This window comes from Hypanus sabinus, chromosome X2, assembly GCF_030144855.1.
Source record: "Hypanus sabinus isolate sHypSab1 chromosome X2, sHypSab1.hap1, whole genome shotgun sequence".
NCBI classification, from domain to species: Eukaryota; Metazoa; Chordata; class Chondrichthyes; order Myliobatiformes; family Dasyatidae; genus Hypanus; species Hypanus sabinus.
This window is the reverse complement of record NC_082739.1, coordinates 24,759,839-24,901,738: the sequence shown is the minus strand read 5'-3', so window position 1 is coordinate 24,901,738 and position 141,900 is coordinate 24,759,839. Positions and strand designations below refer to the sequence as shown.

The 141,900-nt window shown below is 52.0% G+C and overlaps 1 protein-coding gene across 1 annotated transcript; it reads right to left on the bottom strand.

Annotated features, from left to right (window-relative positions):
• Positions 1–71,125: 71,125 nt before the first annotated feature.
• LOC132385209 (A disintegrin and metalloproteinase with thrombospondin motifs 15-like) lies at positions 71,126–124,715 on the bottom strand. The gene is made up of 9 exons (XM_059957123.1): positions 123,843–124,715; positions 115,826–116,214; positions 96,491–96,623; positions 90,665–90,832; positions 84,463–84,746; positions 81,325–81,502; positions 77,033–77,208; positions 75,221–75,396; positions 71,126–73,338 (listed from the first exon to the last, which is right to left on the bottom strand). The coding sequence occupies exons 1-9, from the start codon at positions 124,372–124,374 to the stop codon at positions 72,552–72,554; spliced, it is 2,823 nt and encodes a 940-aa protein (XP_059813106.1). The 5' UTR covers positions 124,375–124,715; the 3' UTR covers positions 71,126–72,551.
• Between the last annotated feature and the right edge of the window lie 17,185 nt (positions 124,716–141,900).

The window sequence follows — 141,900 nt, the reverse complement described above, 5'->3', positions numbered from 1 at the left end:
TCAGGCAGGGAGGCCCCCGGGGTTCAGGCAGGGAGGCCCCCGGGGTTCAGGCAGGGAGGCCCCCGGGATCAGGCAGGGAGGCCCCCGGGTTTCAGGCAGGGAGGCCCCCGGGGTTCAGGCAGGCAGGCCCCCAGGGTTCAGGCAGGCAGGCAGATAGGTCCCACAGGGTTCAGGCAAGCAGGCCCCCGGGGTTCATTCAGGCAAACAGGCAGATAGGTCCCCCGGGGTTCAGGCAGGCAGGCAGGGAGGCCCCCGGGGTTCAGGCAGGCAGGCAGATAGGTCCCCCAGGGTTCGATTAGGCAGGCAGGACACCAGGGTTCAGGCAGGGAGGCCCCCGGGGTTCAGGCAGGCAGGCTGATAAGTCCCCCAGGGTTCGATTAGGCAGGCAGGCCCCCAGGGTTCGTTCAGGCAGGCAGGCCCCCGGGCTTCAGGCAAGGAGGCCCCCGGGGTTCAGGCAGGGAGGCCCCCGGGGTTCAGGCAGGGAGGCTCCCGGGGTTCAGATAGGGAGGCCCCCGGGGTTCAGGCAGGGAGGCCCCCAGGGTTCATTCAGGCAGGCAGGCAGGCCCCCAGGGTTCAGGCAGGCAGGCAGATAGGTCCCACAGGGTTTGTTTAGGCAGGTAGGCCTCCGGGGTTCAGGCAGGCAGGCAGGGAGGCCCCTGAGGTTCAGGCAGGCAGGCAGATAGGTCCCCCAGGGTTCATTTAGGCAGGCAGGCCCCCGGGGTTCAGGCAGGGAGGCCCCCGGGGTTCAGGCAGGGAGGCCCCCGGGGTTCAGGCAGGGAGGCCCCCGGGGTGCAGGCAGGCAGGCAGATAAGTCCCCCAGGGTTCAGGCAGGCAGGCCCCCAGGGTTCAGGCAGGCAGGCAGATAGGTCCCACAGGGTTCGTTCAGGCAGGGAGGCCCCCGGGGTTCAGGCAGACAGTCAGGCAGGCCCCCAGGGTTCAGGCAGGCAGGCAGATAGGTCCCCCAGGGTTCGTTTAGGCAGGCAGGCCCCCAGGGTTCAGGCAGGCAGGCAGATAGGTCCCCCAGGGTTCAGGCAGGCAGGCCCCCGGGTTTCATTCAGGCAAACAGGCAGATAGGTCCCCCGGGGTTCAGGCAGGCAGGCAGGGAGGCCCCCGGGGTTCAGGCAGGCAGGCAGATAAGTCCCCCAGGGTTTGATTAGGCAGGCAGGCCCCCAGGGTTCAGGCAGAGAGGCCCCCGGGGTTCAGGCAGGCAGGCTGATAAGTCCCCCAGGGTTCGATTAGGCAGGCAGGCCCCCAGGGTTCAGGCAGGGAGGCCCCCGGGGATCAGGCAGGGAGGCCCCCGGGGTTCAGGCAGGGAGGCCCCCGGGGTACAGGCAGGGAGGCCCCCGGGATCAGGCAGGGAGGCCCCCGGGTTTCAGGCAGGGAGGCCCCCGGGGTTCAGGCAGGCAGGCCCCCAGGGTTCAGGCAGGCAGGCAGATAGGTCCCACAGGGTTTGTTTAGGCAGGCAGGCCTCCGGGGTTCAGGCAGGCAGGCAGGGAGGCCCCTGAGGTTCAGGCAGGCAGGCAGATAGGTCCCCCAGGGTTCATTTAGGCAGGCAGGCCCCCGGGGTTCAGGCAGGGAGGCCCCCGGGGTGCAGGCAGGCAGGCTGATAAGTCCCCCAGGGTTCGATTAGGCAGGCAGGCCCCCAGGGTTCGTTCAGGCAGGCAGGCCCCCGGGCTTCAGGCAAGGAGGCCCCCGGGGTTCAGGCAGGGAGGCCCCCGGGGTTCAGGCAGGGAGGCTCCCGGGGTTCAGATAGGGAGGCCCCCGGGGTTCAGGCAGCGAGGCCCCCAGGGTTCATTCAGGCAGGCAGGCAGGCCCCCAGGGTTCAGGCAGGCAGGCAGATAGGTCCCCCAGGGTTCATTTAGGCAGGCAGGCCCCCGGGGTTCAGGCAGGGAGGCCCCCGGGGTTCAGGCAGGGAGGCCCCCGGGGTTCAGGCAGGGAGGCCCCCGGGGTGCAGGCAGGCAGGCAGATAAGTCCCCCAGGGTTCAGGCAGGCAGGCCCCCAGGGTTCAGGCAGGCAGGCAGATAGGTCCCACAGGGTTCGTTTAGGCAGGGAGGCCCCCGGGGTTCAGGCAGACAGTCAGGCAGGCCCCCAGGGTTCAGGCAGGCAGGCAGATAGGTCCCCCAGGGTTCGTTTAGGCAGGCAGGCCCCCAGGGTTCAGGCAGGCAGGCAGATAGGTCCCCCAGGGTTCAGGCAGGCAGGCCCCCGGGTTTCATTAAGGCAAACAGGCAGATAGGTCCCCCGGGGTTCAGGCAGGCAGGCAGGGAGTCCCCCGGGGTTCAGGCAGGCAGGCAGATAAGTCCCCCAGGGTTCGATTAGGCAGGCAGGCCCCCAGGGTTCAGGCAGAGAGGCCCCCGGGGTTCAGGCAGGCAGGCTGATAAGTCACCCAGGGTTCGATTAGGCAGGCAGGCCCCCAGGGTTCAGGCAGGGAGGCCCCCGGGGATCAGGCAGGGAGGCCCCCGGGGTTCAGGCAGGGAGGCCCCCGGGGTACAGGCAGGGAGGCCCCCGGGATCAGGCAGGGAGGCCCCCGGGTTTCAGGCAGGGAGGCCCCCGGGGTTCAGGCAGGCAGGCCCCCAGGGTTCAGGCAGGCAGGCAGATAGGTCCCACAGGGTTTGTTTAGGCAGGCAGGCCTCCGGGGTTCAGGCAGGCAGGCAGGGAGGCCCCTGAGGTTCAGGCAGGCAGGCAGATAGGTCCCCCAGGGTTCATTTAGGCAGGGAGGCCCCCGGGGTGCAGGCAGGCAGATAAGTCCCCCAGGGTTCAGGCAGGCAGGTCCCCGGGGTTCAGGCAGGGAGGCCCCTGGGGTTCAGGCAGGCAGGCCCCCAGGGTTCAGGCAGGCAGGCAGATAGGTCCCACAGGGTTCGTTTAGGCAGGGAGGCCCCCGGGGTTCAGGCAGGCAGTCAGGCAGGCCCCCATGGTTCAGGCAGGCAGGCAGATAGGTCCCCCAGGGTTCGTTTAGGCAGGCTGGCCCCCGGGGTTCAGGCAGGGAGGCCCCCGGGGTTCAGGCAGGCAGGCAGATAGGTCCCACAGGGTTCGTTTAGGCAGGCAGGCCCTCAGGGTTCAGGCAGGCAGGCAGATAGGTCCCCCAGGGTTCGTTTAGGCAGGCAGGCCCCCAGGGTTCAGGCAGGCAGGCAGATAGGTCCCCCGGGGTTCATTCAGGCAGGCAGGGAGGCCCCCGGGGTTCAGGCAGGGAGGCAGATAGGTCCCCCAGGGTTCGTTCAGGCAGGGAGACCCCCAGGGTTCAGGCTGGGTGGCAGATAGGTCCCCCAGGGTTCAGGTATGGAGGCCCCCGGCGTTCAGGCAGGCAGGCAGATAGGTCCCCCAGGGTTCAGGCAAGCAGGCCCCCGGGGTTCATTCAGGCAAACAGGCAGATAGGTCCCCCGGGGTTCAGGCAGGCAGGCAGGGAGGCCCCCGGGGTTCAGGCAGGCAGGCAGATAGGTCCCCCAGGGTTCGATTAGGCAGGCAGGACCCCAGGGTTCAGGCAGGGAGGCCCCCGGGGTTCAGGCAGGCAGGCAGATAGGTCCCCCAGGGTTCGTTTAGGCAGGCTGGCCCCCGGGGTTCAGGCAGGGAGGCCCCCAGGGTTCGTTCAGGCAGGCAGGCCCCCTGGCTTCAGGCAAGGAGGCCCCCGGGGTTCAGGCAGGGAGGCCCCCGGGGTTCAGGCAGGGAGGCTCCCGGGGTTCAGATAGGGAGGCCCCCGGGGTTCAGGCAGGGAGGCCCCCAGGGTTCATTCAGGCAGGCAGGCAGGCCCCCAGGGTTCAGGCAGGCAGGTCCCGCAGGGTTCGTTTAGGCAGGCACGCCCGCGGGGTTCAGGCAGGCAGGCAGGGAGGCCCCCGGGGTTCAGGCCGGCAGGCAGATAGGTCCCCTAGGGTTCGTTTAGGCAGGCAGGCCCCCAGGGTTCAGGCAGGTAGGCCCCCGGGGTTCATTCAGGTAATCAGGCAGATAGGTCCCCCAAGGTTCAGGCAGGCAGGCAGGGAGGCCCCCGGGGTTCAGGCAGGGAGGCAGATAAGTCCCACAGGGTTCAGGCAGATAGGTCCCTGGGGTTCAGGCAGGCAGGCAGGCAGGCCCCCAGTGTTCGTTCAGGCAGGCAGGCCCCCGGGGTTCAGGCAGGCAGGCAGGGAGGCCCCCGGGGTTCAGGCAGGGAGGCCGCCGGGGTTCAGGCAGGTAGGCTCCCGGGGTTCAGATAGTGAGGCCCCCGGGGTTCAGGCAGGGAGGCCCCCAGGGTTCATTCAGGCAGGCAGGCAGGCCCCCAGGGTTCAGGCATGGAGGCCCCCGGGGTTCAGGCAGGCAGGTCCCCGGGGTTCAGGCAGGGAGGCCCCTGGGGTTCAGGCAGGCAGGCCCCCAGGGTTCAGGCAGGCAGGCAGATAGGTCCCACAGGGTTCGTTTAGGCAGGGAGGCCCCCGGGGTTCAGGCAGGCAGTCAGGCAGGCCCCCAGGGTTCAGGCAGGCAGGCAGATAGGTCCCCCAGGGTTCGTTTTGGCAGGCAGGCCCCCGGGGTTCAGGCAGGGAGGCCCCCGGGGTTCAGGCAGGCAGGCAGATAGGTCCCACAGGGTTCGTTTAGGCAGGCAGGCCCCCAGGGTTCAGGCAGGCAGGCAGATAGGTCCCCCAGGGTTCGTTTAGGCAGGCAGGCCCCCAGGGTTCAGGCAGGCAGGCAGATAGGTCCCCCGGGGTTCATTCAGGCAGGCAGGGAGGCCCCCGGGGTTCAGGCAGGGAGGCAGATAGGTCCCCCAGGGTTCGTTCAGGCAGGGAGACCCCCGGGGTTCAGGCAGGCAGGCTGATAAGTCCCCCAGGGTTCGTTTAGGCAGGCAGGCCCCCAGGGTTCGTTCAGGCAGGCAGGACCCCGGGCTTCAGGCAAGGAGGCCCCCGGGGTTCAGGCAGGGAGGCCCCCGGGGTTCAGGCAGGGAGGCTCCCGGGGTTCAGATAGGGAGGCCCCCGGGGTTCAGGCAGGGAGGCCCCCAGGGTTCATTCAGGCAGGCAGGCAGGCCCCCAGGGTTCAGGCAGGCAGGTCCCGCAGGGTTCGTTTAGGCAGGCAGGCCCCCGGGGTTCAGGCAGGCAGGCAGGGAGGCCCCCGGGGTTCAGGCCGGCAGGCAGATAGGTCCCCTAGGGTTCGTTTAGGCAGGCAGGCCCCCAGGGTTCAGGCAGGTAGGCCCCCGGGGTTCATTCAGGTAATCAGGCAGATAGGTCCCCCAAGGTTCAGGCAGGCAGGCAGGGAGGCCCCCGGGGTTCAGGCAGGGAGGCAGATAAGTCCCACAGGGTTCAGGCAGATAGGTCCCTGGGGTTCAGGCAGGCAGGCAGGCAGGCCCCCAGTGTTCGTTCAGGCAGGCAGGCCCCCGGGGTTCAGGCAGGCAGGCAGGGAGGCCCCCGGGGTTCAGGCAGGGAGGCCGCCGGGGTTCAGGCAGGGAGGCTCCCGGGGTTCAGATAGTGAGGCCCCCGGGGTTCAGGCAGGGAGGCCCCCAGGGTTCATTCAGGCAGGCAGGCAGGCCCCCAGGGTTCAGGCATGGAGGCCCCCGGGGTTCAGGCAGGCAGGTCCCCGGGGTTCAGGCAGGGAGGCCCCTGGGGTTCAGGCAGGCAGGCCCCCAGGGTTCAGGCAGGCAGGCAGATAGGTCCCACAGGGTTCGTTTAGGCAGGGAGGCCCCCGGGGTTCAGGCAGGCAGTCAGGCAGGCCCCCAGGGTTCAGGCAGGCAGGCAGATAGGTCCCCCAGGGTTCGTTTTGGCAGGCAGGCCCCCGGGGTTCAGGCAGGGAGGCCCCCGGGGTTCAGGCAGGCAGGCAGATAGGTCCCACAGGGTTCGTTTAGGCAGGCAGGCCCCCAGGGTTCAGGCAGGCAGGCAGATAGGTCCCCCAGGGTTCGTTTAGGCAGGCAGGCCCCCAGGGTTCTGGCAGGCAGGCAGATAGGTCCCCCGGGGTTCATTCAGGCAGGCAGGGAGGCCCCCGGGGTTCAGGCAGGGAGGCAGATAGGTCCCCCAGGGTTCGTTCAGGCAGGGAGACCCCCGGGGTTCAGGCTGGGAGGCAGATAGGTCCCCCAGGGTTCAGGCATGGAGGCCCCCGGGGTTCAGGCAGGCAGGCAGATAGGTCCCCCAGGGTTCAGGCAGGGAGGCCCCCGGGATCAGGCAGGGAGGCCCCCGGGTTTCAGGCAGGGAGGCCCCCGGGGTTCATTCAGGCAAACAGGCAGATAGGTCCCCCGGGGTTCAGGCAGGCAGGCAGGGAGGCCCCCGGGGTTCAGGCAGGCAGGCAGATAGGTCCCCCAGGGTTCGATTAGGCAGGCAGGACCCCAGGGTTCAGGCAGGGAGGCCCCCGGGGTTCAGGCAGGCAGGCTGATAAGTCCCCCAGGGTTCGATTAGGCAGGCAGGCCCCCAGGGTTCGTTCAGGCAGGCAGGCCCCCGGGGTTCAGGCAGGGAGGCCCCCGGGGTTCAGGCAGGGAGGCTCCCGGGGTTCAGATAGGGAGGCCCCCGGGGTTCAGGCAGCGAGGCCCCCAGGGTTCATTCAGGCAGGCAGGCAGGCCCCCAGGGTTCAGGCAGGCAGGCAGATAGGTCCCACAGGGTTTGTTTAGGCAGGTAGGCCTCCGGGGTTCAGGCAGGCAGGCAGGGAGGCCCCTGAGGTTCAGGCAGGCAGGCAGATAGGTCCCCCAGGGTTCATTTAGGCAGGCAGGCCCCCGGGGTTCAGGCAGGGAGGCCCCCGGGGTTCAGGCAGGGAGGCCCCCGGGGTTCAGGCAGGGAGGCCCCCGGGGTGCAGGCAGGCAGGCAGATAAGTCCCCCAGGGTTCAGGCAGGCAGGCCCCCAGGGTTCAGGCAGGCAGGCAGATAGGTCCCACAGGGTTCGTTTAGGCAGGGAGGCCCCCGGGGTTCAGGCAGACAGTCAGGCAGGCCCCCAGGGTTCAGGCAGGCAGGCAGATAGGTCCCCCAGGGTTCGTTTAGGCAGGCAGGCCCCCAGGGTTCAGGCAGGCAGGCAGATAGGTCCCCCAGGGTTCAGGCAGGCAGGCCCCCGGGTTTCATTCAGGCAAACAGGCAGATAGGTCCCCCGGGGTTCAGGCAGGCAGGCAGGGAGGCCCCCGGGGTTCAGGCAGGCAGGCAGATAAGTCCCCCAGGGTTTGATTAGGCAGGCAGGCCCCCAGGGTTCAGGCAGAGAGGCCCCCGGGGTTCAGGCAGGCAGGCTGATAAGTCCCCCAGGGTTCGATTAGGCAGGCAGGCCCCCAGGGTTCAGGCAGGGAGGCCCCCGGGGATCAGGCAGGGAGGCCCCCGGGGTTCAGGCAGGGAGGCCCCCGGGGTACAGGCAGGGAGGCCCCCGGGATCAGGCAGGGAGGCCCCCGGGTTTCAGGCAGGGAGGCCCCCGGGGTTCAGGCAGGCAGGCCCCCAGGGTTCAGGCAGGCAGGCAGATAGGTCCCACAGGGTTTGTTTAGGCAGGCAGGCCTCCGGGGTTCAGGCAGGCAGGCAGGGAGGCCCCTGAGGTTCAGGCAGGCAGGCAGATAGGTCCCCCAGGGTTCATTTAGGCAGGGAGGCCCCCGGGGTGCAGGCAGGCAGATAAGTCCCCCAGGGTTCAGGCAGGCAGGTCCCCGGGGTTCAGGCAGGGAGGCCCCTGGGGTTCAGGCAGGCAGGCCCCCAGGGTTCAGGCAGGCAGACAGATAGGTCCCACAGGGTTCGTTTAGGCAGGGAGGCCCCCGGGGTTCAGGCAGGCAGTCAGGCAGGCCCCCATGGTTCAGGCAGGCAGGCAGATAGGTCCCCCAGGGTTCGTTTAGGCAGGCTGGCCCCCGGGGTTCAGGCAGGGAGGCCCCCGGGGTTCAGGCAGGCAGGCAGATAGGTCCCACAGGGTTCGTTTAGGCAGGCAGGCCCTCAGGGTTCAGGCAGGCAGGCAGATAGGTCCCCCAGGGTTCGTTTAGGCAGGCAGGCCCCCAGGGTTCAGGCAGGCAGGCAGATAGGTCCCCCGGGGTTCATTCAGGAAGGCAGGGAGGCCCCCGGGGTTCAGGCAGGGAGGCAGATAGGTCCCCCAGGGTTCGTTCAGGCAGGGAGACCCCCAGGGTTCAGGCTGGGTGGCAGATAGGTCCCCCAGGGTTCAGGCATGGAGGCCCCCGGGGTTCAGGCAGGCAGGCAGATAGGTCCCCCAGGGTTCAGGCAGGGAGGCCCCCGGGATCAGGCAGGGAGGCCCCCGGGTTTCAGGCAGGGAGGCCCCCGGGGTTCATTCAGACAAACAGGCAGATAGGTCCCCCGGGGTTCAGGCAGGCAGGCAGGGAGGCCCCCGGGGTTCAGGCAGGCAGGCAGATAGGTCCCCCAGGGTTCGATTAGGCAGGCAGGACCCCAGGGTTCAGGCAGGGAGGCCCCTGGGGTTCAGGCAGGCAGGCTGATAAGTCCCCCAGGGTTCGATTAGGCAGGCAGGCCCCCAGGGTTCGTTCAGGCAGGCAGGCCCCCGGGGTTCAGGCAGGGAGGCCCCCGGGGTTCAGGCAGGGAGGCTCCCGGGGTTCAGATAGGGAGGCCCCCGGGGTTCAGGCAGCGAGGCCCCCAGGGTTCATTCAGGCAGGCAGGCAGGCCCCCAGGGTTCAGGCAGGCAGGCAGATAGGTCCCACAGGGTTTGTTTAGGCAGGTAGGCCTCCGGGGTTCAGGCAGGCAGGCAGGGAGGCCCCTGAGGTTCAGGCAGGCAGGCAGATAGGTCCCCCAGGGTTCATTTAGGCAGGCAGGCCCCCGGGGTTCAGGCAGGGAGGCCCCCGGGGTTCAGGCAGGGAGGCCCCCGGGGTTCAGGCAGGGAGGCCCCCGGGGTGCAGGCAGGCAGGCAGATAAGTCCCCCAGGGTTCAGGCAGGCAGGCCCCCAGGGTTCAGGCAGGCAGGCAGATAGGTCCCACAGGGTTCGTTTAGGCAGGGAGGCCCCCGGGGTTCAGGCAGACAGTCAGGCAGGCCCCCAGGGTTCAGGCAGGCAGGCAGATAGGTCCCCCAGGGTTCGTTTAGGCAGGCAGGCCCCCAGGGTTCAGGCAGGCAGGCAGATAGGTCCCCCAGGGTTCAGGCAGGCAGGCCCCCGGGTTTCATTAAGGCAAACAGGCAGATAGGTCCCCCGGGGTTCAGGCAGGCAGGCAGGGAGGCCCCCGGGGTTCAGGCAGGCAGGCAGATAAGTACCCCAGGGTTCGATTAGGCAGGCAGGCCCCCAGGGTTCAGGCAGAGAGGCCCCCGGGGTTCAGGCAGGCAGGCTGATAAGTCCCCCAGGGTTCGATTAGGCAGGCAGGCCCCCAGGGTTCAGGCAGGGAGGCCCCCGGGGATCAGGCAGGGAGGCCCCCGGGGTTCAGGCAGGGAGGCCCCCGGGGTACAGGCAGGGAGGCCCCCGGGATCAGGCAGGGAGGCCCCCGGGTTTCAGGCAGGGAGGCCCCCGGGGTTCAGGCAGGCAGGCCCCCAGGGTTCAGGCAGGCAGGCAGATAGGTCCCACAGGGTTTGTTTAGGCAGGCAGGCCTCCGGGGTTCAGGCAGGCAGGCAGGGAGGCCCCTGAGGTTCAGGCAGGCAGGCAGATAGGTCCCCCAGGGTTCATTTAGGCAGGGAGGCCCCCGGGGTGCAGGCAGGCAGATAAGTCCCCCAGGGTTCAGGCAGGCAGGTCCCCGGGGTTCAGGCAGGGAGGCCCCTGGGGTTCAGGCAGGCAGGCCCCCAGGGTTCAGGCAGGCAGGCAGATAGGTCCCACAGGGTTCGTTTAGGCAGGGAGGCCCCCGGGGTTCAGGCAGGCAGTCAGGCAGGCCCCCATGGTTCAGGCAGGCAGGCAGATAGGTCCCCCAGGGTTCGTTTAGGCAGGCTGGCCCCCGGGGTTCAGGCAGGGAGGCCCCCGGGGTTCAGGCAGGCAGGCAGATAGGTCCCACAGGGTTCGTTTAGGCAGGCAGGCCCTCAGGGTTCAGGCAGGCAGGCAGATAGGTCCCCCAGGGTTCGTTTAGGCAGGCAGGCCCCCAGGGTTCAGGCAGGCAGGCAGATAGGTCCCCCGGGGTTCATTCAGGCAGGCAGGGAGGCCCCCGGGGTTCAGGCAGGGAGGCAGATAGGTCCCCCAGGGTTCGTTCAGGCAGGGAGACCCCCAGGGTTCAGGCTGGGTGGCAGATAGGTCCCCCAGGGTTCAGGCATGGAGGCCCCCGGGGTTCAGGCAGGCAGGCAGATAGGTCCCCCAGGGTTCAGGCAAGCAGGCCCCCGGGGTTCATTCAGGCAAACAGGCAGATAAGTCCCCCGGGGTTCAGGCAGGCAGGCAGGGAGGCCCCCGGGGTTCAGGCAGGCAGGCAGATAGGTCCCCCAGGGTTCGATTAGGCAGGCAGGACCCCAGGGTTCAGGCAGGGAGGCCCCCGGGGTTCAGGCAGGCAGGCTGATAAGTCCCCCAGGGTTCTATTAGGCAGGCAGGCCCCCAGGGTTCGTTCAGGCAGGCAGGACCCCGGGCTTCAGGCAAGGAGGCCCCCGGGGTTCAGGCAGGGAGGCCCCCGGGGTTCAGGCAGGGAGGCTCCCGGGGTTCAGATAGGGAGGCCCCCGGGGTTCAGGCAGGGAGGCCCCCAGGGTTCATTCAGGCAGGCAGGCAGGCCCCCAGGGTTCAGGCAGGCAGGTCCTGCAGGGTTCGTTTAGGCAGGCAGGCCCCCGGGGTTCAGGCAGGCAGGCAGGGAGGCCCCCGGGGTTCAGGCCGGCAGGCAGATAGGTCCCCTAGGGTTCGTTTAGGCAGGCAGGCCCCCAGGGTTCAGGCAGGTAGGCCCCCGGGGTTCATTCAGGTAATCAGGCAGATAGGTCCCCCAAGGTTCAGGCAGGCAGGCAGGGAGGCCCCCGGGGTTCAGGCAGGGAGGCAGATAAGTCCCACAGGGTTCAGGCAGATAGGTCCCTGGGGTTCAGGCAGGCAGGCAGGCAGGCCCCCAGTGTTCGTTCAGGCAGGCAGGCCCCCGGGGTTCAGGCAGGCAGGCAGGGAGGCCCCCGGGGTTCAGGCAGGGAGGCCGCCGGGGTTCAGGCAGGGAGGCTCCCGGGGTTCAGATAGTGAGGCCCCCGGGGTTCAGGCAGGGAGGCCCCCAGGGTTCATTCAGGCAGGCAGGCAGGCCCCCAGGGTTCAGGCATGGAGGCCCCCGGGGTTCAGGCAGGCAGGTCCCCGGGGTTCAGGCAGGGAGGCCCCTGGGGTTCAGGCAGGCAGGCCCCCAGGGTTCAGGCAGGCAGGCAGATAGGTCCCACAGGGTTCGTTTAGGCAGGGAGGCCCCCGGGGTTCAGGCAGGCAGTCAGGCAGGCCCCCAGGGTTCAGGCAGGCAGGCAGATAGGTCCCCCAGGGTTCGTTTTGGCAGGCAGGCCCCCGGGGTTCAGGCAGGGAGGCCCCCGGGGTTCAGGCAGGCAGGCAGATAGGTCCCACAGGGTTCGTTTAGGCAGGCAGGCCCCCAGGGTTCAGGCAGGCAGGCAGATAGGTCCCCCAGGGTTCGTTTAGGCAGGCAGGCCCCCAGGGTTCAGGCAGGCAGGCAGATAGGTCCCCCGGGGTTCATTCAGGCAGGCAGGGAGGCCCCCGGGGTTCAGGCAGGGAGGCAGATAGGTCCCCCAGGGTTCGTTCAGGCAGGGAGACCCCCGGGGTTCAGGCTGGGAGGCAGATAGGTCCCCCAGGGTTCAGGCATGGAGGCCCCCGGGGTTCAGGCAGGCAGGCAGATAGGTCCCCCAGGGTTCAGGCAAGCAGGCCCCCGGGGTTCATTCAGGCAAACAGGCAGATAGGTCCCCCGGGGTTCAGGCAGGCAGGCAGATAGGTCCCACAGGGTTCGTTTAGGCAGGGAGTCCCCCGGGGTTCAGGCAGGCAGTCAGGCAGGCCCCCAGGGTTCAGGCAGGCAGGCAGATAGGTCCCCCAGGGTTCGTTTTGGCAGGCTGGCCCCCGGGGTTCAGGCAGGGAGGCCCCCGGGGTTCAGGCAGGCAGGCAGATAGGTCCCACAGGGTTCGTTTAGGCAGGCAGGCCCCCAGGGTTCAGGCAGGCAGGCAGATAGGTCCCCCAGGGTTCGTTTAGGCAGGCAGGCCCCCAGGGTTCAGGCAGGCAGGCAGATAGGTCCCCCGGGGTTCATTCAGGCAGGCAGGGAGGCCCCCGGGGTTCAGGCAGGGAGGCAGATAGGTCCCCCAGGGTTCAGGCAAGCAGGCCCCCGGGGTTCATTCAGGCAAACAGGCAGATAGGTCCCCCAGGGTTCAGGCAGGCAGGCAGGGAGGCCCCCGGGGTTCAGGCAGGCAGGCAGATAGGTCCCCCAGGGTTCGATTAGGCAGGCAGGACCCCAGGGTTCAGGCAGGGAGGCCCCCGGGGTTCAGGCAGGCAGGCTGATAAGTCCCCCAGGGTTCGATTAGGCAGGCAGGCCCCCAGGGTTCGTTCAGGCAGGCAGGCCCCCGGGCTTCAGGCAAGGAGGCCCCCGGGGTTCAGGCAGGGAGGCCCCCGGGGTTCAGGCAGGGAGGCTCCCGGGGTTCAGATAGGGAGGCCCCCGGGGTTCAGGCAGGGAGGCCCCCAGGGTTCATTCAGGCAGGCAGGCAGGCCCCCAGGGTTCAGGCAGGCAGGCAGATAGGTCCCACAGTGTTTGTTTAGGCAGGTAGGCCTCCGGGGTTCAGGCAGGCAAGCAGGGAGGCCCCTGAGGTTCAGGCAGGCAGGCAGATAGGTCCCCCAGGGTTCATTTAGGCAGGCAGGCCCCCGGGGTTCAGGCAGGGAGGCCCCCGGGGTTCAGGCAGGGAGGCCCCCGGGGTTCAGGCAGGGAGGCCCCCGGGGTGCAGGCAGGCAGGTAGATAAGTCCCCCAGGGTTCAGGCTGGCATGCCCCCAGGGTTCAGGCAGGCAGGCAGATAGGTCCCACAGGGTTCGTTTAGGCAGGGAGGCCCCCGGGGTTCAGGCAGACAGTCAGGCAGGCCCCCAGGGTTCAGGCAGGCAGGCAGATAGGTCCCCCAGGGTTCGTTTAGGCAGGCAGGCCCACAGTGTTCAGGCAGGCAGGCAGATAGGTCCCCCAGGGTTCATTCAGGCAGGCAGGGAGGCCCCCGGGGTTCAGGCAGGGAGGCAGATAGGTCCCCCAGGGTTCATTCAGGCAGGCAGGGAGGCCCCCGGGGTTCAGGCAGACAGTCAGGCAGGCCCCCAGGGTTCAGGCAGGCAGGCAGATAGGTCCCCCAGGGTTCAGGCAGGCAGGCCCCCGGGTTTCATTCAGGCAAACAGGCAGATAGGTCCCCCGGGGTTCAGGCAGGCAGGCAGGGAGGCCCCCGGGGTTCAGGCAGGCAGGCAGATAAGTCCCCCAGGGTTCGATTAGGCAGGCAGGCCCCCAGGGTTCAGGCAGGGAGGCCCCCGGGGTTCAGGCAGGCAGGCTGATAAGTTCCCCAGGGTTCGATTAGGCAGGCAGGCCCCCAGGGTTCAGGCAGGGAGGCCCCCGGGGATCAGGCAGGGAGGCCCCCGGGGTTCAGGCAGGGAGGCCCCCGGGGTTCAGGCAGGGAGGCCCCCGGGATCAGGCAGGGAGGCCCCCGGGTTTCAGGCAGGGAGGCCCCCGGGGTTCAGGCAGGCAGGCCCCCAGGGTTCAGGCAGGCAGGCAGATAGGTCCCACAGGGTTCAGGCAAGCAGGCCCCCGGGGTTCATTCAGGCAAACAGGCAGATAGGTCCCCCGGGGTTCAGGCAGGCAGGCAGGGAGGCCCCCGGGGTTCAGGCAGGCAGGCAGATAGGTCCCCCAGGGTTCGATTAGGCAGGCAGGACACCAGGGTTCAGGCAGGGAGGCCCCCGGGGTTCAGGCAGGCAGGCTGATAAGTCCCCCAGGGTTCGATTAGGCAGGCAGGCCCCCAGGGTTCGTTCAGGCAGGCAGGCCCCCGGGCTTCAGGCAAGGAGGCCCCCGGGGTTCAGGCAGGGAGGCCCCCGGGGTTCAGGCAGGGAGGCTCCCGGGGTTCAGATAGGGAGGCCCCCGGGGTTCAGGCAGGGAGGCCCCCAGGGTTCATTCAGGCAGGCAGGCAGGCCCCCAGGGTTCAGGCAGGCAGGCAGATAGGTCCCACAGGGTTTGTTTAGGCAGGTAGGCCTCCGGGGTTCAGGCAGGCAGGCAGGGAGGCCCCTGAGGTTCAGGCAGGCAGGCAGATAGGTCCCCCAGGGTTCATTTAGGCAGGCAGGCCCCCGGGGTTCAGGCAGGGAGGCCCCCTGGGTTCAGGCAGGGAGGCCCCCGGGGTTCAGGCAGGGAGGCCCCCGGGGTGCAGGCAGGCAGGCAGATAAGTCCCCCAGGGTTCAGGCAGGCAGGCCCCCAGGGTTCAGGCAGGCAGGCAGATAGGTCCCACAGGGTTCGTTTAGGCAGGGAGGCCCCCGGGGTTCAGGCAGACAGTCAGGCAGGCCCCCAGGGTTCAGGCAGGCAGGCAGATAGGTCCCCCAGGGTTCGTTTAGGCAGGCAGGCCCCCAGGGTTCAGGCAGGCAGGCAGATAGGTCCCCCAGGGTTCAGGCAGGCAGGCCCCCGGGTTTCATTCAGGCAAACAGGCAGATAGGTCCCCCGGGGTTCAGGCAGGCAGGCAGGGAGGCCCCCGGGGTTCAGGCAGGCAGGCAGATAAGTCCCCCAGGGTTTGATTAGGCAGGCAGGCCCCCAGGGTTCAGGCAGAGAGGCCCCCGGGGTTCAGGCAGGCAGGCTGATAAGTCCCCCAGGGTTCGATTAGGCAGGCAGGCCCCCAGGGTTCAGGCAGGGAGGCCCCCGGGGATCAGGCAGGGAGGCCCCCGGGGTTCAGGCAGGGAGGCCCCCGGGGTACAGGCAGGGAGGCCCCCGGGATCAGGCAGGGAGGCCCCCGGGTTTCAGGCAGGGAGGCCCCCGGGGTTCAGGCAGGCAGGCCCCCAGGGTTCAGGCAGGCAGGCAGATAGGTCCCACAGGGTTTGTTTAGGCAGGCAGGCCTCCGGGGTTCAGGCAGGCAGGCAGGGAGGCCCCTGAGGTTCAGGCAGGCAGGCAGATAGGTCCCCCAGGGTTCATTTAGGCAGGCAGGCCCCCGGGGTTCAGGCAGGGAGGCCCCCGGGGTGCAGGCAGGCAGATAAGTCCCCCAGGGTTCAGGCAGGCAGGTCCCCGGGGTTCAGGCAGGGAGGCCCCTGGGGTTCAGGCAGGCAGGCCCCCAGGGTTCAGGCAGGCAGGCAGATAGGTCCCACAGGGTTCGTTTAGGCAGGGAGGCCCCCGGGGTTCAGGCAGGCAGTCAGGCAGGCCCCCATGGTTCAGGCAGGCAGGCAGATAGGTCCCCCAGGGTTCGTTTAGGCAGGCTGGCCCCCGGGGTTCAGGCAGGGAGGCCCCCGGGGTTCAGGCAGGCAGGCAGATAGGTCCCACAGGGTTCGTTTAGGCAGGCAGGCCCTCAGGGTTCAGGCAGGCAGGCAGATAGGTCCCCCAGGGTTCGTTTAGGCAGGCAGGCCCCCAGGGTTCAGGCAGGCAGGCAGATAGGTCCCCCGGGGTTCATTCAGGCAGGCAGGCAGATAGGTCCCCCAGGGTTCGTTTAGGCAGGCAGGCCCACAGTGTTCAGGCAGGCAGGCAGATAGGTCCCCCAGGGTTCATTCAGGCAGGCAGGGAGGCCCCCGGGGTTCAGGCAGGGAGGCAGATAGGTCCCCCAGGGTTCATTCAGGCAGGCAGGGAGGCCCCCGGGGTTCAGGCAGGGAGGCAGATAGGTCCCCCAGGGTTCATTCAGGCAGGCAGGGAGGCCCCCGGGGTTCAGGCAGACAGTCAGGCAGGCCCCCAGGGTTCAGGCAGGCAGGCAGATAGGTCCCCCAGGGTTCAGGCAGGCAGGCCCCCGGGTTTCATTCAGGCAAACAGGCAGATAGGTCCCCCGGGGTTCAGGCAGGCAGGCAGGGAGGCCCCCGGGGTTCAGGCAGGCAGGCAGATAAGTCCCCCAGGGTTCGATTAGGCAGGCAGGCCCCCAGGGTTCAGGCAGGGAGGCCCCCGGGGTTCAGGCAGGCAGGCTGATAAGTTCCCCAGGGTTCGATTAGGCAGGCAGGCCCCCAGGGTTCAGGCAGGGAGGCCCCCGGGGATCAGGCAGGGAGGCCCCCGGGGTTCAGGCAGGGAGGCCCCCGGGGTTCAGGCAGGGAGGCCCCCGGGATCAGGCAGGGAGGCCCCCGGGTTTCAGGCAGGGAGGCCCCCGGGGTTCAGGCAGGCAGGCCCCCAGGGTTCAGGCAGGCAGGCAGATAGGTCCCACAGGGTTCAGGCAAGCAGGCCCCCGGGGTTCATTCAGGCAAACAGGCAGATAGGTCCCCCGGGGTTCAGGCAGGCAGGCAGGGAGGCCCCCGGGGTTCAGGCAGGCAGGCAGATAGGTCCCCCAGGGTTCGATTAGGCAGGCAGGACACCAGGGTTCAGGCAGGGAGGCCCCCGGGGTTCAGGCAGGCAGGCTGATAAGTCCCCCAGGGTTCGATTAGGCAGGCAGGCCCCCAGGGTTCGTTCAGGCAGGCAGGCCCCCGGGCTTCAGGCAAGGAGGCCCCCGGGGTTCAGGCAGGGAGGCCCCCGGGGTTCAGGCAGGGAGGCTCCCGGGGTTCAGATAGGGAGGCCCCCGGGGTTCAGGCAGGGAGGCCCCCAGGGTTCATTCAGGCAGGCAGGCAGGCCCCCAGGGTTCAGGCAGGCAGGCAGATAGGTCCCACAGGGTTTGTTTAGGCAGGTAGGCCTCCGGGGTTCAGGCAGGCAGGCAGGGAGGCCCCTGAGGTTCAGGCAGGCAGGCAGATAGGTCCCCCAGGGTTCATTTAGGCAGGCAGGCCCCCGGGGTTCAGGCAGGGAGGCCCCCGGGGTTCAGGCAGGGAGGCCCCCGGGGTTCAGGCAGGGAGGCCCCCGGGGTGCAGGCAGGCAGGCAGATAAGTCCCCCAGGGTTCAGGCAGGCAGGCCCCCAGGGTTCAGGCAGGCAGGCAGATAGGTCCCACAGGGTTCGTTTAGGCAGGGAGGCCCCCGGGGTTCAGGCAGACAGTCAGGCAGGCCCCCAGGGTTCAGGCAGGCAGGCAGATAGGTCCCCCAGGGTTCGTTTAGGCAGGCAGGCCCCCAGGGTTCAGGCAGGCAGGCAGATAGGTCCCCCAGGGTTCAGGCAGGCAGGCCCCCGGGTTTCATTCAGGCAAACAGGCAGATAGGTCCCCCGGGGTTCAGGCAGGCAGGCAGGGAGGCCCCCGGGGTTCAGGCAGGCAGGCAGATAAGTCCCCCAGGGTTCGATTAGGCAGGCAGGCCCCCAGGGTTCAGGCAGAGAGGCCCCCGGGGTTCAGGCAGGCAGGCTGATAAGTCCCCCAGGGTTCGATTAGGCAGGCAGGCCCCCAGGGTTCAGGCAGGGAGGCCCCCGGGGATCAGGCAGGGAGGCCCCCGGGGTTCAGGCAGGGAGGCCCCCGGGGTACAGGCAGGGAGGCCCCCGGGATCAGGCAGGGAGGCCCCCGGGTTTCAGGCAGGGAGGCCCCCGGGGTTCAGGCAGGCAGGCCCCCAGGGTTCAGGCAGGCAGGCAGATAGGTCCCACAGGGTTTGTTTAGGCAGGCAGGCCTCCGGGGTTCAGGCAGGCAGGCAGGGAGGCCCCTGAGGTTCAGGCAGGCAGGCAGATAGGTCCCCCAGGGTTCATTTAGGCAGGCAGGCCCCCGGGGTTCAGGCAGGGAGGCCCCCGGGGTGCAGGCAGGCAGATAAGTCCCCCAGGGTTCAGGCAGGCAGGTCCCCGGGGTTCAGGCAGGGAGGCCCCTGGGGTTCAGGCAGGCAGGCCCCCAGGGTTCAGGCAGGCAGGCAGATAGGTCCCACAGGGTTCGTTTAGGCAGGGAGGCCCCCGGGGTTCAGGCAGGCAGTCAGGCAGGCCCCCATGGTTCAGGCAGGCAGGCAGATAGGTCCCCCAGGGTTCGTTTAGGCAGGCTGGCCCCCGGGGTTCAGGCAGGGAGGCCCCCGGGGTTCAGGCAGGCAGGCAGATAGGTCCCACAGGGTTCGTTTAGGCAGGCAGGCCCTCAGGGTTCAGGCAGGCAGGCAGATAGGTCCCCCAGGGTTCGTTTAGGCAGGCAGGCCCCCAGGGTTCAGGCAGGCAGGCAGATAGGTCCCCCGGGGTTCATTCAGGCAGGCAGGGAGGCCCCCGGGGTTCAGGCAGGGAGGCAGATAGGTCCCCCAGGGTTCGTTCAGGCAGGGAGACCCCCAGGGTTCAGGCTGGGAGGCAGATAGGTCCCCCGGGGTTCAGGCAGGCAGGCAGATAGGTCCCCCAGGGTTCAGGCAAGCAGGCCCCCGGGGTTCATTCAGGCAAACAGGCAGATAAGTCCCCCGGGGTTCAGGCAGGCAGGCAGGGAGGCCCCCGGGGTTCAGGCAGACAGTCAGGCAGGCCCCCAGGGTTCAGGCAGGCAGGCAGATAGGTCCCCCAGGGTTCAGGCAGGCAGGCCCCCGGGTTTCATTCAGGCAAACAGGCAGATAGGTCCCCCTGGGTTCAGGCAGGCAGGCAGGGAGGCCCCCGGGGTTCAGGCAGGCAGGCAGATAAGTCCCCCAGGGTTCGATTAGGCAGGCAGGCCCCCAGGGTTCAGGCAGGGAGGCCCCCGGGGTTCAGGCAGGCAGGCTGATAAGTTCCCCAGGGTTCGATTAGGCAGGCAGGCCCCCAGGGTTCAGGCAGGGAGGCCCCCGGGGATCAGGCAGGGAGGCCCCCGGGGTTCAGGCAGGGAGGCCCCCGGGGTTCAGGCAGGGAGGCCCCCGGGATCAGGCAGGGAGGCCCCCGGGTTTCAGGCAGGGAGGCCCCCGGGGTTCAGGCAGGCAGGCCCCCAGGGTTCAGGCAGGCAGGCAGATAGGTCCCACAGGGTTCAGGCAAGCAGGCCCCCGGGGTTCATTCAGGCAAACAGGCAGATAGGTCCCCCGGGGTTCAGGCAGGCAGGCAGGGAGGCCCCCGGGGTTCAGGCAGGCAGGCAGATAGGTCCCCCAGGGTTCGATTAGGCAGGCAGGACACCAGGGTTCAGGCAGGGAGGCCCCCGGGGTTCAGGCAGGCAGGCTGATAAGTCCCCCAGGGTTCGATTAGGCAGGCAGGCCCCCAGGGTTCGTTCAGGCAGGCAGGCCCCCGGGCTTCAGGCAAGGAGGCCCCCGGGGTTCAGGCAGGGAGGCCCCCGGGGTTCAGGCAGGGAGGCTCCCGGGGTTCAGATAGGGAGGCCCCCGGGGTTCAGGCAGGGAGGCCCCCAGGGTTCATTCAGGCAGGCAGGCAGGCCCCCAGGGTTCAGGCAGGCAGGCAGATAGGTCCCACAGGGTTTGTTTAGGCAGGTAGGCCTCCGGGGTTCAGGCAGGCAGGCAGGGAGGCCCCTGAGGTTCAGGCAGGCAGGCAGATAGGTCCCCCAGGGTTCATTTAGGCAGGCAGGCCCCCGGGGTTCAGGCAGGGAGGCCCCCTGGGTTCAGGCAGGGAGGCCCCCGGGGTTCAGGCAGGGAGGCCCCCGGGGTGCAGGCAGGCAGGCAGATAAGTCCCCCAGGGTTCAGGCAGGCAGGCCCCCAGGGTTCAGGCAGGCAGGCAGATAGGTCCCACAGGGTTCGTTTAGGCAGGGAGGCCCCCGGGGTTCAGGCAGACAGTCAGGCAGGCCCCCAGGGTTCAGGCAGGCAGGCAGATAGGTCCCCCAGGGTTCGTTTAGGCAGGCAGGCCCCCAGGGTTCAGGCAGGCAGGCAGATAGGTCCCCCAGGGTTCAGGCAGGCAGGCCCCCGGGTTTCATTCAGGCAAACAGGCAGATAGGTCCCCCGGGGTTCAGGCAGGCAGGCAGGGAGGCCCCCGGGGTTCAGGCAGGCAGGCAGATAAGTCCCCCAGGGTTTGATTAGGCAGGCAGGCCCCCAGGGTTCAGGCAGAGAGGCCCCCGGGGTTCAGGCAGGCAGGCTGATAAGTCCCCCAGGGTTCGATTAGGCAGGCAGGCCCCCAGGGTTCAGGCAGGGAGGCCCCCGGGGATCAGGCAGGGAGGCCCCCGGGGTTCAGGCAGGGAGGCCCCCGGGGTACAGGCAGGGAGGCCCCCGGGATCAGGCAGGGAGGCCCCCGGGTTTCAGGCAGGGAGGCCCCCGGGGTTCAGGCAGGCAGGCCCCCAGGGTTCAGGCAGGCAGGCAGATAGGTCCCACAGGGTTTGTTTAGGCAGGCAGGCCTCCGGGGTTCAGGCAGGCAGGCAGGGAGGCCCCTGAGGTTCAGGCAGGCAGGCAGATAGGTCCCCCAGGGTTCATTTAGGCAGGCAGGCCCCCGGGGTTCAGGCAGGGAGGCCCCCGGGGTGCAGGCAGGCAGATAAGTCCCCCAGGGTTCAGGCAGGCAGGTCCCCGGGGTTCAGGCAGGGAGGCCCCTGGGGTTCAGGCAGGCAGGCCCCCAGGGTTCAGGCAGGCAGGCAGATAGGTCCCACAGGGTTCGTTTAGGCAGGGAGGCCCCCGGGGTTCAGGCAGGCAGTCAGGCAGGCCCCCATGGTTCAGGCAGGCAGGCAGATAGGTCCCCCAGGGTTCGTTTAGGCAGGCTGGCCCCCGGGGTTCAGGCAGGGAGGCCCCCGGGGTTCAGGCAGGCAGGCAGATAGGTCCCACAGGGTTCGTTTAGGCAGGCAGGCCCTCAGGGTTCAGGCAGGCAGGCAGATAGGTCCCCCAGGGTTCGTTTAGGCAGGCAGGCCCCCAGGGTTCAGGCAGGCAGGCAGATAGGTCCCCCGGGGTTCATTCAGGCAGGCAGGCAGATAGGTCCCCCAGGGTTCGTTTAGGCAGGCAGGCCCACAGTGTTCAGGCAGGCAGGCAGATAGGTCCCCCAGGGTTCATTCAGGCAGGCAGGGAGGCCCCCGGGGTTCAGGCAGGGAGGCAGATAGGTCCCCCAGGGTTCATTCAGGCAGGCAGGGAGGCCCCCGGGGTTCAGGCAGGGAGGCAGATAGGTCCCCCAGGGTTCATTCAGGCAGGCAGGGAGGCCCCCGGGGTTCAGGCAGACAGTCAGGCAGGCCCCCAGGGTTCAGGCAGGCAGGCAGATAGGTCCCCCAGGGTTCAGGCAGGCAGGCCCCCGGGTTTCATTCAGGCAAACAGGCAGATAGGTCCCCCGGGGTTCAGGCAGGCAGGCAGGGAGGCCCCCGGGGTTCAGGCAGGCAGGCAGATAAGTCCCCCAGGGTTCGATTAGGCAGGCAGGCCCCCAGGGTTCAGGCAGGGAGGCCCCCGGGGTTCAGGCAGGCAGGCTGATAAGTTCCCCAGGGTTCGATTAGGCAGGCAGGCCCCCAGGGTTCAGGCAGGGAGGCCCCCGGGGATCAGGCAGGGAGGCCCCCGGGGTTCAGGCAGGGAGGCCCCCGGGGTTCAGGCAGGGAGGCCCCCGGGATCAGGCAGGGAGGCCCCCGGGTTTCAGGCAGGGAGGCCCCCGGGGTTCAGGCAGGCAGGCCCCCAGGGTTCAGGCAGGCAGGCAGATAGGTCCCACAGGGTTCAGGCAAGCAGGCCCCCGGGGTTCATTCAGGCAAACAGGCAGATAGGTCCCCCGGGGTTCAGGCAGGCAGGCAGGGAGGCCCCCGGGGTTCAGGCAGGCAGGCAGATAGGTCCCCCAGGGTTCGATTAGGCAGGCAGGACACCAGGGTTCAGGCAGGGAGGCCCCCGGGGTTCAGGCAGGCAGGCTGATAAGTCCCCCAGGGTTCGATTAGGCAGGCAGGCCCCCAGGGTTCGTTCAGGCAGGCAGGCCCCCGGGCTTCAGGCAAGGAGGCCCCCGGGGTTCAGGCAGGGAGGCCCCCGGGGTTCAGGCAGGGAGGCTCCCGGGGTTCAGATAGGGAGGCCCCCGGGGTTCAGGCAGGGAGGCCCCCAGGGTTCATTCAGGCAGGCAGGCAGGCCCCCAGGGTTCAGGCAGGCAGGCAGATAGGTCCCACAGGGTTTGTTTAGGCAGGTAGGCCTCCGGGGTTCAGGCAGGCAGGCAGGGAGGCCCCTGAGGTTCAGGCAGGCAGGCAGATAGGTCCCCCAGGGTTCATTTAGGCAGGCAGGCCCCCGGGGTTCAGGCAGGGAGGCCCCCGGGGTTCAGGCAGGGAGGCCCCCGGGGTTCAGGCAGGGAGGCCCCCGGGGTGCAGGCAGGCAGGCAGATAAGTCCCCCAGGGTTCAGGCAGGCAGGCCCCCAGGGTTCAGGCAGGCAGGCAGATAGGTCCCACAGGGTTCGTTTAGGCAGGGAGGCCCCCGGGGTTCAGGCAGACAGTCAGGCAGGCCCCCAGGGTTCAGGCAGGCAGGCAGATAGGTCCCCCAGGGTTCGTTTAGGCAGGCAGGCCCCCAGGGTTCAGGCAGGCAGGCAGATAGGTCCCCCAGGGTTCAGGCAGGCAGGCCCCCGGGTTTCATTCAGGCAAACAGGCAGATAGGTCCCCCGGGGTTCAGGCAGGCAGGCAGGGAGGCCCCCGGGGTTCAGGCAGGCAGGCAGATAAGTCCCCCAGGGTTCGATTAGGCAGGCAGGCCCCCAGGGTTCAGGCAGAGAGGCCCCCGGGGTTCAGGCAGGCAGGCTGATAAGTCCCCCAGGGTTCGATTAGGCAGGCAGGCCCCCAGGGTTCAGGCAGGGAGGCCCCCGGGGATCAGGCAGGGAGGCCCCCGGGGTTCAGGCAGGGAGGCCCCCGGGGTACAGGCAGGGAGGCCCCCGGGATCAGGCAGGGAGGCCCCCGGGTTTCAGGCAGGGAGGCCCCCGGGGTTCAGGCAGGCAGGCCCCCAGGGTTCAGGCAGGCAGGCAGATAGGTCCCACAGGGTTTGTTTAGGCAGGCAGGCCTCCGGGGTTCAGGCAGGCAGGCAGGGAGGCCCCTGAGGTTCAGGCAGGCAGGCAGATAGGTCCCCCAGGGTTCATTTAGGCAGGCAGGCCCCCGGGGTTCAGGCAGGGAGCCCCCCGGGGTGCAGGCAGGCAGATAAGTCCCCCAGGGTTCAGGCAGGCAGGTCCCCGGGGTTCAGGCAGGGAGGCCCCTGGGGTTCAGGCAGGCAGGCCCCCAGGGTTCAGGCAGGCAGGCAGATAGGTCCCACAGGGTTCGTTTAGGCAGGGAGGCCCCCGGGGTTCAGGCAGGCAGTCAGGCAGGCCCCCATGGTTCAGGCAGGCAGGCAGATAGGTCCCCCAGGGTTCGTTTAGGCAGGCTGGCCCCCGGGGTTCAGGCAGGGAGGCCCCCGGGGTTCAGGCAGGCAGGCAGATAGGTCCCACAGGGTTCGTTTAGGCAGGCAGGCCCTCAGGGTTCAGGCAGGCAGGCAGATAGGTCCCCCAGGGTTCGTTTAGGCAGGCAGGCCCCCAGGGTTCAGGCAGGCAGGCAGATAGGTCCCCCGGGGTTCATTCAGGCAGGCAGGGAGGCCCCCGGGGTTCAGGCAGGGAGGCAGATAGGTCCCCCAGGGTTCGTTCAGGCAGGGAGACCCCCAGGGTTCAGGCTGGGAGGCAGATAGGTCCCCCGGGGTTCAGGCAGGCAGGCAGATAGGTCCCCCAGGGTTCAGGCAAGCAGGCCCCCGGGGTTCATTCAGGCAAACAGGCAGATAAGTCCCCCGGGGTTCAGGCAGGCAGGCAGGGAGGCCCCCGGGGTTCAGGCAGGCAGGCAGATAGGTCCCCCAGGGTTCGATTAGGCAGGCAGGACCCCAGGGTTCAGGCAGGGAGGCCCCCGGGGTTCAGGCAGGCAGGCTGATAAGTCCCCCAGGGTTCTATTAGGCAGGCAGGCCCCCAGGGTTCGTTCAGGCAGGCAGGCCCCCGGGCTTCAGGCAAGGAGGCCCCCGGGGTTCAGGCAGGGAGGCCCCCGGGGTTCAGGCAGGGAGGCTCCCGGGGTTCAGATAGGGAGGCCCCCGGGGTTCAGGCAGGGAGGCCCCCAGGGTTCATTCAGGCAGGCAGGCAGGCCCCCAGGGTTCAGGCAGGCAGGTCCCGCAGGGTTCGTTTAGGCAGGCAGGCCCCCGGGGTTCAGGCAGGCAGGCAGGGAGGCCCCCGGGGTTCAGGCCGGCAGGCAGATAGGTCCCCTAGGGTTCGCTTAGGCAGGCAGGCCCCCAGGGTTCAGGCAGGCAGGCCCCCAGGGTTCAGGCAGGGAGGCCCCCGGGGTTCAGGCAGGCAGGCCCCCAGGGTTTAGGCAGGTAGGCCCCCGGGGTTCATTCAGGTAATCAGGCAGATAGGTCCCCCAAGGTTCAGGCAGGCAGGCAGGGAGGCCCCCGGGGTTCAGGCAGGGAGGCAGATAAGTCCCACAGGGTTCAGGCAGATAGGTCCCTGGGGTTCAGGCAGGCAGGCAGGCAGGCCCCCAGTGTTCGTTCAGGCAGGCAGGCCCCCGGGGTTCAGGCAGGCAGGCAGGGAGGCCCCCGGGGTTCAGGCAGGGAGGCCGCCGGGGTTCAGGCAGGGAGGCTCCCGGGGTTCAGATAGTGAGGCCCCCGGGGTTCAGGCAGGGAGGCCCCCAGGGTTCATTCAGGCAGGCAGGCAGGCCCCCAGGGTTCAGGCATGGAGGCCCCCGGGGTTCAGGCAGGCAGGCAGATAGGTCCCCCAGGGTTCAGGCAAGCAGGCCCCCGGGGTTCATTCAGGCAAACAGGCAGATAGGTCCCCCGGGGTTCAGGCAGGCAGGCAGGGAGGCCCCCGGGGTTCAGGCAGGCAGGCAGATAGGTCCCCCAGGGTTCGATTAGGCAGGCAGGACCCCAGGGTTCAGGCAGGGAGGCCCCCGGGGTTCAGGCGGGCAGGCTGATAAGTCCCCCAGGGTTCGATTAGTCAGGCAGGCCCCCAGGGTTCGTTCAGGCAGGCAGGCCCCCTGGCTTCAGGCAAGGAGGCCCCCGGGGTTCAGGCAGGGAGGCTCCCGGGGTTCAGATAGGGAGGCCCCCGGGGTTCAGGCAGGGAGGCCCCCAGGGTTCATTCAGGCAGGCAGGCAGGCCCCCAGGGTTCAGGCAGGCAGGTCCCGCAGGGTTCGTTTAGGCATGCAGGCCCCCGGGGTTCAGGCAGGCAGGCAGGGAGGCCCCCGGGGTTCAGGCCGGCAGGCAGATAGGTCCCCTAGGGTTCGTTTAGGCAGGCAGGCCCCCAGGGTTCAGGCAGGCAGGCCCCCAGGGTTCAGGCAGGGAGGCCCCCGGGGTTCAGGCAGGCAAGCCCCCAGGGTTCAGGCAGGCAGGCCCCCGGGGTTCATTCAGGTAGGCAGGCAGATAGGTCCCCCAGGGTTCAGGCAGATAGGTCCCTGGGGTTCAGGCAGGCAGGCAGGCAGGCCCCCAGTGTTCGTTCAGGCAGGCAGGCCCCCGGGGTTCAGGCAGGCAGGCAGGCAGGCCCCCAGGGTTCAGGCAGGGAGACCCCCGGAGTTCAGGCAGGCAGGCCCCCAGGGTTCAGGCAGGCGGGCAGATAAGTCCCCCAGGGTTCAGGCAGGCAGGTCCCCGGGGTTCAGGCAGTGAGGCCCCCGGGGTTCATTCAGGCAAACAGGCAGATAGGTCCCCCGGGGTTCAGGCAGGCAGGCAGGGAGGCCCCCGGGGTTCAGGCAGGCAGGCAGATAGGTCCCCCAGGGTTCATTTAGGCAGGCAGGCCCCCGGGGTTCAGGCAGGCAGGCAGATAGGTCCCCCAGGGTTCGTTCAGGCATGGAGGCCACTGGAGTTCAGGCAGGCAGGCCCCCGCAGTTCAGGCATACAGGCAGGCAGGCCCCCAGGGTTCAGGCAGGGAGGCAGATAGGTCCCCCAGGGTTCAGGCAGGCAGGTCCCGCATGGTTCGTTTAGGCAGGCAGGTCCCCGGGGTTCAGGCAGGGAGGCCCCCGGGGTTCAGGCTGGCAGGCAGATAGGTCCCCCAGTGTTCAGGCAGGGAGGCCCCCGGGTTTCAGGCAGGGAGGCCCCCGGCGTTCAGGCAGGCAGGCAGATAAGTCCACCAGGGTTCAGGCAGGCAGCTCCCCGGGGTTCAGGCAGGGAGGCCCCCGGGGTTCAGGCAGGGAGGCCCCCAGGGTTCAGGCAGGCCCCCAGGGTTTGTTTAGGCTGGCAGGCCCCCGGGGTTCAGGCATGCAGGCAGATAGGTCCCCCAGTGTTCGATTAGGCAGGCAGGACCCCAGGGTTCAGGCAGGGAGGCCCCCAGGGTTCAGGCAGGGTGGCCCCCGGGGTTCATACAGGCAAACAGGCATATAGGTCCCCCGGGGTTCAGGCAGGCAGGCCCCCGGGGTTCAGGCAGGCAGGCAGATAGGTCCGCCAGGGTTCATTTAGGCAGGGAGGCCCCCGGGGTTCAGGCAGGCAGGCAGTTAGGTCCCCCAGGGTTCGATTAGGCAGGCAGGACCCCAGGGTTCAGGCAGGGAGGCCCCCGGGTTTTAGGCAGGGAGGCCCCCGGGGTTCAGGCAGGCAGGCAGATAAGTCCCCCAGGTTTCAGGCAGGCAGCTCCCCGGGGTTCAGGCAGGGAGGCCCCCGGGGTTCAGGCAGGGAGGCAGATAGGTCCCCCAGGGTTCGTTCAGGCAGATAGGTCCCCCAGGGTTCGTTCAGGCAGATAGGTCCCCCAGGGTTCAGGCAGGCAGTCAGATAGGTCCCCCGGGGTTCATTCAGGCAGGCAGGGAGGCCCCAGGGGTTCAGGCAGGGAGGCAGATAGGTCCCCCAGGGTTCGTTCAGGCAGGGAGGCCCCCGGAGTTCAGCCAGGCAGGCCCCCGCGGTTCAGGCAGGCAGGCAGGCAGGCCCCCAGGGTTCAGGCATGGAGGCCCCCGGAGTTCAGGCAGGCAGGCCCCCGGGGTTCATTCAGGTAGGCAGGCAGATAGGTCCCCCGGGGTTCAGGCAGGCAGGCAGCGAGGCCCCCGGGGTTCAGGCAGGGAGGCAGATAAGTCCCCCAGGGTTCAGGCAGATAGGTCCCTGGGGTTCAGGCAGGCAGGCAGGCAGGCCCCCAGTGTTCGTTCAGGCAGGCAGGCCCCCGGGGTTCAGGCAGGCAGGCCCCCAGGGTTCAGGCAGGGAGGCCCCCGGAGTTCAGGCAGGCAGGCCCCCAGGGTTCAGGCAGGCGGGCAGATAAGTCCCCCAGGGTTCAGGCAGGCAGGTCCCCGGGGTTCAGGCAGAGAGGCCCCCGGGGTTCAGGCAGGCATGCCCCCAGGGTTCAGGCAGGCGGGCAGGTCCCCCAGGGTTTGTTTAGGCAGGCAGGCCCCCGGGGTTCATTCAGGCAGGCAGGGAGGCCCCCGGGGTTCAGGCAGGGTGGCAGATAGGTCCCCCAGGGTTCGTTCAGGCAGGGAGGCCCCCGGAGTTCAGGCAGGCAGGCCCCCGCGGTTCAGGCAGGCAGGCAGGCAGGCCCCCAGGGTTCAGGCAGGCAGGCAGATAGGTCCCCCAGGGTTCAGGCAGGCAGGCCCCCGGGGTTCATTCAGGCAAACAGGCATATAGGTCCCCTGGGGTTCAGGCAGGCAGGCAGATAGGTCCCCCAGGGTTCATTTAGGCAGGCAGGCCCCCGGGGTTCAGGCAGGGAGGCCCCCGGGGTTCAGGCAGGGAGGCCCCCGGGGTGCAGGCAGGCAGGCAGATAAGTCCCCCAGGGTTCAGGCAGGCAGGTCCCCGGGGTTCAGGCAGGGAGGCCCCCGGGGTTCAGGCAGGCAGGCCCCCAGGTTTCAGGCAGGCAGGCAGATAGGTCCCACAGGGTTCGTTTAGGCAGGCAGGCCCCCTGGGTTCAGGCAGGCAGGCAGATAGGTCCCCCAGGGTTCGTTTAGGCAGGGAGGCCCCCAGGGTTCAGGCAGGCAGGCAGATAGGTCCCACAGGGTTCGTTTAGGCAGGCAGGCCCCCAGGGTTCAGGCAGGCAGGCAGATAGGTCCCCCAGGGTTCGTTTAGGCAGGCAGGCCCCCAGGGTTCAGGCAGGCAGGCAGATAGGTCCCCCGGGGTTCATTCAGGCAGGCAGGGAGGCCCCCGGGGTTCAGGCAGGGAGGCAGATAGGTCCCCCAGGGTTCGTTTAGGCAGGCAGGCCCCCGGGGTTCAGGCAGGGAGGCCCCCGGGGTTCAGGCAGGCAGGCAGATAGGTCCCCCAGGGTTCAGGCAAGCAGGCCCCCGGGGTTCATTCAGGCAAACAGGCAGATAGGTCCCCTGGGGTTCAGGCAGGCAGGCAGGAAGGCCCCCGGGGTTCAGGCAGGCAGGCAGATAGGTCCCCCAGGGTTCGATTAGGCAGGCAGGACCCCAGGGTTCAGGCAGGGAGTCCCCCGGGGTTCAGGCAGGCAGGCTGATAAGTCCCCCAGGGTTCGATTAGGCAGGCAGGCCCCCAGGGTTCGTTCAGGCAGGCAGGCCCCCGGGCTTCAGGCAAGGAGGCCCCCGGGGTTCAGGCAGGGAGGCCCCCGGGGTTCAGGCAGGGAGGCTCCCGGGGTTCAGATAGGGAGGCCCCCGGGGTTCAGGCAGGGTGGCCCACAGGGTTCATTCAGGCAGGCAGGCAGGCCCCCAGGGTTCAGGCAGGCAGGTCCCGCAGGGTTCGTTTAGGCAGGCAGGCCCCCGGGGTTCAGGCAGGCAGGCAGGGAGGCCCCCGGGGTTCAGGCAGGAAGGCCCCCGGGGTTCATTCAGGCAAACAGGCAGATAGGTCCCCCAGGGTTCGATTAGGCAGGCAGGACCACAGGGTTCAGGCTGGGAGGCCCCTGGGGTTCAGGCAGGGAGTCCCCCGGCGTTCAGGCAGGCAGGCAGATAGGTCCCCCAGGGTTCAGGCAGGCAGGTCCCGGAGGGTTCGTTTAGGCAGGCAGTCCCCCAGGGTTCAGGCAGGGAGGCCCCCGGGGTTCAGGCAGGGAGGCCCCCTGGGTTCAGGCAGGGAGGCCCCCGGGGTTCAGGCAGGGAGGCCCCCAGGGTTCAGGCAGGCAGGCCCCCAGGGTTCAGGCAGGCAGGCAGATAGGTCCTACAGGGTTTGTTTAGGCAGGCAGGCCTCCGGGGTTCAGGCAGGCAGGCAGGGAGGCCCCTGAGGTTCAGGCAGGCAGGCAGATAGGTCCCCCAGGGTTCATTTAGGCAGGCAGGCCCCCGGGGTTCAGGCAGGGAGGCCCCCGGGGTTCAGGCAGGGAGGCCCCCGGGGTTCAGGCAGGGAGGCCCCCGGGGTGCAGGAAGGCAGGCAGATAAGTCCCCCAGGGTTCAGGCAGGCAGGCCCCCAGGGTTCAGGCAGGCAGGCAGATAGGTCCCACAGGGTTCGTTTAGGCAGGGAGGCCCCCGGGGTTCAGGCAGACAGTCAGGCAGGCTCCCAGGGTTCAGGCAGGCAGGCAGATAGGTCCCCCAGGGTTCGTTTAGGCAGGCAGGCCCCCAGGGTTCAGGCAGGCAGGCAGATAGGTACCCCAGGGTTCATTCAGGCAGGCAGGGAGGCCCCCGGGGTTCAGGCAGGGAGGCAGATAGGTCCCCCAGGGTTCGTTCAGGCAGCGAGTCCCCGGAGTTCAGGCAGGCAGGCCCCCGCGGTTCAGGCAGGCAAGTAGGCAGGCCGCCAGGGTTCAGGCATGGAGGCCCCCAGGGTTCAGGCAGGCAGGCAGATAGGTCCCCCAGGGTTCAGGCAGGCAGGCCCCCGGGGTTCATTCAGGCAAACAGGCAGATAGGTCCCCCGGGGTTCAGGCAGGCAGGGAGGCCCCCGGGGTTCAGGCAGGCAGGCAGATAAGTCCCCCAGGGTTCGATTAGGCAGGCAGGCCCCCAGGGTTCAGGCAGGGAGGCCCCCGGGATTCAGGCAGGCAGGCTGATAAGTCCCCCAGGGTTCGATTAGGCAGGCAGGCCCCCAGGGTTCAGGCAGGCAGGCAGGGAGGCCCCTGAGGTTCAGGCAGGCAGGCAGATAGGTCCCCCAGGGTTCATTTAGGCAGGCAGGCCCCCGGGGTTCAGGCAGGGAGGCCCCCGGGGTTCAGGCAGGGAGGCCCCCGGGGTGCAGGCAGGCAGGCTGATAAGTCCCCCAGGGTTCGATTAGGCAGGCAGGCCCCCAGGGTTCGTTCAGGCAGGCAGGCCCCCGGGCTTCAGGCAAGGAGGCCCCCGGGGTTCAGGCAGGGAGGCCCCCGGGGTTCAGGCAGGGAGGCTCCCGGGGTTCAGATAGGGAGGCCCCCGGGGTTCAGGCAGGGAGGCCCCCAGGGTTCAGGCAGGGTGGCCCCCGGGGTTCATACAGGCAAACAGGCATATAGGTCCCCCGGGGTTCAGGCAGGCAGGCCCCCGGGGTTCAGGCAGGCAGGCAGATAGGTCCCCCAGGGTTCGTATAGGCAGGCAGGCCCCCAGGGTTCAGGCAGGCAGGCAGGGAGGCCCCCGGGGTTCAGGCAGGCAGGCAGATAGGTCCCCCATGGTTCATTTAGGCAGGGAGGCCCCCGGGGTTCAGGCAGGCAGGCAGTTAGCTCCCCCAGGGTTCGATTAGGCAGGCAGGACCCCAGGGTTCAGGCAGGGAGGCCCCCGGGTTTTAGGCAGGGAGGCCCCCGGGGTTCAGGCAGGCAGGCAGATAAGTCCCCCAGGTTTCAGGCAGGCAGCTCCCCGGGGTTCAGGCAGGGAGGCCCCCGGGGTTCAGGCAGGGAGGCAGATAGGTCCCCCAGGGTTCGTTCAGGCAGATAGGTCCCCCAGGGTTCAGGCAGGCAGTCAGATAGGTCCCCCGGGGTTCATTCAGGCAGGCAGGGAGGCCCCAGGGGTTCAGGCAGGGAGGCAGATAGGTCCCCCAGGGTTCGTTCAGGCAGGGAGGCCCCCGGAGTTCAGCCAGGCAGGCCCCCGCGGTTCAGGCAGGCAGGCAGGCAGGCCCCCAGGGTTCAGGCATGGAGGCCCCCGGAGTTCAGGCAGGCAGGCCCCCGGGGTTCATTCAGGTAGGCAGGCAGATAGGTCCCCCGGGGTTCAGGCAGGCAGGCAGGGAGGCCCCCGGGGTTCAGGCAGGGAGGCAGATAAGTCCCCCAGGGTTCAGGCAGATAGGTCCCTGGGGTTCAGGCAGGCAGGCAGGCAGGCCCCCAGTGTTCGTTCAGGCAGGCAGGCCCCCGGGGTTCAGGCAGGCAGGCAGGCAGGCCCCCAGGGTTCAGGCAGGGAGGCCCCCGGAGTTCAGGCAGGCAGGCCCCCAGGGTTCAGGCAGGCGGGCAGATAAGTCCCCCAGGGTTCAGGCAGGCAGATCCCCGGGGTTCAGGCAGGGAGGCCCCCGGGGTTCAGGCAGGCATGCCCCCAGGGTTCAGGCAGGCGGGCAGGTCCCCCAGGGTTTGTTTAGGCAGGCAGGCCCCCGGGGTTCATTCAGGCAGGCAGGGAGGCCCCCGGGGTTCAGGCAGGGTGGCAGATAGGTCCCCCAGGGTTCGTTCAGGCAGGGAGGCCCCCGGAGTTCAGGCAGGCAGGCCCCCGCGGTTCAGGCAGGCAGGCAGGCAGGCCCCCAGGGTTCAGGCAGGCAGGCAGATAGGTCCCCCAGGGTTCAGGCAGGCAGGCCCCCGGGGTTCATTCAGGCAAACAGGCATATAGGTCCCCTGGGGTTCAGGCAGGCAGGCAGATAGGTCCCCCAGGGTTCATTTAGGCAGGCAGGCCCCCGGGGTTCAGGCAGGGAGGCCCCCGGGGTTCAGGCAGGGAGGCCCCCGGGGTGCAGGCAGGCAGGCAGATAAGTCCCCCAGGGTTCAGGCAGGCAGGTCCCCGGGGTTCAGGCAGGGAGGCCCCCGGGGTTCAGGCAGGCAGGCCCCCAGGTTTCAGGCAGGCAGGCAGATAGGTCCCACAGGGTTCGTTTAGGCAGGCAGGCCCCCAGGGTTCAGGCAGGTAGGCAGATAGGTCCCCCAGGGTTCGTTTAGGCAGGGAGGCCCCCAGGGTTCAGGCAGGCAGGCAGATAGGTCCCACAGGGTTCGTTTAGGCAGGCAGGCCCCCAGGGTTCAGGCAGGCAGGCAGATAGGTCCCCCAGGGTTCGTTTAGGCAGGCAGGCCCCCAGGGTTCAGGCAGGCAGGCAGATAGGTCCCCCGGGGTTCATTCAGGCAGGCAGGGAGGCCCCCGGGGTTCAGGCAGGGAGGCAGATAGGTCCCCCAGGGTTCGTTTAGGCAGGCAGGCCCCCGGGGTTCAGGCAGGGAGGCCCCCGGGGTTCAGGCAGGCAGGCAGATAGGTCCCCCAGGGTTCAGGCAAGCAGGCCCCCGGGGTTCATTCAGGCAAACAGGCAGATAGGTCCCCTGGGGTTCAGGCAGGCAGGCAGGACCCCAGGGTTCAGGCAGGGAGGCCCCCGGGGTTCAGGCAGGCAGGCTGGTAAGTCCCCCAGGGTTCGATTAGGCAGGCAGGCCCCCAGGGTTCGTTCAGGCAGGCAGGCCCCCGGGCTTCAGGCAAGGAGGCCCCCGGGGTTCAGGCAGGGAGGCCCCCGGGGTTCAGGCAGGGAGGCTCCCGGGGTTCAGATAGGGAGGCCCCCGGGGTTCAGGCAGGGAGGCCCACAGGGTTCATTCAGGCAGGCAGGCAGGCCCCCAGGGTTCAGGCAGGCAGGTCCCGCAGGGTTCGTTTAGGCAGGCAGGCCCCCGGGGTTCAGGCAGGCAGGCAGGGAGGCCCCCGGGGTTCAGGCAGGAAGGCCCCCGGGGTTCATTCAGTCAAACAGGCAGATAGGTCCCCCAGGGTTCGATTAGGCAGGCAGGACCACAGGGTTCAGGCAGGGAGGCCCCTGGGGTTCAGGCAGGGAGGCCCCCAGCGTTCAGGCAGGCAGGCAGATAGGTCCCCCAGGGTTCAGGCAGGCAGGTCCTGGAGGGTTCGTTTAGGCAGGCAGGCCCCCAGGGTTCAGGCAGGGAGGCCCCCGGGGTTCAGGCAGGGAGGCCCCCTGGGTTCAGGCAGGGAGGCCCCCGGGGTTCAGGCAGGGAGGCCCCCAGGGTTCAGGCAGGCAGGCCCCCAGGGTTCAGGCAGGCAGGCAGATAGGTCCCACAGGGTTTGTTTAGGCAGGCAGGCCTCCGGGGTTCAGGCAGGCAGGCAGGGAGGCCCCTGAGGTTCAGGCAGGCAGGCAGATAGGTCCCCCAGGGTTCATTTAGGCAGGCAGGCCCCCGGGGTTCAGGCAGGGAGGCCCCCGGGGTTCAGGCAGGGAGGCCCCCGGGGTTCAGGCAGGGAGGCCCCCGGGGTGCAGGCAGGCAGGCAGATAAGTCCCCCAGGGTTCAGGCAGGCAGGCCCCCAGGGTTCAGGCAGGCAGGCAGATAGGTCCCACAGGGTTCGTTTAGGCAGGGAGGCCCCCGGGGTTCAGGCAGACAGTCAGGCAGGCCCCCAGGGTTCAGGCAGGCAGGCAGATAGGTCCCCCAGGGTTCGTTTAGGCAGGCAGGCCCCCAGGGTTCAGGCAGGCAGGCAGATAGGTACCCCAGGGTTCATTCAGGCAGGCAGGGAGGCCCCCGGGGTTCAGGCAGGCAGGCTGATAAGTCCCCCAGGGTTCGATTAGGCAGGCAGGCCCCCAGGGTTCAGGCAGGCAGGCAGGGAGGCCCCTGAGGTTCAGGCAGGCAGGCAGATAGGTCCCCCAGGGTTCATTTAGGCAGGCAGGCCCCCGGGGTTCAGGCAGGGAGGCCCCCGGGGTTCAGGCAGGGAGGCCCCCGGGGTGAAGGCAGGCAGGCTGATAAGTCCCCCAGGGTTCGATTAGGCAGGCAGGCCCCCAGGGTTCGTTCAGGCAGGCAGGCCCCCGGGCTTCAGGCAAGGAGGCCCCCGGGGTTCAGGCAGGGAGGCCCCCGGGGTTCAGGCAGGGAGGCTCCCGGGGTTCAGATAGGGAGTCCCCCGGGGTTCAGGCAGTGAGGCCCCCAGGGTTCATTCAGGCAGGCAGATAGGTCCCCCAGGGTTCGTTTAGGCCGGCAGGCCCCCAGGGTTCAGGCAGGCAGGCAGGGAGGCCCCCGGGGTTCAGGCAGGGAGGCAGATAGGTCCCCCAGTGTTCGTTCAGGCAGCGAGTCCCCGGAGTTCAGGCAGGCAGGCCCCCGCGGTTCAGGCCGGCAGGTAGGCAGGCCCCCGGGGATCAGGCAGGGAGGCCCCTGGGGTTCAGGCAGGGAGGCCCCCGGGGTTCAGGCAGGGAGGCCCCCGGGGATCAGGCAGGGAGGCCCCCGGGGTTCAGTCAGGCAGGCCCCCAGGGTTCAGGCAGGCAGGCAGATAGGTCCCACAGGGTTTGTTTAGGCAGGCAGGCCTCCGGGGTTCAGGCAGGCAGGCAGGGAGGCCCCTGAGGTTCAGGCAGGCAGGCAGATAGGTCCCCCAGGGTTCATTTAGGCAGGCAGGCCCCCGGGGTTCAGGCAGGGAGGCCCCCGGGGTGCAGGCAGGCAGATAAGTCCCCCAGGGTTCAGGCAGGCAGGTCCCCGGGGTTCAGGCAGGGAGGCCCCTGGGGTTCAGGCAGGCAGGCCCCCAGGGTTCAGGCAGGCAGGCAGATAGGTCCCACAGGGTTCGTTTAGGCAGGGAGGCCCCCGGGGTTCAGGCAGGCAGTCAGGCAGGCCCCCAGGTTTCAGGCAGGCAGGCAGATAGGTCCCCCAGGGTTCGTTTAGGCAGGCAGGCCCCCGGGGTTCAGGCAGGGAGGCCCCCGGGGTTCAGGCAGGCAGGCAGATAGGTCCCACAGGGTTCGTTTAGGCAGGCAGGCCCCCAGGGTTCAGGCAGGCAGGCAGATAGGTCCCCCAGGGTTCGTTTAGGCAGGCAGGCCCCCAGGGTTCAGGCAGGCAGGCAGATAGGTCCCCCGGGGTTCATTCAGGCAGGCAGGGAGGCCCCCGGGGTTCAGGCAGGGAGGCAGATAGGTCCCCCAGGGTTCGTTCAGGCAGGGAGACCACCGGGGTTCAGGCAGGGAGGCAGATAGGTCCCCCAGGGTTCAGGCATGGAGGCCCCCGGGGTTCAGGCAGGCAGGCAGATAGGTCCCCCAGGGTTCAGGCAAGCAGGCCCCCGGGGTTCATTCAGGCAAACAGGCAGATAGGTCCCCCGGGGTTCAGGCAGGCAGGCAGGGAGGCCCCCGGGGTTCAGGCAGGCAGGCAGATAGGTCCCCCAGGGTTCTATTAGGCAGGCAGGACCCCAGGGTTCAGGCAGGGAGGCCCCCTGGGTTCAGGCAGGCGGGCTGATAAGTCCCCCAGGGTTCGATTAGGCAGGCAGGCCCCCAGGGTTCGTTCAGGCAGGCACGCCCCCGGGCTTCAGGCAAGGAGGCCCCCGGGGTTCAGGCAGGGAGGCCCCCGGGGTTCAGGCAGGGAGGCAGGGAGGCCCCCGGGGTTCAGACAGGCAGGCAGATAGGTCCCCCAGGGTTCAGGCAGGCAGGTCCCCCAGGGTTCGATTAGGCAGGCAGGCCCCCAGGGTTCAGGCAGGCAGGCAGGGAGGCCCCTGAGGTTCAGGCAGGCAGGCAGGGAGGCCCCTGAGGTTCAGGCAGGCAGGCAGATAGGTCCCCCAGGGTTCATCTAGGCAGGCAGGCCCCCGGGGTTCAGGCAGGGAGGCCCCCGGGGTTCAGGCAGGGAGGCCCCCGGGGTGCAGGCAGGCAGATAAGTCCCCCAGGGTTCAGGCAGGCAGGCTGATAAGTCCCCCAGGGTTCGATTAGGCAGGCAGGCCCCCAGGGTTCGTTCAGGCAGGCAGGCCCCCGGGCTTCAGGCAAGGAGGCCCCCGGGGTTCAGGCAGGGAGGCCCCCGGGGTTCAGGCAGGGAGGCTCCCGGGGTTCAGATAGGGAGGCCCCCGGGGTTCAGGCAGGGAGGCCCCCAGGGTTCATTCAGGCAGGCAGGCAGGCCCCCAGGGTTCAGGCAGGCAGGCAGATAGGTCCCCCAGGGTTCGTTTAGGCAGGCAGGCCCCCAGGGTTCAGGCAGGCAGGCAGATAGGTCCCCCAGGGTTCATTCAGGCAGGCAGGGAGGCCCCCGGGGTTCAGGCAGGCAGGCAGATAGGTCCCACAGGGTTTGTTTAGGCAGGCAGGCCTCCGGGGTTCAGGCAGGCAGGCAGGGAGGCCCCTGAGGTTCAGGCAGGCAGGCAGATAGGTCCCCCAGGGTTCATTTAGGCAGGCAGGCCCCCGGGGTTCAGGCAGGGAGGCCCCCGGGGTTCAGGCAGGGAGGCCCCCGGGGTGCAGGCAGGCAGATAAGTCCCCCAGGGTTCAGGCAGGCAGGTCCCCGGGGTTCAGGCAGGGAGGCCCCTGGGGTTCAGGCAGGCAGGCCCCCAGGGTTCAGGCAGGCAGGCAGATAGGTCCCACAGGGTTCGTTTAGGCAGGGAGGCCCCCGGGGTTCAGGCAGGCAGTCAGGCAGGCCCCCAGGGTTCAGGCAGGCAGGCAGATAGGTCCTCCAGGGTTCGTTTAGGCAGGCAGGCCCCCGGGGTTCAGGCAGGGAGGCCCCCGGGGTTCAGGCAGGCAGGCAGATAGGTCCCACAGGGTTCGTTTAGGCAGGCAGGCCCCCAGGGTTCAGGCAGGCAGGCAGATAGGTCCCCCAGGGTTCGTTTAGGCAGGCAGGCCCCCAGGGTTCAGGCAGGCAGGCAGATAGGTCCCCCGGGGTTCATTCAGGCAGGCAGGGAGGCCCCCGGGGTTCAGGCAGGGAGGCAGATAGGTCCCCCAGGGTTCGTTCAGGCAGGGAGACCACCGGGGTTCAGGCAGCGAGGCAGATAGGTCCCCCAGGGTTCAGGCATGGAGGCCCCCGGGGTTCAGGCAGGCAGGCAGATAGGTCCCCCAGGGTTCAGGCAAGCAGGCCCCCGGGGTTCATTCAGGCAAACAGGCAGATAGGTCCCCCGGGGTTCAGGCAGGCAGGCAGGGAGGCCCCCGGGGTTCAGGCAGCGAGGCAGATAGGTCCCCCAGGGTTCAGGCATGGAGGCCCCCGGGGTTCAGGCAGGCAGGCAGATAGGTCCCCCAGGGTTCAGGCAAGCAGGCCCCCGGGGTTCATTCAGGCAAACAGGCAGATAGGTCCCCCAGGGTTCGATTAGGCAGGCAGGACCCCAGGGTTCAGGCAGGGAGGCCCCCGGGGTTCAGGCAGGCAGGCTGATAAGTCCCCCAGGGTTCGATTAGGCAGGCAGGCCCCCAGGGTTCGTTCAGGCAGGCAGGCCCCCGGGCTTCAGGCAAGGAGGCCCCCGGGGTTCAGGCAGGGAGGCCCCCGGGGTTCAGGCAGGGAGGCTCCCGGGGTTCAGATAGGGAGGCCCCCGGGGTTCAGGCAGGGAGGCCCCCAGGGTTCATTCAGGCAGGCAGATAGGTCCCCCAGGGTTCGTTTAGGCAGGCAGGCCCCCAGGGTTCAGGCAGGCAGGCAGATAGGTCCCCCAGGGTTCATTCAGGCAGGCAGGGAGGCCCCCGGGGTTCAGGCAGGGAGGCAGATAGGTCCCCCAGGGTTCGTTCAGGCAGCGAGTCCCCGGAGTTCAGGCAGGCAGGCCCCCGCGGTTCAGGCAGGCAGGTAGGCAGGCCGCCAGGGTTCAGGCATGGAGGCCCCCGGGGTTCAGGCCGGCAGGCAGATAGGTCCCCCAGGGTTCAGGCAGGCAGGCCCCCGGGGTTCATTCAGGCAAACAGGCAGATAGGTCCCCCGGGGTTCAGGCAGGCAGGGAGTTCCCCGGGGTTCAGGCAGGCAGGCAGATAAGTCCCCAGGGTTCGATTAGGCAGGCAGGCCCCCAGGGTTCAGGCAGGGAGGCCCCCGGGGTTCAGGCAGGCAGGCTGATAAGTCCCCCAGGGTTCGATTAGGCAGGCAGGCCCCCAGGGTTCAGGCAGGGAGGCCCCCGGGGATCAGGCAGGGAGGCCCCTGGGGTTCAGGCAGGGAGGCTCCCGGGGTTCAGGCAGGGAGGCCCCCGGGGATCAGGCAGGGAGGCCCCCGGGTTTCAGGCAGGGAGGCCCCCGGGGTTCAGGCAGGCAGGCCCCCAGGGTTCAGGCAGGCAGGCAGATAGGTCCCACAGGGTTTGTTTAGGCAGGCAGGCCTCCGGGGTTCAGGCAGGCAGGCAGGGAGGCCCCTGAGGTTCAGGCAGGCAGGCAGATAGGTCCACCAGGGTTCATTTAGGCAGGCAGGCCCCCGGGGTTCAGGCAGGGAGGCCCCCGGGGTTCAGGCAGGGAGGCCCCCGGGGTGCAGGCAGGCAGATAAGTCCCCCAGGGTTCAGGCAGGCAGGTCCCCGGGGTTCAGGCAGGGAGGCCCCTGGGGTTCAGGCAGGCAGGCCCCCAGGGTTCAGGCAGGCAGGCAGATAGGTCCCATAGGGTTCGTTTAGGCAGGGAGGCCCCCGGGGTTCAGGCAGGCAGTTAGGCAGGCCCCCAGGGTTCAGGCAGGCAGGCAGATAGGTCCCCCAGGGTTCGTTTAGGCAGGCAGGCCCCCGGGGTTCAGGCAGGGAGGCCCCCGGGGTTCAGGCAGGCAGGCAGATAGGTCCCACAGGGTTCGTTTAGGCAGGCAGGCCCCCAGGGTTCAGGCAGGCAGGCAGATAGGTCCCCCAGGGTTCGTTTAGGCAGGCAGGCCCCCAGGGTTCAGGCAGGCAGGCAGATAGGTCCGCCGGGGTTCATTCAGGCAGGCAGGGAGGCCCCCGGGTTTCAGGCAGGGAGGCAGATAGGTCCCCCAGGGTTCGTTCAGGCAGGGAGACCACCGGGGTTCAGGCAGGGAGGCAGATAGGTCCCCCAGGGTTCAGGCATGGAGGCCCCCGGGGTTCAGGCAGGCAGGCAGATAGGTCCTCCAGGGTTCGTTTAGGCAGGCAGGCCCCCGGGGTTCAGGCAGGGAGGCCCCCGGGGTTCAGGCAGGCAGGCAGATAGTTCCCACAGGGTTCGTTTAGGCAGGCAGGCCCCCAGGGTTCAGGCAGGCAGGCAGATAGGTCCCCCAGGGTTCGTTTAGGCAGGCAGGCCCCCAGGGTTCAGGCAGGCAGGCAGATAGGTCCCCCGGGGTTCATTCAGGCAGGCAGGGAGGCCCCCGGGGTTCAGGCAGGGAGGCAGATAGGTCCCCCAGGGTTCGTTCAGGCAGGGAGACCACCGGGGTTCAGGCAGGGAGGCAGATAGGTCCCCCAGGGTTCAGGCATGGAGGCCCCCGGGGTTCAGGCAGGCAGGCAGATAGGTCCCCCAGGGTTCAGGCAAGCAGGCCCCCGGGGTTCATTCAGGCAAACAGGCAGATAGGTCCCCCGGGGTTCAGGCAGGCAGGCAGGGAGGCCCCCGGGGTTCAGGCAGGCAGGCAGATAGGTCCCCCAGGGTTCGATTAGGCAGGCAGGACCCCAGGGTTCAGGCAGGGAGGCCCCCGGGGTTCAGGCAGGCAGGCTGATAAGTCCCCCAGGGTTCGATTAGGCAGGCAGGCCCCCAGGGTTCGTTCAGGCAGGCAGGCCCCCGGGCTTCAGGCAAGGAGGCCCCCGGGGTTCAGGCAGGGAGGCCCCCGGGGTTCAGGCAGGGAGGCTCCCGGGGTTCAGATAGGGAGGCCCCCGGGGTTCAGGCAGGGAGGCCCCCAGGGTTCATTCAGGCAGGCAGATAGGTCCCCCAGGGTTCGTTTAGGCAGGCAGGCCCCCAGGGTTCAGGCAGGCAGGCAGATAGGTCCCCCAGGGTTCATTCAGGCAGGCAGGGAGGCCCCCGGGGTTCAGGCAGGGAGGCAGATAGGTCCCCCAGGGTTCGTTCAGGCAGCGAGTCCCCGGAGTTCAGGCAGGCAGGCCCCCGCGGTTCAGGCAGGCAGGTAGGCAGGCCGCCAGGGTTCAGGCATGGAGGCCCCCGGGGTTCAGGCAGGCAGGCAGATAGGTCCCCCAGGGTTCAGGCAGGCAGGCCCCCGGGGTTCATTCAGGCAAACAGGCAGATAGGTCCCCCGGGGTTCAGGCAGGCAGGGAGGCCCCCGGGGTTCAGGCAGGGAGGCCCCTGGGGTTCAGGCAGGCAGGCCCCCAGGGTTCAGGCAGGCAGGCAGATAGGTCCCATAGGGTTCGTTTAGGCAGGGAGGCCCCCGGGGTTCAGGCAGGCAGTTAGGCAGGCCCCCAGGGTTCAGGCAGGCAGGCAGATAGGTCCCCCAGGGTTCGTTTAGGCAGGCAGGCCCCCGGGGTTCAGGCAGGGAGGCCCCCGGGGTTCAGGCAGGCAGGCAGATAGGTCCCACAGGGTTCGTTTAGGCAGGCAGGCCCCCAGGGTTCAGGCAGGCAGGCAGATAGGTCCCCCAGGGTTCGTTTAGGCAGGCAGGCCCCCAGGGTTCAGGCAGGCAGGCAGATAGGTCCCCCGGGGTTCATTCAGGCAGGCAGGGAGGCCCCCGGGTTTCAGGCAGGGAGGCAGATAGGTCCCCCAGGGTTCGTTCAGGCAGCGAGACCACCGGGGTTCAGGCAGGGAGGCAGATAGGTCCCCCAGGGTTCAGGCATGGAGGCCCCCGGGGTTCAGGCAGGCAGGCAGATAGGTCCTCCAGGGTTCGTTTAGGCAGGCAGGCCCCCGGGGTTCAGGCAGGGAGGCCCCCGGGGTTCAGGCAGGCAGGCAGATAGTTCCCACAGGGTTCGTTTAGGCAGGCAGGCCCCCAGGGTTCAGGCAGGCAGGCAGATAGGTCCCCCAGGGTTCGTTTAGGCAGGCAGGCCCCCAGGGTTCAGGCAGGCAGGCAGATAGGTCCCCCGGGGTTCATTCAGGCAGGCAGGGAGGCCCCCGGGGTTCAGGCAGGGAGGCAGATAGGTCCCCCAGGGTTCGTTCAGGCAGGGAGACCACCGGGGTTCAGGCAGGGAGGCAGATAGGTCCCCCAGGGTTCAGGCATGGAGGCCCCCGGGGTTCAGGCAGGCAGGCAGATAGGTCCCCCAGGGTTCAGGCAAGCAGGCCCCCGGGGTTCATTCAGGCAAACAGGCAGATAGGTCCCCCGGGGTTCAGGCAGGCAGGCAGGGAGGCCCCCGGGGTTCAGGCAGGCAGGCAGATAGGTCCCCCAGGGTTCGATTAGGCAGGCAGGACCCCAGGGTTCAGGCAGGGAGGCCCCCGGGGTTCAGGCAGGCAGGCTGATAAGTCCCCCAGGGTTCGATTAGGCAGGCAGGCCCCCAGGGTTCGTTCAGGCAGGCAGGCCCCCGGGCTTCAGGCAAGGAGGCCCCCGGGGTTCAGGCAGGGAGGCCCCCGGGGTTCAGGCAGGGAGGCTCCCGGGGTTCAGATAGGGAGGCCCCCGGGGTTCAGGCAGGGAGGCCCCCAGGGTTCATTCAGGCAGGCAGATAGGTCCCCCAGGGTTCGTTTAGGCAGGCAGGCCCCCAGGGTTCAGGCAGGCAGGCAGATAGGTCCCCCAGGGTTCATTCAGGCAGGCAGGGAGGCCCCCGGGGTTCAGGCAGGGAGGCAGATAGGTCCCCCAGGGTTCGTTCAGGCAGCGAGTCCCCGGAGTTCAGGCAGGCAGGCCCCCGCGGTTCAGGCAGGCAGGTAGGCAGGCCGCCAGGGTTCAGGCATGGAGGCCCCCGGGGTTCAGGCAGGCAGGCAGATAGGTCCCCCAGGGTTCAGGCAGGCAGGCCCCCGGGGTTCATTCAGGCAAACAGGCAGATAGGTCCCCCGGGGTTCAGGCAGGCAGGGAGGCCCCCGGGTTCAGGCAGGCAGGCAGATAAGTCCCCCAGGGTTCGATTAGGCAGGCAGGCCCCCAGGGTTCAGGCAGGGAGGCCCCCGGGGTTCAGGCAGGCAGGCTGATAAGTCCCCCAGGGTTCGATTAGGCAGGCAGGCCCCCAGGGGTCAGGCAGGGAGGCCCCCGGGGATCAGGCAGGGAGGCCCCTGGGGTTCAGGCAGGGAGGCCCCCGGGGTTCAGGCAGGGAGGCCCCCGGGGATCAGGCAGGGAGGCCCCCGGGTTTCAGGCAGGGAGACCCCCGGGGTTCAGGCAGGCAGGCCCCCAGGGTTCAGGCAGGCAGGCAGATAGGTCCCACAGGGTTTGTTTAGGCAGGCAGGCCTCCGGGGTTCAGGCAGGCAGGCAGGGAGGCCCCTGAGGTTCAGGCAGGCAGGCAGATAGGTCCCCCAGGGTTCATTTAGGCAGGCAGGCCCCCGGGGTTCAGGCAGGGAGGCCCCCGGGGTTCAGGCAGGGAGGCCCCCGGGGTGCAGGCAGGCAGATAAGTCCCCCAGGGTTCAGGCAGGCAGGTCCCCGGGGTTCAGGCAGGGAGGCCCCTGGGGTTCAGGCAGGCAGGCCCCCAGGGTTCAGGCAGGCAGGCAGATAGTTCCCATAGGGTTCGTTTAGGCAGGGAGGCCCCCGGGGTTCAGGCAGGCAGTTAGGCAGGCCCCCAGGGTTCAGGCAGGCAGGCAGATAGGTCCCCCAGGGTTCGTTTAGGCAGGCAGGCCCCCGGGGTTCAGGCAGGGAGGCCCCCGGGGTTCAGGCAGGCAGGCAGATAGGTCCCACAGGGTTCGTTTAGGCAGGCAGGCCCCCAGGGTTCAGGCAGGCAGGCAGATAGGTCCCCCAGGGTTCGTTTAGGCAGGCAGGCCCCCAGGGTTCAGGCAGGCAGGCAGATAGGTCCCCCGGGGTTCATTCAGGCAGGCAGGGAGGCCCCCGGGGTTCAGGCAGGGAGGCAGATAGGTCCCCCAGGGTTCGTTCAGGCAGGGAGACCACCGGGGTTCAGGCAGGGAGGCAGATAGGTCCCCCAGGGTTCAGGCATGGAGGCCCCCGGGGTTCAGGCAGGCAGGCAGATAGGTCCCCCAGGGTTCAGGCAAGCAGGCCCCCAGGGTTCATTCAGGCAAACAGGCAGATAGGTCCCCCGGGGTTCAGGCAGGCAGGCAGGGAGGCCCCCGGGGTTCAGTCAGGCAGGCAGATAGGTCCCCCAGGGTTCAATTAGGCAGGCAGGACCCCAGGGTTCAGGCAGGGAGGCCCCCGGGGTTCAGGCAGGCAGGCTGATAAGTCCCCCAGGGTTCGATTAGGCAGGCAGGCCCCCAGGGTTCGTTCAGGCAGGCAGGCCCCCGGGCTTCAGGCAAGGAGGGCCCCGGGGTTCAGGCAGGGAGGCCCCCGGGGTTCAGGCAGGGAGGCTCCCGGGGTTCAGATAGGGAGGCCCCCGGGGTTCAGGCAGGGAGGCCCCCAGGGTTCATTCAGGCAGGCAGGCAGGCCCCCAGGGTTCAGGCAGGCAGGTCCCGCAGGGTTCGTTTAGGCAGGCAGGCCCCCGGGGTTCAGGCAGGCAGGCAGGGAGGCCCCCGGGGTTCAGGCCGGCAGGCAGATAGGTCCCCTAGGGTTCTTTTAGGCAGGCAGGCCCCCAGGGTTCAGGCAGGCAGGCCCCCAGGGTTCAGGCAGGGAGGCCCCCGGGGTTCAGGCAGGCAGGCCCCCCAGGGTTCAGGCAGGCAGGCCCCCGGGGTTCATTCAGGTAATCAGGCAGATAGGTCCCCCGAGGTTCAGGCAGGCAGGCAGGGAGGCCCCCGGGGTTCAGGCAGGGAGGCAGATAAGTCCCACAGGGTTCAGGCAGATAGGTCCCTGGGGTTCAGGCAGGCAGGCAGGCAGCAGGCCCCCAGTGTTCGTTCAGGCAGGCAGGCCCCCGGGGTTCAGGCAGGCAGGCAGGGAGGCCCCCGGGGTTCAGGCAGGGAGGCCCCCGGGGTTCAGTCAGGGAGGCTCCCGGGGTTCAGATAGGGATGCCCCCGGGGTTCAGGCAGGGAGGCCCCCAGTGTTCATTCAGGCAGGCAGGCAGGCCACCAGGGTTCAGGCATGGAGGCCCCCGGGGTTCAGGCAGGCAGGCAGATAGGTCCCCCAGGGTTCAGGCAAGCAGGCCCCCGGGGTTCATTCAGGCAAACAGGCAGATAGGTCCCCCGGGGTTCAGGAAGGCAGGCAGGGAGGCCCCCGGGGTTCAGGCAGGCAGGCAGATAGGTCCCCCAGGGTTCGATTAGGCAGGCAGGACCCCAGGGTTCAGGCAGGGAGGCCCCCGGGGTTCAGGCAGGCAGGCAGGCCCCCGGGCTTCAGGCAAGGAGGCCCCCGGGGTTCAGGCAGGGAGGCCCCCGGGGTTCAGGGAGGGAGGCTCCCGGGGTTCAGATAGGGAGGCCCCCGGGGTTCAGGCAGGGAGGCCCCCAGGGTTCATTCAGGCAGGCAGGCAGGCCCCCAGGGTTCAGGCAGGCAGGTCCCGCAGGGTTCGTTTAGGCATGCAGGCCCCCGGGGTTCAGGCAGGCAGGCAGGGAGGCCCCCGGGGTTCAGGCCGGCAGGCAGATAGGTCCCCTAGGGTTCGTTTAGGCAGGCAGGCCCCCAGGGTTCAGGCAGGCAGGCCCCCAGGTTTCAGGCAGGGAGGCCCCCGGGGTTCAGGCAGGCAAGCCCCCAGGGTTCAGGCAGATAGGTCCCTGGGGTTCAGGCAGGCAGGCAGGCAGGCCCCCAGTGTTCGTTCAGGCACGCAGGTCCCCGGGGTTCAGGCAGGCAGGCAGGCAGGCCCCCAGGGTTCAGGCAGGGAGGCCCCCGGAGTTCAGGCAGGCAGGCCCCCAGGGTTCAGGCAGGCGGGCAGATAAGTCCCCCAGGTTTCAGGCAGGCAGGTCCCCGGGGTTCAGGCAGGGAGGCCCCCGGGGTTCATTCAGGCAAACAGGCAGATAGGTCCCCCCGGGTTCGATTAGGCAGGCAGGCCCCCGGGGTTCAGGCAGGTAGGCAGATAGGTCCCCCAGGGTTCATTTAGGCAGGGAGGCCCCCAGGGTTTAGGCAGGGATGCCTCCAGGGATCAGGCAGGCAGGCAGGCAGGCCCCCAGGGTTTGTTTAGGCAGGCAGGCCCCCGGGGTTCAGGCAGGTAGGCAGATAGGTCCCCCAGCGTTCGTTCAGGCATGGAGGCCACTGGAGTTCAGGCAGGCAGGCCCCCGCAGTTCAGGCAGACAGGCAGGCAGGTTCCCAGGGTTCAGGCAGGGAGGCAGATAGGTCCCCCAGGGTTCAGGCAGGCAGGTACCGCAGGGTTCTTTTAGGCAGGCAGGTCCCCGGGGTTCAGGCAGGGAGGCCCCCGGGGTTCAGGCAGGCAGGCAGATAGGTCCCCCAGTGTTCGATTAGGCAGGCAGGACCCCAGGGTTCAGGCAGGGAGGCCCCCAGGGTTCAGGCAGGGTGGCCCCCGGGTTTCATACAGGCAAACAGGCATATAGGTCCCCCGGGGTTCAGGCAGGCAGGCCCCCGGGGTTCAGGCAGGCAGGCAGATAGGTCCCCCAGGGTTCGTATAGGCAGGCAGGCCCCCAGGGTTCAGGCAGGCAGGCAGGGAGGACCCCGGGGTTCAGGCAGGCAGGCAGATAGGTCCCCCAGGGTTCATTTAGGCAGGGAGGCCCCCGGGGTTCAGGCAGGCAGGCAGATAGGTCCCCCAGGGTTCGATTAGGCAGGCAGGACCCCAGGGTTCAGGCAGGGAGGCCCCCGGGTTTTAGGCATGGGGCCCCCGGGATCCAGGCAGGCAGGCCCCCAGGGTTCAGGCAGTCAGGCAGGCAGGCAGGCCCCCAGGGTTTGTTTAGGCAGGCAGGCCCCCGGGGTTCAGGCAGGCAGGCAGATAGGTCCCCCAGGGTTCGTTCAGGCATGGAGGCCCCTGGAGTTCAGGCAGGCAGGCCCCTGCAGTTCAGGCAGACAGGCAGGCAGGCCCCCAGGGTTCAGGCAGGGAGGCAGATAGGTCCCCCAGGGTTCAGGCAGGCAGGTCCCGCAGGGTTCGTTTAGGCAGGCAGGTCCCCGGGGTTCAGGCAGGGAGGCCCCCGGGGTTCAGGCAGGCAGGCAGATAGGTCCCCCAGTGTTCAGGCAGGGAGGCCCCCGGGTTTCAGGCAGGGAGTCCCCCAGGGTTCAGGCAGGCCCCCAGGGTTTGTTTAGGCTGGCAGGCCCCCGGGGTTCAGGCAGGCAGGCAGATAGGTCCCCCAGTGTTCGATTAGGCAGGCAGGACCCCAGGGTTCAGGCAGGCAGGCCCCCAGGGTTCGTTTAGGCAGGCAGGACCCCAGGGTTCACGCAGGGGGCCCCCGGGGTTCAGGCAGGGAGGCCCCCAGGGTTGAGGCAGGCAGGCAGGCAGGCCCCCAGGGCTTGTTTAGGCAGGCAGGCCCCCGCGGTTCAGGCAGGCAGGCAGATAGGTCCTCCAGGGTTCATTCAGGCAGGGAGGCCCCCGGAGTTCAGGCAGGCAGGCCCCGCGGTTCAGGCAGGCAGGCAGGCAGGCCCCCAGGGTTCAGGCTGGGAGGCCCCCGGCGTTCAGGCAGGCAGGCAGATAGGTCCCCCAGGGTTCAGACAGGCAGGTCCCGCTGGGTTCGTTTAGGCAGGCAGGCCCCCAGGGTTCAGGCAGGGAGGCCCCTGGGGTTCAGGCAGGGAGGCCCCCGGGGTTCAGGCAGGCAGGCAGATAAGTCCCCCAGGGTTCAGGCAGGCAGGTCCCCGGGGTTCAGGCAGGGAGGCCCCCGGGGTTCAGGCAGTGTGGTGAACTATGTGCCTGTCGGGACATGCCCCTGCTGACTGCTCCTGTGGCTCCTCCCACAGGCCCCTGTATAAAGGAGACCTGCGGCCTGAAGATCGGCCTCAGTCTCCAGGACCTTGTATGATAGACACTCACTCCTGGTTCCTTCTTCCAGTCAATAAAAGCCGATATCTCGCCTACGTCTCAGTGTGAGTTATTGATGGTGCATCAATTTTATTGACTGGAAGTTTTAAAACATGGAACCCGTTTTGCGTCCGGACAGGTTGGATTTGGACCCTCAAGACCCTGACGCAGCTCTCGCTTTTGAACACTGGCTTGCATGCTTCCAATCGTACTTGGCGGAGCTTCGTGCGACTGAACCCGCCGTTATGCACAGAATCCTACTCTCGAGGGTCTCCTCCAAAGTTTACTCCTTTATCCGGGACCTGCCGACCTACGAAGGGGCACTGGACGCCCTCAAACGACAGTACCTGCGGCCGGTGAACACCGTCTACGCAAGACATCGTTTAGCTACCCGGCAACAGCGGCCTGGCGAATCGTGCGCTGAGTTTCTCCGAGCACTACAGACACTCGTCCGACCTTGCGACTGCAAGACGCTCACGGCAGAACAGCATGCGGAGCTGCTGGTGCGAGACGCCTTTGTGACGGGACTGAGGTCAGTGTACATGCGCCAGCGGCTGCTGGAGAACTCGGATCTTACCTTAAGCTCGGCGATAGAGAAGGCCAACGCTCCAGAAGCTGCGCGGCATAACGCCGACGCTGTCCAGTCGCGCGATTCCCCGCCGGTTTCGTGGACGCCTCAGACCCCGCCACCGCCGGCTCCCGGGAGCGAATTCGCCAACGCCGCCGCCAGTCGCCATTCCACGAGCTCCCCGACCCAGACCACGGCTGTGGCCCGTAAGAAACTCGTGCTTTGTTATTTCTGTGGCCAAAAGAAACATCCTCGACAACGCTGTCCAGCGCGAGAAGCGACCTGCTCCAGCTGCGGAAAGCGGGGCCACTTCGCCAAGGTCTGTAAGTCTCAACCTCGAGCGGAGTGCAGCGCTGCGGGTGAAACGTGGGGGCCGCCATCTTGCATGCCGGGATGTGGGCGGCCATCTTTGTCGACGTCAGCACGCCCCGCCCCCGATCCTCGGATGCTGACCGGGTACCCCGGATGTGAGCGGCCATCTTTGTCGGCATCAGCATGCCCCGCCCCCGACCCTCCGATGCTGACCGGGTACCCCGACGGCGATCCAACTCTGGCCACTGTGACTCTCGACCAAAGCGCCCCACACCAGCTTGCAAGGTCCATGATGGACATCCAGGTGGAGGGGCATTGGACTGGATGCCTGTTTGACACGGGCAGCACTGGGAGTTTTATTCACCCGGACACAGTGCAACGCTGCGGACTTGCAACGCGGCCGGTCAGTCGGAGGTTCCATTTGGCCTCTGGGTCGCAGTCCGCAGACATCCGGGCGGGTTGTGTAGCGACTTTGGTGGTGCAAGGCACAGTATATCGGGACTTTGAACTGCTGGTCATGCCTAATCTGTGTGCACCTGTGCTATTGGGGCTGGACTTCCAGAGCCATCTCGAAAGTGTGACTATGGTATACGACGGGCCCCTCCCACCACTCACTGTCAAGAATCCTCAGTTTTGTGGGACTTCTTCACATACCCCGCTACTGACCACACACACACACGGACACATACATCCCATCCAGAACCAGGCCAACAGCTGCGCTACCGACACTTGCAGCCTCTCCACTCTCAAGATCCCTCCCCCACCGCTGTTCGCCAACCTGACCCCCGACTGTAAACCTGTGGCAACCAAAAGCAGGAGGTACAGCGCGGGGGACCGGGCCTTCATTCAGTCGGAGGTGCAGCGGCTGCTCAGGGAGGGGATCATTGAGCCGAGCACAAGCCCTTGGAGGGCCCAGGTGGTTGTTGTTCGGACTGGGCAGAAAAATAGGATGGTGGTGGACTATAGTCAAACCATCAATAGGTTTACGCAGCTTGACGCATACCCCCTACCCCGCATCGCGGATATGGTCAACCAGATTGCTCAGTATAAGGTGTACTCGACAATAGATCTGAAATCCGCTTATCACCAGCTCCCCATCTGCCCAGGGGACCGCCCCTACACCGCCTTCGAGGCGGGCGGCCGGCTCTATCACTTCCTGCGCGTCCCTTTCGGTGTCACGAATGGTGTCTCTGTCTTCCAGAGGGAAATGGACCGGATGGTGGACCAGTACCAACTGCAGGCCACATTTCCCTATCTGGATAACATCACCATCTGTGGTCATGACAGGCCAGATCACGACGCCAACCTCCAACGGTTTCTCCAAGTGGCCGCAGCTCTGAACCTTACTTATAACAGGGACAAGTGTGTTTTTGGTATGTCGTGGAAAACGGGGTTATTGGGCCTGATCCCGAACGTATGCGCCCCCTGTTAGAGCTCCCTCTTTCCACCACTCTCAAGGCCCTCAGACGGTGCCTGGGGTTTTTTTCCTATTACGCCCAATGGGTCCCCCATTACGCGGACAAGGCTCGCCCCCTGGTCAAGTCTACCTCGTTTCCCCTCTCTGCTGAGGCCTGCGCGGCCTTCAACTGCATTAAAGCGGACATTGCCAAAGCTACGATGCATGCAGTGGACGAGACCGCTCCCTTCCAAGTGGAGTGTGATGCCTCCGATTTCGCTCTGGCTGCTACCCTTAATCAGGAAGGCAGACCAGTAGCATTCTTTTCTCGCACCCTCCAAGGCTCTGAAATTCGGCACTCCGCGGTGGAGAAAGAAGCCCAGGCCATAGTGGAGGCTGTTAGGCACTGGAGGCACTATCTTGCTGGCAAAAGATTCACTGTGCTGACCGACCAGCGCTCGGTTGCGTTCCTGTTCAGCAACCAACAGCGGGGCAAGATCAAAAATGATAAGATTTTGCGGTGGAGGATAGAACTCTCCACCTACACCTATGATATCCTGTACCGGCCTGGCAGACTCAATGAGCCCCCTGATGCCCTATCCCGGGGAACATGTGCTAGCACACAGCTCGACCAGCTGTACGCCCTTCATGCACAACTTTGCCATCCGGGGGTCACCCGATTTTACCATTTTGTGAAAGCTCGGAACCTGCCGTACTCCGTGGAGGACATCAGGACGATGACCAGGGACTGCCAAATTTGTGCCGAGTGCAAACCGCACTTCTACTGTCCTGACACGGCACAACTTGTCAAGGCCACCCGCCCTTTTGAACGCCTGAGTGTTGACTTTAAGGGCCCCCTTCCCTCCACTGACCGCAATGTCTATTTTCTCAGTGTTATTGACGAGTTCTCACGGTTCCCCTTTGCCATCCCCTGCCCCGACACCACTGCCACGTCCGTCATAAAAGCCCTGCGCCAGCTCTTCACTCTGTTCGGGTATCCCTGCTATATCCACAGTGATAGAGGGTCCTCCTTTATGAGTGAGGAGCTGCGCCAGTACTTGCTAGCTAGGGGCATTGCTACCAGTCGGACCACGAGTTATAATCCCCGGGGTAATGGCCAGGTAGAGCGGGAGAATGCCACAGTGTGGAAGGCCACACTTTTAGCCCTTAAGTCCAAAGGGTTGCCGGTCTCTCGATGGCAGGAGGTCCTCCCTGAGGCACTGCACTCTATCCGCTCTCTGTTATGTACGTCCACCAATGCCACCCCTCACGAACGCCTATTCTCTTTTCCCAGGAAGTCTGTCACTGGGACCACCCTACCAGTTTGGCTGACGTCCCCGGGGCCAGTGCTGCTCCGGAAACATGTGAGGAGCAATAAATACTCCCTGCTGGTGGAGAGGGTTCACCTTCTACATGCGAACCCCCAGTATGCCTACGTGGTCTTACCTGATGGGCGGGAGGATACGGTCTCCATCCGCGACCTGGCACCCGCAGGTGCAGCAGACCACTACCCTGAAGGCTCTCCGGTAACTGTGAACCCTGCACCAGAGGTGACACCGTACTCACCAGGCCCTACACAGACTCCTCACGACACTTGTATACCGGGCGTTTCGTACGCATTTATACCAGGCGCCTCGCACATGCATGAGGGATCACCGGCGCCTAGTGGGCAAGAACACGCGCAACCCCCGTCCCCTGTGCAATCGCCAATGTTGCCGGCACCTATGCGGTCACAGCCGGTGCTACGTAGATCGCAGCGACAGATTCGACCGCCTGATCGGCTTGACTTGTAAGAACCTTCGCTACATGAGGACTTTTTCAAACGAAGGGGGGGTGAATGTGGTGAACTATGTGCCTGTCGGGACACGCCCCCTGCTGACTGCCCTTGTGGCTCCTCCCACAGGCCCCTGTATAAAGGCGATCTGAGGCCTGACGCTCGGCCTCAGTCTCCAGGACCTTGTATGATAGACACTCACTCCTGGTTCCTTCTTCCAGTCAATAAAAGCCGATATCTCGCCTACGTCTCAGTGTGAGTTATTGATGGTGCATCAGGCAGGCAGGCAGATAGGTTTCCCAGTGTTCGATTAGGCAGGCAGGACCCCAGGGTTCAGGCAGGGGGCCCCCGGGGTTCAGGCAGGGAGGCCCCCAGGGTTGAGGCAGGCAGGCAGGCAGGCCCCGCGGTTCAGGCAGGCAGGCAGGCAGGCCCCCAGGGTTCAGGCTGGGAGGCCCCCGGCTTTCAGGCAGGCAGGCAGATAGGTCCCCCAGGGTTCAGACAGGCAGGTCCCGCTGGGTTCGTTTAGGCAGGCAGGCCCCCAGGGTTCAGGCAGGGAGGCCCCTGGGGTTCAGGCAGGGAGGCCCCCGGGGTTCAGGCAGGCAGGTCCCCGGGATTCAGGCAGGGAGGCCCCCGGGGTTCATGCAGGCAGGCAGATAGGTCTCCCAGTGTTCGATTAGGCAGGCAGGACCCCAGGGTTCAGGCAGGGGGCCCCCGGGGTTCAGGCAGGGAGGCCCCCAGGGTTGAGGCAGGCAGGCAGGCAGGCCCCCAGGGTTTGTTTAGGCAGGCAGGCCCCCGGGGTTCAGGCAGGCAGGCAGATAGGTCCCCCAGGGTTCGTTCAGGCAGGCAGGCCCCCGCGGTTCAGACAGGCAGGCAGATAGGTCCCCCAGGGTTCAGGCAGGCAGGTCCCGCAGGGTTCGATTAGGCAGGCAGTCCCCCAGGGTTCAGGCAGGGAGGCCCCCGGGGTTCAGGCAGGCAGGCAGATAAGTCCCCCAGGGTTCAGGCAGGCAGGTCCCCGGGGTTCAGGCTGGGAGCCCCCGGGGTTCAGGCAGGCAGGCCCCCAGGGTTCAGGCAGGCGGGCAGGTCCCCCAGGGTTCATTTAGGCAGGCAGGCCCCCGGGGTTCAGGCAGGCAGGCAGATAGGTCCCCCAGGGTTCGTTCAGGCAGGCAGGCCCCCGCGGTTCAGGCAGGCAGGCCCCCAGGGTTCAGGCAGGGTGGCCCCCGGGGTTCATACAGGCAAACAGGCAGATAGGTCCCCCGGGGTTCAGGCAGGCTGGCAGGGAGGCCCCCGGGGTTCAGGCAGGCAGGCAGGCAGGCCCCCGGGGTTCAGGCAGGCAGGCAGATAGGTTCCCCAGGGTTCGTTCAGGCAGGCAGGCCCCCGCGGTTCAGGCAGGCAGGCAGGCAGGACCCCAGGGTTCAGGCAGGGAGGCCCCCGGGGTTCAGGCAGGCAGGCAGATAAGTCCCCCAGGGTTCAGGCAGGGAGGACCCCGGCATTCAGGCAGGCAGGCAGGTAGGCCCCCGGCGTTCAGGCAGGCAGGCAGATAGGTCCCCCAGGGTTCAGACAGGCAGGTCCCACAGGGTTCGTTTAGGCAGGCAGGCCCCCAGGGTTCAGACAGGCAGGCAGATAGGTCCCCCAGGGTTCAGGCAGGCAGGTCCCGCAGGGTTCGATTAGGCAGGCAGGCCCCCAGGGTTCAGGCAGGGAGGCAGATAGGTCCCCCAGGGTTCAGGCAGGCAGGTCCCGCAGGGTTCGATTAGGCAGGCAGTCCCCCAGGGTTCAGGCAGGGAGGCCCCCGGGGTTCAGGCAGGCAGGCAGATAAGTCCCCCAGGGTTCAGGCAGGCAGGTCCCCGGGGTTCAGGCTGGGAGCCCCCGGGGTTCAGGCAGGCAGGCCCCCAGGGTTCAGGCAGGCGGGCAGGTCCCCCAGGGTTCATTTAGGCAGGCAGGCCCCCGGGGTTCAGGCAGGCAGGCAGATAGGTCCCCCAGGGTTCGTTCAGGCAGGCAGGCCCGCGCGGTTCAGGCAGGCAGGCCCCCAGGGTTCAGGCAGGGTGGCCCCCGGGGTTCATACAGGCAAACAGGCAGATAGGTCCCCCGGGGTTCAGGCAGGCTGGCAGGGAGGCCCCCGGGGTTCAGGCAGGCAGGCAGGCAGGCCCCCGGGGTTCAGGCAGGCAGGCAGATAGGTTCCCCAGGGTTCGTTCAGGCAGGCAGGCCCCCGCGGTTCAGGCAGGCAGGCAGGCAGGCCCCCAGGGTTCAGGCAGGGAGGCCCCCGGGGTTCAGGCAGGCAGGCAGATAAGTCCCCCAGGGTTCAGGCAGGGAGGACCCCGGCATTCAGGCAGGCAGGCAGGTAGGCCCCCGGCGTTCAGGCAGGCAGGCAGATAGGTCCCCCAGGGTTCAGACAGGCAGGTCCCACAGGGTTCGTTTAGGCAGGCAGGCCCCCAGGGTTCAGACAGGCAGGCAGATAGGTCCCCCAAGGTTCAGGCAGGCAGGTCCCGCAGGGTTCGATTAGGCAGGCAGGCCCCCAGGGTTCAGGCAGGGAGGCCCCCAGGGTTCAGGCAGGGATGCCCCCGGGGTTCAGGCAGGCAGGCAGATAAGTCCCCCAGTGTTCAGGCAGGCAGGTCCCCGGGGTTCAGGCTGGGAGCCCCCGGGGTTCAGGCAGGCAGGCCCCCAGGGTTCAGGCAGGCGGGCAGGTCCCCCAGGGTTCATTTAGGCAGGCAGGCCCCCGGGGTTCAGGCAGGCAGGCAGATAGGTCCCACAGGGTTGGTTCAGGCAGGCAGGCCCCCGCGGTTCAGGCAGGCAGGCAGGCAGGCCCCCAGGGTTCAGGCAGGGAGGCCCCCGGGGTTCAGGCAGTCTGGCAGATAGGTCCCCCAGGGTTCAGGCAGGCAGGACCCGCAGGGTTCAGACAGGGTGGCCCCCGGGGTTCATACAGGCAAACAGGCAGATAGGTCCCCCGGGGTTCAGGCAGGCAGGCAGGGAGGCCCCCGGGGTTCAGGCAGGCAGGCAGGCAGGCCCCCAGGGTTCAGGCAGGCAGGCCCCCGGGGTTCAGGCAGGCTGGCAGGCAGGCCCCTGGGGTTCAGGCAGGCAGGCAGATAGATCCCCCAGGGTTCATTTAGGCAGGCAGGACCCCAGGGTTCAGGCATGGGGCCCCCGGGATCCAGGCAGGCAGGCCCCCAGGGTTCAGGCAGTCAGGCAGGCAGGCAGGCCCCCAGGGTTCGTTTAGGCAGGCAGGACCCCGGGGTTCAGGCAGGCAGGCAGATAGGTCCCCCAGGGTTCAGGCAGGCAGGCAGGCAGGCCCCCAGGGTTCAGACAGGGAGGCCCCCGGCGTTCAGGCAGGCAGGCCCCGGCGGTTCAGGCAGGCAGGCCCCCGGCGTTCAGGCAGGCAGGCAGATAGGTCCTCCAGGGTTCGATTAGGCAGGCAGGCCCCCAGGGTTCAGGCAGGCAGGCAGATAGGTCCCCCAGGGTTCGTTTAGGCAGGCAGGCCCCCAGGGTTCAGGCAGGCAGGCCCCCGGGGTTCAGGCAGTCAGGCAGGCAGGCCCCCAGGGTTCAGGCAGGCAGGCAGATAGGTCCCCCAGGGTTCATTTAGGCAGGGATGCCCCCGGGGTTCAGGCAGGCAGGCAGATAGGTCCCCCAGGGTTCGATTAGGGAGGCAGGACACCAGGGTTCAGGCAGGGGGCCCCCGGGGTTCAGGCAGGGAGTCCCCCAGGGTTCAGGCAGGCAGGCAGGCAGGCAGGCCCCCAGGGTTCGTTTAGGCAGGCAGGCCCCCGGGGTTCAGGCAGGCAGGCAGATAGGTCCCCCCAGGGTTCGTTCATGCAGGGAGGCCCCCAGAGTTCAGGCAGTCAGGCCCCCGCGGTTCAGGCAGGCAGGCAGGCAGGCCCCCAGGGTTCAGACAGGCAGGTCCCGCAGGGTTCGTTTAGGCAGGCAGGCCCCCAGGGTTCAGGCAGGGAGGCCCCTGGGGTTCAGGCAGGGAGGCCCCCGGGGTTCAGGCAGGCAGGCAGATAAGTCCCCCAGGGTCCAGGCAGGCAGGTCCCCGGGGTTCAGGCAGGCAGGCCCCCAGGGTTCAGGCGGGCGGGCAGGTCCCCCAGGGTTTGTTTAGGCAGGCAGGCCCCCGGGGTTCATTCAGGCAGGCAGGGAGGCCCCCGGGGTTCAGGCAGGGAGGCAGGGAGGCCCCCAGGGTTCAGGCAGGCCGGCCCCCAGGGTTCAGGCAGGCAGGCAGATATGCCCCACAGTGTTCGTTTAGGCAGGCAGGCCGCTAGGGTTCAGACAGGGAGGCCCCCGGGGTTCAGGCAGGGAGGCCCCCGGGGTTCAGGCAGGCAGGCAGATAGGTCCCCCAGGGTTCGTTTAGGCAGGCAGGCCCCCAGGTTTCAGGCTGGCAGGCCCCCGGGGTTCAGGCAGGGAGGCCCCCGGGATTCAGGCAGGCAGGCCCCCAGGGTTCAGGCAGGCGGGCAGGTCCCCCAGGGTTCGTTCAGGCAGGCAGGCCCCCAGTGTTCAGGCAGGCAGGCAGATAGGTCCCCCAGGGTTCAGGCAGGCAGGCAGGCAGGTCCCCCAGGGTTCGTTCAGGCAGGCAGCCAGGTGTAGGTTGCTAGATAGGTTGGCGGAGAGCCCTCCCTGGGCAGGCCGCATATATCCTGGGAAGGGTCGCCTCCCAGGCAGAAACACTGGAGGTCTGGGCACGACACGAACCCTTAGGCAGGTGCCGGGCACGATCCCAGAGTTCGTGCGGAAGAGTAGGACGGGGCAGAACCCCCGCCAGGCAGCGGCAGACCGGCCGGGCCTGGCCGACGGAGGCAAGGGATAGGAATGGGCAGAACCACTGTTCGGCTGCAGTGGGTCAGCTGGATCCACCCGACAGAGGCAAAGGGTAGGAGTGGGCAGAACCATTGCCGGGCAGCAGCACGTCAGCCAGACCTGCCCAACGGAGGCAAAGTTCGGGCGGAAGAGTAGGACGGGGCAGAACCCCCGTCGGGCAGCGGCAGACCGGCCAAGCCTGCCCAACGGAAGCAAGGGATAGGAACGGGCAGAACCACCGCAGGGCAGAGGCAGACCGACCGGACCTGCCTGACGGAGGCAAGGGGTAGGAACGGGCATAGGTCTAGGGTGACCAACACAACAGTCATGATAACAGGAAAATCGAGAATGGCCGGCAGACAGCGCGACCGCACGAACAAAACAAATGAGCGGAGAAGTGGGACCAGCGCATGGGAAGAAAGGTGGGGGAGAGGACCAACCTGACAGTACTGGTACGGGGCAGAGAAGCATGATGAGGAGTGGATCTGAGCCCAGGCAGGATAACAGAATGCAGAGAAGAGTTCAGAGCCGGCGGAGAAACAGAATAAAACGACCACCCGCCTGGTCCCAGTCCCAAGGCCCCTTATCAACACCTGCAGCTCAATGAGTCACAGGTGTGCCTCCTTGAGCCAGGAGGGTCCTAACTAGATCACGGGTGACAAGAGAGGCAACTGCAGGACCCAGATTCCGGAGCCCTTGGGCCGGATCAAAACCTGGAACGCAAATTTCGGACCGGACCCTGACACCACTATAAGAAAAACACTGAACAAGAATGGTGTTCATGGAAAGACATCACAGAGGAAACTACTGCTCTCCAAAAAAAAACTGTTGCACGTTTCAAGCTTGCAAAATAGCACCTGACTGTTCTACAATGCTTCTGGGACAATGTTCTGTGGATAGATGAGACAAAACTTTAACAATTTGGCCAAAATGCACACTGCTATGTTTGGAGGAAAAAGGGCATTGCACACCAACACCAAAACCTCATCCCAACTGTGAAGCATAGTGGAAGGAGCATCATGGTTTGGGGCTGCTTTGTTGCCTCAGGGCAACAAAGCAACAGCTTACAATTGTTGAAGGAACAATGAATTCAAAATTGTATCAAGACATTTTATTGGAGAATGTCAGGGTAGCAGCCCATCACCTGAAGCTTAATAGAAGTTGGATAATGCAACAAGACAATGTTCCCAAAGACAAGAGTAAATCAACAACAGTAAAGTTTAAATAGAAGAAAATTCATGTTTTGGAATGGCCGAGTCAAAATCCTGTGGAAGGACCCGAAGCAAGCTGTTCAGGAAAGCCCACCAACATCCCAAAGTTTTATAAGGGTGAATGGCCAAAATTCCTCCAAGCTGATGTGCAGGACTGATCAAAAGTCACCAGAAACATTTGGTTGAAGCTATTGTTGTGCAAGGGAGTAACACCAGTTACTGAAAGCAAAGGTTCACATACATTTTCCAACGAATACATGTAATATTGAATCATTTTTCTCAATAAATAAAAGAACAAGCATAATGTCTTTTTTGTGTTATTTATTTAATCAAGTTCTTTTTATCTAGTTTTAGGATGCGTGAAGATCTGATCACATTTTAGTTCATATTTATGCAGAAATAGAGAAAATTCTACAGGCTTCACAAACTTTCTAGCACCACTGCACATGAAAATCAATGGATTCCTGTCACCTGTAAGTTGAAGACACCACCAAAATCAAAGTAAAATAAATGTACCATCAAAGTATGTATATGTCACCACATGCTACCTTGAGATTCATTTTCTTGCAGGCATTTAAAAGGAATTAAAGAAATATAATAGAATTTATTTAAAAACTATACAAAAATAAAGACTAACAACAAGCCAATGTGTAAAAGAAGACATGGTGTAAATACAGAACTGTGCAAATGTTTTAGGCACATATAGCGAGGGTGCATAAGACTGTAAATAAGTAATACTGAGAACATGTGTTAGAGCCTTGAAAGGTGGGTGTCCTTGATGATGGATGCTGCCTTCTTGTGGCACTCTGTGTAAAAAAGCTGCCTCAGATGGATTGAGGTGTGGGGAGGAAGTGGAGGGTGAAGGTTGGAGACAGCTGCTGGAGGAGGATAAGTAGGAACACAAACAGCCTCCTGTGCTGGAGATTCTGAGGTAAGAATGGGAGAGATGAAGGGCGGTTGGAACTAGATATTGAGGGGAGGAGGAAGCCAGCCTGTGAAGTGGATGAATAGTACCTGGATATTTCTTCCAAAATCTTTTCTCTCTATGTACAATATTGTGCAAAAATCTTAGGTATATATATATATCTAGGGTGCTTCAGATTTTTGCCCAGTACTGTACCTATCCAAATATCTTTCAAATGTTGTTATTGCACCTGCCTCAATACCCTTAAATGTATTCAGTGACTTAGCCTCCAGAGCATTCTGTGGTACAGAATTTGACATTCACCTTCCTCTGAGTGAAGGAATTTTTTCCTCATCTGCCTAAAGACACACACTCAATAATTCAGGAACAGCTCCTTCCCCTCAGCCATCCAATTTCTGAATGGACATCAAACCCATCAACACTACCTCACTACTCTTTTATTTTTGTTTATTTATTGTGCTACTTATTTCATTTAATGATTTAATACATATATATTCATATGTAATTCACAGTTTTTTTCTCTTTTATTAAGTATTGCATTGTACTGCCGCTGCAAAGTTAACAAATTTCAGAATACAGAAGCCTTCAATTGCAGAATTGTTAGAAACAGACTCAAATTAAAGTATTAGGGTTAATATCATTTGGCAGGCCCAGCGTGAAATTTTACATCTCACAATGCCCTCCATTGGTTGGGGTCTACCATGGATGTTGCATCCTAGCTGCCTGGGCAGTACAACATGGAGAGCAAGCTGTTGTCCTTGCAGCAAGCTCCCCCTCTCCGTGCAGCTAATGAACCCAAAGGAACGGCAGAATCCAATGCAGTATGGCACCCACCATTGGGGTCACAGGAGTTACCATTCAGTGTTGGACTCAACATTAGGGACTCCAGCTCCAGATTTCTCCCTTAGGGTTAATCCTGAAGCCTTCCAGCCTTCCTCAAGAGTGGGTATAGCTGCAAGGCAGCAGAGTTTTGAGATTAGAGTTTTCCTTCTCCTAGATTAGCTGCCATCCATGGTTGATGAGCCCCATCTGCCCAGAGTGACTGGTTTTAAGGCACTAGTAACCCGCCTTTGCTCCTTTTCCCGTCATTAGAAACAGTTCTGCTGGGCTTAGTTGCTAAGCCACATGTGAAGATTGGAAGCTGGATTTAGATGTCAGAGGCTATTTCAGGTGCATGCTATTGGGAGCTTATCCCCACTACCACCCCTGGCAATGACAACATAAAGGAACCTATAAACCTTTAGCTAATGCATCTTTTAAAAACAGACTTTAAATTGATTTTAAATAGTGAAAAATAAGTATTGTGTAAACTTGCTACATTATTGGAGATAATCATTGCATGAATGTATCTAAGAACAACCGTTTAAGCAGAACAAGCTTTTGGTATTCAAGAGAACCTATTTACCATGTCTATGGCCCATTTGTTGGGAATTTAAATGGATTCATTTCAACATCAGATGAACTCAAATGTAGGGAGAATAATTTTTTATATTAAACGCTGCAGTTTTCTAACATTCAATTCAATGCCAGAGAAGATTTTTCCTGGACAAGTTAATGGAGCTGAGAGACACTGTTCCCTCTAAGCTGCGTGGTATGTGCTGTGCAGTAACTGAAGTGCTCCTGCTCTGTTGCCAGGCAGCAGGAATTTTCTGTTACAATATAAATATAATTTTGAAATCAATGTTAATATAATTGTGTAATACTCTGTAATTATGTGTTAATGAATATAATCCATAAATATTCTAACTAATAAATGTACTACAAATTTTACTTTGTAACATTTTAGGCTTCAATGTATTTACATTGTCAGTATTTCAAGTTACAACACTGTTACAAATTGTAACAATAAAGACAATGGAAGTCAATAGCTTTTTGATAATAAACCAGCTGAATGCCGGCTCCATCTAGTCAAAATTGTGCCTGCCAGTGGTTTTGACTACCTGACATCATTTATTGGTGTTGTAAATTGTGGTTTGCATTTGTTTGATATGCATATTACTAAAATAACCATTTAAAGTACCACACAGTTTTCAGGCCATGTAAAAATTCCCTGCTCAGATGCAAAAAAACTAGAGGAAACATTGTTGAGTAGCATTACTTAAATTGTAGTTATTAGAATTGTCCAAGTCCAGATCAGGTAATTCAACTTATTGCTGCTTTGCTGCATTTATACTTCTGATCCAAGTTTCATTCCAGTAAAAATTGAGCCACAATTTAGCCATTAAGATTCTTTCATTAAAAAGGAATTTACTTTGGTGGCAGAAGAATGCAGGAAGGCAACACAGTGTGAGAAAGAGCTGTGAGTGATAGTTAGTGAGAGGTATCTTGATAGAGGTGTACAGGATGATAAGAGGCAAAGATCGAGTGGACAAATTTTCCTAGACTTGAAATTACTAACACGAGGGAGCAAAACTTCAATGTATTTGGAGGAAAGTGTGGGGGAGATGGGTTCAGAGGTAGTTATTTTATGGAGGGAGTAGTGGGTGAGTGGAATGTGCTGCTAGGGGTGGTGGCAGAGGCAATGAAAACAAGCACCAAATGTAAATGGAGCTGTGTGCAGAAAAAGTGCAAGGAAAATGCTCCAAAAATACAGGAAAGTAAATAACAGAAATCTGATTAAGGATGTGGGAACCTGACAGTACATGTTCTTATATTGGAATAACATCATCCAAATATTCTGGAGCAACTGCAAGAACTAGCATTGCAAGTAACTTTTATGAAATAAAATTATTTTATTTTAAATTTTATAATATTTTAATTGAAAATTCAGTTTTTAATTACTGCTAATATTCATCTATCGATAAACTGTTGTTTTAGCATTTTCCAAATGATTTTGTGTACATCATGGATGAGATCAAAAGTGGAATCTCCCTCAGTTACAATCCATTATCAGCTGCCATTAAAAGCTTACACAGGCACTTTAAGATTAATAGTTACCTCAAGGATGTATGCTTTGCCCACTGTTCTACGCTCTCTCCACCCATGACTGTGTGGGCACTACTTATTTAATCATTAATAATTTTCACACTACTTATTGAATTTAAATTTTATAAATATATTTCTTGTTTGTGTGGTGCATGGCCAAGTGGTTAAGGCATTGGCCTAGTGATCTGAAGGTCGCTAGTTTGAGCCTCAGCCAAGGCAGCGTGTTGTGTCTTTGAGCAAGGAACTTAACCACACATTGCTCTGCGACGACACCGGTCCCAAAGCTAAATCAGCCCTTGCCCTTCCCTTGGACAACATTGGTGGCGTGGAGAGGGAAGACTTGCAGCTTGGGCAACTGCCGGTCTCCCATACAACCCTGCCCAGGCCTGCGCCCTGGAAACTTTCCAAGGCGCAAATCCATGGTCTGTCGAGACTAGTGGATGCCTATTAAATATATTTCTTATTATAGACAATAGACAATAGGTGCAGAAGTAGACCATTCAGCCCTTCGAGCCTGCACCGCCATTTTGAGATCATGGCTGATCATCTACTATCAATACCCGGTTCCTGCCTTGTCCCCATATCCCTTGATTCCCCTATCCATAAGATACCTATCTAGCTCCTTCTTGAAAGCATCCAGAGAATTGGCCTCCACTGCCTTCCGAGGCAGTGCATTCCAGACCCCCACAACTCTCTGGGAGAAGAAGTTTTTCCTTAACTCTGTCCTAAATGACCTACCCCTTATTCTCAAACCATGCCCTCTGGTACTGGACTCTCCCAGCATCTGGAACATATTTCCTGCCTCTATCTTGTCCAATCCCTTAATAATCTTATATGTTTCAATCAGATCCCCTCTCAATCTCCTTAATTCCAGAATGTACAAGCCCAGTCTCTCTAACCTCTCTGCGTAAGACAGTCCAGACACCCCAGGAATTAACCTCGTGAATCTACGCTGCACTTCCTCTACAGCCAGGATGTCCTTCCTTAACCCTGGAGACCAAAACTGTACACAATACTCCAGGTGTGGTCTCACCAGGACTCTGTACAAATGCAAGAGGATTTCCTTGCTCTTGTACTCAATTCCCTTTGTAATAAAGGCCAACATTTCATTATAATTTATAGTTTTCTATTATATATTGCATTGTACAGCTGCTGCAAAACAACAAATTTCATGACATATGCCAGTGATATTAAACCTGATTCTGATAAAGAAATATAGAAATCATTTTTATGTAAGAAGATACATTGGGTAATGAAGAATGTTTGTTTCCTGAAGCCATTCAAAGAGGTCTCAAGCTGCTAAAGGAAACTTTTTAAAGGCCAGTGAGGGACTAAGAGTGGATGAGTGCCAGTCTCAACACTAGACAGGAGTAAGCAGGGACTCTGAGTGGATGTATGCCAGTCTCAACACTAAACAGCAGTTAGCAAGCAGAAAGACAGCCAGCAACTGTAAGGCAAACCTCTCTCTGCATTTAACCAAGGATCATCAATAATTAGTTGATCCTTAAACTCCAGTCTTCACAATGTTACTTCATGGATCCTCTCTGCTCTCTCCACTTCAAGTCAGGCTACACGAGGTGTCTTCAGCCCCCTTAAATATGACTAGGAGGGAGTTCCTGCCATTTGGCTATTACTGAGCCACAGTTGCCCTGGAACATCTCCAGCTCTGGAATATGCAGGTTCTCGTGTCTCCACCCTCTGGGTCTCAGATTACTCCCATTGCTCTCCTTAATTTTTATTTTTCTTGTGTCTCTAATGCCATATGCCTGTGATGTTGCTGCAAGTAAGTTTTTCATTGCACCTGTGCATGCCTGTTCTTATGCATATGGCAGTAGGATAGAAAAGTACAGAATCAGGTTTAATAGCACCAGCATATGTCGTGAAATTTGTTGATTTTACAGCACATTGCAAAACATAATAATAAAAACTATTAATTACAGTAAGGATATGTATTAAATAGCTAAATTAAATAAGTAGTGCAAAAAAACTAGTAAGGGACTGTTCATGGGTTCAATGTCCATTCAGAAATCTGAGGCAGAGGGGAAGAAGCTATTCCTGAATCGCTGAGTGTGTGTCTTCAGGCTCCTGTACATCCTCCCTGATGGCGGAGGGGAAGAAGCTGTTCCTGAATCGCTGAGTGTGTGTCTTCAGGCTCCTGTACCTCCTCCCTGATGGCAGAGGGAAGGAGCTGTTCCTGAATCTCTGAGTGTGTGTCTTCAGGCTCCTGTACCTCCTCCCTGATGGCAGAGGGGAAGAAGCTGTTCCTGAATCGCTGAGTGTGTGCCTTCAGGCTCCTGTACCTCCTCCCTGATGGTAGCAATGAGAAGAGGTCATGTTCTGGTTGGTGGGGGTCCTTAATGAAGGATGCTGCCTTTTTGAGGCACCACTCCTTGCAGTTGTCCTGGAACTACAGAGGCTAGTGCTCATGATGGAGCTAAATGAGTTTACAGCTTTCTGCAGCCTCTTTCAATCCTGTGCAGTAGCCCCCTCCCCCTTACCAGATGGTGATGCAACCAGTTAGAATGCATGGTACACCTGTATAAATTTGCAGGTGTCTTTGGCGACGTACCAAATCTCCTCATGAAATGTTGTTCTTTCTTTGTAACTGCATCCATATGATGGCCCCAGGATAGATCCTCAGAATATTGACAAACATTGGCCTATGATGTTGTGCCCACCTTTAACTTACTCCAGGATCAATCTAACCCTTCTGTCCTACATGGCCCTCTATTTTTATTTACCTTTCCTTTAATAGACTTGACTTTGACTGTAACTAAGTACATGCTATGCCAATGGTGACAATGCAAAGTTGGTCCAAGACGAATCTTGCTGTTAAGATCAGCAGGGCAGAATCAGAATCAGGATCAGGTTTATTATCATTAACAGATGCCATGAAATTTGTACAACATGCACAAAATGCTGGTGGAACACAGCAGGCCAGGCAGCATCTATAAGGAGAAGTGCTGTCGACGTTTCGGGCTGAGACCCTCCATCAGGAATTTGTTTTGTGGCAGCAGTACAGTGCAAGACATCAAAATTACAATAAGTTATTGTCTGCATAAATACATATGGTGATAGATATATACTGTACATAATTAATGCAAAAGAGGAATAGGAGGTGTAGTTCATGGGTTCCTGAACTGTTCAGAAATCTGATGACAGAGGTGAAGAAGCTGTTCTGAAACATTGAGTGTGGGTCTTCAGGCTCTTGTATCCTCCTCCCAATGGTAGCAATGAGAAGAGGGCAAGAACCAGTGAATTCTAAACCCAAAGCCTCTTCCTGTGCTCCTTATTCACACGTAAGTTTGGGCTTCAGTTTTGTCAACCTATAGACTCACTTTCAAGGACACTTCATCTTAGGGTCTCAATATTACTTGTTTATTTAATTATTACTTTATTATTATTTCTTGTATTTGGTTTTCTTTTTGTATCTGCACAGTTTGTTGCTTTATTTTTGCACATTGGTTGTTATCCGTCCTGTTGGGTGCAATCTTTCATTGATTCTATTGTGTTTCTTGTATTTACTGCGAATGCCTGTGAGAAAATGAACCTTAGGGTTGCATATGTACTTTGATAATAAACTCACTTTGAACTTCGAACTTTCTAATGCATTTTTACATGTTACTTTTCAAAACAGTAAAAGCTATTACATTTTTTCTTTGTATTTTGCTTCTAAGAAGAGGAAACAGAGGGATAATCTAGCAGTTGCATGCAATATTCATCGGCCAATAATGCTGGCAAGAAAATAAAGCCAATGACAACTTTAATTGCAAGGGAACTAAAATGAATCACGTACTTTATCTTGCCGCAGTCTATCCAAGTTATTCAAGAGCAAAGGAGTAAGTGTTTTGTCTAATAAATTCTGGATAATACTGAGAAACAAATATAATTGCCAGAATTCACATGGTTAGTACAGTAATGGTCGCAGTGGGGATAATGCTGCTTTCATTATTTATTACTTGTTTCATAGAAAAGAACTCCAGTTCCCTGAGTCACAGTCCAATTGCTGAAAGGCAGATTGGGAGAATGAATTAACTTGTACCATACTTATGTAGGGGATGAACTTATTTTATTTATTTCTTGTTATTTATTTAGAGATACAGCATGGAATAGGCTCTTCGAGTTGCATTACTCAGCATCCCACCAATTTAACTCTAACCTAATCTCAGGATAATTTACAATGAGCAATTCACCTACTAACCAGTACAGTGTACATCTTTGGACTCTGGGAGGAAACCCATGCGCTCACAGGAGGGACACACAAACTCCAGTTTTGGGAATCGAACCCTGGTCGCTGGCACTGTAAAGTGTTGCGCAAACCACTAAGCTACCGTGCCAGCCCATTTCAAAAGGTCTTTGGACTGTGGAGGAAACCAGAGGTCCCAGAGGAAACCCATGCGCTCACAAGGAGGACGTAAAAAAACTCCTTTCAGAGGACGCCAGAATTGAACTTGGAACTCCCAGTACTATATTAGCCAAATACACAACTGAACTAAGTGGTTTGCAACTACTGTGTTCTACGCAAGCCATGCTAAATTGCGGGGGCCTTAGCAGAGTTATTTAAAATATCCTTATCCACTTGTGAGGTGCCAAAGAATCAGAGGATAGATAATGTTGTTCCATTATTTAAGAAAGGCTCATTAAAGACTGGAAATTATAGGCCTGTGAGCCAGATATCAATTGTGGGAAAGTTATTGGAAGGCATTCTAATGGATTGGATTTACAAATATCTGGGTAGACAGGGACTGATTAGGGATAGTCAACATAGATTTATGTCTGGTAAGTCATGTCCAACCATCTTTTTTTCAAGGAAGTTACCAGGAAAGTTGATAAGGCAAGGTAATGGATGTTGTCTACATGGATTTTAAGCAAGGCCTTTGACATGGTCTAACATGGAAGGTTTGTCAAGAAGGTTCAGTTGCTTGGCATTCAAAATGAGGTAGTAAATTGGATTAGACATTGGTTGTGTGGGAGAAACCAGAGAATGGTTATAGATGGCTGCATCTCAGACTGGAGCCTGTAACTGGTAGATTGCAAGCAGGGGCCCTGTATCTTCTCTCTGATGGCAACAGCAAGATGAGAGCACAACCTGGGTGGTGGGAGTCTTTGATGATGAATGTTGCTTCCCTGCATGTAGATGCTCTCAGTGGCGGGGAGAGCTTTACCCGTGATGGACTAGACCATATCCACTACTTTTTGACGGCTTGTCCTTACAAGTGCATTTGGTGTTTCGTAACAGGCCATGATACAAACAATCAATATACTCTTCATCACATATCTATGTAAGTTTGTCAAAGTTTTAGATGGCATGCTGAATCTTTGCATACTTTTTAGGAAGGAGAGGCACTGCTGTGTTTTCTTCACATTGGCGCTTGCGTGAAAAGAACGACCTTTTACTCAGAGTGGCAATCGAGATTTGAAAACAGTTTCGCGGCATTTTTTCAGAGTTGGGGAGCGACCAATCAGCAAGCGGCAGTGCGTAAAGAGCGCTCCCTTTCAGTCAGGTCTGCGTTCAAGATTTAAAAAGCAGAGTTTCGAGCCAGTTTCTTTCCCCGAGTTGTACAATCAATGTCAGGGGTGCGTAAAAATCAAGCCGGCGATCAAGGTTTCAAAGGCAGAGTTTTGCGGCCGTTTTTCTGAGTTGAGTAGCGACCAATCAGCAAACGAGAGTCATTAGCAAGGGCCAATTAAAAAGCACAGGTGCAAGGGGCCCAGATCTTCCTTTTGAGTGTGTTAGTGTTTATGGCTCATCAGGCTTTGATGAGATAAATTGTCTTGTAAGTTACTCCCGCTGTCCTTATTTGATCATTTGTTAGGGCACAGGAGCTTTGTTTTGTACTATGTGTGGGATGCGGGAAGTCTGAGGGTCCTGAGAGAACGTATTAAAGAACTGGAGCTTCACCTCGATGGCCTTTAACTTATACGGGAGAATGAGGAGGTGATAGAGAGGAGTTACAGAGAGGTAGTCACCCCTAGATTCCAGGAGACAGGTAACTGGGTGACTGTCAGGAGAAGGAGGGGAAAATGCACAGTCATTGCAGAGCACACCTGTGGCCGTTCCCCACAATAATAAATATACAACTTTCAGTACTATTGAGAGAATGACCTATCCCTGTGGAAGCACTATGGCTTCCCCACGGCTCTGGTGCTGAGGATCAGAAAACCAGAGAGGTGAAGATGACTGTAGTGTTGACAAATTCGTTGTTCAGAGGAATAGAGATGAGGTTCTGTGGGTGTGATAGAGACACCTGGATGGTATGTTGCCTCCCTGGTGACAGGATCAGGGATGATTTGGATCAGATCCATGGCATTCTCAAGGGTGAGAGTGAGTAGTCAGAAGCCTTGACACATATTGACACCAATAACATGGGTAGACCAAGTGAGGAGGTCCTGAAGAGAGATATTAGGGAGCTAGGTAGAAAGCTGAGAAACAAGATTTCTGGGGTAGTAATTTCTGGAATGCTGCCTGTGCCACATGCCAGTGAGGGTAAGAATAGAATGATCTGGAAGATCTATGTGTGGCTGAGGAACTGGTACAGGGGTTTAGATTTATGGATCATTGGGATCTCTACTGGGGAAGTAATGACCTGAGCAAAATGGATGGCTTACTCATGAATCTAAGGGGTCCAATATCCTTATGGACAGGTGAGCTAGAGTTGTTCGGGAGGGTTTGATCTAATTTGGCAGGGGGATGGGAATTGGAGTCACAGTGCTGAAGATGAGGTAGTTGGTTTACAAACAGAGGCAATGTGAACTGAGGCTCCTGGCAAGGAGAGGCTGATGATGGGGCAAAATTGCAGTCAATGGCACGAGATGCAACATAACAGGTGGACAAAATTGAAGCGGGTGAATACAGGACTGAAGATGTTATATTTGAACGTATGAGTATCTGAAATGAGGTAGATGAGCTTGTAGCACAGTTACAGATCGGCAGGTATGATGTTGTAGGCATCACTGAACAGAGGCATGAGAGATTAATTGGAAAAGAACACTGGCAGGGATGATGGTAGAGCAGCAATGGCTGGAATTTCTGGAAGCAATTCAGAAGGCACAAGGTATATACTGTACATCCTAAAGAGAAAGACTTATTCTAAAGGCAAGATGACACAACCGTGTCTAACAAGAGGTCAAAGCCAACATTAAAGCCAAAGAGAGGGCATATAATATATCAAAAATTAGTGAATTGTTATAGTTAGAGAATGGAGAAGCTTAAAGTCATTAAGAAGGCAAGCTAGCCAATAATAAAAAGGATGCCAAAAGTTTCTTCAGATACATAAAAGAGGGGTGAGAATGAGATATCGGACCACTAAAAAATGATGCTGGAAAGGCAGTAATAGGGGAACAAGGAAATGGTGGATGAACTGAATATGTATTTTGCATCACAGTGGAAGACACTAGCAGTATGGTGGAAGTTCCAGGGGTCATGAAGTGTGTGAAGGTTCTTGGGGAAACTGAAAGGTCTGAAGGTAGATTGCGTACACCCCAGGGTTTTGAAGGAGATGGCTGTAGAGAACATGGAGGCATTGGTAATGATCTTTCAAGAATGCTGGAAATGTTTCTAGAAGACCGGAAAATTGCAAATATCATTTCACTCTTCAAGAACAGAGAGAAACAGAAGAAAGGAAATTGTAAACCAGTTAGTCTGACCTCAGTGGTTGGGAAGATGTTAGAGTTGATTATCAAGGATGAGGTCTCTTGCCTGACAAATCTGTTGGAATTTTTTGAAGAAATAACCAGTAGGATAGACAAAGGAGAATTGTTTGATGTTGTGTACTTTGATTTTCAGAAGGTAAGGTGTCACACATGAGGCTACTTAAGCTGAGTCCATGGTATTACAGGGTAGATTCTAGCATAGTTAAAGTCGTGGCTGACTGGCAGGACGCAAAGAGTGGGAATAAAGGGAGCATTTCCTGGTTGGCTGCTGGTGACTAGTGATGTTCCACAGGGGTCGGTAAAGGGACCGATCCTTTTTTTTACATTATATGTTAATAATTTGGATGATGGAATTGATGGCTTTGTTGCAAAGTTTGCAGATTTTGCCTAAGATGGGTGGAGGGGCTGGTTGTTTAGTGGAAACAGAGGCTACAGAAGGACCAAGACAGGTTAGGATGATGAGCAAGGAAGTGGTAGATGGAATACAGGGTCAGGAAGTGTACGGTCATGCATTTTAAAGCAATGAAAGGTTTGGCTATTTTCTAAATGGACAGAAAATGCGAAAAACTGAGAGGCAAATGGATTTGGGAGTCTGTGCAGGATTCCCTACAGGTTAATTTGCAGGTTGAGTCTGTGGTGAGGAAAGCAAATGCAATGTTAGCATTCACTTCAAGAGGACTAGAATATAAAAGCAAGGATGTAATGTTGAGACTTTAAAGCACTGGTGAGGCCTCACTTGCAGTATTGTGAGCAGTTTTGGACCCCTTATCTTCAAAAGGATGTGCTGAAACTGGAGAGGGCTCAAAGGAGATTCATGAAATGATTCCTGGATTGAAAGGATTGCCATATGAAGAGCGTTTGATGGCTCTGGACCTGAATTCACTCGCATTCATAAGGATGAGGGATGACCTTATTGAAACATATCAAGTGGTTAAAGGCACTGAAAGTGTATGTGGAGAGGATGTTTCCTATGGTGGGACCAGAGGATACAGCCTCAGAATAGAGGGGTGTCCTTTTAGAACAGAAATGAGGATGAATTTCTTTTGCTGGAGAATGGTGAATCTGTGGAATTCATTGCCACAGGCAGCCGTGGAGGCCAACCAGTGTGCAAAAGACAACAACTGCAAATGCAAAATAAAAGTAATAATAAACAAGCTTTAAATATTAAGAATATGAGATGAAGAGAGTCCATAGGTAGTGGGAACAGTTATTATTCTTAGTTATTTGTGTACTTGCATTCTTTACATTGTCAGTCTGTTATGTATAGTTTGCATAAGTTCTATTGTATCTTATTTTCCTGTAAATGTCTGCATGCCAGTGGGTACCTGTCAGTATTAACCTCATGATCTACTCGTGCATTATTTTCTCTGCCACAAATACAATGATTTCTCTTTCCCATTTCTGATAGTGTCCCAGACCTGAAATATTAACTGTTTCTCTCTCCATGAATGCTGCCTGACTGCTGAGCTTTTCTGACATCTCTTCCACAGCTGGGTAACATCAGATGGTCATTCATTTTACAATTCAGACACAGGTTAAACAAGGTACTAATCTAAAATTTTTTTTTTTTTTTTAGTTTCTTGATACAACCCACGTGCCTCTGTTTATGATTCCCATTACATGCCTCATAGCTGGCCAATGCATAGTGGCATCAGCACCAGACTTCAAGGCAAATGGTCCTGAGTTCAAATCCAGCCAGCCCCTGCATGCTTTCCTTCTGTGCTGAGTTGAGGATCTAGCTAGCAACTCAGCCTCGTTTTTATTTTTTTTTAATGCTGCCTGATGTGCCATAAGCCGTGAAAAGGAACAACACTTACTTTCCATCCATGCTGGGTTGTGCATTGAGCTAGCAACTTGGCCGTGTTTTTTTTAAAAGAAATGCTAAAGAATCAGCAGGGTTGCCACCTGATGATGTGGAAAAGAACAACAGCACAAAATGCTGGGGGAACTCAACAGATCTGGCAGCATCTATGAAAATGAATAAATGGTCGATGTTTTGGGCTGAGATCCATCTTGTTAAGGTGTTTGAAGGAAAGTGTATGGGGGCTGTCAGGTGTGAGTCTCTTAGACAGGCACATAGATGATAGAAAAATGGAGAGCTATGTGGGAGGAAAGGGTTAGATTGATCTTGGAGTAGGTTTTAAAAAGTCAGCATAACTTTGTTGGCCAAAGGTTCTGTACAATACTGTAGTGTTCTATGAAACACATGTAGCCACAAGGGTGGCAGAGTCTTCTGTGCAAACTCCACAGAAACAGCATCAGAGGTCAAGATCAAATTGAGGTCACTGGAGACGTAAGATTGTGGCTGCACCAAGTGCTCATTCTGCTCATCTGAGGGTTGCTGAGAGACCCAGCACATTAATACAAGGCCATCAAACAGGTGCAGTTATCTTCTGAATTGAAATTAATTGTTCAACATCTATACAAGTGTGCTGCCTGTGGTAATGATGGGAAAATAATGATGCAGTAGCAGACAGCACAACATTTTACAGCCCCATGACTGTGTGGGTTCCCTCTGGGTGTTCTGGTTTCCAAAGATGTATAGGTTTGGGTTGGTTAGTTTTAGGCATGCTGTGTTGCTGATGGAAGCATGGCAGCACTTGAAGGTTACCCAGCACAGTTCTTGTTGATTTGATTTGGCACAAAATGATGCATTTCACTATATGCTTTGATACTTTGAAAGAATAGATTCCAGGTGGTATATCAAAGCTGAGAGAATAGAGCTTGGTTATGTAAGTACATTGTGTTAATACACATGATGCTTTTCACCATGTTACAATGTACACATGATAATAAACCTGAGCAGCACAAATCCTCAGCCAATTTGTGCACTCATTCAATCTTTCTGCTTTGGAGAAGGTATTTGAAATTCATTAGAAATTTGAGTTTTGAAAGTTCCTTTTGCAAATGTTCTGTGAAATGAGGGGTATTGTGAACGACTTAACATTATTTTAGGAGTTGCCTCATAATACAACACAATGGCGTGGGTTGTTAACACAATAATGTCAATCTAGTTAGCCGATCATGTGGCAGCAACTCAATGCATAAAAGCATGCAGACATGGTCAAGAAGTTTAGTTGTTTAGATCAAGCATCAGAATGTGGAAGGAATGTGATCTAAGTGACTGTGGAATGATCATTGGCATAAGACATGGTGGTTTGTATATCTTAGAAACTGCTGATATCCTGGGATTTTCACGCACAACACAGTTTACAGTGAATGGTACAAAAAACATCTATTGAGTGTCAATTTTGGGGGGGGGGGAATGCATTGTTAATGAGAGTGGTCAGAGGAGAATAGCCAGATGGGTTTGGGCTGATATGAAGGTGACAGTAACTCAGATAATCACACATTTACAACAGCGGCATACAGAAGATCATCTCTGAATGCACAGCATGTTGAACCTTGAAGTGGCTGGGCTTTGCCAGCAGAAGACCACAGGCATACACTCAGCGACCACTTTACTAGGTGCAGGAGGTACCTAATAAAGTGCCCACTGAGTGTATTCCGTGTGATAACGGACACTGTGAACTAATCCACTTGGCATTATTGGATGAGATGTCTTTAAATAATTTAGTGGCAAAATTCCCATTCACTCTTGGCATTAATTGCATGTCAGATCATCCAGCTGGACACAAATCCCCCACATTTTGTTTTATGAAGCTAACCCAAAGCTTAAACACAAGAGATTTCTGCAGATGTTGAGAATCCAGAAAAACACACAAAATGCTGGAGGAATGCAGCAGGTCAGGTGGCATCTGAGGGAAATAAACAGTTGATGTTTCAGGCCGAGACTCCTTATTAGGATAAACCTCACTATCAATAATATGACCAGCAGTTCATAGATAGTTATGGTTTTATTGTGCACAATTAAACAGATGTATACATGGTATACATAACAGCCAATAAACACTATTTATGCCCTTTGCAATTAAAAAAATGCAAAAGAGTAATATAAACCCCAATAACATATGAACCATCTTTTAGATGGAAGAGCAGTAACTGCAGTCCCTCCCAACCAGAACACAAGTGAAAGGGTTACAGAGTCTGGTATAAATGATATTTTCTTTAAAAAAAAAAGTACTGCACAATACAAAGAGAAGATTTAACAACCATCGATGCAAGTGGCTTTCAACTTTAGTGAAATACTAAGAATTTAAAACTTTTCTTGGATGAAACAATTGTATGAATGGTTTCTTCATGTAACAGACATATTTGTAGAATTATCACAAATGTTTGCAGGCAAGGTATAAAATGTGCAAACATGGACAAAGCGTATAGCTCCATAGTTATAATCTAACCACACAAAAAATGACTTAAATTGTCAGTTTGGTTTTACATTGATGGTTTTTGGAACCCAATACACATAATAAATAATGTTGCCAGCATACAGAAAATGATTGATGCACCATGTAATATTGTCCCTATCAGAATAAATTATTATATATAAAACATAGTTTACTAAGAGATTATTAGAGGAGATCATATTGCAAACAGGTTCAGCTACCAAATACTATAATGCTCACCTCAGACATAACGTCTGAAGTGTTTAACCTGACTTTAGCAAAAGCCTAACACCCTTTTTTAAAAATAGAGTTAGGATCTAGTGTAAAATGTTGCAACGGTGACATCAGTTAAACCTGACCAAATGTCACGTTACATGTCACACAATAGTATTACTGGGTAAAATATTCTACTGGTTTCACAAACAATTTTTATCTTCCTAATATATTTTATTTTAAAAAAGCACATTAAATTCCCTGTTTACAAATGAACTCACTTCCACATCTCTGAAGTTAAGAATGGTCACCTATTACCATTGACCTATTAATATATCACATTAGGACATACCTGCATTATATTGCAGTTGCACCTATGCTGGTCCCTGTATTATTGTTTAACGCTCAATGGTGAAAAAAACATCATCAAACCATAGAAATCTTTGACTGCTTCTAACTTGGTGTCAAACTGCATTGTGTAAGTGTCCAATAGGCAGTCATCACTTCTTACATTAGTACAAGGTCAATGAAGTCACCAAATCAGTTTAATGCAACATACAAATGCCAGAGGTAGACTTCAACATGTAAATTTTAGGTAATTTCATTCCTAATTATACATCACAGATCTCCATGTTTTCCAATGTGAAGCAGTTGTTGGTTTTAATATTCCATTTGGGTTCAGGCGTAACAGATATAGCCATCATTTTAAATCACTGATCACCTGCCATTGCTAAAGACTACGCTATCTGAAATAATATCCATTGAGGGTTTTCAGCAAGGTCTAACAGTGCAAAAGTCCAGCTCTTGTGGCTTCTTCCTTATACTGCAGTGTTCCCTGGGTAATGCGTGGCCAGTATCAGCCTTACATTTGATTAAACGTCTCTTGAATCCTCTGCCACAGGTCTTTGAGCATGGTGACCAGCCACCAATCTCCCACACTGGGCAAGGATCTCCACATTGCCGGATGACTTCTGGTTTCTGGGTGGTGTCACAGTCAAATGCTATTTTTCCGAGATGGTCTTCACACTCAACAGATCTGTGCTGCAACCCATTTCCACATGAAACGGAACACTCAGACCAGTTTCTCACTACCCATTTATAAATAGGCCTCTTATAGTCTGGTTGCCGCGAGTTTATTTTATTGAATTTGCTCAAACTTTCATTGTTCAATGAGACTCCTTTTGTGTCTTTTTTATGAGGACTATGCAAAGATTTATCTTCCCTATTGTCCTTGGGTAGGTAGAAGGAATAGCGGACTCGAGGAGGAGTCATTTTTCCAACTGATAGGACTTCAATGACCAGTGGTTCTTGGATGGGTCTAAAAGCTTGAAGGCTTTCAACAGAAGTTGCTGTCCCACTATACCTCAGCAGGCTTCCCTTTATGACAATGTCCCGTTCGACCGCAGAAACAATATAGTGACCATTGAGTATGTATTTTCCATGTTCATTCCTAACAGCCAGATAGTTGTCATCATTAGTCATGCCTCGGTATCCTCTTTGCTTGATATCTATACTGGTGGCTCCGACTGGAATTGTCACAATATAATTATATCCATGTCTGTTGAAAGAAAACAGCTTTAATACTGTAATTATGGTAAATGCTAAAATATTATTTGAGAATCTCTCTTCTTCATGAATTCTTTATTCCACCTTTCATAATCCCAGACCTTCCTTTTCTCTTTAGAGAGAAAGAGGATGAGAGGTGACTTGATAGAGGCGTGCAATATGATAACAGGCATACATTGAGTAGATAGCCACAGACTTATCCCAAGGTGGAAATGGCTAGTATGAGGGGCATAACTTAATGTCTCAAAGACCATTTTAAACAATTGATTTCTTAAAGTATGGTCACTGTTATAAGACCATAAGATATAGGAGCAGAATTGGACCACTTGGCCCACTGAGTCTGCTCTGCTGTTACATCATGGCTGATTAATTTTTCTCTCAGCCCCAACTCCTGCTTTCTCCCTGTATCCCTTCATTTTCTGACCAATCAAGAACCTATCAATATCTGCCTTAAACATTCCCAATGACAGCTGCCTGTGGCTACAAATTCCACAGATTCACCACTCTCTGACTAAAGAAATTCCTCCTCATCTCTGTTTTCTTAATGGAAATGCCTCTAGGCTGTGTCCTCTGGTTCTAGACCACTCCCCCACCATAGGAAGCATCTTTATACGAGGGAGAATAATTTTAAAGTGATTGGAAGAAAGTAGAGCAGGGACATCAGAGTTAAGTTCTTTACACAGAGCGTGGTTGAAGAATAGAAATTCCCGCCAGGGGTGATGGTAGAGCCAGACACATTAGGGATATTTAAAAAACATGGATGATAAAAGAAAGGAGTGTTATGGAGGAGGGAAGGGTTAGATTGATCTCAGAGTAGGTTAAAAGGTCAGCAGAACATTGTCGATTGAAGGGCCTGTACTGAGCTGTAATGTTCTATGTTACAAGCCTGAGCTTTCTATATCCCAATCGATGCAATTTTTCAAAAGTGGTCCATTGTTTTCTGAATTGTGAGGCTCTGCAGCTTAATTTTGTTTCCAGCTTTGATCATGTGACCTGGCTAAATGAGCAAATTGCTCACAGTCCCTCAACTCCTACTCTGTGTTGACCAGAGTAAGTGAACACAGCTCTCAATCTTCCCCCCTCTCCTTGTTTCAAAACTTTGATTTTATTCAGTGTTTTTCCCAGAGTACTCTAACTATTCATCAGTGCTATAACAATGGACACATCTACATTGTCTACATGAATAGGTGATTATTTGAATAGCTAAAGTCTATACAGAGCTGCACTAACATTGCTCCATTTTCACCGTTCATTTGTTCTAGTCTAGTTCATCTTCAGAGAAGTTTCATTTATTGGGTATTTTCTTAAGGGTTAATAGGCATTTTCGCTATGAAAATGTAATGGTCTTGACTTTATGATCCCTCTTATGACTCCCTCTCCTTGTTTCAGCTCTTTGTTTCCATTCAGTGTTTACTCCAGAGTAGCCTAACTGTACAAGGTGCTATAACAATGGAACCCTCTATGTTATCTACAACATAACGGGGTGATTGCTTGAACATCTCGTGTCTCCACAAAGCTGCACTAATTTTTCTCCATTTACAAAAGAGTTTCACTTATTGGGTGTTTTCTTAAAGATTAAAAGGCATTTTGTCACTATTAAAATTAATGGTGTTGACATTATGTTTCTGCTTATGTATGAAAATGAGAAATTATCTTTGAACTTGTATCATAGTCATAGGGTCAAACACTACAGACACAGGACCTTTGACCCCACCGTGTCCTTGACACAAAAATACCTATCTAAACTAATCCAATTTATCAGCATGTAGTGTTAATGAATTCTCAAATTATAATTGTCTTTAATGGTATTAAAGTGACATAATATTATATTAATAACAATTAATTATAAATGAAAGGAAAAAGGAGAAACATACATGGGCTTTGTGAATAAGCCTGAAACTTTCTTGCAGCTTTTGTGATCACCTCCACATACTCCACACTTGTCAAATTTCTTCTTGGAGCCCAATCTTCCATCACAACCAGCTTTTATACATTTGCCTTGGACACACACGGCTGAAGTGTCTGGCATGCATGGAGTTCCATCCACTACCTGGAAGTTCAAGATCAAGATTGTGTAATGTCATCTCCAGTACACCAGTATAAAGGAGAACAAAATAATTGTTACTCCAGATCCCATGCAACACAAAATAAATAGAAGATAAAGAACACAATAGCAATAATGAAACACAATAAAAATAAATACATAAGATAGCTAATATACATTGATTGTATGTTGATAAAGTAACACAAGGCTGTGCATGAGGTGACTGACAGGAAATAATAAAATATTGGGTGGAGATGTTGATCAGCCTTGCTATTTGAGGAAAGTAGCTGTTTTTCAGTCTGGTGATCCTGGCATGAACACTATGTAGCCTCCTCCCTAACGGGAGTGGGACAGACAGTTTGGAAGGACATAATAATTTAGGATACTGTTTCATCCTCTCAATTCTGCTTAACATTTTGTAAAACTTCTCTGCCATGATTCAGTATCCCTTTCGATGTAGGGAACCAGAACTCACATCAATCTCTGTGTGCAGTGCAGTCAAAGTTCAGCACTCCATTCTGAAACATTCCACCGTGTGGAAGGAGCAGATAATGGAACAGATTTACACCAGGGACGGCAGAAAAGTGGGATGTTTTAAAGTAAGGTTGGTGTGTATTTCCACTGTAAAGGAAAATGAAAATCAAACCCCTGCAGACGCTGGAAACATGAACTAAACGTTCCAGACCACTGAGTCACACCCACAGAATATGGAATGAGATAGGATTGAGACGAGGAGAAATGCCTTTACTCAAAGAAGATGAATGCCAGATTCTCTACCACAGAGTGCTCTGGAGGCTAAGGCATTGAATATATTTAAGGAGATAGAGGCAGAAACAAAATGACATTTAAAAGATAATTGTACAGCTATATATGTTCTCGGGTGATGGGGTGTAGATATGTCTCTACCAAATGAGGTGCAAGGTGCTCCTTCCCTCTGCTAGACTTGGTAAGGTGTAGCACCTGCTTAGCCCCTGATCATGGTCATGTGAAGCTATGGGAATGGGCGGTGAATGGTTGTATGAGTAGCTTGTGTATAAAACACGAGGGGGTATTTCTTTACTCAGAGAGTGATAGCTGTGTGGAATGAGCTTCCTGTAGAAGTAGTAGAGGCCAGTTCAGTTGTGTCATTTAAGGTAAAATTGGATAGGTATATGGACAGGAAAGGAGTGGAGGGTTATGGGCTGAGTGCGGGTAGGTGGGACTAGGTGAGATTAAGGGTTCGGCACGGACTAGGAGGGCCGAGATGGCCTGTTTCCATGCTGTGATTGTTATATGGTTTTATGGTTATATCACAAGTCCTGGTTATGTGACCACTGACGCCAGGCAGACAATCTCTGAAGAGTGTTGTTAATAGCTGTGGTCACCTGTCTTGTAAAGACACTGCCCAGAAGAAGGCAATGGCAAACTACTCTTGTAGAAAAATTTCCCAAGAGCAATCATAGTCATACAAGCGATAAACTTAAGTTTAAAAAGAAAGCACCTGGAGTTTGCATTATAAAGAGCGAGTCACTCAAGAAAAATGCAAGAAACTAAATGATTAATAACTCTCATTAAACAATTCAGGTGCTCTAAAAACCTCACAGCCCAGTGCTTTACAGTATCCTGCACAAGCTTGAAGAGCTCAGTACAATATTATGCTTACCTTGGGTGCAAGAACATAGAAGTATCCAGTTCCATTTGCTCTGCACACAAGCTTGCATTTGTCCCTCAAAGATACTCCTGAGTATTTCGGAACCCACACAACAGATGGGGCAAGTCTATTGGTATTGACATTGTAACCATTGAAGGATTCACACTGCTCCTCCCTGAAACTTTTACCTGTGGTTTGGATGGAAATCCAAAAAAAAAACCAAAAACAGCAATTAGAGGGGATTAACTGTAACTGATCATCATATCTGTAGTGTGGCAAGACTGCTCTTTCACTTTTGACTAAGTTGGATCTTGATGTTTTTGTGATACAAAGGTGCTTTTGAAGTCAAGAATGAGGCATAAAACTTATTGCTCATAGCCATTTTATTAAATGCTACAAGAGCAAAGATAAAGAAGAAATGTTCAGAAAACAAAGAAAAGACCCTACGAAGAAGCATTTGTGGTCGTCTCATACCCAGACTAGAAATAGCAAAATTCCATTGGTATCAATTAACTTATAAAATAGCTAGGTTCATATCATGTGAATCTTGCTACAGAAAACTAAGATGGTTCTAAAAATTAAGGAAGCAACTATACCATAATTACAGGAAAATTCAATGAACAATTACCATAGGCCACAGGACCATAACACATAGGAACAAAATTAGGCCATTCAGTCCATGGAGTTTGCTCTGCTGTTCCATCATGGCTGATGATGAAATAGAGCAGAATTGCCTGATCCTGCTATTATTTGGCCTAATAATTAGGCCATTAGTAGGCCAAATAACAGCTTAATTCTACTCTCATGTCTTACAGGCTTATCTGTGGAAAGAGGAACCAGTCAATATTTTAATCAGGAGGAAGGGTCTTCAAAATGAAATGTTAACTTGCTTCTCTTTTGAACAGTTTGTTTTTTGTTGCAAATTCCTGCGTTTGCAGTTTTATTACCTATGACCTTAGCAGTTCTGTAACCAGATTTACTCTGTCAACAAATTTTCCATCTTTGAACTCTAACTTACAAATTCTCAACAATGACGGCTAATGAATGGGTGTTTCTCGACCTGCTAAATTCTATAACTTCCAATGACAATACAGAGCATACAAACAAAGAAATTAAAATAAATTGTCAAGTTTTTACTATTCAGATGTTTTACAATGTGTGGTGAATCTGTGGAATTCATTGCCACAAAGGGACGTTGGAAGCCACATCATTGGGTATATTGTGGAGATTTATTGGTTCTTGATTAATCAGGATGTCAAAGGTTACACGCAGAAGGCAGCAGAATAGGATAGAGATGGATAATAGAGTAGCCATGATGGAATGGCAGAGAAACTTGATGGGCTGAATACCCTGATTCAGTTCCTATGTCTTATAGTCTTGTGGACAAAGGAGTAAATGTAACATGAAACTTTTGGGGTTTTTCTGATGAATCAATTTCTGCTTTACTCTTACAAATCTGTCCATCATTTTGAGTGATTCCTTTCAGCAATGTAATTAAACATAATTTCTATACTTAAGAAATTCTCCATTATTCAAGATAAAATAGACATTATTCTTCAATTGATATGGATTTAATAGAGTGAATCCACTCTGGTCTTATCTTGCTGTTCCTGGCATCACTGTGGTGAGTGCAGTACCATGCAAAAGTCTTAGCCACCCTAGATTTTTTATATGGTTTTAGATGGTATGGCCTCTGATCTCAACATCATGGAGGCTCTCTGGGATTACCTGGAGAGACAGAAGCAAGCAAGACAGCCAAAGTCTGCAGAAGAACTGTGGCAAGTTCTCCATGATGCTTGGAACAGCCTATCAGCTGATTTTCTTATTAAACTACACAACAGTGTACCGACGAGAATTGATGAAGTTTTAATAGTCAATTGTTATAAATTTAATTGAGTGAATCCACTCTGGCCCTATTTCACTGTTCCTGGCATAACTGTGGTGAGCATACAGTATGTCTCAATAATTACTGAAGCGAATGTCTGTGCCACTTATGAAAATATTGAAGAGAGTTAGGAAAAGTATTGCTGTTTCATTGAACAAATCTTCTGAGTATGTGACTGTTTTGAATGTATAGCATCCATTTCCCCTTAAAAAGGATAGTGATTTGGGGATTAAATCTCAGACTTTACAAAACATTCTTATAAGTGCAAAGTTCAAAATTCAACATTATAAAGAACAATCTTTGCGTTTTCTTTCACAAATGAAGCATTAATTACTTCACATGAAGAGCACTACCACTTTCAAGAACTTTTTTTGTTCAGGTTAAGCTGGTTACAAACTGGTTTCAATAAAACTCTTTCATCCTGCTTCAGAATTGTGTGTTTTCCTCAGTATTTGCCTCTGGGTGAAATTGCCATCAATGTTAACAATCGATAACTTTTCAATATAAAGCGGAACTTTCCAGTGGCTAAACATTTTAATTCTCATTCCCATTTTGATATGTCAGTTCATGGCCTCCTCTTGTGCCAGGATGGGGTCATGCTTATGGTGGAAAAGCAACACCTTTTCTTCCAACCTGATATCATGAAAATCAATTTTCCTTCCAGTAAGGATTTTTTTCCCCTTCCCCTTCCCTCTTCTTCTGTTCCCCACTCTGGCCTTTTACCTCTTCTTACCTGCCTATCACTTCCCCCTGGTTACCCAATCCTTCTCTTTCTCCTATAGTCCACTCTCCTCTCCTATCAGATTCCTTCTTCTCCATAAAACCATATATAACCATATAACAATCACAGCACGGAAACAGGCCATCTTGGCCCTCCTAGTCCGTGCCGAACCCTTAATCTCACCTAGTCCCACCTACCCGCACTCAGCCCATAACCCTCCACTCCTTTCCTGTCCATATACCTATCCAATTTTACCTTAAATGACACAACTGAACTGGCCTCTACTACTTCTACAGGAAGCTCATTCCACACAGCTATCACTCTTTGAGTAAAGAAATACCCCCTCGTGTTTCCCTTAAACTTCTGCCCCCTAACTCTCAAATCATGTCCTCTAGTTTGAATCTCCCCTACTCTCAATGGAAACAGCCTGTTCACGTCAACTCTATCTATCCCTCTCAAAATTTTAAATACCTCGATCAAATCCCCCCTCAACCTTCTACGCTCCAATGAATAGAGACCTAACTTGTTCAACCTTTCTCTGTAACTTAATTGCTGAAACCCAGGTAACATCCTAGTAAATCGTCTCTGTACTCTCTCTAATTTATTGATATCTTTCCTATAATTCGGTGACCAGAACTGCACACAATATTCCAAACTTGGCCTTACCAATGCCTTGTACAACTTTAGCATTACATCCCAACTTCTGTACTCAATGCTTTGATTTATAAAGGCCAGCATTCCAAAAGCCCTCTTCACCACCCTATCTACATAAGACTCCACTTTCAGGGAACTATGCACAGTTATTCCTAGATCTCTCTGTTCCTCTGCATTCCTCAATGCCCTACCATTTACTCTGTATGTTCTATTTGGATTATTCCTGCCAAAATGTAGAACCTCACACTTCTCAGCATTAAACCCTTGCATATGGCTGTTCTCCAACCCTTTCCCTTTCCCACCCAGATAGCTTCACCTATAACCTTCTAGCTCACCTTCCCCTCCCCCCACATTTTTTATTCTGGCATCATTTCCTTGCTTTTCAGTCCTGAAGAAGGGTTTCGGCCTGAAACTTCAACTCTTTATTCATTTCCATAGATGCTGCCTGACCTGCTGAGCTCCTCCAATATTTTGTGTGTGTTGCTTTTCAATATCAAAATTCAAATCACTTCAAAATCAACCCTGAAAGAACCAAAACTGATTGCTGGAAAATGCAGCCAGCAAAGTGCTGGGAAAAGGGATGGGTTCTCAGTAACAGAAGGATGAAAGCACTCTTTTCTCTGAAAGGTAGTCTGTGTCAAATCAGAAAGGAAGGAGTTGATGAGAGAGGAGAAAACAAGGTAATAAAGATGTAAACATGAGGAAATCTGCAGATGCTGGAAATTCAAGCAACTACACACACAAAATGAACAGGCTAGGCAGCATCTATAGGGAGGAGCGATGTCGACGTCTCGGGCTGAGACCCTTCGTCAGGACTAACCGAAAAGAAAGATAGTAAGAGATAATAAAGATGTGTTAGATTTCTTGAGGAAACCAGATGGTAAATCATCAGTTTTAACGGTCCTATTTTATTCCTTACTTTACGATAAACTGTGCATTACAGAATGTATATAATGGATTGGCCCCAATGAACAGACAACACAAAATACATCTGTTATTCAAAGCCAGATAAATAACACAATGTGGCTTCAATAAATGTCTTACCATTGTCAGGGCATGGCTCCAAATTGCATGAACGGTATTTGACACGGATCCCCTCACAATATCGTCCTCCATTGGCTGGGACTGGTTTGTTGCATTCTCTCTTGGCAAGCTGCACACCACCTCCACACGTACGTGAACATGACCCATAAGGACCCCATTTTCCCCATCTTCCATCCACCTGCAACAGATAGAGATCATTTGTACAGATGCCAGCCCTTTATGCCATGCCTGTTCCATATGCAATGTACTTAGTGCCAATATTACAAGATAATAAAGTCTCCATGACACCATTAACATTAAATGAAACCCAGCTATAAGTGTGGGACCTTAGGTCCAGGTTCAGGAACAGTTATTATCCTTCAACCATGAGGCTCTTGAACCAGCATGGATAACTTCACTCACCTCAACTCTGAACTGATTCCACAACCTATGGGCTCACTTTCAAGGACTTCACAACTTATGGTCTCAGTATTTTTTTTATTTATTTGGCTGTTTTGCTTGTTTGATTGTTTATTGCTTATTCAGCAAGTTACTTAGTTATTTATTTAACTAGTATTTATTTTCTATTAATTTCTTTATGTGCTTTTTATATTTGCACATTGGTTGCTTTTGTCTTTTCTGTACTTTTTCACTGATTCTATTGTATTTTTTTGTTCATCAGGGAGGAGGTACAGGAGCCTGAAGACACACACTCAGCGATTCAGGAACAGCTTCTTCCCTCTGCCATCAGGGAGGAGGTACAGTAGCCTGAAGACACACACTCAGCGATTCAGGAACAGCTCCTTCTCCTCCGCCATCAGGGAGGAGGTACAGTAGCCTGAAGACACACACTCAGCGATTCAGGAACAGCTCCTTCCCCTCCGCCATCAGGGAGGAGGTACAGGAGCCTGAAGACACACACTCAGAGATTCAGGGACAGCTCCTTCCTCTCTGCCATCCGATTTCTGTATGGACATTGAACTCATGAACACTACCTCACCACTTTTTTTTTTAAATTTGTTTCTTTTTTGTACTACTTATTTTAATTAAACTATGTAATATACATATATACTTTCTGGAATTTAGGTTTTTTTTCTATTTTTGTTATGTACTGCATTGTACTGCTGCCACAAGGTTAACAAATTTCACGACATATGCCGGTGATTTTAAACCTGATTCTGATTCTGTCAGTCATTGACACAAACAACACATTTCACTGCATGCTTCAAAGTTTTAATGTACTGTACATGTGAAGTATAAGGCTAATCTAATCTAATTGTTCTGTTGACCATAGCATTTATTGATTTCAGTTTCATTATCTATAAATAGCAATCTTTGCAAACCAGGAGAGCCATATGCTTCTTTGTAATTCATGCAGTATAACATTGTGCTGTTATACTAAGTAAGATTTTTTTAATTTCTATAACACAATTCATATCTTGGATGGAGAAAATTGTGCTGGGTCATAATTATCCACTTATATTTAATCGCTATCCCATAAAAATCTTATCCAGATGCTTCATGGCTTGTTATTGGCAACGGCTCTGCCCAAGATCACAAAAAATGGCGGAGAATTGTGGACACAGCTCAGCACATCATGGAAACCAGCCTCTCCTCACTGGACTCTGTCTACACTTCTTGCTGATTTGGTAAAGTAGGTACCATAATCAAAGATCCCATTCACACTGGACTTTTTCTCTTCTGCTCCTTCCCATTGGTCAGATACAAAACCCTTTGTATGATAGGATATGCTTGACCTCACAATATAATTCATTATGGCTTCATTTTCTGCCTGCATTGCATTTTCTCTGTAATACTTTATTCTGCATTCAGTTATTGGTTTCTCTTGTACTACAGTACTGTGCAAAAGTCCTAGGCACCCTAGATTTTTTGTGGTTTCAGAAGGTATGGCCTCCACAGAGCCTGATCAGAACATCATCGACACTGTCTGGGATTACCTGGAGAGACAGAAGCAAGTAAGACAGACAAAGTCTGCAGAAGTACTGTGGCAGTGGTGAATCTGTGGAATTCTTTGAACAGGCTGCTGTGGAGCTATTATTTTAAAATAGTAATCGATCTAATACAATTTGCATTCAGTAAAGCAACCAGCATAATTAAATCTTGTTCCTCTTTGTCCATCTTCATCCTTTGCATCACAATTATTATTTTGTGAGAGCAACAACGTAACATAAAGCAAATCATGTCTGACAATGTTTCATGACATTGCTTTGTAACAGTTTTAGAGAAGAACTGCTTCTGAACAGGTGATACACAAGTGTGAGAGTTCACACATCTCTGTGTGAAACTTGCATTGGGTTTCAGAATCAGACTCAGGTTTAATATCACTGACATAAGTTTGCAGCAGCTGTACAGTGCAATACATTATACATAAAAAACTATGAATTACAATCAGAAATATATTAAATATATTTTTAAATCTAGGCCTAAGTTGATAATTCAAGTTGTCAGATACTTGATAGATTATCCTACTCATTAAAATTAAAATTTGTTACAATATATTTATGATTTGGATAACTGCTTTTTGACATTCATAACTTGACATTCAGACCAGGCATGGACATATACTTCAAATGTACTTTCTCCATTTGACAAAATTTCTGGTGTGATTCATTTCAAAGAAAAGGTAACAAACTTATACAATTATTTTGATATATCTACAACACCAAGGATAAGGGTTCAGTGAAGCAGTTAATGATTATGCTTCCAGCCAACTAAAATTACAATGCATTCTTGAATGTTACTTCTGAGTGAACAGAAACATTGTAAGTAAAACTAAGCCAATGAATGCTTGTGAGTAAATGATAAACCAGCCACGCTGGGACTGATTCAATATAATACGCACATTAAGAAATTATTATATTTAGATAGGAAACAAACAAGATATACCATGTAATCTTAACTGATTGTAACTAGGAAACAAACTACTCCATTTTTAAGTCATAAGTCCAAAAGACATAAGAGCAGAATTAGTCCACTGGCTGATTTATTATCCCTCTCAACTCCATTTTCCTGCTTTCTCCCCATAACCTTTGATACCCTGAATAGTCAAGAACCTATCAACCTTTGCTTTAAATACACACAATAACAAAATTGATTTTGAGAGGCTCCAAGATGATGGTGTTGTGTCACATATATTACCTTGTGCTTTGTCACATCATGCATTGGCACACAAGTGCCCTTCATACAGAATTTCCCATCTCCACAACGTGTTCCATCCGCCCATGGGAAGTGTCTTGTCTGGCACACCAGCTGCCCTTGGGCTCTCCCTGTACACCACAGTTTCAAGCAAGGCTGCATGTATGGGCATGGCTTCGAGTTAACCCCAAACGCCAGTTCACACTGCCTGTTCAAGTTGTAGCTCTCACCGGGTAGGTTGTTGGGTAATGTGATAGGTTTCATTGGCTCATCCAAAAGGCAGTCACCTGTGGACAGAGGAAATTAGCAACTGAGGCTCCATTGATATAGGTCAGTATAATCAAATCAAAATGTGTTTTGTCTTGATTGAGAGGCTTGATCCAAAACATCAGTTTTCCAATTCCCATAAGACCATTAGATTCAGGAGCAGAATTAGGCCATTCAGCCCATAAAGTCTACTCTAGCACTCCACCATAGCTAATTTATTAACCTATCAACCCATTCTCATGCTTTCTCCCCATAAAATTTACAACCATTACACCAACCATACAAGTAAAGTGGCACATGCATCCTCTGGGTAAATAACATGTAAAGGTTAGATTTTCTATGGAACACAAGAACATAACATAATAAGGCCAATCAGTCCATCAAGTCTGCCCTAACATTTAACATGATCATGGCTTTTCTCTAGGCTTCATCTCCTCTTCTGTTCCATTCCCCTTTTGCCTTCAGTTCACTGATCTTTTGAAAATGCCCCCAATGAACTACTCTCCAGAATCATACAGGATTCTGGAAGTTCACCACCCTGTGCAAGGAGAAATTTCTGCACACCTTTATTTTAAATCCAAAATGAAAGTCAAACTAAATTTATTATTCAAGTATGTACAGTATATGTCACCATATACCACCTTGAGATTCATTTTCTTATGGGCATTTACAGGAAAATAAAGAAATACAATATAATTTATGGAAAGAACTATACACAAAGACTGTGCAAATAAATAAATAAATAATACTGAAAGTCCTTGATCACCTCCTAATCTTCTGGCTGTACCTCTTTGTTGGTGGTGCTCCCACTGAGTGGAAACACCTTAATATTGATCCAGTCATGCTATCCAACCCTCTCACCCAGGAATTAGCCCACTGTATCTCATATGGACTATCGCCATTCTCATATTTTTTCTTTCTCCCTCTCTCCCTCTTCCCCCTTCCCCCATTCCCCTCTCTCATCCCTGACTTGTCTTACTGATCATTTTCAATCAGTGTCCTCCTGCCTGTTGAACCAACTTCTTATCCAACATTTAAAGAATTATAGGCATTTATTATTTAATTGTAAGAGAAGTGAAAGAAGTTAATTATAAATTAACAAAGACCGTTTTGGAGAGTTTCTTCCTCTTTTTTTATCCTTCCTCACTTCAATCCCTCATAATTTTGAACATAACAGCATATTTTTTCTTGTCCTCCTCACTCTAAGGAGAACATTTCTTTCATCCCCATTCTCACAGCATGCGAAGATAACTTCATGAGTCCAGTCCAATAAATCTCCTCTCCACCCTTGACACCTTTTCTGAAGCGTGGGTCCCAGAAATGTGCAGTAAATTTAATAAATAACCAAAATGCCAACAAAATTCTTATCATAGATTTAATAGATTGAACACAATGAAATCGATTGTTAGATCACTGCAGAGAGAGCTCACAACTCTCAGTAATCTGGCATGAGTAATGACCATGTATAATTCATTCAATTCCAAGTCACGGAGCAAACTTTACAAAATGGTCTCTGTTAATTTCAAATTAACTTCTCCCACTCCACTTCTATTTAAATATCATACATTTATAAATCTTTGAATGTTGGACATCTGTAAGAACTTGGTTCAGTTGGACTGTTTTTTTTAAAGAGGTCTTTTCTTGAGCAAAACAGCAGTACTCGAGTAATCCTTACAAGCAAGTGATCACGCCATGTGACATTTCAAATCATTGGGCTGTAAAATTATCCAGTTCGATTAAGCTTTGAATTCAGACAGCAATGCAGGTCAAGCAACCTTAATAAAACCTTTGAACTCTGCCTGGTTCACTCAGTCATAAAAATGTCACCTCAGCAAAAGTTTCTGAAGCTGTAACAGGATTAACAATGTCATGCCATGTGATTTTGTCAGGCACACAACAGTCAGTGGAGCTGCCTCTGTGAAGCTGTTCAGTGGTGGTGGTAAATGCTACTGTATTTTTAGCATAAGACCAGAAGAGTAATTGAAAACTTCCTTCCCACATCTACTTTATCTCGGCCTTTAAGTATTTTGTAGCTTTTAATGAGATCCCCCTCTCATTCTTCTAAACTCCAGCAAGTCTGGTCCAGGCAAAAATACTCTCCTGCATTAACTTTCCCATTCCAACCTTTTTCCATAAGACACGGGAGCCGAATTAGGCATCTGGCCTATCCATTCTACCCTGATATGGCTAATTTATTTTCCTTTCCAGCCCCATTCTCCAGCCTTCTCCCAGTAATCTTTGACACCCTTATTAATCAAGAATTCCACTTTAAATATGCTCAATTACTTGGCCTCCACAGCTGTCTGTGGCAATGAATTTCACAAATACACCAAATTCACGGGCTAAAGAAATTTTTTCTTATATCTGTTGGAAAGAGACATCTGTCTATTTTGTGGCTGTGCTCTCTGGTCTTAGACACTCTCACTATTGGAAGCAACCTTTGTGCGTTCACTTTATCTGAGCCTTTCATTCTATTTAAGCCTTCCTTGACATCAAAGCATCCAATGAAATTGTTTGCGTCAATGACCAATGCTGGAGGCAGCCCGTAGGTGTTGCCATGTTTCCGGTGCATAGCTTGCCACAACGGATACGTCTTTGAAATGTGCAAGGAAACCATCGCACCCAGAGGAAACCCACATGGTTATGCGAAGAATGTATAGACAGCAGCGGGAATTGAACCCCAATATTACAGCTGCCACTATAAAGCAGTACACTACCACTATTCTACCATGCCACCCATAAGACAGAGGAGCAGAATTAGGCCACTCAGCCCATCGAGTCTGCTCCACCATTCCATCATCCCTCTCAACCCCATTCTCTTACCTTCTCCTCTAATCCTTTAATTAAGAACCTATCAACTTTCACCTTAAATATACCCAATGATTTGGCCTCCACAGCCATTTTGGCAATGAATTCCACAGACTCATCACCATCTGACTAAGGAAAATCTCCTTCATCTAAATGGACATCACTCAATTCTGAGGCTGCACCCTCTGGTCCTAGACTCTTCCATTGCAAAAACATCCTCTTTGACCTCCTGCCATCAGGTAGAAGGTACCACATCATAAGAACCAGACCAGGCTTGTCCTTTTCTTTTCACTATCTTACATAATTTATCAAGGTCGCGATTGTTTACTGTCATAATTCAGTATGCGAGTGGAAAGGAGAACAAAATGATTGTTAGTCCGAGCCGATGCAGCATTAAAGCACACAAGCATAAATAACAGAATAAAAACAATAACAAACACAAGAAATATAAACATGAAAGCAATCCTATAAAACACAATCTACAAGTAATGGCTCTATGTTGAGTCTGAAGCTGTGTCCATGCTGTTGTGGCAAACAGGTCTTTCACTGTACCTGTACCTCACCGTTCCTGTACACATGATAACAAAGTCGACTTGACTTGACAACAGGGATAAGAACATAAGAAATAGGAGCAGGAGTCGGCCATCTGGCCAGTTGAGCCTGCTCCGCCATTCAATAAGATCATGGCTGATCTGGCCATGGACTCATCTCCATTTACCTGCCTTTTCCCCATAACCCTTAATACTGTACCCCTACTATGCACAAATCTTTCTAAAAATTGTCTTAAATATATTTACTGAGGTAGCCTCCACTGCTTCATTGGGCAGAGAATTCCACAGATTCACAACTCTCTGGGAAAGCAGTTTCTCTTCATCTCCATCCTAAATCTACTCCCCCAAATCTTAAGGCTATGTCTCTTGGTTCTAGTAATGCCTGCCTTCCTCTCTGCTTGTGAGACCTGGACTAGCTACAGGTATTTAAATCTCTGGAAAATTACCACCAAGACTGTCTTATGGACTTCTATTTTGAGAGAGGCCAATGCTATTGATTCACTCAGCCTTCCAGTGAACCTGAAAATACTGTGAAGACTGAAGAGCATAATAAGACTATCTGGCCCATGCTGTCTGTTCCACCATTCCAGCATGGCTGATTTAAAATACCATTCTAGCTTCCCACTGTATCTAGGTACATCTGACAAACATGAACTAATATGGTATAATATCAAACAGTCCAGGTCCCAAGAGACTCTCTCAAAGGACCAAAGGCATACCCAGTGGACCACAAGAGCACCCAACAGATGAAGGTACCCCTCAGACCATAAAACCATAAGACTTAAGAGCAGAATTAGGCCATTCAGCCCATCAAATCTACTCGACATTCCATCATGGCTGATTTATTATCCCCCTCAAGCCCATTTTTCTGCCTTCTCCTCATAACTTTTGGCATACTGACTAATCAAGAACCCTTCAACCTCCACTTTAAATATATCTAATGACTTGGCTTCCACAGCCATCTATGGCAATGAATTCCACAGATTAACCACCCTCTGATGAAAGGTATTATTCCTCATCTCTATACTAAAGGGATGTACTTAGGAAACATCCTCTCTACATCCACTCTATTGAGGCATTTCAATACTCGAGAGGTTTGAATGAGATTCCCCGCGCCCCCCCCCCATCCTTATAAACTCCAGTGAGTACAGGCCCAGAGCCATCAAGCACTCCTCAAATATTAATCCTTAATATTCCCAGGATCATTCTCATAGCCTCCTCTGGACCCTCTCTAATGCCAGCACATTCTTTCTGAGGTAAGGGGCCCAAAACTGCTCACAATACTCCAAATGCTACCTCCAAAGCCATATAAAGAGTCCAAAACTGCTCACAATACTCCAAGTGCCATCTGACCGATGCCATATAAAGGGTCCAAAACTGCAAGTGGTGTCTGACTATGCCTTCCCTACTGATCTCATCACCCTTAATTTGTTTTTGGTCCCAGAATCGGGCTAAACCAGCATTCAATATAATCTAGACTGATAGCCTCTGGAGCACAGAATCCCAATGACACAGCATTATCTGAGAGAAGAAATTCCATCCTCGTTTTCTTCATAATTTGCCTGATGGCCATTTATTCTAAGAAGATGTTCCTTAGTTATATGTTCCTCTGTGAGGGTATACATTTTTGCTTCACCCACCCAGTCAAGTGTTGAAATGTTTCAATAACATTGTGTCTTATTTCTCTTACCTCCCATGAGTAGAGGCCTATATGCTTAACCTTTGAATTCAATTCCAGTTTAATTGTCATTTAAGCATACATGAATACTCATGAATAGATTCTAACAAGACAGTGTTACTATGGGGTAATAGTGCAGAACACAGTCTCAACCGTCACACATAGGACACTTCATTTCACTTCAGGAATCAACTCAGTAAACATCCGCTGAACTGCCTGTGATACACTCAGTGGCAATTTTCTTAAGTACTTCCATTCTGTGTTGATTGTTACAATTTGTAACAGTGTTGTAACTTGAAACACTGACAGCATAAATATGTTGAAGCTCTAAAATGTTTCAAAGTAAAGGTTGTGGTACGTTTCTTTTTTAGAATATTTATGGATTATATTCATGAACCTAATTAATTGCAGAGTATTTCATAATGATATTAACATAGATTTCAAAATTGTATTAGCATCATTTCAAAATTATAATAAGAAAATTGAAGCTGCATGGCAACAAAGGCTATGCATTTCAGAATTACTTGGCTCCACAGCCATGCAGCTTAGAGGGAACAGTGGAGGTAACTAATAAAATGGCACTGAATGTATTCTCCTCTGTGTTATTGGTTAACAACTTGTTTGATGTCTGATTCAGATTCAGAGTCTGATCTCATTCCCTGTCCATCACTCAGCCATGACTATAATCTTCTTGTTCCTCTACAATGGATCCATTGTTTCAGACAGGGACACAGTGTCACAGTATTGTGTGGGCTGTACTGCAGCTTACAAAGAACAATAGGCAAAATTAATTGTATTGCTCTTTTGTGCAGTTCAGTCTGCAACAGAGAGAAGACAGCACGGATTTCTCACTGACATAAAAGTATTCAAAATTCACACTATGCGAGATATCCTGACTTACCGTGACCACTGTCCAGGAAGTCGGTGATGATGGCTGCGCTGCACACCGACCATGGTCTGGAACGGTCAATGTGTATTAGGGTGGGAGACATCATGTGATTGTCCTTTAGCTTCCCGAATACATTTTCACATGCCTTGACGTTGTCATGGGGCATATTAAAGACATGGCCTAAAATCCAAAGGGAGGAAGTTTTCAGATAATAAATCCTGTTTGTTTGCATCAACCTTTCTTTATAGAATCATAAACAGATACAACACGCAAACAGGCCCTTTGGCCCACGGTAGCATGCTGTGGTTACACCTTGGGCCGTTGGAGTTCAGAGTTCAATTCCGGTACTGTCTATAAGGAGCTTGTACGTTCTCTCCATGACCATGTGGATTTCCTGTCAGTGCTCCAATTTCTTTCCACAGTACAAAGAAGGTCAGTAGGTTAATTGGTCATTGTAAGTTGTCCTGTGATCAGCCTAGTGTTAAGTAGGTGGTTTGTTAGGTGGTGTGGCTCACTGGGCCGGAAGGGCCTGTTCCGCGCTGTACCTCTGAATAATAAATCAATAAATAAATAAATTTACACAAATCCTGCATGAGACTCAGTCCTTAGACTCCACACATTTCTACCAACTCTCCCCAGATTCTACCACTCACTAGTACATTAGGGGCAATTTAAAGCAGCTATTTTAAACCACCAACCTGCAGTGTTAGTGGATCTGGATCACCCAGAAGAAATTTACATGGTCGTAGAGAGGACACACAAACAGACAGCGTCCAAGGTGAGGATTGAACCCAGGTCTCCAGTGCTTTGAGGCAGCAGTTGTGGCTTTGTGCTACCCAAAGCATCTTCAACAAAATAAGATGTCCCAAGGTGTCATAGAGTGATCCAGTAATACAGCACAGAAACAGTTCATTCAGACAAATCAGGCCATGCCAACCTTAGCATCCTCCTGGCTATTCCCATTTGCCCACATCCCTCCAAGCCGTCCCCTTATCCTATCCAAATTCCATGACATTTTACTCTGCTGTCTTTGGCGCTGAGGCTGAGGCTGTGAGAGTGCTCCGGCTGCTATGCATTTTGGTGTCTGGTGATTTGCCCTGCTTTCTGATGAACTGAGAATGAGGCTTTGGGCCTGTGCCGGCTGCTCCGGGGGTTTGGTTCTGTGGACTCAATTTGGTTCAGAATGCTGTCGCTTGCTTCCGTTGTTTGCATGATTTGTGTATTTTTCGTTCTTTCTCTGCGCATTGCGGTTCCCCAACCTACGTTGGGTCTCAGCAGTGTAGAGGAGGCCACATTGGGAGCACGGGATATAGAAGACAACACCAATAGATTCACTGGTAAAATGTTGCCTCACTGAGGACGTGCATTCACCAGATATGAACAGAAAAATAAGTTAACCAGCAAACTCTCAAAGACAATTTATTGAGGTATTCCAGGACTTAAGTAGGAAATGGTGAAACTTTGGTGTCTCTTGACGGTTAAGAGATGTCCACGCACATCACATTGTTACACTGAGACCCATTTCCTCACCCTGGAATTATCTTGCTACAATAATTGGGTTAATATAATACAATTCTCACATTCTCAAAGGTGCATTAAAATGTTGTCATTACGTATATTTTAGCCCTACTTAGTGTCATAACCATGGATTCGGCAGCGCAGCAGATACGGCAATTGCGCTCGTGAATATGCACATGTCAGCTAATTATCATTTCATTCTGATGGCATTTAACTCCATTTGTTCCATCGTAATGCTTGTCGAGACTTGAGCAGAGCACAGCAATGTTTCGCTGCCTGCTTTCATTCCGCCTTGCCTGAGGAAATTGGACTGTCGAGTCAACTGACTGTGAAGACTAGCGGTATTCGTTTTATACTTAATTATTCCTTTCATTAAATATAAAATGAATACCACTTTCAGCTGCAGTGTAGGCTTTGTTTTCCATTTGAGTGTTTTAGTTAATGGCCCTGTTTGGCCTAGTGCATATTGCTTTCTTTTCCCTCTAACTCTGTTCACGTTAAAGTTGGGACTATCGACCTGCTTCAGTGCCTCTCACTCCGCACTTGGGCCATATCCGAACATAGTGACAGCAAGTCTTTAATACACAAAGCTGGACTCAGCAGAGAGAGAGCAGCTGGTTATGGCCCTGAGATTCATTGGTCAGGTAGGAGACAAACCACAGACAATGGAATCTGTTCTCAGTGAGATTACGGAGGAAATGAGGCAGATAATCTCATGCCGACAAGCCCAGTCTCATGCGGAGGAACAGGTACCATCCCTAGCCGCAATGGTTGAACAGCTCACTGCAGACAATCGGACTCAGGTGTCTGCGATTTCCACACACACGGCTGCCATCCATGAATTAACTGTGAACAGCCGGTATCAGCTGACAGCCGTTAACGTTCTCACCAACACCATTCAGCAGCCTCTGGCTGCCTGAATCCCACTCACAGCATCTCGAAGGTCCTCTTTTTCTGTGGTCCCAACAATCTCTGCTACTAATGTTCCCACTCCCACGCCTGGACCAGAGCCGACTCCCACATCCATACAGGAATCGATGGTTGCAGGAATTTTATTACTCAATGCAAGCTGACAGTCCAAGCCCAGCCTGGTTGTTTTGGTAATGATGTGCAAAAACTGACGTGCATGGTCAATCTTCCAGAGGGATGTCCGTTCAACCCGTTCCTTGCTTTACGGAGCAAGGATAGCCCACAGGCCAATCATTCTGACATTTTGTTGCAGAGTTAAGGAAGGTTTTTGATCTTCCAGTACAGGGTCAGGAGGCTGCCCACCGACTCTTGGACCTGCGCCAAGGCAGAGGAACGGTGAGAGCCTATGCAGTTAAATTCCGTACCCTTGCAGTAGAGACGGGATGGAATGAGAGATCCCACATCACTGCCTTCCAGCGTGGACTGAATGCAGGGGTCTGGCATGAGGTCGCTGTCCAGGATGAGCAGGGTAGTCTGGATGACCTGATTAATCTGACTATTTGAGTTGACGACCGGGTTACCGAGTGGCACAGGGGAAGAAAGTTTCAGACTTCGTATGCGCTGCCAGATCACAGTCTTTCCTCGCCCTCTCCCCCACCCTCACCACCCAGCACCTAGCCCATGGAGGAGCCTATGCAAGCAGGACACATGCACCTGTCTCAGGAGGAATGAGAGCAGTGCTGGGGAACAGGTTCCTGCCTCTGTTGTGGTGATCCAGGACACTTCCGGGCGGCATGGTCCAGGCATCCAGTAAAAGAGAATACCCGTCAACAGGGAGGGGAATCAGCATTCTGTAATGCTCGCAGCTTCCTTGTCGTCTCCTTGAACTCAAAGTGTTTATTGACTCTGGTGCAGCTGGGAATATTATGGACATCTCTCTCGCTCCGAGGTGGGGAGTTCAGAGAAAGGATCAATGTCAAGGCGCTGGATGATCGACCTCTGGGTACTGGCCAGATCCACCTTTCCACCCAACCCCTCCAACTGCTGCTCGAAGGTAACAATCATGAAGAAATATCTTTCTATCTGGTTAGTTCACATGAACTGCCACTGGTACTTGGTCTCCCCAGTTATCCTGACATTGCCCACAGATCGATTGGTTTCTGAAGGTACTTGAAGAGTGAGAACTGTCATGCTTGTCTACCTGTCTGGGTCCAGGTCAAGGTCTGTTTCATGAATCCCCTCCTGTGGCAGCTAAGGATGTGGACCTGTCTGGGATTCTGCCTGAATATGCAGATATCCTTGATGTTTTCAGTAAAACAAAGGCCACCACCCTGCCCCCACACCGGTCATACGACTGTGCCATAGACCTCCTACCTGGCACTAGTCCTCCCTGTGGCTGTCTCTTTTCCCTCTCTCGCCCTGAAATGGTGGCCATGGAGGAATACATCAAGGGGGCATTGAGCTGGGGATTTATCCTTGAAAATACCTGTACGACAAGCCCAAAAAATGAGTTCCATAAAGACCAGGTGTCATTTTTTGGGCTATATACTAGCCCCATCCAGTGGTTTCCAGCCCCCAATCCAATGGCCAGACTGGGAGTGAACCAGGAGTTGGAGACAACCCTGCGCTGCCAACCCCATGCCCTGGAGCTCCCAATTGGTTTGGGCAGAGATCGCCCACAATAAACTCCAGTTGTCCTCCACCAGTATGTCTCCCTTTGAATGCCATAAAGGATTCCAGCCACTACTCTTCCCTGATCAGGGGATTGACGTAGGAGTTCCTGCTTCTGAACAGCTGATCCAGCGCTGCAAGCGCACCTGGAGACGAGCCAGGACTTCTCTGCTGCGTGCCCAGAAACAACATGTTCTGCAGGCTGATCGGCTCCACTGACAGGTAAGGCCATTCAAGCCAGGAGGAGAAGTCTAGTTGGCATCAAGGGACCTTCCCCTGAAAGTCGAGCCGCAAATTGGCACTGCACTATGTGGGACCATTTGTAGCAGAAAAACTGTCAACAAGGTCTCATATAGATTGCGTCTACCAACGTTGCTGAAGACACACTCAGTATTCCATGTTTCCCAACTCAAGCCAGTTACTACCTGTCCCCTGACCCCAGTCATCCCTCCTCCCCGCTTGGCAGATGGTTCCCTTGTCTATACTGTGCGGCGTCTCCTGGCATCTCGCCGGGTACGTGGTAAAGTCCAGTACCTTGTGGACTGGGAAGGGTACGGCCCAGAAGAATGTACTTGGATCCCAGAGAAGGACATCTTGGACAAGTCACTCATCGGGGACTTCCAGCAGACACAGGTCTACTGAGGGGTGCAGAGTTACTGTCACAACTACAGATTCGGCAGTGCAGCAGATATGGCAATTGCGCTCGTGAATATGCATATGTCAGCTAATTATTTCATTGTGATGGTATTAACTCCATTCTTTTTGTCGTAGCGCTTGTTGAGACTTGAGATAAGCACAACAACGTTTCGCTGCCTGTTTGCATTTGGCCTTGCCTGAGAAATTGGACTGTCGAGTCAACTGGCTCTGAAGACTAGCAGTATTTGTTTTATGTTTTAGTAGTTCTTTTCAGCCGCAGTGTTTTCCATTTGAGAGTTTTAGTTAATGGTCCTGTTTGGCTTAGCATTTGTTTTCTTTTCCCTCTAACTCTGTTTGCATTAAAGTCAGTGAACTATCAAACTGCTTCAGTGTCTCTCGCTCTGTGCTTGGGCCATATCCGAACGTACTTACACTGAGTTGTATTTTACATGAGTGTCATCTCTGAGACTGGGGTGTCCAGGGAAAGGTAGCACCTCTGGTGAAGGGGCTTGTGTCCATTCTCGGGTTGCTGGCTCATTTTTGGTCCCCACCAGAAACTCAGCTGTCGCCTGTGCCGCAAAGTAGCTGTTTGCATATGACAGCGGCCACACCCCGGTACACCACTTCATCAGGTGGGTAAACCAATATTATATTAACCCAATTATTAAGTCAGCAGGCCTTGTACCCCGGTGAGAGAGGAACATGCCTGTCCTAGCATGTGAAGTCAGCTCCAGCGGACTGGGCGGATGAGGTCAACCGTGAGATCCAATGACCAAGAAGGCGGTTCTGCGACACTTCCTGGAGACCGAAGGGCCTGACAAGGCACAGAAGGAGTCATGGCCAACCACTGCAACCAGTGAAGACTCCAGTTTGTGAAGACTACTCGTACCATTGGGCCCTGATTTCTGAGGCCGAGAGAATGGAACTGCCCTAGTGTAATGGCTTTTCCACTTGAAAACTCTCTCCCATGCAGTTTTCACTGGCACTGTGCGTTCTGAGGACAGCCAACAATCTGAGATTGCTCTGCTCTGATTAAAATGCAGAGAAATGAAAGAAACTAGGAATTAAAATGCCAAGTCTAAAGGGCTGCAGTTTAGCGCTTACCCAGTTCATGAGCAGTGGTGAAGGCTGATGGGAGACCATCATCTTCTATAACAGAGCAACTTCGCTTTGGGTCACACATTGTCCCCACATCTGCCATTCCTAGTGTGTCACAGGTCTGAGCACCACACAAGTCCTGGAAGTAAATAAAACGTACAGTCTTCACAAAGTTATCAGCAACTGAAGCATTAACCGGAAATGAAAAGTCTAACTATTAAAATTTTATGGGAGATGACAGCACTTTTTTTCCAGGCACCCACCACTCTTGTGTGTGAAAGTGCTGCCAGGGGTGGTGGTAGGGGCAGATACAATGGGACAGTTAAGAGCCTTTTACACAGGCACATGGATGTAAGAAAGATGGAGAGTCGTGGACTGCGTAGGACGGGGGGTTAGAATGATTGCGTAGTCTGCGAGTCCTCTGGAGGTCGGAATCAGATTCACGTTTAACATCACTGGCATGTGTCATGAAATATGTTAACTGAGCAGCAGCAGTTCAATGCAATACATAATATGGGGGGGGGGAACCTGAATTACAGTAAGTATATATTAAATAAGTAGTTAAGTAAGTAGTGTAAAGTTTTAAAATAAAAGCAGTGAGGTCGTGTTCATGGGTTCAATGTCCATTCAGAAATTGGATGGCAGAGGGAGGAAGCTGTTTCTGAATCGTTGAATGTGTGTCTTCAGGCTCCTGTAGCAATGAGAACAGGGGCATGTCTTGTGTGATGAGGGATGGAGGACAGAGACAGCCTATCTTGGAGTTGGAGGACTGTCTATGTGCATGGGCGGGAAGGAAGAACAGGGCTTGTTTTGCTGTTTCATTGCTGTTGTTCTGTTGTCATTGTATTTGTTTCTTGTTCTGCAAAACATTGTGGTCATGCTACCATACTGAGCACATGTATATAGCGAGGATGCCGAAGACTTTTGAACAGTTTTGTCATAATTTTATGTATTGCACTGTACTGCTGGTGCAAAAAATTAAAACAAAATCATGATAACAAATCGTGATGACAAACCTGATTCTGATATGGGTCTCCATAGTGGACTGAGAGGGAAGGAGACAGGGAGAAGAGAATCATGGTTTAGGGAAAAGGAGAGGGGAGGGAGTTGGGAGTTGCCAATGAGACATTCTGTAATGATCAATAAACCAATTGTTTGGAATCAAATGACCTTGGTTGGTGTCTTAGGGCTAGGTGTGTCTGTACCCGTGTCATGCCTCCCCGAGCACTCATTCTCTGCCACTTGTCCCACACCCCTCCTCTGGTGCTCCACCCTTGCCATTCCCAACATCCTTTGCTCCTGCCAGCTTTACAAACTCACTCTCCGCTCCACACACAAAATGCTGGAGGAACTCAGCAGGCCAGGCAGCATCTATGGAAAAATGTACAGTCGCCGTTTCAGGTCAAAATGCTTTAGCAGGACAGCAGCATCTGCAGATTTTCTCATTTGCGCTCTCTGCTCCATCTTGCTCCAGACTGACTCCTGCACATCCTTAAGTGTATTGGTTGTTAACACAGCAATGCACTTCACTGTATGTTTTGTCGAGCATATGATACATAAATCTGAATCTATCTTTATATCAGTGGGCCAACATCATGGGCCAAATAGCCCATACTGTACTGTACTGTTCTATGTTCTAAAATAAACCATTAAACAATGTCCACGTTTCAAAGTTTCTGGTGTGCTGAGTATGCATGTTGTTAATTGTAAAATTAGCAAAAAAAAGTCTTACTGCTGCTGCAAAATCACATAAGATTTTTAACTCAAGGTGTATGCTGTCCAAATACTAAACTCACATCTGTCAAGCTAATGCCTGCTTAAATCATTCAGCATGGAGTTTGTCCTTGCCAGGAGGTTACATATGTTTTCATTTTATTGTAAATGTCACAACTGGGAGGTTAGCCGACATATGGTAAGTTTTTTTTTCTCTAATCAAAACTTTATTTCCAAGTAATTTTCTTTAACAAGTCACCAAAGTGTACTTGCCAGCTGAATGCTGAAGAGCTAGATCCAGCCAGGGAGGAAGCATTCTTGCAAAAATTTAAAGTCTAGTTATTAAGCAGTCACAGTGCATGGTGTGGCACTGCATAGATTTATGCCTCTCATATATACACTGGAGATTCTGCAGATACTGGAAATTTGGAGCAATGCACGAAATGCTGGAGGAACTCAGCAGGTCAGGCAGCATCTATGGAGGGGATAAAGAAAGGAAAGTTCTTCTCACATTTTGTTTGTATATGCCTCTTATATGTTGTGCTTGCAGGCCAAAGAACTGAGAGCATGCAGTGGTTGTTTTAGTTTTTCGGAGATGGGTCTCTGATTGCCGCTCCAAACTGAAAGCTGAAATTGTTTCATGGTGATATGCAAGCATAACAGTATATTTTTCTATATCAGTTAGAAACTGGATGACTTTCCACATCTAAATGTAAATGCCAAAGCAACATAAATTTGAATGATTCATCTGTCAAGTTCTGTGAAATTGGCTTGCACATGAATCTAAATTTGTCAGCTTTTGAAAGCAAACACATACATCCACTCACTCACTTGTAGATCCAGTAATATTTAGTTGATTATTTGGGGAGCCTTTCTTTCCTTAACCATCTGCTCTCTAACCTCCCTGTGACCATGTGGGTCTCCTCTGGGTGCTCCGTTTTCCTCCCACACCCCAAAAACATATGGTATGATTAGTATGATGTGGCCGTGTTATGTTGGTGCCAATAGTGAGGTGACCCTTCAGGTCTGTTCCCACCACATCCTCACACTTTGTTGGTCTTTGATGCAAACGATGAATTTCACTGTATGTTTCGATGTTTTGATGTGCATGTGACAAATAAAGGTAATCTTTGAGATCTTTCATCTTTACTTCCCTGCAGGGAGTGTGAAGCTCCCTTCACCCTCGGTGATGAAAACACACCAATACACATTTCTCCCAGCTTGCCATACACGCTGGAGTGAAACATTCTCAAAACAACCAGCAGTGATATCCACTACTGGCACATTAAATCCTCTTCCCCATTCACCACTACCTGCATTACTTAACACTTGTGAGAAGAATTAAACAACCCTCAGGACAGAGGTACGGGAGCCTCGGGTCCCACGCCAACAGGTTCAGGAGTAGTTGTTACCCTTCAACCATCAGACTCCTGAACCAGAATGGATAACTTCACTCACCACAAACTACGGACTCACTTTCAAGGTCTCTACAACTCCTTTCAGTATTATTTATGTACTTATTAAATTATTTATTATTACCATTATTATTTGTTTTTTTTTGTACTTGTACAGATGGTCTTCTTTTCACATCGGTTACTTGTTATTCTCTGTGTGTAGTTTTTGTTGATTCTATTGTAATTCTTTGTTCCACTGTGAATGCCCACAAGAAAATGAATCTCAGGGTATCTGGTGACATGTTTGGATATTAAACTTACTTTGAACTTTGTTCATAATATTCTAGTACAGGGGTTCCCACCCTTTTGAATTCCATGGACCCTTGCCGTTAACCAAGGGGTCTGTGGTCCCCAGGTTGGGAACCCCTGAAGATGGGCATCAAGTGATTTTCAGAATGGCTGCCCTTTGACATCGGTATATCTTGTCAAGCCTGTTCAGGGCGCATTTAAATCTGACACTAACCCAGATGTCATGAACTTATTTCTGCTTTCTGATGAATGGTTTGTAAGTGTAGTTTCAGCACACTGAAGTTGGTAATAGTAGAAGAGGCCAAAAGCTTAGCAAGAATTACTGTTTTAATGGTTTACACACCTAGTGAATCTTTGCTTCATACTGTGTCCTGCAGTGTAAGCGATCCCTTTCAGTGATTTGATTTAGAACAGCTGCAAGACCGAGGAGGTAAAAATTCACATTCACAGCTGAGTCATCAACTGAGAATGAGGTACAACAGAAGATGGATCACTGACACATGGATCTGATCATTACTGGATGGACATGCCTGCCTTAAAACTACAATGATAACAGATCTCCTCATCCCAGGGCCCTGTGGAGGGAAATAAGAGCTGGATGGGGAAATCACGGAGAGGTTGGGCTCATTGTGGCTCCAGAGAGTGTTTGTCCAGTAGATGCCCCTTCCCCCCTTCACAAGCTCAGAGTCTGCCCTGTTACAAAAGTAAGCTTTCTATGGTCTTTATTCAGATTGGAAATTAATTCTTAAAAAAGTTTTGAAGCTGATATTCCAGCACAAAATCCTGAGACCACAGTGCCCTTTAAGTGCTTATGGTAACATCTGAGAGCTCTTCTGTTGTAGCATCCCATGCAAACAGAACACCCCAGCACAGTACAGGCCCCATGGCCCATGATGCTGTGCCGATCTTTTAAACTACTCTAATCTGACCCTTCCCTCCTACATAACCCTCAAATTTTCTATCATCCATATGGCTGATGCACAGTATTAGATTTACACTACACATACCATTAAAAAAGCATATCTTTGACATAAAGACTTTACAAAGAGTCACTTAGATACTGTAAAGATGTGGAAGAAGGGCTTGTCGTCGGATGAGACTCAACATTAAGTGGTATAAACCTAACACTGTGCATCAGCCAGGTAACACCATCCCTACTGTAAAGTATGGTGGAGGTAGCATCATGCTGTGCAAGATGCTTTTCAGAGCAGGGACTGGAAATCCGGTCAGAATTGATGGGAAGTGGAATGCTACTAAATGCAGAGAGATCCTTGATTTTAAAAAAACCTACTAGCCTCTGCCAGAAAGGGTAAACTGGGGAGGAAGTTCATCTTTCAGCAGGACAACAACACAAAGCACATTGCCAGAGCAACCATGGAGTGGCTTCAAATGCAGAAAATTGATGTCCTTGAGTGGCCCAGTCAGAGTCCGGACCTTAACCCGATCAATCTCTGGATTGCTGTCCATTGCCACCCCCCAACTAACCTGGCACAGCTTGAGCAATTTTGTAAGGAAGAATGGACAAGTGTTGCTCCAACACATTTGCAAAGCTAATCCAAAAAGACTACTGGCTGTAATAACAAACACGAGGAAATGCTGGAAATGCAGATGCTGGAAATTCAAGCAACACACACAAAATGCTGGTGGAACACAGCAGGCCAGGCGGCATCTATAAGGAGAAGCACTGACGACATTTTGGGCCGAGACCCTTCGTCAGGACTGGCTGTAATAGCTGCGAGAGGTGATTCAACTAAGTACTGAGCAAAGAGGGATAAATAGCTTTGAACTGCTGACATTTCAGTTTTTGAATTTTTAGATTTTCATGCTGCACAATCTTCCCTGTTTTTTAAGCTCTACTGTGAAAAATGGAGCATGTGATTCACAGATAAAAAAATCCCTGGTTGTAATACTCATTAATACGAACAAAGGATTGGGGGCTGAATACTTTTTCAAGGCACTGTATACGTCACCATATAAAACCCTGAGATTCAATTTTGTTGCTGGACATACAAGTAAATCCATGAAACACAATAGAATCAATGCAAGACCTCATCCAACAGGACGGACAAACAGCCAATATACAAAAGACAACAAATAATAATAAATAAATAAACACTCAAGCTGAGTAAAATGTTCTCCTAAAGGATTGTCTATTGGTGGGTCCTCAGATATCTGTAGAGGACAAACTGGGATCCACATATTCTGGTGCAGTGTAGGCACGAGTACGTGGTAGCTGTGGTTAGTAGTTGGGTCTTTTGGATCAAGATGTAGAACTAAATTCAATCTTCAATTACACAAGAGTGTTGAAGTCAACTAAGTCTGATTTCCAATATGGCAATCTAGCAAAAAGAATTTAGCTCCATTCCAAGTTTTGTTTGGACCAGTTATAAGTTGAAGTTCCTTCCAATGATGGATTTTACTTGTTGGACAAGATGTTGAGTACTGAATAGGCCCAGCCAAGAGGGTGGGTGAGTGTGTGCAACAAGCTGCCAGCAGCAGTGCTGGATGTGTGTTTGATTTCAATATTTAAGAGAAGTTTGCATAAGTACATGGATGGGAGGGGAATGGAGGTCTATGGTCCAGCTGTGGGTCAGTGGGACCAGGCAGATTAATAGTTTGGCTTGGACTAGATGGACTGAAGGATATCTTTCTGTGCTCTGGTGCTCTATGTCTCTGGACTCTATGAGCACTTGCAAAACTAACTCAACATAAACCAGGTCGCAAGATGATAGTGAGCCTATGTGAGGAGGACAGAATTCTGCAGTCCAGGTGGTGAAACTGTACATCAGCCAGTCCTCCAGCTCCAAAGGAACAGAAGATACCAGCAGCTGGTTTAAACCTGGGGTATGGTTGTACAGTTTCCATCCCCTGGAACAAATACAATTTTCTATTGAGCTCTTATAAGAATCTAGCCACCACACATTAATTCCCCAATTTAGATTTTTAAAATAAGATTTAAAATTTGCTTTTTTTGCCACATGTACATTAAAACATGCATCTTTTGTGTCAATGACGTGATGGGGACAGCCCACAAGCGTTGTCATGATTCCGGTTCCAACATAACATGTCCGCAACTTACTGACCTTTGCTAACCCATGGTGTCACAGTTAGTGCAATGCTTTACTGGACAGGCTTTAAGATGAGGGTACAATTCCCATAGCTGTCTGGAAGCATCTTTTACATTCTCCCCATGACTGCATGGGTTCCTCTCAGGTGCTCTGATTTCCACCCACATTCCAAGAACAAATGATTAGGCTTAGGTTTAGTGTGTTGTTGGCATGCCATGTTGGTGCCAGATGTGTGGAAACACCTGTGGTTTGCCCAGCACAATTCTTGATGATTTGATTTGACTTAAGTGATGTATTTCACAGTATAATTTGATGTACGTTCTAAGTGGCTACATCATCGTCTGGTATTGGTGGGGGGGTGTACTGCACAGGATGGAAATAAGCTGCAGAGAGTTGTCAGCTCCATCATGAGCCCTAGTCTCCATGTCATTCAGGACATCTTCAAGGAGTGGTGCCTCAAAAAGGAGGCATCCATCATTAAGGACACCAATCACCCAGGTCAATTCAGGAACGGCCTCTTCCCCTCCACCATCAGAATTTTGAATGCACATTGAACCTATGAACACTAGCTCACTACTTTTTTTATTTCTATTTTTGCACTACTTAATTAACATATATATATATATTTACTGTATTTCACAGTTTTCTTTTTCTCTCTGTTCTCATGTATTACAATGGACTGCTGCGCAAAATCAAAAAATTCCACAACATATGCAGGTGATATTAAACCTGATTCTGATTCTAACGTGACAAATCTTTAATCCATACATCATTGGAATGTGGGATGAAACTAGAGCACCCAGAAGAAACACACACAGTCAGGAGGATTAGGTACAAACTCCTTCAAGCCATCAGCGGGAACTGAACCTCAGTCGATGAAACTATATAGCATTACATTCATCACTATGCTACTGTGCCCCGACAAATGTCAGTGATCTCTTAAAGTAATTGATTTGTGTGGAGAACTTTGAAAGTTGCTATAGTCTGACCTGAAACACTTTTAGATACAGTAGAACGGTGTGTTTTTTTCTTGATTGTTCCAACGTGTGAGGAGAACTGAGAAATGGAAATGAGAGAGGCCAAAACAGAAATAAACAAAGTCATTTCCATCTTACTGCCAAACACCATTACACTGTTATTCCCATATAAGGTGTTGGAACCTCTGGCTACACAGAAAGAACACAGCGCACCCACTAGATGAATTTCAGTGGTGTTTTCACTGCTTTACTCATTGTGACAATTCTGTTCTGATTTTACGTCAGCATCTCAAGTGCCTCATTCCAGGCACTAAGCAAGATTAATACTTGTTCAGGTCTTCGTATTTAAGAACACTGGTTTAATATCTCTGCGAAGAGATAGATGACAAGACTCTGTGACCTAACATTTTATGTGGCTAGAAACACATGCAAAATGTTGGAAATACTCAACAGGTCAGGCAGCACCTGTGAAAAGGAGACCCTTCTTCACGATTGGAAAGAAAGGAAGTAATCAACAGACATAAGAGAACAGCTGTTATTTGAGTTGTTGAATAAAGAAAATCAGATTCCTGCATTTATTTAATCAAGTATTAAAAAAACAAAATAATTATTACTCCAGATCCAATGCAACACAATTGGATCCACTGAGGTTGGGTGGAATTACAGCCAGAGGTCATGGGTTAAGAGTGAAAGGTGAAAAGTTAAAGGCGAACATGAGTGGAAACTTCTTCACTCTGAGGGTCGTGAGAGTGCAGTATGAGCTGCCAGCACAAGTGGTGGATGAAAGCTCAATTTCAACATTTAAGAGATATTTGGATAGGTACATGGACGGTAGGGATATGGAGGGCTATGGTCCTGGTGCAGGTTGATGGGGGTAGGCAGTGTACATGGTTCAGCATGGACTAGATGGCCCAAAGTGCCTGTTTTTGTGCTGTATTTTTCTATAAGACTATGACTCTGAAGAAATCAGGCAATAAGATAAAAACAGAACAACTTAAAAAAAAGAAATATTAATTCATAAGATAGCTTATACTGTATACATACATTGATTATATGTCCTTAAAGTAATGTTAGGTACAGAAATGTCTGTATATAATGTGACCTTGACAGGAAATGTTGAAGTCGTGGTGGTGGTGGGTGCATTAGCGGGTGAAGGTGTCAATCAACCTCACTACTAAAAATCATATTGTAAATCAAATCATTAGAAAACAAAACACATTTCATGGAACCTGTTAATTGCTTTTCAGTGCCAAATTTCCCAATCTGACTGAAGATTTGATATGAATAGTAGTAGTTCCATGAATTTACTTAATTTGCGAAACTTGTAAGGAAAAATATCTTAAATAATATTGCAGTATTCCCTATCCACAATGTAAAGGTAAAACCAACAGTCCTAAGTTATTAAAAAGCAAAAAGGATTCAGCACAAAAATAATACCTTATCAGCGGAAGATACTGGTAGTGGTTTACAAAATTAAATGTTCACAGTTAATGGCAGAGCTCGTGAGGAATTACATCTACTCAATCCATAATACCCATGGGGCAGCACCATAGTGTAACGGTTAGCTCAATGCTTTTCAGCGCCAGCTGTAAAATCAAGGTTCAATTCCCACCGCTGTCCATAAGGTGTTTGTACGTTCTCCCCGTGATCATGTGGGTTTCCTCCAACATTCCAAAAACATATGGGTTACGATCACTAAGCTGTGGGCATGTTATGTTGGCACCAGAAGCAAGGCGACTCTTGCAGGCTGCCCCCAGCACATCCTGGACCATGTTGGTCGTTGACACAGGCAAATGCATTTCATAACATGTTTGGAAGTTTTTGATGTACAAATGAAAAATAAAGCTAATCTCTTTAAAACCTTGCATCAACTATCTTGTACTAATCTATTTGATTCAGTTGAAGTATATTTCTATCACATAGCTCAGCCTAAAAAATTTAAAACCATATCCAGCAACTTGCATGGACAGAGATGTCAGCATTATGATTTTGCAATTCAAAGTTCAAAGTAAATTTATTATCGAATTATATACAGTACTGAGGAAAATTCATAGGCACATAGTGTGCCTAAGACTTTTGCACAGTACTATAGTAATTTTATGTATTGCGCAGTACTGCTGCAAAAAAAAACAAATTTCATGACATATGTGAGTGATGATAAACCTGATTCTGATATGGATCTCTATTGTGGACTGAGAGTGGGAAGGGGGCAGGGAGAGGGGAATCATGGTTGGGAAAAGGGGAACAGTGAGGGGAGAGAGAGCGAAAGAAGCATGAGAGACATTCTGTAATGATCAATAAACTGATTGTTTGGAATCAAATCACCTTGCCTGGTGTCTCAGAGCTGTGCATGTCTGCATCCACACCACCCCCCACCACTGGCACTCCTTCTCTGCTACCTGTCCCACACCCCTCCCATGGCACTCCACCCTCACCATTCCCAACATTCTTTGCTCCCACCAGATTTAAAAACTCACTTTCTACTATATTGACAAATACAGTACGGTATAAATGTCTTAGGCACCCTAGTTATATATTTATGTCTAAGGCTTTTGCATAGTTCTATATATGTCACCATAACGTACCCTGTGATTCATTTGTAAATACATAGAAATACAATAAAATCAATGAAAAAACACACACAAACAAGACAAACAACTGATATGCAAAAGAAGATGAACTGTGCAAATACAAATAAAAACAAATAATAAATAAATGAATAAATAATACTGAGAACCTGGTGGAGTCAGTTCATTGCTGAGGTGAGTGAAGTTATCCACACTGGTTTAGCAGCCTGATGGTTTACAACCATTATATTATTTCTGGCAAATTTTTTACTAAGTTCTGATGTACAATTAGCTTGAGAATGCGGGATCTTGATTTTGATTTCACTATTCAAATAATTAGCAATGAATTTACAAATGGCTTGTATGTGCTTGGGCATCAGGGAAAGAGCATGGATTTTATAATTAAGTAAGGAAGAATTTAGATTGCCTAATCTTTCTGACAGTAAACTAACCAAAATAATTGTTTTTATAGCACAGCAAAGCACTCAGTCTGAGACTAATCAGAGATGCACGATTAATTTCAGACTTGCCAGTGATGCATGCCAAGATTAAAGTCTAACTGCATCAGATCATTTAACACAATGGCCTACATCCACCAACTACTGAAGTATGAGGTTACTGTCATCTTTGATAAAGCCTGTAATGGAAACACCAATGCCCTTGAATGGCCCAGTCCATCACAGGTAAAGCTCTTCCTACCATTGAGCACATCTACATGAAACATTGTTGAAGGAAAGCAGTATCCATCATCAGGGACCCCCACCACCCAGTCATGATTTCTTCTTGTTGCTGCCATCAAGAAGAAGGTACAAGGGCCTCAGAACTCACACCACCAGGTTCAGGAACAGTTATTACCCTTCAACCATCAGGCTCTTGAACCAGTGGAAATAACTTCATTTGCTCCCATCACTGAAATGTTCCCACAACCTATAGGCACACTTTCAAGGACTCTTCATCTCATGGTTTTGATATTACTTGTTTATTTATCATTATTATTATTTCTTTTCTTTTGCATTTGCAGTTTGTTTTCTTTTGCATGCTAATTAAACGGCCAAGTTGGTGTATCCAACTTCAATTTGAAGTCTTCACATTAGCAGAATCCCAGTGTGTGATTTCTCAACCGTCTCTTCGAGTCTTTACATTTTCCCGTGCACTACTCTTGATTGAATGGGATTTATTTCTTTACTTATTTAGCGATATAGCGCAGAGTAGACCCTTCCGACACCTCTAGCCTCGCTGCCCCAGCAACCCCCTCCCCACTGACAAAACTGATTAACCCTAATCAAACCATGGGACAATTTACAATGATTAATTAACCTACCTTTGGTCTGAGGGAAGAAATTGGAATACCTGGGGAAACCCACGCTTTCTACGGGGAGGACGTACAGAGACCCCTTAAGGAATGGCACCAGAATCGTACTCTGAACTGCGGAATGCGGCAAGCTGTAATAGTGTTGCTCTGTTGTCAAATACCCTCTCCTCATTTTACAATAAGTACTGTAATGACCTGGAGTCCAAAAGGTCCACTATCCTGACAGGTAATAAATATCATAGGACAATGTTCCACAAAAGTCACAGTTGTAGTTATATCACAACAATTGTTTGAGAAACCTGGGCAAAAATCAATGGGGATGTACTGAATTAATTGATTGATTGATTGATTATATCTATCTATTTATTTAGAGATACAGCACAAAACAGGTCCTCCTGGCCCAATGAGCTGCTCCACCCAGTAACCCACCTATTTAACCCTAAGCTAATCACAGACAATTTTCAAGGACAAATTAATCTACCAACCAGTACATCTATGGACTGTTGGAGGAAACTCTAGCACCTGGAGGAAACCCACACGGTCACAGAGGGAATGTACAAACTCCTTCCAGAGGATGCTAGAATTGAACTCTGAACTTTGATGCCCCAAACTGTAATAGCGTTGCACTAACCGCTATGCTACTGATGCACCATCAATAACTCTCGGAGACGTGAGGCGAGATATAGGCTTTAATTCGCTGGAAGAGAGCAGTCAGCAGCAACAGATCACCATACGACATCCTGGAGACTGAGAGAGGAGCAGTGTCTCCAATTGCCTTTTTACAGGGGTCTGTGGAAGGAGCCACAGGGGCAGTCAGCAGGGGGGGCTTGTCCAGACAGGTATATGTAGTTCACCACAGGGAGACAGTGTGGGAGGAGCCACAGGGGCAGTCAGCAGGGGGGGCTTGTCCAGACAGGTATATGTAGTTCACCACAGCAACTGTGGTACCTAATTCCTCAGGAAGCTAAAGAAATTTGGCATGTCCCTGTTGACTCATACCAAATTTTATCGATGCACCATAAAATGTAAATATAGACTACCCAATGGAAAATCACAAGCGGCAACAACAACAGAACAAAACAAGACAACAATGACAATACTAGCCTCTTTTCCATGCCCATCACATACACAGACAGACAGACCTCCATCCCCAGGACAGGTTGCTTCTGGGCCTTCAGTCCTAGGCCTTGTCTCGCAGACACTTGTCTGCCCAGCTCGTGTACATTTGAAAACAACACATTGATTCAAGACTCAAGATGGTTTATTACACAAGTGTAAAGAAGAATGAAATAATTGTTACTCCAGATCTGATGCAGCAGAAAAGAAAGCACAATAAACATAGAGAACATAGTAAATATAAATATAAAAACAATCCTATAAAACACAATGTATACACATAAAATGCTGGAGGAGCTCAGCAGGTCAGGCTGTGACTATGGTAAGGAATAAACATTTGACGCTTCAGGCCGAGACTTGACTCGTTCTGATGTTGGACTCGTTGGCAGGTAAAAGGTGAGGGGGAATGTGGGAGTGGTGAGAGGGAGAGATGAACTAAGAAGCTTTGTTCCATTGTCTCTGTCCTGATGAAGAGTCTCAGCCCAGAATGTCAGTGATTTATTCATTTCCACAGATGCTGCCTGACCTGCTGAGTTCCCCCAGCATTTTGTGTGTGCGCTCTGGATTTCCAGCATCTGCAGAATCTCTTGTGTTTACAAATAACTGTATATAGATAGACTGGTTGTGTGTACAGTACATAAAGTGACACTGGTGATGTGTATGGTCTGTTGATGGAGTGGGTTAATGGGTGGATGCATTAATCACCCTGATGGCTTGGGGGAAGTAACTTTTTACTCTAGTGGTCCTGGCATAGATTTATTTTAATTTTATTTTATTTTAGAGATAAAGTGCAGAACAGGCCCTACCAGCCCACCACTGCACCACCCAGCAACCCACCTATCTAACCCTAGCCTGATCACAGGACAATTTACAATGACCAATTAACCTACCAACTGGTACGTTTTTGGACTGTAGAAGAAAACCAGAACACCCGGAGAAAACCCACAGGCTCATGGGAAGAACATGCAGACGTCTTACAGAGCACTGGACTCCAAACTCCAAAGCCTTGAGCTGTAATAGCTTCTTGCTAACCGCTACATTACCATGACCTATTTCAAAGGGAAGAGAGATTGCAGAGCTTAAAGATTTAGAGGAGTGTCTGGGTATGACTCACAAGTGACTTCAGAAACAAGTAACTCAGAAAGCTAAGGGAGTGGTGTAATTTACTGCTTAGGAGAATGAATATAAAAATAGGGAGCTTGTGTTATAATTATATCCGGCAGCAGGATTTCTGTGTACTGTAATGGTCTCCTTATTTAAAGAAGGATGTTAATGTATTGGAAACAGTTCAAAGTATGTTCATTAGATGAATACCTTGGCAGGCTGGTTGATATCTGCTGGAGTTTAGTGAAGTGAAAAGGAACAAAAGAAAAACAAGATCACCAGAGATTCTGCAGATGCTGGAAACCCAGAGGATCACACACAAAATGCTGCAGGAACTCAGCAGGTTAGGCTGCATCTATGGAAGGGAATAAACAGTCGATACTTTAAGCAGACCTCCAAGACAACCACAACCTTATCGTTGGGTTTAGAGGCTTGTGTGCCTCAATGACCCAGAAAGCTATGCTGGCTGGAGTCTGGCCTTTATGCTTTGGCTCTTGGTAGGGTCACCCATGTCAAACAGGTTAAAGGGTAGAGGCCAGACTAAGAGTGGCCCACCAGTCCACCAGGTTAGGTGGTTCATTTCAGGGCTAACAACCCTGACTGGTCAAACAGAACTGTTACAGAAACAGCAATGAAGAATCCTTCTACATCTGTGTGCACCGGTATTGCCAAGTCTCTGCCCAGGACTTGCGTGACTGACAGTACTGCAAACTGAGAGGAAGCTACTGGCGTGATGAACACCACTAGAGATGAAGGACCTTCATTGATGTCCTAAGTGCCAGGGCATAACAGTGAGCATTTCGAGCAGAGACCCTTCTTCAGGATTGCAAAAGATGGGGGAAGAGGGGGAAAATTGAGTTCCCATCTCACTATTTCCATATCTATGTATTATGCTAAAAGCATTTATCACATTCTTCTAATACACAGAAGCAATAATTTTATAAACTAGCTAATATATCCTTTTTAATGACAGAGGAATTTGACATTAATGCATTAAACATTTATTTAATAATATCATTGTTTGAATTCCAGCTTCCACAGACTGAAATTACACACTTTGTAAATGAAGTTTCCATTGTTCTGAGCCTTGCATTCCACAGCCTATGACTGATGAAGTCTCGGCCTGAAATGTCGACTGTTTATTCCTCTCCATAGATACTGCCTGACCTGCTGAGTTCCTGGAGCACTTTGTGTGTGTTACTAAGACCACTGCTGTCCAGTCATATAAGCACTGAGGAAACAAATTGAGGTTTCTGGCTATGAGAGGTCTATTGGTACTCATTGTGTAGGTTAATTAAGAATGGCTTGTGTAGACAGGGACCAGAACCAGAAGGATTGGTGAGGATGGAGAGTGTTAAAGGTGGAGAAAGAGAGCAGAGAAAGGAAAGCTTTTTTATTGCAATCAGTGGTCACTTTATTAGGCACACCTGTACACTTGCTTTTTAAAGCAAATATTTAATCAGCCAATCATGTGACAGTAACTCAATGCATAAATGCAAACATGGTTAACAGGTTGGTTGTTGTTCAGACCAAACATCAGAATGGGGAAGAAATATGATCTAAGTGACTTTGGCCATGGTATAATTGTCAGTGCCAGATGGGGTGGTTTGAGTATCTCAGAAACTGCTGACCTCTTGGGATTTTCATGCACAACAGCCTCTAGAATTTTCAGAGAATGGTGTGAACAACATGTTGAACCTTGAAGTGGATGGGCTACAGCAGCAGAAGTCTATGAACATATACTCAGTGGCCACTTTGTTGGGCACAGGAGGTACCTAATGAAGTGGACATTGAGTGTATAAACCTGTGCAAAGAATGATCAATCTTGTTCCTCTTCAGCTGGCTGAATCACTTCAGCAGAATGGCCTAATTCTGCTCTTCTGTCTTATGGTCTTCAGCTGACTTTTTCATAAGCCGTTCCCATTTATTACACAAAATAATTACAATAATGAAAACCTTAAATATAGATTATTCTCGAATGGATGAAATAAAAGAAATGGGAGAGGTTCTGGAGGATTGGAGGGTTTCAGATGTTGTTCCTTTATTCAAGAAAGGGAGTAGAGATAGCCCAGGAAATTATAGACCAGTGAGTCTTACCTCAGTGGTTGGTAAGTTGATGGAGAAGATCCTGAGAAGTAGGATTTATGAACATTTGGACAGGTATAATATGATCAGGAATAGTCAACATGGCTTTGTCAAGGGCAGGTCATGCCTTACGAGCCTAATTGAATTTTTTGAGGATGTGATTAAACACATTGATGAAGGAAGGGCAGTAGATGTAGTGTATATGGATTTCAGCGAGGCATTTGATAAGGTACCCCATGCAAGGCTTATTGAGAAAGTAAGGAGGCATGGGGTCCAAGGGGACTTTGCTTTGTGGATCCAGAAATGGCTTGCTCACAGAAGGCAAAGAGTGGTTGTAGACGGGTCATATTCTGCATGGAGGTCGGTCACCAGTGGAGAACCTCAGGGATCTGTTCTGGGACCCTTACTCTTCGTGATTGTTATAAATGAACTGGATGAGGAAGTGGAGGGATGGGTTAGTAAGTTTGCTGATGACACAAAAGTTGGAGGTGTTGTGGATAGTGTGCAGGGCTGTCAGAGGTTACAGCAGGACATTGATAGGATGCAAAACTGGGCTGAGAAGTGGAAGATGGAGTTCAACCCAGATACGTGTGAAGTGGTTCATTTTGGTAGGTCAAATATGATGGCACAATATAGTATTAATGGCAATTAATACTCTTGGCAATGTGGAAGATCAGAGGGATCTTGGAGTCCGAGTCCATAGGACACTCAAAGAAGCTGTGCAGGTTGACTCTGTAGTTAAGAAGGCATATGGTGTATTAGCCTTCATCAATCATGGAATTGAATTTAGGAGCTGAGAGGTAATGTTGCAGCTATATAGGACCCTGGTCAGACCCCACTTGGAGTACTGTGCTCAGTTCTGGTCGCCTCACTACGGGAAGTATGTGGAAGCCATAGAAAGGGTGCAGAGGAGATTTACAAGGATGTTGCCTAGATTGGGGAGCATGCCATATGAGAATAGGTTGAGTGAACTCGGCCTTTTCTCCTTGGAGCGACGGAGGATGAGAGGTGACCTGATAGAGATGCTCACAATGGTGAGAGGCATTGATCATGTGGATAGCCAGAGGCTTTTTCCCAGGGCTGAAATGGTTGCCACAAGAGGACACAGATTTAAGGTGCTGTGGAGTAAGTACAGAGTAGATGTCAGGGGTAAGTTTTTTACTCAGAGAGTGGTAGGTGCATGGAATGGGCTGCTGGCAATGGTGGTGGAGACGGATACGATAGGGTCTTTTAAGAAACTTTTGGATAGGTACATGGAGCTTAGTAAAATAGAGGCCTATAGGTAATTCTGAGGCCTAGTAATTTCTGAGATAGGGAAGTGTTCGGCACAACTTTGTGGGCCAAAGGGCCTGTATTGAGCTGTAGGTTTTCTATGTTTCTATGTCTTCTATCAAGATCCTAAATAATATACTTTGGCTGAAAGCAATGGATCTGTAATCCAAATGGACCACTAACCCTTGGTGAACACTCACAAAAATGCTGATGTTTTGGGCTGAAACCTTCACTACTACCCTTCCCCCTCATATAACTTCACCAATCACTTGCCAGCATGTACTTCTGCCCCTCTCCCCACTTTCTTCATTTTGTTTCTTCCCCCTTTCCTTTCCAGTCTTGATGAAGAGAGACCCAAAACATCAACTGTGTATTCCTCTCCATAGGTGCTGCCTGACCTGCTGAGTTCCTCCATCACCTTGTGATTTTGCTGCTCAAGATTTCCAGCATCTGCAGAATATTCCATGCCATTGATCCTGGAGATGTGTTTAAACTCAACAATTGCAACTGGGAGATTCAGTAACGATGGCCATGTCATGATCAGAGAATGATAAACCCCGTCCGACTAGTTAACCTTTCTCAGGGGAAGGAATGTTTACGTGGTCAGCTCAGGATCACAGTTCTGTCATTAACTTTGAATTACCCTCTGACGTACAGTACTGTGCTAAAGTCTTCGGCATACATATATACAGCTAGGGTGCCTAAGACTTTTGCACAGTATTGAATTTGCCAATCTGGAGTGGAGAATGGGTTTGTAAATCTGACAGGAGCAAAGGATATTGGGAATGCTGAGGTGAAGCACCAGGGGAGAGGTGTGGGACAGGTGGCAGAGGCAGGGGGTGGCGCCAATGCAAACACGCCCAGCCCTGAGACACCCGGCAAGATCATTTGATTCCAAACAATTGGCTTATTAATCATTACAAAAGATCTCTCTGGTGCTTCCCACTCCCTCCTCTCTCCCTTCCCCATTTCCCAACCATGATCCCCCTCCCCCGCCTCCTTCCCATTCTCAGTCCACAATAGAGACCCGCATCAGAACCAGGTTTATCACCACTCACATATGTCATGAATTTTTTTTTGCAGAAGCAGCAGTATAGAGCAATACATAAAATTACAGCAGTATGTTTCAAAGGTTTTAGGTGCCCTAGCTATGCAGTATATGTGCCTAAGACTTTTGCACAGTACTGACCAGCTCAGGAGCGGTTAGAGATGACAGAGAAATGCTGGGCCTTGGCAGTAACACCGTGATCTGAGTCAGAGTAAACAAAACTAAAGGTGTTACATATAATTAGTGTTTTACTTATTTTCTTTTCTTTCTGAAAGAACCCTAAAGCATGATTTAGTACACATTAAAGCGCTACAGGGTTATTCAAACCAGGCAGTTAATCTGATCAACCATTCTAGTTACCTCTCCCCCACCCCTCTATCTACTACCCCACTATAAACACTAAACCATTTTTTATAACACTGCTTGCATTGCAAATACATGCTGGTATTTATTATAAATCCATATGCATACTTCAACTGCGAACTTCACTTTTACATAATTCTTGATGCCTTATAATTGTTAAGTGTTGCTGTATTTTTGTTGCATCTTGCGCCAACACACCACAGCAAATTCATGATGAAAGTCTCGATCTTTGACGAGTGCTAAACAGCCAATGCTGGATGTATTTTGTAATGTAGCATGCAATTCAAAGTGCCTTTTGCAGAAAAGTAAAACTCTTGATGGAACAGAATGCAGAGAGTAGTCTAAAGAGAAGGGATTCTGCAGACTCTAAAAATCTCGAGCAACACACACAAGATGCTGAAGGAACTCAGCAGGTCAGGCAGCATCTATGGAGGAGAACAACCATTCCACATTTCGGCCTGAGACCCTTTATCAGGACTGGAGAAGAAGGGAACAGAGGGTGGGGTGAGGAGAGGCAGTGCAAGCTGGCAGGTAATAGGGGAGCTCAGGTGAGTAGGGAAGTAGGTGGTGGGGGAAGGGGTTGAAGTAAGAAGCTGGGAGGTGAGAGGTGGAAGAGTTAAAGGTCTGACATAGAAACAATGTGATAAGATAGTCCTACCACTAAGCAAATCTTTCCCTCCCCCATCAGGGCTCTTGATGAAGAGTCTCAACCTTAAACATTGACAGTTTATTCCCCTCCATAAATGCTGACTGACTTGCTGAGTTCTTGCAGCACTTTTGTGTTTCTAAAGCAGGAGTTCCCAAACTTTTTCATACTGTGGACCAATACCATTAAGCAAGGTGTCCGTGGACCTCAGGTTGGGAACCCATGATAGTGTTTTTTTTGCTTGGCCATAACTATTTCACACCTTTGCATGGGAAGAACTATGTTTCCATGGAGAGCCAGAAACCAGAGAGCTGGAGATTGACTTTGCTGTACTCCATTGAGTACTGCAGTGGTGAAAGTCACATACCTGTTTTGTGAATAGAATTGCAGTATCATAGTACTCTGGATTCTTATCGCTGGCCTTGTTAAACTTCTTCTGCCACACACAGAAGTTTCTCAGAGTGAGTGCAGCATTGCTGGAGATTTTTGGCCCCTTCTCTTCATGATTGATGACCATAAACTTCACCACCACGATGCTGATTGGGTTGAGAATGCTGGGGTGCTTGTACAACCTGGCTGCCACTGCCATTAACATGAGGACGTAGTGCTTAAGGTCATCGCCGTGGAAATTAGCCATTGATTCATCCACCACCACTAAGGTTTCCACAAAGCGGGGAATGGATGCAAAGCGCTTTGACCTACTGCCCTTTTTCCTCACAAATTCCCCTTCAGCTGAAGGATCCATGGGATGGGATGCTGTAAAAGAGACAATTAAAACATTATAAATGTGAGAAAGTCTTCAGGTACTGGAAATTCAAAGCAACATATATAAAATGGTGGAGGAACTCAGCAGGTCAGGCAGCTTCAATGGAAACAAATAAACAGTCAATGTTTTGGGCCAAGACCCTTCTTCAGGTTTTAGCAGATTAAACATTGGAAGGTTTTATAACTCTGAGCATCCTTTTGCTGGAGTAAGCATTAGCTCAATGCTTAAAGTAAATTTATTATTAGGAATGTCAACACGTCCTACCCTGCAATTCATTTACTTGCAGGCATTCACAGTAGAACAAAGAAATACTGTAGATTCAGTAAAAAACCTACACACAAAGACCAATGTGCAAAAGAAGGCAAACTATGCAAGTAAAAAAGTAAATAAATAATACTGGGAACATGAGTAGTAGTTTTATTAGCAAAAGTAAAAGTTACCATCAATAGACAATTACCCCGAATAAAATATCTGACAACAGATCAAACCAATGATGGGTAATTAATTGGCAGTTAATGATTACACCAACAATCCCAACTCCTAAAATGAAAATCTCATGGAGATGAAAGCAACTCTGGACTTGTGACAGGTTTGATGAATTGAACCAGGCAAGTCACTATAATCAGGTAATGCACTCAAAATGTGGAGGAACTCAGTAGGCTACACAGCATCTATAGAAATTAGTAAACAGTAAATCTGATATATTTACCTCTTTATTTATACAGCATGGGTTAGACCCTTTCAGCCAAACGAGTAGCACCACCCGGCAACCCACTGATTTAACACTGGCCTAATCACAGGACAGTTTACAAGGACCAGTTAATTATTGATAAGTATGTCTTTGGACAGTGGGAGGAAACTGGAGCATCCAGAGGAGAACAGGGAGAACAAACAAAGTTTCGTACAGAGGACACCAGAATTGAACTCCGAACTCCAACACCCCCAGCTGTAACAACGTCACGCAACCACTATGCTACTGTGGTGCCCTATAGTATCCCTTGCGGAACACGAGAGTTTACACAAGATCCCTTATGTTTATAAACACAAGAGATTCCACAAATGCTGGAAATCCTTGCAGAAGTAACAAGTGCTACACCTGCTCCTATATCTCATCCCTCAACAACATTCAGGACCCCAAAGAGTGATTCTAGGTGAGGTGACAGGTATGTCGGGGTCATCTATTCTATTCAGTGCAGCCGCCTCTATATCTGTGAGACCTGACGTAGATTGTCGAGCACCTTCACTCTGTTTGTGGCAAAAGGGAGGATCTACCAGTAGCTATACATTTCAATTCAACTTCACATTCCCATTCCATCATGTCAGTCCATGGCCTCCTCTGCTGCCATGAAAACCCTACAAAAAGTAGTGGATACAGCCCAGTCCATCACAGTTAAAGCCCTTCCCACTACTGGCACAGCTACACAAAATGCTGTCACAGGAACTCAGCATCCATCATAATGGACCGTCACCACCAAGAAATGCTCTTTTCTCACTGCTGCCATCTGGAAGTAGGTACAAGGGCCTCAGGACCCACATCACTGGGTTCAGGAACAGTTATTACTCTCCAACCATCAGGCTCTTGAACCAAAGGTGATAATTTCACTCATCTTTATTTACCCCATAAATGAAATGTTCCCACAAGCAATGGACTCACTTTCAAGGACTCTTCACCTCATGTTCTCAATATTTATTGCTTATATATTTACTATTAGTATTTCTTATTTTAGTATTTTCTCAGTTTGTTGTTTTCTGCACACTGGTTCAACACTTTAGTTGGGTAGTCTTTCATTGATTCTGTTATGGTTATTATTCTATAGATTTATTGAGTATGCCCACAAGAAATGAATCTCAGGATTGTATATGGTGACATATATATGCTTTGATAATAAATCTATATTGAATTTTGAACTTTGATGAGGCCAAACTCAGGTTGCAGGAGGAACACATAGTCTGCCTGGGTAGCTCCAATCTAATGGCATAAACATCAATTTTCCAACTTCCAGTAATTTCTCCCCCCCCCCTCATTCTCTCTTTTTCCATTCTCCATCCTGGTTCCTCTCTCATCCCTTCTCTTTACCTCACCTATCTATCATCCCCTCCCCCCCCCCCCCCCCCCCCCGGTGCCTCTCCGCATTTCCATTCTCTCATGATCCACTCTCCTCATCTCCAGTTCCTCCTTCTTCAGCCCTTTATTTCTTTCTCCTATCACCTTCCAGCTTCACACTTCATCCGTCCCCCACCCATTCACCCAGTCTCACCTATCATCTGCCAGCTTGTGCTCCTCCCCCTCCAACCACCATCTTATTCTGGCTTCTTCCCCCTACCTTTCCAGTTCTGATGAATGGTTTCAGCCCAGAATGTTGACTCTTTATTCCCCTCTGTAGATGCCGCTTGAGTTCCTCCAGCATTTTGTGTGTGTTTGTTCCACATATTTATAAAAATAATTATCCACATATTAAATAATTACTGCCTGACATTTGCAGAATTTTTGGAGATTTCCAGACCGGTGATTAATGACCACAAGTTATGCTGGCACAATACTAACAGAGTCCTGCTTGCATTGATGCTGGCATGACCAGTTACAAAGAGATTAGCTTTAATTGTCATACTTACACTAGGTGACAGGATGGAGATACATCTCTACCAAAGGAGGCGTAAGGCACTCCTTCCCTACACTATCCTACAGGTCACCCTTGGGCAATGCGTACCACCTGCTTAGCCCCCTGATCAAGGTCATGTGAAGCCATGTGAGCAGTTGGTGGATGGTTGCGTGAGCAGTTGGTGCAGATCACAAGTCCTGGTTACGCGACCTCTGAAGAGTATTGATAATGCCTGGGGTCACCCGTCTTGTAAAGGCACTGCCCAGAAGAAGGCAATGTCAAACCACTTCTGTAGAAAAATTTGCCAAGAACAATCATGGTCACAGGAAGACCATGATTGCCCTTGTCGTACTACACAGCACTTAATGAACAAACATTGAAACATCAAAACATACAGCGAAATGTGTCATTCTGTGGAAGCAGCCCGCAAGTGCTGCCATGCTTATGGAACTGACATAGTATGCCCACATCTAACTAACCCCAGCCTGTTTGACTTTGAGGCATGGGGGAGGAAACCTGAAAGGAAGACGTACAAGCTCCTCACAGACAGGGGCAGGAATTGAGCCCTGATCAGTGGTCACCATGACTGCTAAACAATGCTTTAACGGTTAGGCCACCATAGCATGTGCAAAAGCTGCAAGCACGAGGATGTGACTCCAATGAAGCTGCCAGGCTGTTAAGCCAGGTGATTTGTTATAATAGATTTTCCCAGCAGCCACATGAGCAAAGCTGCCAAATTTGCATTGAGATAACTGCTAACAGAAGCCAGAAAAGCCAGCTTAACCCTTAGCTTAATAAATGTACAATTTAAAAGGCAGTACTGAATTATGTTGCCAGTCATAAGTCATAAAGGAAACTAAAGATGTAATAGTAATATCTTAGATTAGCTACTGCCGATACAGAGTGAAGATCTGCCATGGAGTCATAGAGTATTACAGCATGGAAACAGGCTCCTCAGCCCCTCTCATCCATGCCACCCATGGTATTAGTCCCAAACTATTCCCCATTCATTCTGTCCATGGCGCTCTTCCCAAACTAGTCCCCATCCATTCAGTCCATGGTGCTAATCCCAAATTCATCTCAATCCATTCTGTCCATGGTGCTAGTCCCAAATGAGTCCCTATTGGTTCTGTCCATGGTGCTAATCCCAAACTCATCTCCATCCTTTCTGTCCATGGTGCTTGTCCCAAACTAGTCCCCATCTTTTCTGTCCATGGTGCTAATCCTAAACTCATCTCCATCCTTTCTGTCCATGGAGCTTGTCCCAAACGTCTCCATCCATACCATCCATGGAGCTTGTCCCAAACTAGTCCTCATCCATACTGTCCATGGTGCTCGTCCCAAACTAGTCCCCATTCTTTCTGTCCATGGTGCTAATCCCAAATTTGTCTCCATCCATACCATCCATGGAGCTTGCCCAAACTAGTCCCCATCCATAATGTCCATGGTGCTAATCCCAAACTTGTTTCCATCCTTCCTGTCCATGGTGCTTACCCCAAAGGAGTCCCCATCCATAATGTCCATGGAACTTGTCCCAAACTAGTCCCCATCCTTTCTGTCTATGATGTTTGTCCCAAATGGTCCCATTTACCCACAATTCCTCCTATCCATGGAATTATCTAAATGTCTTTCAAATGCCACCAAATTTCATCCATCAAAAATATCATTAATTTTAAATTGATATTGACCCATTATTATTCTTGTTTCATCTGGGAATTGATTGTGTGCCTGTGGAGAGGAGAAACTGAAGAATAGTTTGAATAGATTTAACTGGAGAAAGTGAAAGTAGCAGCTGATTTGTCATGGAGAATTGCATAAAATCACAAAATGGAAACAAGTAATTCAATATTCGATACACAAGAAAGTCTGCAGAAGCTGGAAATCCAAAGCAACTCACACAAAATTTTGGATGAACTCAGTAGGTCAAGAGCATCTATGGAGAGGAATAAACGGTCCCTGTTTTGGGCCAAGACCCTTCATCAGGACTGGAAAGGAAGATGAAAGATGCCAGATTAAAAAAGGTGGGTGAAGGGAAAGGAGGTTTGCTAGAATGTGATAGGAGAAGCCAGGTGGTGGGAAAGGTAAAGGGCTGGAGAGGGGGGATCTGATAGGACAGGAGGGTGGACCATAGGAGAAGAGGAAGGAGGAAGGGACCCGGGGGAAGTAATAGGCAACTTAAAAGAGGGGAATAAAGGAAGGGGGATTTTTTTTACCAGAAGGAGAAATATAGAATAATCACCACAGATCCTGGTACAGAAGCATCAGGCCTAGGACTACCAGTTGACAAAAGGTGAATTTCTCATCCAGCAAGGAAAAGATGAATACATTTGTTCCTGGTGGATTTAAGATTAATAATGAATGTGGAACAGACCATGACAATTGTAAAGGGGTTGCTTCTCAAATGCCGCTGATCTACAGTCACCCAGTAAGGGGGGGGGGTTTACTTCTGGGATGGGAGCAGCTGGTGTAGATCACAAGTCCTGGTTATGCAACCACTGATGCCCACCAGACAATCTCTGAAGAGTATTGAGAATGGCTGGGGTCACCCATCTTGTAAAGACCCTGCCCAGGAGAAGGCAATGGAAAACCACTTCTGCAGAAAAAAATGCCTAGAGCAATCATCCTCATGGATAAGACCATGATCACCCACGTCATTCGAGATGGCAATAATGATGATAATTAAATTACTCCCTTTAACCCAAAAAAATCTTTATTTTTAATTAACTTCTATTCTATTTTTGTGTTTATCTCAAATTTTATTCCACACTCTTAAGTATATGTAAAACTTCGGTTTAAAAAAAGTGACTTTCTACTTCCTGGTTTGCTTTCTAAGAATTATTCAATGTGATTGGCAGATCGTCCTTCCTTGATGACATCAGAGCTGCCAGGCCCCAGGGATCCCCTTGAACTGATGACTGACAGATGGCAGCAAAGTTTGAGCGGCTGCTGGCGCCGATCTTTATTGCAAAGCGCGAAGCCAACTTGTAATTGCACTGTACTTGTAACTACAACAATCTGCATTTGTGTAGCAGGAAAGTAGCCGGGCACTAGTGTTGAATCAAAGAAAGAAAGTTGAGGCAGTCCACCGAGATCTTGGTCAAAAGGAGGAATTTAAAGGAGCAGAGAGAGAGACAGAGTGGAGAAACGGAGAGAGAGAGAGAGAGAGAGAGAGAGAGAGAGAGAGAGAGAGAGAGAGAGAGAGAGAGAGAGAGAGAGAGAGAGAGAGAGAGAGAGAGAGAGGAGAGGGAGGGAGAGAGAGAGAGAGAGAGAGAGAGAGAGAGAGAGAGAGAGAGAGAGAGAGAGAGAGAGAGAGAGAGAGGGAGAGAGAGAGAGAGAGAGAGGGAGGGAGGGGGGAGAGAGAGAGAGGGAGAGAGAGAGAGGGTCGGTCGGTGAGCGGGACCTGGTGAGCAGGTGGCCGTACGGTGAATGAGCTCAGATGAAAGTTCAATGCTTGGAGCATGGGAACAGGAGGATCCAAGACGTAGGGGAGAGGTAATGTCACTAGAATGGGTGTTGGAACGGCACCTAGAGGTTCGCAGAGGACTGAGACTTGGGTAGAGTGAAGGTGGCGGTGATTCGGCCGGTTCAGCAGAGACAAGCAGGCAACAGCAGGGACAGAACAGCCGCTGCGAGCGTGAAGATGCGAAGGACAAAGTTAAACATGGATCCGCTGCGGAGCCCAAATGGTTAATGGTTAAAACCCATAGCAGTGCCAGAAGCCCGGGGTCAAATCTGCCGGAAGAGAGATACGCCGATCACCCAGATCGATACACCGACTACCTGGATCAATATCCATCCTACCACTTAGACCCGATTGTCTTGATTGGTTCCCCCTACTCTCGGATCTATACCATTAAGATCGAAATCCCTAAAATCGATATCAATACATCTATCGTCGAAATTGATTGCCTGGATCAACATCCAGATCTTCGAGGTCAATACCCAGATCACTCTATTCCTTTGATACCCCGATCACCCGGAACGATATCTATGTCACCGAGATCGAAACCCCGATTGCCTCAATCGCTCCCCATCGCTTGGATCGAATTGGCAATCAAAAAGATCGATAACCCAATCACTGGGGTCGATATCCCAATCATTTAATTCAATATCCTGATCATCCTGATCGATACTTGGAATGCCTAAGGCACACGCTCAGCGATTCAGGTGATATTAAATCTGATTCTGAATTCTATACGGTTTGCGGTCATCAGGATCGAACCCGGGATCACCTGGTCTGCAGAAAGTCCTGCAGCCGCCAGGGGGCGGAGCGGAACGCCGCCAGAGGTAGCCAGGCGCACATCTGGCGAAGGGGAGGAGACTATCAGCCGCGGAACACTCGCCAAGTCAGAGTCCGAGACTGAACAGCTGCCGAGGGTGGGAGAGGTGCACTGCCCGGGTACCTGGTATATCCACACCCCCGTCACAACCTGCCATTCCCCGGCATTGCGCGCTAAAGGCTGCACGTCGGACTGATATTTAATAAATATTTTACATAAATCCAGAACTACAGAATGGGAAGGACGCAAATGCAAATAGCCCCTCTGTAGGAGCAATGGGGGTGAATGCATTGTCCAGTGAAATGCAGGAACGGCTGGAAATTTTCCATTAGCCTAACAGTGCAACGCCAAAACCACCAGGTGCACAAGAGATTCTGCAAATGCTGGACATCAAGAGCAACACACACCCAAAATGCTGGAGGAACTCAGCAGGTCAGGCAGCATCTATGCAGAGGATTCAACAGTTAATGTTTCGGACCAAGACCTTTCACGTCAACAATTTATTCCTCTCCATAGAAGCTACCTGACCTGCTGAATTCCTCCAGCATTTTGTGTTCGTTGCTTAAAGCAGGCGGGTCCCGAGAACATCGTCGAGTTCCTAGGGATCGAGAAAAGGTTTCTATATAAACTGTCTCCTGGGTCCATTCAAGGCAAGAGATTTAGAAACATTTGGCAATATTAAAATGAATCTACATTTGCATTTCTCACTAGAAAGACAAAAAAAAATGTTCAACTCACCTTTAAATTTCTCCAGCACCGCTCGGTTTGCGTGGGTCGCGCTCACTCCACACCGGGTTGTGCCGTTAACCAGGGGCGCGGGCACACGCCTGCGGAGGATGACATGAGTAGCGTCGCTTGCGCTTGGGGTCCCACTCTCGTTTTTCACCGGCTGGATGAGATATTCCAATCCATTGGAGCCAAACGCCCCGTGCATCCCATTGCACAGACTGAGCGCCGCGTAGGATTCAGGCTCTGCGTTCACGAAGCCCGAGTAGAAGCAATGGTTCACGTTGGTACCCCAGGCGGCAGTGGGAGATGCGTCAGATCCCACCGACTGGACAGTGAAACCCGGCGCTAGGAAACTGGAGTCGGGCACCAAATTTAGGAAGAATTCTTGGTTAAACGCCTCGATTTTGAAGTCCACACTCTGCTCATTGTCCCCGAGGTTAAGACGCACTGGGGTGACAAACTGTCGCTCCATGGAGAGAGCACACCGACAGAATCCCAGAACAAACCCTACCACTGTCAGCCAGCGACCTTCCGACAACATTGCCAGATAATTACTATTATTTTTCTTGGAAAAAAGTGGGTGCAATTCCTTCTTTTAAAAAAAGTCTACACTGAATCCTTTATTCAGGGGAGTCCCTTTTTGAGAAATAATTGGAAATCCAGAAACCACTTCCTCGCAGTCTGTGCACTTCAGAGAGTAAAATCCGCGGCGGCGTGAAAGATGCTTCATTACCTCTGCTACCTGTGTGTTGGAGTGCGGAGGGGCTCTGGGGTTTATATACATCCCGTCATGTGTAAACACCAGCAAATCAGAATAGGGACCTCCCGTAAAATGCTTATTGGCCGGGTGTTTCTTCTTCTCAATATAATGTGGTGTTCCAGCCACTTACAGGCAGTTTGGACCCACACAACATCATCAGTCGCATCGGATGTGGATGGGAAAAGTGTTGACTGATTATTACCTAACACGTTGCCCCCCGTTACCCCCTCATCCCACCCACCCTGCGTCCCCACTTCGCTTAATCCTCACCTCGCGGCAGACACCGATTGGTCTCCCCGCCTGGATTAATGTTTCCAACGGCCCCTCTGTCCCGGTCCTAGTGAACGGAGTGTGTGTTCAATAACGCGCAGATTGTCCGGGTGCAATAAATTTCAAAGGCGGGGGATGCTTTGGGAATGGGAATCAACTGTAAACTGTTGCAAACACACACACAACACGCTGGGGAACTCAGCAGGTTAGGAAGCATATTTTAATCAGCGGACATTCTTGCACTGACTTCACTCTAGGTGCCTTCACATTAACTGCGCGGTGCGAACCTATGCAGAGAGACTGAACACGGTCGCTCTGAGCCCTCCGTTGCGCATTAAGTGCTGTGGGAGCCGTGCGCGAGATTATTCATTTTGTTCTGAACCAGGAGCCTAGCACGGAGACTCTCCGCTCCTCGCAGCGTCCGGAGTGGGTCGAGGTTTCAACCCGTTGCGGCAATCACGAGTGTTCGTGTTGACACTGACCGCCGGAGTTGTTGCACCTTGAGCTGATAGTATAGTCCACTAACACTGCAAGTGGAGAATCGAAAACGACACATAATCCTGTCCTATCTGTCTGAATAGTACACGCTCGTATTAACGAATAACCCGATGCCTTGTTTCCCTAAACCGCGGGTCAATTTGATATTAGCCGGCTGGGAATCAGAGAAATTGCAGCAAAATTTGCAGTTTCATTAAAAATCTGAGCGACACTGGCCGCTGTCATTAACCCGTGCTTGGTGCATTTGGGGAAGGGGAGGTGTTCGGGTACTGGACGTCAGTGGAGCCGAGCTGAGCCCCGGGGCTGGAGGCTGCAGCGTGTCTGGGAGCAGAGCAGGGAGTTGCCGGCGGCGAGGCCGCTCGGTCCGCGGGACCTGAGGGTGCCAGAGCACCGCTGATGGGGCGGGGGGGGGGGGGGTAGTGTGGGATCTCGCGGTGCTGACTTGTCCTTCCCTAGCGCCACGTTCGTCCCTTGGAACGCGCCAATGCAATTCATAGCCAAAATTGCAACAGGTTATGTTGTTACACTGTGGGCACAGTTGGTAGCCCCAAGGGAAGGTCTCCTCCTCACCTGACACCGCTTATACACAATGTTTTTTTTCAAGTTTCACTACCTGAGCTTTAAGGTCCCAAACCCCATTGAGTTATACCCCAATTCAGCGCTCACTAATCTCCAGGAATATAAAGAGTACCTTCTAAATGATTTCGGTTTAAATTCACAACCTCAGGGGTTTGGGGATTCATTTTGCTTCCAGCATTCGCCTTAGCTGTAACAAGGCACGACACCGCCACCTAACGGCCGTGACGGGTAATTTCACCTGCTGGTCTGAGGGGTAAAATTAGATTTAGTATCAATGACTCAGATGGCGTGAATTTTGTCGTTTCTCGGCAGGAGTACAATTCAAAGACATGAAATTACGATAAATTACAAAAATAAATAAATAAATAGTGCTATATAAAGTAGCCAGGGAGCCAGCCATGGACGATTAAGAAATCTGATGATAGTGGGGAAGAATTCTGATTCAGATTCCTCACAGGCACATCGAAACATACAGTGAGATGAGTCATTTGCGTTAACCACCAACACAGTCCAAGGGTGAGCTGGGGTGGGGGCAGCTCGCAAGTGTCCCCATGCTTCCAACAGTAACATGGCATGCCCACAACTCATTGACCCTAATCTGTACGTCTTTTTGAACGTGAGAGAACCCAAAGGAAATCCACGCTGTCACAGCGAGAATGCACAAACTCCTGCACTGTTCCCTCTAATTGTTCTTACAGCTGTGCGGCCCACCCATTTTTCTGAACAGGAAATTGTTACACGGTCTGAAACCTGAGCAGCTCTTTAAATGTTTTTTTGTAATATGCATAATATAAATATTTGGAATGAAAATTGAAAAATCACATACTTTTGATTTGATTTATTAATTGAAGAGTATAGTGAAATACAGTACAACAAAGAAAATGTTTCATGTTTCCTAAACTTTTTTCATCTGTCTTCATTACAAATCCATTGTCTATAAACACTGTCCAGATTAATTTTGCAATCAGATGAAAGATGCGTCTTAATCCTTGCTAGATCACTTCTAGTCTGTTTCTGAGTTTACATTTGATTGAATCCATAAGACTGAATCCACATTTGCAGTCAGCATTAGAAGCTTGAAATGTTCCAACAATGTCAGCAAGAATTGACAGTTCTTCCAATTCTTCATTTCTATGCATGTAGTTCAAGATATCAGTGAATGTATTAATTTGAACCAGTCTTAACTTTCTCAGAAATGACAAGTTTGAAATCACAGTTTTGCTTCGATATTTCTGAGACAACACTTTTGTTATAATTCGTTATAGTAGCTGAGTTTTTTTGTCATACTGTAATGCTTCAACTGCATTCAAACAGATTTTCTGAAGGAATTTACAAAAAGATGCCAAATTTTCTGAACCATCGTTAATGACAATTAATGCTGTTCAATATTGTGGATTGGTCATAATCTTCAGGCAGTACTTGCTGATTGATCATTACATACATTAACTTGCTCTTTGCAATACTGGATTAAAACTTCATAATTCCTCATTAACACAGTAACGGTAAAATGCCTTGACAGCCATCTTACTTTGTTTAGTGGTGTAAGTGACACAACATCACAGTCTGTAGCATTAGCTAATTCTTCTAACTTAATTTCCTTTTTTAACCAACAACCTGCTGAACATAGTACATACCATTTATAGCAGTGTTTCTATAATTAACATCATTTCAAAATTATATTAATATCATATAAAAGAAAATTCCAGCTGCACGGCAACAAAGTCTATGTGTCACAGAGAATGCTGGCAATAACAAGGGCAGAGGAATGACAGACTCCCACGTAGAGTTTATATGTAGGAATTCCAACGGTGTATCAGTGGCTCAAGCGAGAGATACTGTGAGAAGAAACCTTCTCAAAACTAACTCCCCCAACCCCCAATAAGCGCTAATAAGGAGTCCGCTTTAAATAATCACAGCGCACAGAAAACCCTTGTCAGTCAAAATTAACTTAACAAGGTTAAACTGAAAGCACCAGGGATTCACAACTCATGTTAAGACAACAATTAACAAATCCAGGTGCTCTAAGAAACCTTTGGCGCCTAATCCTCTCTGGCTCCCCGCACAGGCTGAAAGAGATCATTACACTATTTGCTGAAGAGCATTTCACTTACTGTACCTTACAGACAGCAGCGAAGTGAACCCAGTTTTCTGGTGCTGTAAAGCATTGTGCTATCCTGCTGTGCCAATGTCTGGCATGCTGGTCTTCATTAGGCAGGCCATTGAGTAAAAGATTTGGGATATTACGTTGCAGTTGTACAAGACGTTGTGGAATATTGTGGCTATATTGGTATAGGAAAGGTGACAACAAGCTGTAAAGAGTGCATAGGAAATTTACAGGAATGTTGCCAAGACTTGAGGGCCTGAGCTATAGGGAGAGCGTGAATGCTCCCCAATCCAGGCAACATCCTTGTAAATCTCCTCTGCACCCTTTCTATGGTTTCCACATCCTTCCTGTAGTGAGGCAACCAGAACTGAGCACAGTACTCCAAGTGGGGTCTGACCAGGGTCCTATATAGTTATAACATTACCTCTCGGCTCTTGAACTCAATCCCACAGTTGATGAAGGCCAACACATCATACGCCTTCTTAACCACAGTCAACCTGCACAGCAGCTTTGAGTGCCCTATAGACTCAGACCCCAAGATCCCTCCGATCCTCCACACTGCCAAGAGTCTTACCATTAATACTATATTCTGCCAACATATTTCACCTACCAAAGTGGACCATTTCACACTTATCTGAGTTGAACACCATCTGCCACTTCTCTGCCCATTTTTACTCCTGTCGAAGTCCTGCTGTAACCTCTAACAGCCCTCCACACTATCCACAACACCCCAACCTTTGTGTCATCAGCAAATTCACTAACCCATCCCTCCACTTCCTCATCCAGGTCATTTATAAAAATCACGAAGAGTAAGGGTCTCTGAACAGATCCCTGAGGCACTCCACTGGTCATGCAGAATATGACCCATCTATAACCACTCTTTGCCTTCTGTGGGCAAGCCAGTTCTGGATCCACAAAGCAATGTCCCCTTGGATCCCATGCCTCCTTACTTTCTCAATAGGCCTTGCACGGTGTACCTTGTCAAATGCCTTGCTAAAAATCCATACACACTACATCTACTGCTCTACCTTCAGCAATGTGTTTAGTCACATCCTCAAAAAATTCAATCAGGCTCGTAAGGCACAACCTGCCTTTGATAAAGCCATGACGGAGGATTTCTGCCTTCCTTGGACAGAGAATTTCAAGGTTAAAATCTTCCCAAGTTGACAAAACAGCTTCTCCTCTCTGAACGTGATTGCCAAACCCTTTATTTTGAGATGATGACCCCGCTTCCTCCTCCCTTGTGTAATCAACCTGGCATCTACATTCTTCTGCTCCAGCTTGGTGTCTTTTTAGTCATTTCTTCATCTCTGGTTTTAAGTTCTTACCCTTCTACCACACGGGAGCAAGCAAAAAGTCTTCTTGCTAACACGAGAAAGTCTGCAGAAGCTGGAAATCCAAGCAACACACACAAAATGCTGGAGGAAATCAGCAGGCCAGCCAGCATCTATGGAAAGGAATAAACAGACAATGTTTCAGAGTGAGACCCTTCACCAAGACTGAAGAAGGGTCTCGGCCTGATACATCAATTGCTTACTCCTTTCCATAGATGCTGCCTGACCTGCTGAGTTTCTCCAGCATTTTGTGTGTGTCTTCTCCCTAATGCTCATCATAATGGCAGGATAGTGTGGAGGACGGCCCAACAGTGTAGCAGTTAATAAAATGCTTTACAACACCAACAGTCAGGGTGAATTGCTTCTCAGTACAGTGGTTCCCAATCAAACTGAAGCATTGATATGAATAGTAGTAATTCCACAATTTTAACTTATATATTTGAAAAACATTTTGAATATTATAGTGTTCCCTGCCCACAGGTGAAAATGTAAAACCAACCCTGCTAAATTATTAAAAAACAAAAAGGGTTCAGCACAAAATGATACCTAAAGGAGGAAGGTACTCCTGATGATTCATAAAAAAAAGCTCATAATTAATGGCAGTGGTCATGAGCATTTCCATCTACTCAATCCATGCTACACTATAGCGTATAGTGTATCATTTAGCAGTTGGTGCAATTGCTTTACAGCCCAGTGATCAGGCATTGGAGTTTGAGTCCTGCTGCTGTCTGTAAGGAGTTTATACATTCTCCCTCCGACTGCCTGGGTTTCCTCCAGGTGATCCAATTCCCTCGCACATTCCAAAGACATGCCAGTTAGGTTAATGTGGTGTCCAAATTAGTCCTGCAGATTTCTGCGGCATTCATGGATTCCGGGTCTGGCCTATTTGTTTTGCTTTGCTGTGTTTTACTGACATCTTACATGTGCTTGCGATCCTGTATGTGCTACATGTACTTTGTGCCTTTTATGACTGCTGATACTGTGTTTTGTACCTTGGCTCTGGAGTAGCACTGTCTTATTTGGCTGTATTCATTGATATTCATGAATGGCTGAATGACAATTAAACTTGAATTCAATTAGTATTTTGGAAGCTGCAATGTCAATAGATTCAAGCAGGACCCTGATAAAGGAATCAATAAAGCAAGTCTTATCTTCTTTATGTTCTACAGGCTCAGGTGATTACTAAAGACACCTCTTTTTCAAAGAGTTGCCCACAAAAGTCCTTGATATTTCAGCTCTGTTGGAGCCAAAAGTTTGGCAACATTTGCAGGCTGCCCAGCACAATCCTCGCTGATTGATGCAAATGACACATTTCACTGTATGTTTGTTACAAATAAAGCTACTCTCATTGTAATCTTCTCATTGTTAAATCACCTGGTTTACTGAACAAAATCTGAGCGTGGAATCCACGGGCAATAAACTGAAGATGCTGAAAGTCTGAAATGAAAACCAAATGCTGGCATACACATCAGGTTGGGCAGTGCCTGAGATGTAAGCTCAGGGTTCAATTCCCACTGCTGTCTGATAGGAGAGGAGAGTGGACCATTGTAGGGAGGACTCCTCTGGAATGGAGTGTTGAATGTAATCATGGAATGATTGGGATATCCGTCCTCACCCATCACTGTACCACACCTCTACAGCCGATCCTGTTGTCAATCTCTCATGTTTGTGATCTACTACTGTATCCAGTGCGCCCAGTGCTGCCTCCTCTGCATTAATAATAATATAATTATTATTTTATTATACCTGAGCATATCCTATTCTGATAAGTATACACCACTAAAATGAACGCACAACCCAGAAAAATGAAGAAATTATCACTACAGATGAGACATTCCCATGATCTGAGCGGACTAGATGTCGACAAGGAAGCATCGAATGTCTGGCTCAGAGTTGGAGATCTTTTCTCAATAACAGAAGTTTTCCTTGTAGCAATACAGGTCCAGGTGGTTAATACAAAAAAAGATCAAAAACAGATATTAAAAGACCACTTTCAGACTGGAGGAGCAACACCTCATATTCCATCTGGGTAGCTTCCAACCTGACAGCATGAACATTGATTTCTCTTCCAGTAATTTCTCACCCTTCCCCTTCAGTTTTTGCCATTCCCCTTTTTGTTTTCCCCTTTACCTCTCCTCACTTTACCTTCTCCTCACTTGCCCTTCATCTCCCTCATGCCTCTCCTCCTTCCCTTTCTCCAATGGTCCAATCTCCTCTCCTATCAGATTCCTTCTTCTTCTTCTTCTTCTTCTTCTTCAGGCATTTATCTCTCCCACCTATCACCTCCCAGCTTCTCACTTCCCCCTCACCCAGTTTCACCTATCACCTGCTAACTCATACTTCTTCCCCTCCCACCACCATGTTCTTCTTCTTGCCCTTTCTTTTCCAGTCCTGATTAAGGGTCACAACTTAAAATGTCAACTGCTTATTCCTGATCTGCTGAGTTCCTCCAGCATTTTGTGTCACCATTGAGCACATCTACATGAAGCCCTGTCACAGGAAAGCAGCATCCAATATCAGGGACCCCACCACCCAGGACATGCTCTTTTCTACTGCTGCCATCAGGAAGAAGATACAAGAGCATTGACCTTTGTTACTCTGGATTTCAAACATCCACAGAACACCTTGTGTTTATAATCTGTAGTGGAGATGCTATTTTTCAGATCTCGGTCACTGAGCTGTCATCATTCATGAGCCACTTAAAAATAATACAGTTAGAAGCAGCAAAATCAAGAAAACTGTTAGATTTTGTTTAAATTGAACTTTATGTGACAATTTAAAAGCTTACATTTTCAAAGTTCAAAGTAATTTTATTATCAAAGTACGTATGTCACCATATACAACACTGAGATTCATTTTCTTGTGGGCATACTCAATAAATCCATCATAGAATAATAGCCATAACAGAAAGACCACACCAACGTGGGCATTCAACCAGTGTGCAAAAGACAACAAACTGTGGAAATACCAAAAGAAAGAAATAATAATAATACATTAGCAATAAATATTGAGAACATGAGATGAACAGTCCTTGAAAGTGAGTCCATTGGCGTGGGAACATTTCAATGATAGGGCAAGTGAATTTGTGTGAAGTTATCTCCTCTGCTTCAAGACCCTGATGGCTGAGGGGTAATAACTGTTGGTTATTACCTGTTGGTGTGAGTCCTGTGGCTCCTGCACCTCTGTCCTGATGGCAGCAGCGAGTAGAAGTAAGTGAGAAGGTCAAATGCTGATTAGACACTATTTTTAGAACTGGAACTAGATAGTTAAGTGTGTGGTGACAGTTGTTTGAAAGGGTGTACGTGGAAGGAGAGTGTTCAAAGTTCAATGTCGGTTATCAATGTATGTACCATATACAACACTGAGATTCTTTTTTTTGCTGGCATTCACAGTAGGACAAAGAAATACAATAGAATCAATGAAAAACTACACAGAAAGACTGGCCAACAATCAATGTGCAAAAGAAGACAAACTGTACAAATGCAAAAAATACAAATAAAAATAATAATAAATAGATAAATAAATAAATAATACTGAGCGCTTGAGTTGTGGAGTCCTTGAAAGTGAGTCCATAGGTTGTGGAATCAGGTCAGTATTGGGGTGAGTGAAGTTATCCACAGTGGTTCAAGAGCCTGATGGTTGAGGGGTAATAACTGTTCCTGAACCTGATGGTGTGGGATCTGAGGCGCAGGTTCCCCCTTCCTGATGGCAGTAGTGAGAAGAGAGCATTGACTGGATCGTGGGAGTACTTGCTGATAAATGTTGCTTTCTGCTGTTTGCACTTCTTGTAGATATTAGCTGTAAGAACATAGCACAATAAAGGCCATTCAGCCCATTATGTTGTACTGACCTTTTAACCTACCCCAAGATCAATCTAGTCCTTTCCACTTACAGAACTCTCCATTTCTCTAGCATCCATGAGTTTCTTAAATGTTCCTAATGCATCTGCCTCTGGTAAAGAGAGGTTGAACGAATTTGGATTATTTTCTTTGGAACATCAGAGGCCGAGGGGAAACTTGATAGAAGTTTATAAAATTATGAGAGATGAAGTTAGGTTAGAGACACACCAACTTTTCTACCCCCAGAGAAGAAATGTAAATATAACCAAACATTGCTTTAAGGTGGGTGGAGTTTAACCCTGTTGCTGCATCTGCTTGTGAGGAGAAGCTGGGGGTGGGCTTTTGCTTTGTTCTTGGTGACAGGACTTCTCTCAGAGCAACATCTCTTCCACGATCTCCATCAGCACAGGTGCTTTTCTACTCACTTTACTCCACCACCTCCAATGGCAGCTCACTCTAGGCAACTACCATCTCTATGTTAAACAAAACTGGCCTCGTCCTCCATAAGCAAGTTTGTACATCCCTTCCTGTGTGCATGTGGATTTCCTCCTTCAGTTCAAAGATGGACTGGTTAGTAGGTTAATTGGTCATTGCAAATTGTCCCGTGGTTAGGCTAGGGTTAAATCAGTGGGCTGCCGAGCAATGCATTTCAAAGGGCTTATTTTGTCCTAATTGTGTTTCTTCTAAAGATTGTGTGTAATTTTTGTTTAAATTACACTTATATCATACTATGTGCCTGTAATGCTGCTGAAAACAAGTTTTCCACAGCACCTGTATGTATGTACAATAAACACAACTTTGACTTTGACCCTGACATCTGTCAGAGGGAAATAGAACTGTCTTCATCAAAAAACGGTGGAAGCAGAGTATTTATTAATAATTAATTTATTTAGCAAAATAGTCAAAGTGAACATAGTGTTGCTGAACTGCAGTGATGACATTGTGACAGTTGGTTCAAGAACTGAATGGTTGAAGGGAAGTAGCTGTTCCTGAACCAGGTGGTGTGGAACCTTGGGCTTCTGTACCTCCTGCCCAGGATAGCTGCAAGAAAATGGCATGGCCTGGATGGTGAAGATCTTTAGTGGTGATGTTCTTGGAGCAATGCCTCCTGTGGACATCATCGACAGTCGGGAGGGACGTGTCTGTGATGCAGGCATTAGGCTAAGTCTACTGCTTTCTGCACATTTGAATTACCATACCAGACCATGATAGAACCAATCAGGAAACTTCCAATAATGTGCAGAGACAACCACGAGAAAACCAGGCCCTTCAGCCCATCACAACAATGTTGACCATTGTGTTCCCATTTGCACTCATCATATTCACCAGCAGTTAGCCCATAGTTTTTAATGCTTTTACAATTCAAGTTCTCCTTCATTTATCCTAAATGGACAACCCTATATTTTTATATACTGATTGCTAGGTCTGGATTCTCCCTCAGGAGGAAATGTCCTTTCCACCTCCACCCTGTCGAGAGCCCCCATCTAAACTGTTGCAATTGTTGGATTAGTCTGTTTAATTGCAGCTTAACAATTAATTACCTGTTTGTATTTTTATAACTATGATATCTATGTAACTGCTTAGTATATTACATAAAGATGTAGTGGTTCAGTGTTTCCCCGAGTAGTTTCAGCTGTTCGCATGGAAGCTTTTCTGGTACCGCGTTATTTGAATAGAGCTATCTGATTGGCTGGCTCTTATCTACAAAGTTTCTTATTTACGAATATATAAAGAGCTAGCCATCTTTTTATTTTTTCTTGCCCTTCTGTTACTGTCTATTTTTTTATTTTCTTTGTTTTAGTAACACTTAATAAAATGATTGTCAAGCCACAAGTCTTGTGACTCTTTCCTGACTTCTGAAAGAACCTTGGGTTGCAAACATCAGAATCCAACACAAGCAATGGAATGTGCTACCAACAGAAGTGCCAGATATGAGTTCAATTACAACATTTAAGAGACATTTTGATAGGCATACGGATGAGAATGGTATGGAAAGCTATTATATGGATATAGATAGATGGAACTAGGCAGAAGACCATGTTGGCACAGACTAGAAGGGAGGAAAGGCCTGTTTCTGTGTTGTAGTGTGCTATGACTCTCTGACAATTTACATAAGCACTGTCTGTAGAACAGAATTGCTGGCTCCACAGCACCTAGTCTTACTGCTCAAGAGGTGCAATGTAAGATAATAGGGTATGTTAACTTTGCTTGTTTCAAACAGAAAATACTGACTAAGTTGTTCAGTTCAAGGAAGCTTACAGACTAGATTGATAATCATTGATGTATTAATAGTTGAAAGGTTTGTGTACTCAAGAGAGTCAGCTTTACATCATTAATTGTGGGTACCTGATAACTCTGTCTCTCGAAGCTTTTAGACTAATTGTGTAAAAGGTATCCTGAAAAAAGTATCATGTGCACGTGAAGTCACTCAAATGGCAAAGAAGACAGTATAAATTTAGAGAGCAGTTCAGGCTTATTAGGAATGGTCCAGGAACATCAAGAAGGATAACAGAAACTTGGGGTGCACTATAATCTGACAAAAATGTGCAAAAAGAAGACAAACTGTGCAAATTAAAAAAGAACAAGAACATCAGTTGTAGCATCCTTGAAACAGTCTGCAGATTGTGGAATCAGTTCAGAATTGAGATGTCTGCAGATGCTGGAAATTTTTTGCAACACGCTCGGGGTACTAGAGGAACTCAGCAGGTCAGATAGCATATATGCTGGGGACGGGTTGGGTTCCTCACATACTTTGAAAGAGCGAACGACCTCTTGTGTTCAAAATTTTTTTTGGTTGTTTTCACAAAATTAGACCAACACTGCCATCTGGCTGTAGGATATAGAGCTGCATCTCTGTTTACATTTATTAGCTTTGTACCCTTTTAGAAAGATAAAGAGAAGATATAGATTAGCTTTATTTGCCACATGGAAATGTACAATGAAATGTATCATTTTGTATCTAATCAAACCAGCGAGGATTGTGCTGAGGACAGCTGAGTGTCACCACGCTTCCAGTGCCAACATATCATGCCGACAACTTACTAAACCTAACCCATATGTCTTTGGAACGTGGCAGAAAACTGGAGCACCTGGAGGATACCCATGTAGTTACAGGAAGAACGTATAAACTCCTTATGAATGGTGTCAGGAATTGAACCCTGATTGGTAATTGCTGGCACTGTGAAGCGATTGCATTAACCATCACCCTACCTTGCTGTCCTTAATTCACACAATCAACAATGTTCAATAGAATAATCATAAAAGGGGTAGCACTTACTTCACAGCCTACAGTCAGGGTCACGTGAAGCAATGGGAGCAGGTGGTGGATGGTCATATGAGCAGCTGGTGCGTATCACAAATCCTTGTTATGCGACCACTGACACCAGGCAGACAATCTCTGAAGGGTAATGATAATGGCTGGGGTCACCCATCTTGTAAAGACACTGCCCAGAAGAAGTCAATGGCAAACTGCCTCAGTAGAAAAATTTGTCAAGAACAATCATGGTCACGAGACCATGATCATCCAAGTTATAGACACGGCACATAATGATGAAGAGTAATTTCCAGTCTGTTGCTTTATAAATTTATTGAGAATGCTTGCTTCAACGTTAAAGCAGCAAACTTGCGAATTAATGGGAGTCTGTTTAAATAGCAGGAATTACAGAACAGAACAGGCAGGTAGCATCAGATACACAGCATTGCACATGAGATTAGATTACATCATTATCATGGACAGTATATCAACTATATTGTAGAGTTAAACCAGAGTTAAATCATAGAGAAGTACAGCACAGAAACAGGCCCTTCAGCCCATCTCATTCTCCTACGTTCCACAGAATAAAAAACTAGCCTGGCCACCTCCCCCCGTAAGTCAGTTGTTGATTTACAACATCCTTGTGTCCAGTTTAACCATATCTTTATGTACATAGTGCAGTCTCACCATATATAACTTAAATATGATGTCCCAAATTCTGTACACAGTGACCTGACTGATGAAGGCCAACATGCTACATGACATTTTTCACCACAATGTTTGCCTGTCATGTCACTTACAATGAGTACTTGTACTTCTAAGTTCCTCTGATCCATTACACCACCTAGCAGCATACCATAGCAGCAAAGGTCCTACACTGATCTGACTCTCCAATGTGTATGATAATGATCTAATTAATAGGATGTGTGATGTTGCCTGTTGTGACTGTGAGCAAAATTACCAAGGAGACACTGAAGCTGGTGCTATAGAAGTCTTTATTTGGCAAAACAAGCAGGCATCATATTCAAGACAGTCTTGGAAGAAGAGATCTGCCTAACCCAATGTTACGTGACATTTTTATATACAAAGGTAACAACAGCACAATTCTGTAGTTACAATGTATCTACAATGCTTCCTTTGAACTACACATAATTTTCAAACACCTCCTTCTTCACACCAACACTCCAGACACTCAAAATGAATGCTAATACCCACTGACTCTGGGCCACATTCATGTACAGTATATGTAGGCATCTGAGGTCAAATGAAGTGCTTCTTTGTTTGCAGTCAACCCTAAAATGCAGCTCCAGGAAGACAATTGTTCAGAGCTGCATTATAAATACAATCTACAATCCACATTCAGGTCTGAAGACTGCCTGCTGTTGAAATTAGCATTTTCTAACTCCTGAATACGCCCCAACATTGTCTATCTGATGCTACATTCTTGTGATGCTGTTGCAGGTTTTTGATTGTACTTGTGCAGGTGACAATATATTCAACTTTGACTTCAATAGAACATAGAACAGTACAACACAAGAACAGGCTTTTTGGGTCACCACGTCTGTGAAGAATATTAAAACCCTCCCTCAAACTCTATGTGAATCATATGACTCCATACCCTGCATATTCATGTGCCTATCTAAAAGCTTCTTAAGGACCACTATTGGAATTGAAATGCTGGGATTGGAATTGATTTACCATTGTTACATGCACAGTGCAAAGCTTGTCATGTATACTGTTCATACAGATCAGAATATTACATAGTGCATTGAAGTAGAACAAGGTAAGACAATAACAAGTGTACTAGTTACAGAGAAAGTGCATTACTAATAAATAATGTCAAGATCATAATGACGTAGATTGTGAGTCCTGGAGTCCATCATGACATTAATTCAGGAACTGCTATCAGATCGCCCCTCAGTCTCTGACCCTCCAGAAAAAAACAATCCAAGTTTGTCCAAACTCACCTTACAGCACATGTCCTCTAATCCGTGAAACCTCTCTGCACTCTCTCCAAAGATCCCACATCCTGTAATGCTGCAATTCATGAGTAAGAACCATCAGATCAGAGCAGATTCATTTACTTCTCTCATGAGCATACATTGTGTTAACAACCAACACCACCTGAGGATATGCTGGGGGCAGCCCACAGATGTCACCACACATTCTGGTGCCAACATAGTTTGCCCACAATGCTCAGTAGAACAACACAGAACAGAACAATAACAGCAAAACAAGCCCCGTTTTACACACACACACACACACACACACACACACACACACACACACACACACCACACACACACACACACACACACTCACACACACACACACACACACACACACACACACACACACACACACACACACACACACACACACACACACACCACACACACACACACACACTCTCTCTCTCTCTCTCTCTCTCTCTCCTCACTTAATCCAGAATCAGATTTAGGTTCAATAACACCAGCATATGTCGTGAAATTTGTTGTTATGCAGCAGCAGTACATTGCACTATGTAATAATAAAATATTTAAAATAGAAATATATATATATATATATATATTTAAAAAGTTAAATTAAATAAGTAATGCAAAAAGAAAAAAAAATAGTGAGGTATTGCTCATGGGTTCAATGTCCATTCAGAAATCTTATGGCAGAGGGGAAGAAGCCGTTCTTGAATTGTTAAGTGTGTGCCTTCCTTCAAGGTTCCTGGATCTCCTCGATAGTAGCAATGAGAAGAGGACACATCCTGGGTGATGTGCGTCCTTCATGATGGATGCCGTCATTTTGAGGCATCGCTCCTCGAAGATGTCCTGGATACTGGGGAGACTAGTGCCCATGATGGAACTGACTGAGGTTACAACTTTCTGCAACTTATTTTGAACTAGAAATAAAAAAAATAAATTATGTTACAAATAAAAATATCGTTGTTGGACCTTGAATATGTAAATAAAAGATTTATTTAACTGGATGCATTTTATCATTTTACAATCGACATTGGAATTCTTGGCCAATAGCACCATCTTGTGGCAAACAGAATATTCACAACCATAACCCTATCGACTGAACAGTACAGACCACTTCTTGACCAAGGACTTACACTCATTGGCCACTTCATTAAGTACACTTGTACACCTGCTCATTAATGCAAATACCTAATTAGCCAATCATGTGGCAGCTACATAATGCATAAAAGCATGCAGACATGGTCAAGAGGTTCAGTTGTTGTCCAGACCAAACATCAGAATGGGGAAGAGATGTGGTCCAAGTGACCTTGATCATGGAGTGATTATCGGTGCCAGATGGGGTGGTTTGAATATCTTAGAATTCCTGGGATTTTCAAATACAACAACCTCTAGGGCAGGGGTTTCCAATCTTTGTTATGCCATAGACTCCCTACCACCCTACCATTAACCAATGGGTGGTCCAGGTTGGGATCCCCCACCTCCAGAGTTGATAGAGAATGCTGTGAAAAACACATCAAAAAAAAATCCAGCGAGTGGTATTTATTTGGTAAAAATGCCTTGTTAATGAGAGGTCAGAGAAGAATAGTTCAAGCTGACACAAAGGTGACAGTAACTCAAATAACCACGCATTGCAAAAGTGAGCAGAACATTGCTGAATGCTCATGTTGAACCTTGTAGTGGATGGGCTACAGCAGCAGAAGACCATGAACATGCTTCCTGCACCAAATAAAGTGTGTACTTCTTGTGGTCTTTTTGTATTAATGTCAGAATCAATTTTATAATCACTGACTTATATGACATGAAATGTGATGTTTTGTAGTAGGAGTAAAGACATGAAAATCAATGGTAATGAGAAGAAGACACATCCTGGATGGTGAGGGTCCTTAACAATCTACATTGCTTTCTTGAGGCACCACCTCTTAAAGATGTCCTCAGTCGTGGAGATGGTTGTGCCTGTGATGGAGCTGGTTGAGTTTACAACCCTCTGCAGCCTCTTTCAATCTCCTCTTCTTTTGCTCAGTCTTGTATCATTTATGTATGAACCCAGGTGCCTATGATGCTCTAGCAAAATTTTCATTGTACCTTACCTGGTGCACATGGCAACAAGCTCAATTTAATAATTCTCCAACCAGCTCTAGTGGAAGGTTTTGAAGAATTGATTATGAGGATCTGGATAACGGCTATGAATATTGTTATGGTAAGAAAGCAAATGGGCAAGTGGATTCAAAAAACAACCACGTTGCCTTAAAGAGGAAAAAAACAAGATATCTGGGATGCTGAGATATGCAAACCACAGAGGTCCAGTTGACTCACTGGAGACTGTGATAGAACAAAGAACCCTACGGAAAATCCTGGCAATTCTGGACAATTCTGCATGCCATCTTGGCTGAACAGAGGACCACTTTTAGTAACAGACTGAGACAACCGCGCTGTTCCAAAGAGCGCTGTAAGACGTGATTCTTACCCTTGGCCGTCAGGCTCTGTAATGAGTCAACCTATAGCGGGGAAGTGGTGACCCTCTCCTGTTAGACTGTTAGGCGTTACTTATTTTTTATTCTTTCTTACTGCTCTTCCAATATTTGTACGGTATCTGTACACTTGCATCTGTACTGTGACTCTGAAACTTCCTTCGGGATCAATGAAGTATATATCTATCTGGTCGCAACCCCGTCTTGTATGGAGGGGCCACTGCACAGGATCGGCAAAAAAACCTGCATAAAGTTGTAAACTCAGCCAGCTCCATCACAGGCACTAGTCTCACCACTATCGAGGACGCCTTCAAAAGGCGATGCCTCAAAAATACGGCAGCCGTAATTAAGGTCGCGCAACATGTCCTCTTCTTACAGCTACCATCAGGGAGAAGGTACAGGAGTCTGAAGGCACACACTCAATGATTCAGGAACAGATTGTTGCCCTCCGCCATCGGATATCTGAATGGACACTGTCTCACTTTTATTTTGCTCTCTTTTTTCACTATTTCATTATATATACTTCGGACAGTGTATATATATAACACTTTTATTATGTATTGCAATATATTGCTGCCGCAAAACAAGCCTAGGCAGGACGATATGGAGAGCAAACTATTGACTATGTAGCAGGCTCCCCCTCTCCACGGATCCGATTAACCCAAAGGAACAGCAGAGAGCGATATAGTTTGGCACCAGCAGCGTCGCGGGTGTTGCCAGTAAACGTTAAACTCAATGTAGGACTGCCTCAGGGACTCCAGCTCCCTCGGGGGTTTCCACCTGAAGCCTTCCCCGTGACTGGGTACAACCGCAAGGCAGCAGAGGTTTGAGGTCGGAGTTTTCCTCCTCTTAGATGAGCTGCCAACTACGGCTGAGAAAGCCCATCTGTCCAAAGTAATCGGTTTTAAGGCGTCAGTAACCCACCTTTGCCCCTTCTCCTGTCAGTAGGAACGTTCCGCCGGGCTCGGTAGCTCAGCCACACGTGA

Bases quoted from the DNA above. Each gene is read 5' to 3' on its own strand.
- LOC132385209 (XM_059957123.1), bottom strand. From the start codon at position 124,374: ATGTTGTCGGAAGGTCGCTGGCTGACAGTGGTAGGGTTTGTTCTGGGA. The intron at 90,833-96,490 runs GTAAGCGCTAAA...TTTGGATTTTAG, and splicing joins CACCACTGCTCATGAACTGG to GCCATGTCTTTAATATGCCC. The intron at 77,209-81,324 runs GTAAGACATTTA...TCCAAACCACAG, and splicing joins GGAGCCATGCCCTGACAATG to GTAAAAGTTTCAGGGAGGAG.